The sequence below is a fragment of the Manihot esculenta genome, chromosome 1 (assembly GCF_001659605.2).
Source record: "Manihot esculenta cultivar AM560-2 chromosome 1, M.esculenta_v8, whole genome shotgun sequence".
In the NCBI taxonomy this organism is placed as follows: domain Eukaryota; kingdom Viridiplantae; phylum Streptophyta; class Magnoliopsida; order Malpighiales; family Euphorbiaceae; genus Manihot; species Manihot esculenta.
In genome coordinates, this window is record NC_035161.2 from 12,241,688 (window position 1) to 12,385,866 (window position 144,179).

Genomic DNA, 144,179 nt, shown 5'->3' on the forward strand with positions numbered 1-144,179 from the left:
AACAGCAAAGCATAACACATAAACAAGCTTTCCTCACAAAATCATCAAAAACTCTCTTTTTACCCTATTCATGCAACTCTCTCCCAAAACCTCATAAAAACCTTCAGAAATCATAAAAACAAGTTCAAGATCTTCACTTACCTCTTGAAACCAAGAAGATGAACGATCCTAACGTGGAGTTTTGGAGCAACTCTCCTTCAAACTCTCCAACCTTCAAAACTTTGTGTTTTTAACTCAAAACCTTCAAAATAACATACAAATCAATCAATCTTTGCAAGATTTAATGAACACATGAAGAAAACGTAAGGAAGACAGAGTCACCTCAGAAAGTGAAAAGATAAACTCATTCTTATCCGTTCAACCGACTGAGGGCCTTTTATAGGTGGCTGGCCATACCACCTTCGGCAGCCTAACGTGAAACCAAAAGCCATGCATGTTCGGCGGCCGAACTTTCCCTTCGGCGGCCGAACCTGGCTTTTCTTCCTTGGTGCTTTTCTAGTTCCATTTAACTGGAAAACATGAAAACAAACTACATTACTTTAGAAAAACATAAATCCTACCCGTTTAGAGAATTTCGACATCCTGGATTCCCCCGGACGACAGGAATTCCGATGCCGGACTCTAGCCGGGTATTACATTCTTCCCCCCTTAAGAACATTCGTCCTCGAATGTTCCTACACAAATAAACATACAAAAAGGAGGAAACGAACCTCAAAACAGATATGGATACTGCTGGAGCATAGACTCCCGCGTCTCCCAAGTGCATTCTTCTAGATTATAGTGGTTCCACAGAACTTTCACCATCGGAATCTTCTTGTTCCTTAGCTGTTTGATCTGTGTGTCCAGAATCTGCACTGGCTGCTCTATATAGGTGAGATCTCTAAGAATCTCCACATCAGGCTCACTCAGAACCTGACTCGGATCTGACACAAACTGTCGTAGCATAGAAACATGAAATACCTGGTGAATTCTCTCCATAGAAGTAGGTAAATCCAGCTTATACGACACATTTCCGATCCTCTACAAGATTTCAAAGGGTCCAATGTATCGTGGAGCTAACTTACCTTTTCTTCCAAAACGAACCACTCCTTTCATTGGAGACACCTTCAGCAATACCATCTTACCCTCCTGAAACTCTAGCTGTTTTCTGCGTACATCTGCATAGCTTTTCTGTCTGCTCTGAGCAGTTCTGATTTTCTCTCTGATCATGGGTACCACTCTACTGGTAATCTCAACTAACTCTGGTCCTGCAAGAGCCTTCTCTCCCACTTCTTCCCAACAAACTGGTGATCTACACTTCCTCCCATACAAAGCTTCATAAGGAGCCATCCCTATGCTAGCATGATGGCTGTTATTGTAAGCAAACTCCACCAGAGGTAGATGCTGCCTCCAAGAACCGCCAAAGTCTAACACACACATTCTGAGCATATCTTCTATGGTCTGGATGGTCCTCTCTGACTGTCCATCAGTCTGTGGATGGAAAGCAGTGATCTAACCTCGTGCCCATTGCACTCTGTAGACTCCGCCAAAATCTAGAGGTGAACTGAGGTCCTCTATCTGACACTATAGACACTGGAACTCCATGTAGTTTTATTATCTCATCCAGATATACCTATGCTAACTTATCCACAGAATAGTTACTCCTAACTGGATTGAAATGAGCAGATTTTGTGAGTCTGTCCACAATCACCCATATGGAGTCTATCCTGTTGGATGCTATCGGTAAGCCCACTACAAAATCCATAGCTATGTTCTCCCATTTCCATTCTGGAATCGGCAGTGGGTTAAGCATTCCAGCCGGCTTCTGATGTTCCAGTTTCACCCTCTGACAAACCTCACAGGCTGTCACGAATTGCGCCACTTCTTTCTTCATGGCTGGCCACCAATATACCCTCTTCAGATCCTGATACATCTTGGTGGCTCCTGGGTGAACACTATACCTCGCATTATGAGCTTCCCTCATAATGTCTTCCTTCAGACTGCTACTATCTGGTACACAAAGTTGACTCCCATAGCGAAGGATCCCTTTGCTGTCAAATCTGAACTCTGCACTGTTGCCTGACTGAACAGTCCTGGCAATTTTCATCAACTCTGGGTCCTCGTGCTGTTTCTGAGCTATCTGCTCCAGAAACACAGGTGTCACTCTCATCTGTGCGATCAATGCACCCGTACCAGACAACTCTAGCTGTAACCCTTCCTCAATGAGCTTATAAAGCTCCCTCACTACTGATCTCCGCTTTGCTGCTATATGGGATAAACTGCCTAGTGACTTTCGGCTTAGGGCGTCTGCCACAACATTCGCCTTACCCGGATGATACTGGATCTTACAATCATAATCACTGAGCAATTCTACCCATCTTCTCTGCCTCAAATTCAGCTCTCTCTGGCTCAAGATGTACTGTAGACTCTTATGATCAATGAAGATCTCGCATTTAACCCCATAAAGGTAATGCCGCCACATCTTGAGTGCAAAGATAACTGCTACCATCTCTAGGTCATGGGTGGGGTAATTCAACTCGTGCTTCTTCAACTGTCTAGAAGCATAAGCAATCACCCTGTCCTGCTGCATCAAAACACAACCCAATCCCACTCGAGACGCATCACAGAACACTGTGAAATCTACATTACTGACAGGCAGAGCTAACACTGGTGCTGATGTCAATCTCCTCTTGAGCTCCTCAAAGCTCTCTTCACACTGATTTAACCAGATAAACTTCTGGTTCTTCTGAGTCAGTTTGGTCATAGGAGCAGCTATCTTTGAGAAGTCTTGAACGAACCTCCTGTAGTAACCTGCCAGTCCCAAAAAGCTTTTAATCTCAGCCACTGTAGTGGGTCTGGGCCAGTTAGCTACAGCCTCTATCTTCTTGGGGTCTACCTCAATCCCTTCTGCTGATACCACGTGTCCCAAGAAGGAAATGCTCCTCAGCCAAAACTCACACTTAGAGAACTTGGCATATAAACCATGCTCTCTCAGTGTCTGCAGAACTGTCCTCAGATGCTGGGCATGCTCCTCTGCATCTCTGGAGTACACTAAGATATCATCGATAAAAACAATGACAAAGTGATCCAGAAACTCACTAAAAACTCTGTTCATGAGATCCATGAATGCTGCAGGGGCGTTAGTCAACCCGAACGGCATCACTAAAAACTCATAATGCCCATATCTGGTCTTAAAAGCTGTCTTTGGCACATCTGCCTCTCTGACTCTCAGCTGATGATATCCGGATCGCAGATCTATTTTAGAGAAATAACCTGCTCCAGCTAGCTGGTCGAATAGATCATCAATCCTAGGTAGAGGATATTTATTCTTGGTAGTGATCTTGTTCAACTGTCTGTAGTCGATACAAAGTCTGAGGGATCCATCCTTCTTTCTAACAAAAAGCACTGGAGCACCCCAAGGTGAGGTACTAGGGCGGATGAAACCCTTATCTACCAACTCCTGCAACTGCTTTTTCAACTCTTTTAATTCTGCTGGTGCCATCCTGTAGGGAGGAATAGAGATAGGTCTGGTACCAGGCAGCAATTCTATTTCAAACTCTATCTCCCTATCAGGTGGTAGTCCTGGTAAGTCGTCTGGGAACACATTTGGAAATTCTCGAACTACTGGTACTGCGGCTGGTTCCCTAACCTGACTATCTAGCTCCCTCACATGAGCTAGAAACCCCTGACAACCCTTCCTAAGCAAACAACGAGCCTGAAGGGCTGAAATCAAACCTCTGGGTGTACCCCTCCTGTCTCCTCTGAAGACACACTCTGACCCATCCTGGTCTCTGAGACTAACTACCTTCTCTCTACAGTCCAAGGTCGCACCATATGCAGATAACCAATCCATCCCTAGAATGACATCAAAATCTGTCAAGTCTAGAACCACAAGGTCAGCTGGAAGGCATCTACCCTCTATGAACACTGGTCTGAAACGACAGACTGACACTGCCACTGATGGGTCACATTTGGGTCCACTGACCCAGAGAGGATACTCTACCTCAGAAATCATCAAACCCAACCTCTCTATGGCTCTCGAAGCAACAAAGGAATGAGAAGCACTGGGGTCCATCAAAGCATACACATCAGAACACCCTATGATGAGATTACCTGACACCACTGTGTTCGACGTGTTTGCCTCTTTCTGAGTCACAGTGAAAATCCGTGCTGGGGCTACCGGATTTCCACCTCGGGAACCTGCTGCTGAAGTAGAGGCTGACCCTCTCCCTCTACCTCTACCACTACTCTGAGGTACAGCTGGAGCTGCTGGCTATACTACACTGCCTGAACTCATTTGCTGGGATAGTGCAAAAGTCACCTGAGGACATTCCCGAGCAAAATGCCCTTCCTGTCCACATTTATAACAAGCTGAAGATCCCAACTGACAAGCTCCCTTGTGTGGTCTCCCACATCTTCTACATACTGGACTGCTTGCGCCAGAGCTTGAGCCACTACCCATTCCCAGACCAGACTTGACTTTACTCCAGAACTTATCCTTTGTTCCTTTTGCCTTTTCCCATCTTTTGCTACCTGAAGTGGCTGCACTGGGGGCCTTAGAACCCGAAGCCTGTGCCTTCGATTGTCTCTGAATATTGGCACTTGCTTCCATTTTCCGGGCTGCGTCCACTATAGAGTGGAAACTCTCCTTCTCTGCTGGCAGAATCAAGGAAGAATACCGGGCATGCAATCTCAAAGTATACCTCCTTGCCTTCTTCTGATCAGTATCATAGGCCTGACCCACGTACTGAAGCAAATCCAGGAACCTATCTGTAAATTCATCAACACTCATCTCGTTCGTCTGTCACAACTGTTCAAATTCTATTAGTTTAATCTCCCTGGAACTGTCAGGAAAAGTCCACCCTGCAAACTCATTGGCGAACTCTCCCAATGACATACTGTGCATCCTGGGCTCCACATAATTCTTAAACCATTCTCTGGCTTTCTTACATTTCAGTGTGAACCCCGCCATCTCAATGGCTCTACTATCAACAGCTCCCAATTCACTGTTTATCATCCTAACGGATCTGAGGTATTCAAATGGATCGTCTCCCGTGTTGTATTTAGGAGCATCCAATTTCAGGTACTCCATCATTTTCACCTGACTTCCTCCAGATGAGCTAGGTTGGTGTCTGTCAACAACAGGAGCTACTGGTTCAGATGGTGGTGGTACTGATTCATTTGGTTTTGGGTGTGCTGCACTTGAATGGATAGGTGAGGGTGGATACATAGGATATGGTGGGTAATAATAAGGATAAGGCATATATGGCATATAAGTAGGATATGGGACAAAACTAGAGTACTCCGACATACCTCCCATCGGATACCCTGAGTCTTGAGGAAAGGCTGGATAACCGAACCCCGAGGCCTGAGCGCCTCCCTGAGACTCTCCCATACCTTCTTCAAATCTGCCTACACCCATGCTTTCATCTACTGACTGATCAACCTCCATAGCCTCCCTCACTTCCTCTGATCTCCCTCCTCTAGCTGTTCCTCTTCTGCTCTCGTCTAAAGACCTTCTAGAGTCTATTGACGTACCTTCCCTGCTAGATCTTTGTGACCTTGCCCTTGGCAATGCAGGAGGACTAGCAGCTGTTCTCTCACTCTCTGGTGGGACTCCAGTCAATCGAGCTGATTGACGAGTTCCTCGCATTTTAACTCTGGAAAACAACACATAACATAGCATATTAGCATATAAACAGCACATAACAGTAAGACACATGCATAAATCATGGCATATCACTGCATCAAATAGACAGGACGCAACATCCTATCCTAGTGGACATGATTTCCTATTGTGCTTGACCACTTCTAACCGCTATGAGCCCTACACTCTCTCTATAGGTCCGATCATTTGAACCTTGGGCTCTGATACCAATCTGTAACGACCCAAAAATCGGACCGCCACCGGCGCTAGGATTCAGGTCGGCTTAAGGCCGCCAGAACCCGTAGCAAGCCTGCTATACTCTCTGGGTACCTGTAAATCTCATACATGATCATACATATCCTGTGAAAATAAAAACTTTTCTCTGGACCAAGGCTTAACCTGTGCATGCACTATCTCTGTACTCTGTACCCCTGACTAGAGCTTGCTCTAGATGGGTTAACTCATACCTGTTAAGCCTGGTATTTCACATGTTCATAAATCAATTACACAAACAGATCATGTATATAAAGAGTTACAGAACAACTGCATCAAGCACAATTCTATTTCTATATATCTATTACATCTCTTTATATTATTACATGTCCACACTATACTGTTACAAAGCTCTTTACTCTTTCTGTACTCTGCAAACTCTGAAGCAGTACTCACTGCTGCTCTCTCTGGTTCTTCTGGTCTGTGCCTACATAGATGGACTCAAATGAGGGACCAAACTAGCTTATGACCAACTTTATTAAACTCCCCAAGAATCCCCGGAAACTCACTCAAACATCCATGCAAAGCATGCAAAGAAAGGCAGGACAGGACACTTTCGGCGGCAGGTTCGGCGGCCGAAAGTCCTCTCCAGAGCCAAAACTCAAGCACCTTCGGCAGCCTAAGCTCTACTTTCGGCCGTCGAACCCTTTCGGGGGCAAGTTTCGGGGGCTGAAAGGCACTCCAGAGATGAAAGTTTCTAACCTTCAGCGGCACCTTCAGCGGCCGAAACTCCCCTCCAGAGCCGAAAGTCCAAAGGCTCGAGGGCAAGCTTAGGCAACCGAAGCCACCTCCTCAGCACATTCGGCGGCTGAACCATTCTTCGGCGGCCGAACCATTCTTCGGCGGCCGAAGCTGGGTTCATCAGCAAGGCAGAAACTTGCTCTGCCTCTCGCCAAAATGCACCAATCTTCCTCAAACTCAACCATCTCAATTTCTCAACATGCATACACCCAAGTATATGCTCAAAGGGGTCAAAAACTACCTAAAAACCCCAACAAACAGCAAAGCATAACACATAAACAAGCTTTCCTCACAAAATCATCAAAAACTCTCTTTTTACCCTATTCATGCAACTCTCTCCCAAAACCTCATAAAAACCTTCAGAAATCATAAAAACAAGTTCAGGATCTTCACTTACCTCTTGAAACCAAGAAGATGAACGATCCTAACATGGAGTTTTGGAGCAACTCTCCTTCAAACTCTCCAACCTTCAAAACTTTGTGTTTTTAACTCAAAACCTTCAAAATAACATACAAATCAATCAATCTTTGCAAGATTTAATGAACACATGAAGAAAACATAAGGAAGACAGAGTCTCACCTCAAAAAGTGAAAAGATAAACTCATTCTTATCCGTTCAACCGACTGAGGGCCTTTTATAGGTGGCTGGCCAGACCACCTTCGGCAGCCTAACGTGAAACCAAAAGCCATGCATGTTCGGCGGCCGAACTTTCCCTTCGGCGGCCGAACCTGGCTTTTCTTCCTTGGTGCTTTTCTAGTTCCATTTAACTGGAAAACATGAAAACAAACTACATTACTTTAGAAAAACATAAATCCTACCCGTTTAGAGAATTCCAACATCCTGGATTCCCCCGAACGACAGGAATTCTAATGCCGGACTCTAGCCGGGTATTACACTATGGATCAGAAAGTTGATGTTTGAGCTTGGATTTCCATCAGGGGACGCAGCTGAACTTCGTTGTGACAACAAGGCAGTAATCAGCATTGTCGAAAATCCTGTTCAACATGATCGAACAAAACACATTGAAATAGACTGACATTTCATCAAGAAAAAGTTGGACAATGGTTTGATATCATTACCATTTGTTCGATCGGAAGATCAGTGGGTAGACATCCTAACTAAAGCAGTTGCTGGATGAATATTCCATGAAGTTTTGGACAAGTTGGGCATGTTGGATCCACATGAACCAACTTGAGAGGGAGTGTTGGAAAGAATATTATGCCATACTTGTAATTAATCAGTGATTAACATTACCATAGTTAGCATAATCCTAGCATGATTCTAGGCGATAATTGATAGCATAATCATAGGCATAATTGATCATATTTTGTACTATATAATCCTTGTATCCTATTACACAGAAAGCAACAAAATGAAAAATATTTTTCTTCTTATAATTCTAGTACATATTCTTACCTCAACTCCAAGAACATCCTTCACCAGCTCATACGTCATAAACGCGATTCCTATGGAAGGACCACCTAAAAATATCAAAAAAACAATTTAATAACTTATAACACAATCTTCCTTCACTAATATGAAGAAATACTCCCCTGCATGCAAACAAGTAAAGAAAATTCATGCAATAATATCATTTTTGGTTTATGAAGATGTATGTTCCCCTGCCGGCACACAATTGAAAATAAGGAAGAGATTTACACCAATCTAGACTAAGATAGCACACTGACCTTCACTGAATTGGGACCAAACCTTTATAAAGTGCTCCAAACCCCTCATGCCGAACTATTTTCCTGAATGCATTAACCATACCATTGTACTCAAGAATTGCTTTACTTTTCCCATCACCAATAACAACAGATGCACCATCCTTCCAGCTTACCATTTGCATTCTCCGCCGGATAACATCAAGAGGATAAGCAACTGTTTGGCCAACATTTTCAGCAGATACTCCACATGCAAGCATTGTTGTCACTCTCAACTCATTGTCTTCAACTAGTCCAAAAGGTTTGGATTGGATTAACCAGTCTTTCAAGGATTTATACACAATAAAGTTTAGCCCCACATATGGTATCCACAACACCTTTAGCCATTTTAGTAATGATCGAATATATCATGATTGTAAGTTTAATAGAAAGAAAATTAATAAGTATGACCTAAGAGTAGAACCATAAGCTTAAATTATGATCCCACCAGAACTGGAATCTAAAGCTAAGAGTCTTATGCTTGAATCAAATGTTTAATTTCACAGTTCACGTCATAGATGCAAGTGATAAAATGTAGAAATTTGATTGATTTATGTAATACTCGGCTAGATTCCGGTATCGGAATTTCTACCACCCGGTGGAATCTCGGATGTCGGAAACCTCTAGAAGGGTAAAATCATGTTTTTATAAAATGTTTTCATGTATTTTATGGTTTTAAGTAAGAAAGAAATTGAGTTTTGAATGAAAATGACCATTGAGGAAAATCCAAGTTCGGCCGCCGAACCTCATGTTCGGCCGCCAAACATGGTGGAGTTTTGGAGTCACCTTTGGCTTTCGAAGGTGGTCTGGCCAGCCACTTATAAAAGGGCCCATAGCCGAAAATGGGCGAGTCTTCTCCCCTATTTTCGGTCAACAGTGAGTCCATACCCTCCCGTGGTTGGTTTTGATGATTTTTCTCAAATCTTTCAAGTTTTAATAAGTTTTAACTTGGTTTTGAAGATTTTTGAAGCTAAGATCAAGTTTTGGAGCTTGGAGACCCAAGGAGCTAGATTTCTCCCATCTTCAAGTTAGGATCGTCTCTCCTCTCGATCTTCAAGAGGTAAGCTTAGATCCTACCTTTCTTGTATGTTTTTAACGAGCTTTGAGGGGTTATGGGGTAGAAATGCATGTTTAGGTTAGTTGATTTTTGTTAGGGTTAATGTTGAGTTTATGGATAATGTGTGTTGCATGAGTTGCTATATGTGTTTGTGTTGGGGTTTAGGTTAGTTTGAGACCCCTATATGCTTATGTATGTATGTATGCATGTAGTAGAATAGCTAAATGCATGTTTGAATGGTTTGGGAGGCAAAATGTGCATGAGGAGGCTGAGTTCTGCCACTTTGGAAGAACTCAGGTTCAGTAGCCGAAGGACTTTCGGCCGCCGAACCTGCCTGTGGAGGCAAGCCTTTGGCTGCCGAACCCTGCCCCTAAAAGTTGGACTTTCGGCTCTGGAGGGGAGTTTCGGCAGCCGAAGGTGCCGCCGAACATGCATGAGTTTCGTCTCTGGAAGGGACTTTCGGCCGCCAAAGGTGCCGTCGAAAGTGGCTGAGTTTCGGCTCTAGAGGGACTTTCAGCCGCCGAACCTGCCGCCGAAAGTGCCCTGTTTAGCCTTCCTTTGCATGTTTTCTATGATTGTTTTAAGGTGTTTTAGAGGGTTTTAGGGGAGTTGTTTAGAGTCATGTTCATGTATGTTTGGTCCCTCATTTGAGTCCACCTGTGTAGGTTCGGACCCGAGGAACCGAGAACCCCAGCAGTGAGTTAGCTGCTTCAGTGTCTTTTCAGAGCTAGCCTGAGGTGAGTAGAATGACTCTTTATATTTCAAAGCAAATAATGAAAGTTTTAGCATGATTCACGCATCATGAATGCCATGAGATATATTAGGTTGTTTGCATTAGAATTCACAAATATGTTGCATTGCATATTATGTTGTTGATGTGGATGAACATTGAGTGATCCATTAGCCCTCGTATGGTATGATATGATATGATGATGACACGGTACGGTAGTCCAGGAAGACCCATTCTACGTCCCTGGCACTATGTAAGAGAAAGTCCAGGAAGACCCATTCTACATCCCTAGCACATTGGAATGTTATGATATGTTATGTAAGAGAAAGACCAGGACCCATTCTACATTCTGGCACTATTGGATATGTAGAGGGCTATTGGTGACAAGTTCATCCTTAAAGTGATTTGTTTGTGATGTGATGCATTTCATGAAAGCATGAATTTTAAATATAATGTTTTACTATTCTGCTCACTGGGCTCTAGTAGCTCACCCCATTCCCTTAACCCCCAGGTTTGCAGGTACGGGATAGATCAGGAAGTCAGCAAGAGTAAAGAAGTCATGTTTTATGTAATAGCTAGATGTGGATATGAAAATAATGTAATGTAAAGTATAGTACAGTAATGTAATGTAATGATGTATATTGAGGATATAAATTTACTTGGCCCTAGTATATGTAAATCCCTTTTTGGTACATGATCTATGAAATGTTTTTATGATGTTTTATGTAAACTAAGCTTAAAGTATGATATGTTACCCCATTGGAGCATTTGATGAGGGCTCCAGTGTGGGATTTTATGTTTATGAGTTTATGCATGCACAGGTTAAGCTTGGTGAATGAAAGAAAAAGTTTAAAGTTTTTATATATATGTTCGATCATGTATGGGATTTAACAGGTATACAGGAGGTATGTTAGGCTTGCTACGGGTCCCGGCGGCCTTAAGCCGATCTGGATCCTAGCGCCGGTAGCGGTCCGATTTCCGGGTCGTTACAATTTACTTACCACTCCTATGACAGAATGTAATACCCGGCGAGAGTCCGGCATTGGAATTCCTGTCGTCCGGTGGAATCCAGGATGTCGGAATTCTCTAGACGGGTAGGATTTATGTGTTTTTAACATCATGAAGTATGTTTTCAGGTTTTCAAGTTAACTGGAACTAAGTTTGTGAAAGAAAAGAACCAAGGCAGAAAAGCCAGGTTCGGCCGCCGAAGGTGACATTCGGCCGCCGAACATGCATGGCTTTCGGTTTCAAGATAGGCCGCCGAAGGTGGTTTGGCCAACCACCTATAAAAGGTCCTCAGTTGGTTGAAAGGATAAGCTTTGCCGTTTCTTTCACTTTCTGAGGTGAAACCCTGTCCTTCTTCAGTTTTCTTCATGTTTTCATTACATCATGCAAAGATTTGATTGATTTTTATGTTTTTTTTTGAAGGTTTTGAGCTAAAAACACAAAATTGTGAAGTTTGGAGAGTTTGAAGGAGAGTTGCTCCAAAACTCCACGTTAGGATCGTTCATCTTCTTGGGTTCAAGAGGTAAGTGAAGATCCTGAGCTTGTTTTTATGTTTTATGAAGGTTTTAGAAGGTTTTTGGGTAGAGTTGCATGAATAGGGTAAAAAGTGAGGTTTTTGGTGTTTTGTTGATAAAGCATGTTTATGTGTTATATGTTTTGTGTTGTTGGGGTTTTTAGGTAGGTTTTGACCCCTTTGAGCATATACTTGGGTGTATGCAAGTTGAGGAATTGAGGTGATTGAGATTGGAAGTGTTTTGTGCATTTGGCGAGAGGCAGAACAAGTTTCTGCCCTGCTGATGAACTCAGGTTCGGCAGCCGAAGGTACATTCGGCCGCCGAACCCCTGAGGAGGTGGCTTCGGCTGCCCAAGCTTGCCCCCGAACTGTTGGACTTTTAGCTCTGGAGGGGAGGTTCGGCCGCCAAAGGTGCCGCCGAAGGTTGGAGACTTTCGTCTCTGGAGTGCCTTTCAGCCCCTGAAACTTGCCCCGGAAAGGGTTCGGCTGCCGAAAGTTGAGGTTCGGCTGTCGAAGGTGCATGAGTTTCGTCTTTGGAGAGGACTTTCGGCCGCCGAACCTGCTGCTGAAAGTGTTCTGTCTAGCCTTCCTTTGTATGCTTTGCATGGATGTTTGAGTGAGTTTAAGGGGATTCTTGGGGAGGTTCATAGAGTCGCTCTTGAGTTCTTTTGGTCCCTCATTTGAGTTTATCTGTGCTTCCACAGACCAGAGGAACCAGAGAGAGCAGCAGTGAGTACTGCTCTAGAGATTACAGAGCCTGCAAAGTCAGTTCAGATAGCCAGAGGTGAGTGGAACTAAACTTAATTCTTGTAATTGAGGACTGGAATGTTTTTAGCATATTTCATGCATCATGGTTATGCAGTAGGTTGCTTGCATTAGCATCCACGAATATGTTGCATTGCATAGTTATTTGTTGATGTGGGTGAATGCTGAATGATCCAATAGTCACTGAGATAAGTCCAGGAGCCTTTGACTACGCCCTGGCAGGTATAGAAGTCTAGGAGCCTTTGACTACGCCCTGGTAGGTATAGTAAAGTCCAGGAGCCTTTGACTACGCCCTGGCAATGGTAACTACAGGTGTTATATACACATATACATATATGAGACAGGAAATCCAGGTGCCTCTGACTACGCCCTGGTATGAGATACTGGGACTATTTGGTGACAGGTTTACCCTTGCTGTGGATTGTCTGTGTTATGATGCATTCCATAAGGTCATTCCATAAGGTCATGTTTTACTGATATGGTTTACTGTTCTACTCATTGGGCGATAGAGCTCATCCCACTCCCTTAACCCCAGTCTTGCAGGTTCATTGTACAGTGTACAGGGAGAACAGCAGAGGACAGGAAGAGAGAAGAGTTTGTAATAGCTTAGAATGGACATGTAAAATTAAAGAGATGTACTAGTTGTTGTGCTTGACTTAGTTATATTGTGTTGTAAATCTTGTGTTATGTACATGATTTGTATATGTATATGTTTGTCAAAGTATGTGAAAAACCAGGCTTAACAGGTATGAGTTAACCCATCTAGAGCAAGCTCTAGGCAGGGATACAGAGTACAGAGTACAGAGTACAGAGATAGTGCATGCCCATGTTAAGCCGTGGTACAGAAAAGAGTTTTAATTTTCACAGAAAATGTATGATCATGTATGAGATTTACAGGTACACAGAGAGTATAGCAGGCTTGCTACGGGTTCTGGCGGCCTTAAGCCGACCTGAATCCTAGCGCCGGTAACGGTCCATTTTGGGGTCGTTACAGATTTGGTATCAGAGCCCTAGGTTCACATGATCGGACCTATAGAGACTGTGTCGGGCTCATAGAGGTTAGAAGTGGTCAAGCACAATAGGAAATCATGTCCACTAGGATAGGATGTTGAGTCCTGTCTATTTGTTGCTATGATATGCATGTGCCTTATTGAGATCTCTGAGTTCAATATCTGCTGATATGCTATGTTATGTGTTGTTTTCCAGAGTTACAATGCGAGGAACTCGTCGATCAGCTCGATTGACTAGAGTCCCACCAGATAGTGAGGGAATAGCTGCTCGTCCTCCTGCATTGCCAATGTAACGACCCGAAAATCGGACCGCTACCAGCGCTAGGATCCAGGTCGGCGTAAGGCCGCCGGGACCCGTAGCAAGCCTGACATACAACCTGTAAACCTAACCATAAGCTAAACATGCATTCTACTCCATATATCTACTTAAAACTTACTTAAAACATGCCACAAGCTCAAGATCAGCCCTTACCTCTTGAAGATAGAGAGGAGAACGACCCTAGCTCGGAAAATGGGAGAGAGAGAGTTCCTTGAACCTCCAAGGTCTAAAACTTGCTCAAAAACTCAAAATCTTCAAAACAAAGGTAAAACTAATGAAAATCGAGAAGGATTGGAAGGAAAGAACTCAAGATCGGTGAGGGACGGCGGAGAGCTCACCTTGGCCGAAAATGGGGAGAAAAGCTTGCCCGTTTTCGGCTAAGGGACCCCTTTATAGGTGGCTGGCCAGGCCACGTTCGGGAGCCGAAAGTGCCTCCGCATGCATGGCATGTTCGGTGGCCGAACCTGGATTTTCCTAACTTATGCTTTCGGGGCCCTAAAAGCGCTCCCGAAGGCATGCATGTTCGGCGGCCGAACCTGAGTTTTCCTCCAAGGTTGTTTTCATGCAAAAACTCATTTCCTTTTTGCTTAAAACCATGAAATACATTAAAACATTTTATGAAAACATGTGTCTACCCTACTAGAGGCTTTCGACATCCGAGATTCCACCGGACGATAGGAATTTCGATACCGGAGTCTAGCCGGGTATTACATTCTCCCCCCTTAAGAACATTCGTCCCCGAATGTTTCTCAACTAACACATGCAAGGCATACAACAAAACATACACATAAAGCACATAAGAGCCTAACCTTAAAAGAGATGAGGGTACTACTGAAGCATAGACTCCCGTGTCTCCCAAGTGCATTCTTCCATATTGTGGTGGTTCCAAAGGACTTTAACCATCGGGATTTCCTTGTTCCTTAGCTTTCTGATCTGGGTGTCTATGATCCGTACTGGCTATTCAACATAGGTGAGATCCTCTTGGACCTCCACATCAGGCTCACTGAGAACCTTGCCCGGATCCGACACAAACTTCCTCAACATTGAAACATGGAAAACCGGATGGATTCTTTCCATTGAAGCAGGTAAATCCAGCTTGTACGACACATTCTCAATCTTTTGCAAGATTTCAAAGGGTCCGATGTATCATGGGGCTAGTTTACCTTTCTTCCCAAAGAGAACCACTCCCTTCATAGGAGACACCTTGAGCAATACCAGATCCCCCTCTTGAAAGTCTACTTGCCTTCTGCGGATGTCTGCATAACTCTTCTGTCTGCTTGCAGCAGTCTTTGTAACAGCCCGGAAATCCGGACCGCTACCGGCGCTAGGATCCAGATCGGCGTAAGGCCGCCGGGACCCGTAGCAAGCCTGACATATAACCTGTAAACCTGTAAATCCCATACATGATCAACAAAACTCATAAACCTGTAAACATTCTCATATAACAACCAAGCTCAACCTGTACATGAACATAAACATATCATAAACCTCCACTGGAGTCCTCATCAAATGCTCCAATGGGGTATCTCATCATACATAAGCTTGGCTGAAACATAACCTTATATCTCATATCATAAAGACCATGTACATACAAGTGGGATTAACAATCTGTATTGGTCAAGCACAACTCTATCCTCAATATTCAAATTACATAACATAACTTAAAACACTTTTACATTACATCATAATACAATTGTCATGTCCACAATCTAACTATTACATAAACATATCTTCCATACTCTGGCTAACCTCCTGATCTACCCTGCACCTGCACATCTGGGGTTAGGGGAGAGGGGTGAGCTATAAAGCCCAGTGAGCAGAATAGAGAAAACATATATTAAATATTTCATGCTTCCATGAAATGCAACACATCACAAACATATCACATAAGGATGGTATTGTCACCTATAGTCCTCAACATAGTCCAATCGTGCCAGGGGCGTAGAATGGGCCTCACTGGTCTTTCTCTTACATACATAACATAACATAACATTCCAATATGCCAGGGGCGTAGAATGGGCCTCACTGGTCTTTCTCTTAACATAGTCCAGGGGCGTAGAATGGGCCTCACTGGCAATCCATACCGCATCATCATCATATCATACCATAGGAGGACTAGAGGATCATCCAATAACCAATCCGCATCCACATCATATTATGCAATGCAACATATTCATGAATACTAATGCAAACAACCTAAGATATCACATGGCATATATGATGCATGAACATGCTCCAAAAAGTTATATTTCATTTATTTAAAAACTTAAGGTTCATTCCACTCACCTCTGGCTGAAGCTCTACAGACTCCGAAGCAGCTATCTCACTGCTGAGGTCTTCGGTTCCTCGGGTCCGAACCTACACAGGTGGACTCCAATGAGGGACCAAACATACATAAACATAACTCTAATAAACTCCCCAAAAACCCCCTAAAACATCAGGAAAATATCACATAGAAATATGCATGAAATGGCTGAACAGGGCACTTTCGGCGGCACCTTCGGCGGCCGAAAGTCCTGGACAGATCCGAAAGTCAGGCACTTTCGGCGGCACCTTTGGCGGCCGAAAGTCCCAGACAGAGACGAAAGTCTCTTTTCGGGGGCAACTTCGGTAGCCGAATGCTGCCTCCACAAAGGGGGTTCGGCGGCCGAAAGTCACTTCGGCGGCCGAACCTGAGCTTCTCCCGAAGGGCAGAAACTCAGCTCTTCTATGCCCATTTCGCCTCCCAAGCTCAAATCATGCAAAAACTTGCTCTACAACATGCATACTTCACATACATCACACCTAGGGGTCTCAAACTAGCATATACCCCAACTACAACACTTCCAACAACACATAAACAAGCTACATTGTTCAAAATCATAACATAAACCCAAATATTCAAATAACCCTAACATGCATTTCTACCCCATAAATCTACTTAAAACTTGTTAAAAACATACATTGAGCTTAAGATCGGCTCTTACCTCTTGAAGATCGAGAGAGAGACGACCTAAACTCGGAGATCCAAGCAAATGGGCTCCTGAGTCTCCCAAGCTCCAAAACTTGGTTTTAAATGCTCAAAACTTGTAATGTGAGTTTAAAACTCAAGGAAAATGGAAGAGATTTGGTGGAAGAACACAAGATTTGCAAAGGGAAGGTTGGAAGCTTGCTGTGGCCGAAAATGGGAGAAAGCTCGCCCATTTCGGCTAAGTGCCCCTTTTATAGGTGGCTGGCCAGGCCACGTTCGGGGGCCGAATGTGCCTCCGCATCCATGCAATGTTCGGCGGCCGAACTTGACTTTCGGCGGCCGAACCTGGACTTCCCTAACTCATGCTTTCGGGGGCCTAACGTGCCTCCAAAACGCATGCATGTTCGGCGGCCGAACTTGACTTTCGGCGGCCGAACCTGGGTTTCCCTCCAATGCTATTTTCATGCAAAAACTCATTTAGTTTCATACTTTAAAACCATTAAAAACATGAAAACATTTCATGAAAACATGCTTTTACCCTTCTAGAGGTTTCCGACATCCGAGATTCCACCGGACGGTTGGAATTCCGATACCGGAGTCTAGCCGGGTATTACATTCTCCCCCCCTTAAGAACATTCGTCCCCGAATGTTCCTCAACTAGTACATGCAAGGCATACAACATATCATACACATACAAAACACATAGGGACTAACCTTAAAAGAGATGAGGATATTGCCGGAGCATGGACTCCCGTGTCTCCCAAGTACAATCCTCAATATTGTGGTGGTTCCAAAGGACTTTAACCATCGGGATTTCCTTGTTCCTCAACTTTCTGATCTGAGTGTCTAGGATCCGCACTGGCTGGTCAACATAGGTGAGATCCTCTTGGATCTCTACATCAGGCTCACTGAGAACCTTACCCGGATCTGACACGAACTTTCTTAACATGGAAACATGGAAAACCGGATGGATTCTTTCCATAGAGGCAGGCAAGTCTAGCTTGTACGACACATTCCCAATCTTTTGCAAGACTTCAAAGGGTCCGATGTACCGCGGAGCCAGCTTACCTTTCTTCCCGAACCGAACCACTCCTTTCATTGGAGACACCTTAAGCAATACCAGATCTCCCTCCTGAAACTCTACCTGTTTCCTGTGGAGGTCTGCATAACTCTTCTGCCTACTCATAGCAGTCTTGATCCTTTCTCTGATAATGGGTACCACCCTACTGGTGATCTCAACAAGCTCAGGCCCTGCTAAGGACCTCTCTCCAACTTCTTCCCAACAGACAGGTGATCTGCACTTCCTCCCATACAAAGCTTCATATGGAGCCATCCCTATGCTAGCATGATGACTGTTATTGTAGGCAAACTCCACCAAGGGTAAATGTTGCCTCCAAGAACCGCCAAAATCTAGCACACACATTCTAAGCATATCTTCTATAGTCTGGATGGTCCTTTCTGACTGTCCATCGGTCTAGGGATGGAAGGCAGTACTGAAATCCAACCTGGTACCCATAGCACTCTGCAGACTCCGCCAAAACCTGGAGGTGAACTGGGGCCCTCTATCTGACACTATAGATACCGGGACCCCATGCAGTCTGACAATCTCATCAACATACACCTGCGCTAACTTATCCACAGAGTAGTTGCTCCTAACTGGAATGAAGTGAGTAGATTTAGTAAGTCTATCCACAATCACCCATATGGAGTCTAATCTGTTGGGCGCCGCCGGTAGCCCCACTACGAAATCCATAGCTATATTTTCCCATTTCCACTCTGGAATCGGCAGTGGGTTAAGCATTCCAGCCGGCTTCTGATGTTCCAGCTTCACCCTTTGACATACTTCGCAGGCTGACACAAACTATGCCACTTCCCTCTTCATAGCTGGCCACCAATATACTCTTTTCAGATCCTGATACATTTTGGTGGCTCCAGGGTGAACGCTGTACCTTGCATTATGAGCCTCTCTCATAATGTCTCCCTTAAGCCCTATGTCATCTGGTACACATAATCTGTTCCCATAGCGGAGGATCCCCTTACTGTCAAATCTGAACTCACTATCTTTGCCTGACTGAACAGTCCTGGCAATCTTCACTAACTCTGGGTCCTCATGCTGTTTCTGAGCCACCTGCTCCAGAAACACGGGTGTCATTTTCATCTGAGCAACCAAGGCACCTGTACCAGACAACTCCAACTGTAGACCTTCCTCAATGAGCTTGTAAAACTCCTTCACCACTAGTCTCCTCTCTGCCGTGATGTGGGATAGACTGCCTAGTGACTTCCGGCTTAGGGCGTCTGCCACGACATTCGCCTTACCCGGATGATACTGGATCTTGCAATCATAGTCACTCAGCAGCTCTACCCATCTCCTCTGTCTCAAATTCAAGTCTCTCTGACTCAAGATGTGCTGCAGGCTCTTATGATCTGTGAAGATCTCACATTTTACCCCATAGAGGTAATGCCTCCACATCTTGAGTGCAAAGATTACTGCTGCCATCTCAAGGTCATGTGTGGGGTAATTCAACTCATGCTTCTTTAGCTGCCTAGAAGCATAAGCAATCACCCTCTCATTCTGCATAAGCACACAACCCAGTCCCACACGGGACGCATCACAAAAGACTGTAAAGTCCTCTCCACTAGATGGCAGAGCTAAAACTGGTGCTGAAGTCAACCTCTTCTTGAGCTCTTCAAAGCTCTCCTCGCACTGGTCGGTCCACAGAAACTTCTGATTCTTCCTGGTTAGTCTGGTCAGAGGAGCTGCTATCTTTGAGAAGTCCTGTACGAACCTCCTGTAGTAACCTGCCAAACCCAAGAAACTCCTGATCTCTGTTACTGAAGTGGGTCTAGGCCAGTTAGCCACAGTTTCTGTCTTCTTGGGGTCCACCTCAATTCCATTCTCTGATACTACGTGCCCCAAGAACGAAATGCTCCTTAACCAGAACTCACACTTGGAGAACTTGGCATACAAGCCATGTTCCCTCAAGGTCTGTAGAACCAACCTCAGATGATGGGCATGCTCCTCTGCATTCCTGGAATACACCAAGATATCGTCTATGAAGACAATAACGAAGTGATCCAGGTACTGGCTAAACACTCTGTTCATGAGGTCCATGAATGCTGCAGGGGCGTTAGTTAACCCGAACGGCATCACAAGGAACTCAAAATGCCCATATCTGGTCCTGAAAGCTGTCTTCGGTACGTCCTCTTCCCTTATCCTCAGCTGATGGTACCCTGATCTCAGATCTATCTTGGAGAAACAACCCGCTCCTGCTAGCTGGTCGAATAGATCATCGATCCTTGGCAATGGGTACTTGTTCTTGGTAGTGACTTTGTTCAACTGCCTATAGTCGATACAAAGTCTAAGGGATCCATCCTTCTTTCTTACAAACAGCACTGGAGCACCCCAAGGTGAGGTACTCGGTCGGATGAAACCCTTGTCTACCAGCTCTTGCAACTGCTCTTTCAATTCTTTCAACTCAGCTGGTGCCATCCTGTAGGGAGGGATAGAGATCGGTCTAGTTCCAGGCATCAATTCAATCTCGAACTCTATCTCCCTATCAGGTGGTAAACCTGGCAACTCGTCTGGGAACACATCTAAAAACTCACTAACCACTGGCACCGAGGCGGGCTCTCTAATATGACTGTCTAGCTCTCTCACATGAGCCAAATACCCCTGACATCCCCTCCTAAGCAACCTACGAGCCTGAAGAGATGAGATCAAACCTCTAGGTGTACCCCTCCTGTCTCCTCTGAAGACGACCTCTGATCCATCCTGACCTCTGAACCTGACTACCTTGTCCCTGCAGTCCAAGGTAGCGCCATGGGTAGATAACCAGTCCATCCCTAGAATGACGTCAAAATCTGTCAACTCTAGAACCACAAGGTCGGCGGACATGCATCTCCCCTCAACAAAAATGGGACTACACTGACAGACTGACTCTGCCACTGATGGATCACACTTGGGTCCACTGACCCAGAGAGGACACTCTAACCCAGAGACCATTAATCCCAACCTCTCTACGGCCCTCGGAGCAATGAAAGAATGAGATGCACCAGGGTCCATTAATGTATACACATCAGAACACCCAATGACTAAATTACCTGCCACCACGGTGTTAGATGCATCTGCCTCCTGCTGTGTCATGGTGAAGATCCTTGCTGGAGCTGACGGACCCTCACCTCTGAACCCTGCTGAAGAAGAGGCTGACCCTCTCCCTCTGCCTCTACCACTGGCCTGTGTCATGGCTGGAGCTACTGGCTGTGCCACACTACCAGAAGCTGTCTGCTGAGACTGTGCCACAAAAGCTGCTCTAGGACACTCTCGTGCCATGTGTCCCTCCTGCCCACATCTGAAGCAGGCTGACGTCCCAACCAGACATACTCCTCTGTGCAGTCTCCCACATTTCTTACATACTGCATTATCTGCACCTGAGCTCGAGCCACTTCCTAATCCCAGACCTGACTTGATCTTGTTCCAGAACTTGTTCTTCTTAAACTTCTTGGTGGTACTGCCCCACCTCTTGCTACCTGAGCTTAGGGAAGAAGGATCCACTTTTCCCTTTCCTGGGGTTCTGGAACCAGAAGGCTGCGCTGCTGACTGTTTGACTTTTCCCTCGATGATAGCACTAGCCTCCATCCTCCTAGCCATGTCTACTATGGCGTGAAAACTCTCTCTATCTGCTGACTGTATCAAGGAGGAATACCTGGAATGGAGCTTCATGATATACCTCCTTGACTTCTTCTGGTCTGTATTAAGGTCCTGCCCAGCAAATGGCAGCAACTCCATAAACCTGTCAGTATATTCGTCTACACTCATGTCATCAGTTTGCCTCAACTGTTCGAATTCTATCATCTTCAATTCTCTTGAACTATCAGGGAAAGCCCACCCTGCAAATTCATTGGCAAACTCCTCCCATGATAGACTATCCACCCTCGATTTCACATAGTTCTTGAACCACTCAAGGTACACAAACGGGTCATCACCGGTTTCAAACTTGGGAGCACCCAACTTCATATAATCAGTCATCCTGACCTTGCTCCCTCCAGATGAGCTAGGTTGAGGTATTTGGGCTTCTGGGACAGTAGGTGCTGCTGGTGGTGGAGGAGGTGCAGCATCCCCTGAGATAGGGTTTGCTGGATTTGGGTGATAGGGTGGGGGTGGATACATAGGGTACTGTGGGTATGGTGGGTAATATGGTGGGTATGGCATCTGTGTGGGGTAAGGGCTAAAACTAGGGTAATCCGATGTACCTCCCATCGAATACCCGGGATTCTGTGAGAAAGGTGGGTAATGAGGTGGCTGAACAAAACCCGAGGCCTGAGTGCCTCCTTGGGACTCTCCCATGCCTTCCTCTGACCTACTCATCCCCAAATTGCCATCCCTCCTCTGGTCCACATCCATGTCATCTCCCACATCTTCTGACATACCACCTTGAACTGTTCCTCGTACTGATCTGCTTCTTCCCAGATCTAAAGACCTTCTAGGGTCTCTCACTGCTCGGTCCCTGTTGGACCTGCTAGACATTGCCCTAGGCAATGTTGGAGGACGGGCGCTCATGCCCTCATCCTCAGGTGGCACTCCAGTCAATCTTGCTGATCGACGAGTTCCTCTCATCCTGTCTTCTGAAAAACCACACATCAAGCAAGCATTAGCATCATATGGTTCATGTGGGCACACATGAACCCTCATCACATACATAACATATCATTTATGCACATGCATATAATCATGGCATATCACATCATCATGCAAGATAGGGCTCCATATCCTATCCTAGTGGACATGACTTTTCCTACTGTGCTTGACCTGCTAGAACCTCTATGAGCCCGACACTCTAGGTCCGACCATATGAACCTAGGGCTCTGATACCACTCTGTAACAGCTCGGAAATCCGGACCGCTACCGGCGCTAGGATCCAGATCGGCGTAAGGCCGCCGGGACCCGTAGCAAGCCTGACATATAACCTGTAAACCTGTAAATCCCATACATGATCAACAAAACTCATAAACCTGTAAACATTCTCATATAACAACCAAGCTAAACCTGTACATGAACATAAACATATCATAAACCTCCACTGGAGTCCTCATCAAATGCTCCAATGGGGTATCTCATCATACATAAGCTTGGCTGAAACATAACCTCATATCTCATATCATAAAGACCATGTACATACAAGTGGGATTAACAATCTGTATTGGTCAAGCACAACTCTATCCTCAATATTCAAATTACATAACATAACTTAAAACACTTTTACATTACATCATAATACAATTGTCATGTCCACAATCTAACTATTACATAAACATATCTTCCATACTCTGGCTAACCTCCTGATCTACCCTGCACCTGCACATCTGGGGTTAGGGGAGAGGGGTGAGCTATAAAGCCCAGTGAGCAGAATAGAGAAAACATATATTAAATATTTCATGCTTCCATGAAATGCAACACATCACAAACATATCACATAAGGATGGTATTGTCACCTATAGTCCTCAACATAGTCCAATCGTGCCAGGGGCATAGAATGGGCCTCACTGGTCTTTCTCTTACATACATAACATAACATAACATTCCAATATGCCAGGGGCATAGAATGGGCCTCACTGGTCTTTCTCTTAACATAGTCCAGGGGCGTAGAATGGGCCTCACTGGCAATCCATACCGCATCATCATCATATCATACCATAGGAGGACTAGAGGATCATCCAATAACCAATCCGCATCCACATCATATTATGCAATGCAACATATTCGTGAATACTAATGCAAACAACCTAAGATATCACATGGCATATATGATGCATGAACATGCTCCAAAAAGTTATATTTCATTTATTTAAAAACTTAAGGTTCATTCCACTCACCTCTGGCTGAAGCTCTACAGACTCCGAAGCAGCTATCTCACTGCTGAGGTCCTCGGTTCCTCGGGTCCGAACCTACACAGGTGGACTCCAATGAGGGACCAAACATACATAAACATAACTCTAATAAACTCCCCAAAAACCCCCTAAAACATCAGGAAAATATCACATAGAAATATGCATGAAATGGCTGAACAGGGCACTTTCGGCGGCACCTTCGGCAGCCGAAAGTCCTGGACAGATCCGAAAGTCAGGCACTTTCGGCGGCACCTTCGGCGGCCGAAAGTCCCAGACAGAGACGAAAGTCTCTTTTCGGGGGCAACTTCGGCAGCCGAATGCTGCCTCCACAAAGGGGGTTCGGCGGCCGAAAGTCACTTCGGCGGCCGAACCTGAGCTTCTCCCGAAGGGCAGAAACTCAGCTCTTCTATGCCCATTTCGCCTCCCAAGCTCAAATCATACAAAAACTTGCTCTACAACATGCATACTTAACATACATCACACCTAGGGGTCTCAAACTAGCATATACCCCAACTACAACACTTCCAACAACACATAAACAAGCTACATTGTTCAAAATCATAACATAAACCCAAATATTCAAATAACCCTAACATGCATTTCTACCCCATAAATCTACTTAAAACTTGTTAAAAACATACATTGAGCTCAAGATCGGCTCTTACCTCTTGAAGATCGAGAGAGAGACGACCTAAACTCGGAGATCCAAGCAAATGGGCTCCTGAGTCTCCCAAGCTCCAAAACTTGGTTTTAAATGCTCAAAACTTGTAATGTGAGTTTAAAACTCAAGGAAAATGGAAGAGATTTGGAGGAAGAACACAAGATTTGCAAAGGGAAGGTTGGAAGCTTGCTGTGGCCGAAAATGGGAGAAAGCTCGCCCATTTCGGCTAAGTGCCCCTTTTATAGGTGGCTGGCCAGGCCACGTTCGGGGGCCGAATGTGCCTCCGCATCCATGCAATGTTCGGCGGCCGAACTTGACTTTCGGCGGCCGAACCTGGACTTCCCTAACTCATGCTTTCGGGGGCCTAACGTGCCTCCAAAACGCATGCATGTTCGGCGGCCGAACTTGACTTTCGGCGGCCGAACCTGGGTTTCCCTCCAATGCTATTTTCATGCAAAAACTCATTTAGTTTCATACTTTAAAACCATTAAAAACATGAAAACATTTCATGAAAACATGCTTTTACCCTTCTAGAGGTTTCCGACATCCGAGATTCCACCGGACGGTTGGAATTCCGATACCGGAGTCTAGCCGGGTATTACAGTCTTGATCCTTTCTCTGATTATGGGTACCACCCTGCTGGTGATCTCTACTAGCTCAGGCCCTGCCAAGGCCTTTTCTCCAACTTCTTCCCAGCAAACAGGTGATCTGCACTTCCTCCCATACAAAGCTTCATATGGAGCCATCCCGATGCTAGCATGATGGCTGTTATTGTAGGCAAACTCCACCAAAGGTAGATGCTGCCTCCAAGAACCGCCAAAGTCCAGCACACACATTCTAAGCATATCCTCTATCGTCTGGATGGTCCTTTCCGATTGTCCGTCCGTCTGCGGATGGAAAGCAGTGCTAAAATCCAACCTGGTACCCATGGCATTCTACAGACTCCGCCAAAACCTGGAGGTGAACTGGGGCCCTCTGTCAGACACTATTGAAACAGGAACCCCATGCAGCCTGACGATCTCATCAACATACACCTGTGCCAACTTGTCCACAGAATAGCCACTCCTGACAGGGATGAAGTGAGCAGATTTGGTGAGTCTGTCCACAATCACCCATATGGAGTCCAATCTGTTGGGCGTCGCCGGTAACCCCACTACGAAGTCCATAGCTATATTCTCCCATTTCCACTCTGGAATAGGTAGCGGGTTAAGCAGTCCAGCTGGCTTCTGATGTTCCAGCTTCACCCTCTGACACACTTCGCAGGCTGACACAAACTGTGCCACTTCTTTCTTCATTGCTGGCCACCAATAAACTTTCTTCAAATCTTGGTACATTTTGGTGGCTCCGGGGTGAACGTTGTATCTTGCATTATGAGCCTCTCTCATAATGTCTCCCTTTAGCCCTATGTCATCTGGTACACACAATCGACTCCCATAGCGGAGGATCCCCTTGTTGTCGAATCTGAACTCACTATCTTTGTCTGACTGAACAGTCCTGGCAATCTTCACTAATTCTGGGTCCTCATGTTGTTTCTGAGCCACCTGCTCCAGAAACACGGGCGCCACTCTCATCTGGGCTACCAATGCACCTGTACCAGACAACTCCAACAGTAGACCTTCATTCATGAGCTCGAAGAACTCCCTCACTATTGGCCTCCTCTCAGCCGATATGTGGGATAAACTGCCGAGTGATTTCCGGCTTAAGGCGTCTGCCACAACATTCGCCTTACCCGGATGGTACTGAATCTTGCAATCATAGTCACTCAGCAGCTCCACCCATCTTCTCTGCCTCAAGTTCAAATCCCTCTGACTCAAGATGTACTGCAGGCTCTTATGATCTGTGAAGATCTCACATTTAACCCCATAGAGGTAGTGCCTCCACATCTTGTGTGCAAAGATTACCGCTGCCATCTCCAGGTCATGTGTGGGGTAATTCAACTCATGCTTCTTCAGCTGTCTAGAAGCATAAGCAATCACCCTTTCATTCTGCATTAGCACACAACCCAGTCCCACACGGGACGCATCACAATACACTGAGAAGTCTTCATTACTAGATGGTAGGGCTAACACTGGTGCTGAAGTCAACCTCTTCTTGAGCTCCTCAAAGCTCTCTTCACACTGGTCGGTCCACACAAACCTCTGGTTCTTCCTGGTCAATCTGGTCAGAGGAGCTGCAATCTTTGAGAAGTCCTGAACGAACCTCCTGTAGTAACCTGCTAAACCCAAGAAACTCCTGATCTCTATCACTGAGGTGGGTCTAGGCCAGTTAGCCACAGCTTCTACCTTCTTAGGGTCCACTTCTATTCCATTTTCTGACACTACATGCCCCAAGAATGAAATGCTCCTCAGCTAGAACTCACACTTAGAGAACTTGGCATACAAGCCATGTTCCCTCAAGGTCTGCAGGACCAACCTCAGATGATGGGCATGCTCCTCTGCGTTCCTGGAATACACCAAGATATCATCTATGAAGGCAATAACAAAGTGATCCAGGTATTGACTAAACACTCTGTTCATGAGATCCATGAATGCTGCAGGGGCGTTGGTTAACCCGAACGGCATCACAAGGAACTCATAATGCCCATATCTGGTCCTGAAAGCTGTCTTTGGCACATCTTACTCTCTTATCCTCAGCTGATGGTACCCAGATCTCAGATCTATTTTGGAGAAACAACCCGCTCCTACTAGCTGGTCGAATAGATCATCGATCCTTGGCAGAGGGTACCTGTTCTTGGTAGTGACTTTGTTCAACTGCCTGTAGTCGATACAAAGTCTAAGGGATCCATCCTTCTTTCGCACAAACAAGACTGGAGCACCCCAAGGTGAGGTACTCGGTCGGATGAAGCCCTTTTCTACCAACTCTTGTAACTGCTCTTTCAACTCCTTCAACTCGGCTGGAGCCATCCTGTAGGGAGGGATAGAGATCGGTCTAGTTCCAGGCATCAATTCTATCTCGAACTCTATCTCCCTAGCAGGTGGTAAACCTGGAAGCTCGTCTGGAAAAACATCCTGAAACTCTCTGACAACTGGCACTGAGGCTGGCTCCCTAACCTGACTGCTAAGTTCTCTCACATGAGCCAAATACCCCTAACATCCCTTCCTAAGCAACCTACGAGCCTGAAGAGCTGATATCAGACCTCTAGGTATACCCCTCTTGTCTCCTCTGAAGACGACCTCTGACCCGTTCTGATCTCTGAACCTGACTACCTTGTTTCTGCAGTCCAAGGTAGCACCATGGGTAGATAACCAATCCATCCCTAGAATGACGTCAAAGTCTGTCAAATCTAGAACCACAAGGTCGGCAGAGAGGCATCTTCCCTCAACAAAAACTGGACTGTACTGGCAGACTGACTCTGCCACTGACGGGTCACACTTGGGTCCACTGACCCATAGGGGACACTCTAACCCAGAGACTATCAGACCCAACCTCTCAACGGCTCTCGAAGCAATAAAAGAATGAGATGCACCCGGGTCCATTAATGCATACACATCAAAACACCCAATGTTGAGATTACCTGACACCACGGTGTTGGATGTGTTAGCCTCCTACTGAGTCATGGTGAAGATCCTGGATGTAGCTGATGGACCTTCACCTCGGGAACCAGAAGAAGAGGCTGCCCCTCTCCCTCTACCTCTGCCACTGCCTTGAGTTGTGGCTAGAGCTACTGGCTGTGCCACACTACCAGAAGCTGTCTGCTGGGGCTGGCCCATAAAAGGTGCTCTAAGACACTCCCGAGCCATGTGTCCCTCCTGTCCACATCTGAAACATGCATTAGTCCCAGCCCGACACACTCCCTTGTATGGCCTCCCACACCTTAGGCATTCTGTACCATCTGAACCTGAGCTCGAGCCACCGCCTAATCCCAGACCGGATTTCAACTTACTCCAAAACTTGTTCTTCTTCGGCTTCTTGGTGGTGTTATTCCACCTATTGCTACCTGAGCTCTGAGAAGAGGGACCTAGCCCTCCTCTGCCTGGGGCCTTAACCCCTGAAGACTGGGTCACTGACTGCTTCACTGACCCCTCAACTATAGCACTCGCCTCCATCCTTCGTGCCATGTCCACCATAGTGTGGAAACTTTCCCTCTCAACTGACTGAATCAAAAAGGAGTACCTAGAATGCAGCTTCATAACATATCTCTTGGCCTTCTTCGTATCTGTATCTAGAGCTTGCCCTGAAAAAGGCAATAGCTCCAAGAATTTATCTGTGTACTCCTCTATACTCATGTGTTCTGTCTGCCTCAGCTGCTCAAACTTAATCATCTTCAGTTCTCTGGAACTGTCTGGAAAAGCCCATCCAGCTAACTTATTTGCAAATTCCTCCCATGTCATGCTGTCTAGTCTTGGGTCCACATAACAATTGAACCATTCCCGTGCCTTTTTGCACTTTAAAGTGAACCCTGCCATCTGAATGGCCCTGCTGTCATTTGCCCCTAGCTCATCAGTTATCGTCTTCACCACTCTCAGGTACTCAAAGGGATCATCCCCTGATTTATATTTGGGAGCATCCAGCTTAAGGTAATCTGTCATCTTCACCTTGCTCCCAGCGGCTGAGCTAGGTCTAGGAGGTTGAGTAACTGGGGCTGTTGGTTCTGTAGGTGGTGGAGGTGGGGGTGCAGCATTCCCCGAGGTGGGGTTTACTGGGTTAGGATAGAAGGGTGAGGGTGGATAAGCTGGGTACTGTGTATAAGGTGGATAGAAAGGTGGATAAGGCATGTAGGTAGGGTAGGGGTTAAAACTGGAGTAATCCGATGTGCCTCCCATCGGATACCCTGAACCCTGTGGGAAGGGTGGATAATGGGCTGGAAAACCATAACCCGAGGCCTGAGCGCCTCCCTGTGACTCCCCTGTCCCTTCTTCCGCCATGCTGACATCCATATTCCCATCCCTCCTCTGTTCCTCTTCCATAACCTCCCTCACATCTGAAGAACTTCCTCCTCTATCTGTCCCCCTTCTGCTAGCATCAAAAGACCTTCTAGGGTCCCTTGACACTCTTTCTATGTTTGACCTACATGACATTGCCCTAGGCAATGCAGGAGGATGGGCGCTCGTGCCCTCATCCTCAGGTGGTACTCCAGTCAATCTTGCAGATCGACGGGTTCCTCTCATCCTGTTTTCTGAAAAACAGTACACATCACACAAACATTAGCATCATATGGTTCATGTGGGAACACATGAACCCGCATCACATATATATCATTCATATCATAGCATCAATGCACATGTATATAATCATGGCATTTCACATCATCATACAAGACAGGATTCAATATCCTATCCTAGTGGACATGATCTTCCTATTGTGCTTGACCTTCTAGAACATCTATGAGCCCGACACTCTAGGTCCGATCCTATGAACCTAGGACTCTGATACCATTCTGTAACGACCCGAAAATCGGACTGCTACCGGCGCTAGGATCCAGGTCGGCTTAAGGCCGCCGGGACCCGTAGCAAGCCTGACATACAACTTGTAAACCTGACCATAAGCTAAACATGCATTCTACTCTATAGATCTACTTAAAACTTACTTAAAACATGCCACAAGCTCAAGATCAGCCCTTACCTCTTGAAGATCGAGAGGAGAATGACCCTAGCTCGAAAAATGGGAGAGAGAGAGTTCCTTAAACCTCCAAGGTCCAAAACTTGCTCAAAAGCTCAAAATCTTCAAAACAAAGGTAAAACTAATGAAAATCGAGAAGGATTGGAAGGAAAGAACTCAAGATCGGTGAGGGACGGCGGAGAGCTCACCTTGGTCGAAAATGGGGAGAAAAGCTCGCCCGTTTTCGGCTAAGGGACCCCTTTATAGGTGGCTGGCCAGGCCACGTTCGGGAGCCGAAAGTGCCTCCGCATGCATGCCATGTTCGGCTGCCGAACATAAGGTTCGACGGCCGAACCTGGACTTTCCTCACTTATGCTTTCAGGGGCCTAAAAGCGCTCCCGAAGGCATGCATGTTCGGCGGCCGAACTTGAGGTTCGGCGGTCGAACCTGAGTTTTCCTCCAAGGTTGTTTTCATGCAAAAACTCATTTCCTTTTTGCTTAAAACCATGAAATACATTAAAACATTTTATGAAAACATGTGTCTACCCTACTAGAGGCTTCTGACATCCGAGATTCCACCGGACGATAGGAATTTCGATACCGGAGTCTAGCCGTGTATTATAGCCAAGGGCAAGGTCACAGAGATCTAGCAGGGAAGGTACATCAATAGACCCTAGAAGGTCTGTGGACGAGAGCAGAAGAGGTACAGTGAGAGGAGGCAGATCAGAAGAAGTGAGGGAGGCTATAGTGATGGACCAGTCTATCGATGGAAGCATGAGTGTAGGCAGATCTGAAGAAGGTATGGGAGAGTCGCAGGGAGGCGCTTATACCTCAGGTTTTGGTTATCCAGCCTTTTCTCAGGACCCAGGGTATCCGATGGAAGGTATGTCTGAGTACTCTAGTTTTGTTCCATATTTTACTTACATGCCATATATGCCTTATCCTCATTATTACCCACCATATCCTATGTATCCATCTTCCCCTACCCATCCAAGTGCAGCACACCCAGAGCTAAATGAACCAATACCTCCACCACCACAACCAGAACCAGTAGCCCCTGTTGGTGACAGACATCAACCTAGCTCATCTGGAGGTAAGGTGCAAATGACAGAGTACTTGAAATTGGATGCTCCTAAATATAACACGGGAGATGATCCATTTGAATACCTCAGATCAGTTAGAATGATAACCAGTGAATTGGGAGTTGATGATAGCAGAGCCATAGAAATGGCGGGGTTTACACTTATGTGTAAGAAAGCTCGAGAATGGTTCAAGAATTATATGGAGCCCAGGGTGGACAGTTTGTCATGGGGAGAGTTCGCCAATGAGTTTGCAGGGTGGGCTTTTCCTGATAGCTCCAAGGAGATGAAAGTAATTGAATTTGAGCAGTTGAGACAGATAGACGAGATGAGTGTTGACGAGTTTACAGATAAGTTCCTGGATTTGCTTCAGTATGTGGGTCAAGCCTATGATACTGATCAGAAGAAGGCAAGGAGATATACTATGAGATTGCATCCCAGGTATTCTTCATTGATTCTTCTAGCAGAAAAGGAGAGTTTCCACTCTATTGTGGATGCAGCCAGGAAAATGGAAGCAAGTGCCAATATGCAGAGACAGTCAAAAGCACAGGCTTCGGGTTCTAAGGCCCCCAGTTCAGGAACTTCAGGCAGCAAGAGATGGGATAGAGTAAAAGGAACAAAGAGTAAGTTCTGGAATAAAGTCAAGTCAGGTTTGGGAATAGGTAGTGGCTCAAGCTCTAGCGCAAGCAGTCCAGTATGTAGACGATGTGGGAGACCACACAAGGGAGCTTGTCAGTTGGGATCTTCAGCCTGTTTTAGATGTTGACAGGAAGGGCATTTTGCTCGGGATTGTCCTCAGGTGACTTTTGCACCATCCCAGCAGATAAGTTCAGGCAGTATAGTACAACCAGCAGCTCCAGCCGTGCCTCAGAGTAGTGGCAGAGGTAGAGGGAGAGGGGCAGCCTCTACTTCAGCAGCAGGTTCCCGAGGTGGAAATCTGGTAGCCCCAGCACGGATTTTCACTATGACACAGGAGGAGGCTAACACGTCGAACACAGTGGTGTCAGGTAATCTCATCATTGGGTGTTCAGATGTGTATGCTTTGATGGACCCCGGTGCTTCTCATTCCTTTATTGCTTCGAGAGTCATAAAGAGGTTGGGTTTGATGATTTATGAGTTAGAGTATCCTCTCTGGGTCAGTGGACCCAAATGTGACCCATCAGTGGCAGTGTCAGTCTGTCGTTTCAGTCCAGTATTCATAGAGGGTAGATGCCTTCCAGCTGACCTTGTGGTTCTAGATTTGACAGATTTTGATGTCATTCTAGGGATGGATTGGTTATTTGCTTATGGTGCGACCTTGGACTATAGAGAGAAGGTAGTTAGTCTCAGAGACCAGGATGGGTCAGAGTGTGTCTTTAGAGGAGACAGGAGGGGTACACCCAGAGGTTTGATTTCAGCCCTTCAGGCTCGTCGTTTGCTTAGGAGGGGTTGTCAGGGGTTTCTAGCTCATGTGAGGGAGCTAGATAGTCAGGTTAGGGAACCAGCCACAATACCAGTAGTCCGCGAGTTTCTCGATGTTTTCCTAGCCGAACTTCCAGGATTACCACCTGGTAGGGAGATAGAGTTTGAAATTGAGTTACTGCCTGATACCAGACCTATCTCTATTCCTCCCTACAGGATGGCACCAGCAGAGTTAAAGGAGTTGAAAGACCAGTTGCAGGATTTGGTAGATAAGGGTTTCATCCGCCCTAGTACCTCACCTTGGGGTGCTCCAGTGCTCTTTGTCAGAAAGAAGGCAGACTTTGTATTGACTACAGACAGTTGAACAAGGTCACTACCAAGAATAGGTATTCCCTACCTAGGATTGATGATCTATTCGACCAGCTAGCTGGAGCAGGTTGTTTCTCTAAAATAGATCTGTGATCCGGGTATCATCAGTTGAGAGTCAGAGAGGCAGATGTGCCAAAGACAGCTTTCAGGACCAGATATGGGCATTATGAGTTCTTAGTAATGACGTTCGGGTTGACTAACGCCCCTGCAGCATTCATGGATCTCATGAACAGAGTTTTCAGCGAGTATCTGGATCACTTTGTTATTGTTTTTATCGATGACATCTTAGTGTATTCCAGAGATGCAGAGGAGCATGCCCAGCATCTGAGGATAGTTCTGCAGACACTAAGAGAGCATGGTTTATATGCCAAGTTCTCTAAGTGTGAATTTTGATTGAGGAGCATTTCCTTCTTGGGACACGTGGTATCAGCAGAAGGGATTGAGGTAGACCCCAAGAAGATAGAAGCTGTAGCTAATTGGCCCAGACCCATGACAGTGACTGAGATTAAAAGCTTTCTGGGACTGGCAGGTTACTACAGGAGGTTCATTTAGGACTTCTCGAAGATAGCGGCTCCTATGACCAAACTGACTCAGAAGAACCAGAAGTTTATCTGGTCAGACCAGTGTGAAGAGAGCTTTGAGGAGCTTAAGAGGAGATTGACATCAGCACCAGTGCCAGCTCTGCATGTGAGTAACGAGGATTTCACAGTGTTCTGTGATGCTTCTCGAGTGGGATTGGGTTGTGTTTTGATGCAGAGTGATAGGGTGATTGCTTATGCTTCTAGACAGTTGAAGAAGCACGAGTTAAATTACGCCACCCATGACCTAGAGATGGCAGCAGTTATCTTTGCACTCAAGATGTGGAGGCATTACCTCTACGGGGTTAAATGCGAGATCTTCACTAATCACAAAAGTCTACAGTACATCTTAAGTCAGAGAGAGTTGAATTTGAGGCAGAGAAGATGGGTAGAATTGCTCAGTGATTACGATTGTAAGATCCAGTATCATCCGGGTAAGGCGAATGTGGTGGCAAATGCCCTAAGCCGGAAGTCACTAGGCAGTTTATCCCATATAGCAGTAGAGCGGAGACTAGTAGTGATGGAGCTTTATAAGCTCATTGACGACGGGTTACAGCTCGAGTTGTCTGGTACGGGTGCATTGATAGCACAGATGAGAGTGATACCTGTGTTTCTGGAGCAGATAGCTCAGAAACAGCATGAGGACCCTGAGTTGATGAAAATTTCCAGGACTGTTCAGTCAGGCAACAATACAGAGTTCAGATTTGACAGCAAAGGGATCCTTCGATATAAGAGTCGACTTTGTGTACCAGATAGTAGTAGTCTAAAAGAAGACATTATGAGGGAAGCTCATAATGCGAGGTATAGTGTTCACCCAGGAGCCACTAAGATGTATCAGGATTTGCAAAGGGTATATTTGTGGCCAGCCATGAAGAAAGAAGTGGCATAGTTCGTGACAGCTTGTGAGGTTTGTCAAAGAGTGAAATTAGAACATCAGAAGCCGGCTGGAATGCTTAACCCACTGCCGATTCCAGAGTGGAAATGGGAGAATATAGCTATGGATTTTGTAGTGGGCTTACCGGCAGCGTCCAACAGGATAGACTCCATATGGGTGATTGTGGACAGACTCACGAAATCTGCTCATTTCATTCCAGTTAGGAGTAACTACTCTGTGGATAAGTTAGCACAGGTATATCTGGATGAGATCGTGAGATTGCATGGAGTTCCAGTGTCTATAGTTTCAGACAGAGGACCTCAGTTCACTTCCAGATTTTGGCAAAGTCTGCAGAGTGCGATGGGCACGAGGTTGGATTTTAGCACTGCTTTCCATCCGCATACTGATGGACAGTCAGAGAGGACCATCCAAACCATAGAGGATATGCTCAGAATGTGTGTGTTAGACTTTGGCGGTTCTTGGAGGCAGCATCTACCTTTGGTGGAGTTTGCCTACAATAACAGTCATCATGCTAGCATCGGGATGGCTCCTTATGAAGCGTTGTATGGGAGAAAGTGCAGATCACCTGTTTGCTGGGAAGAGGTAGGCGAGAAAGCTATTGCAGGGCCATAGTTAGTCGAGATTACCAGTAGAACAGTGCCCATGATCAGAGAGAGGATCAGAACAACTCAGAGTAGACAGAAAAGCTATGCGGACATTCGCAGGAAATTGTTAGAATTCCAGGAGGGTAATTGGGTATTGCTGAAAGTGTCTCCAATGAAAGGAGTGGTTCATTTTGGAAAGAAGGGTAAGTTAGCTCCACGATACATTGGACCCTTTGAGATCTTGCAGCGGATCGGGAATGTGTCGTATAAGCTGGATTTACCTACTTCTATGGAGAGAATTCACCCGGTATTTCATGTTTCTATGCTACGGCAGTTTGTGTCAGATCCGAATCAGGTTCTGAGTGAGCCTGATGTAGAGATTCTTGGAGATCTCACCTATACAGAGCAGCCAGTACGGATTCTGGACACGCAAATCAGACAGCTAAGGAACAAGGAGATTCCGATGGTGAAAGTTCTGTGGAACCACCATAATCTCGAAGAGTGCACCTGGGAGACGCGGGAGTCTATGCTCCAGCAGTATCCATATCTGTTTTGAGGTTCGTTTCCTCCTTTTTATGTGTTTATTGTTTATTTTTGAAACATTCGAGGACGAATGTTCTTAAGGGGGGGAGAATGTAATACCCGGCGAGAGTCCGGCATCGGAATTCCTATTGTCCGGTGGAATCCAGGATGTCAGAATTCTCTAGACGGGTAGGATTTATGTGTTTTTAACATCATGAAGTATGTTTTCAGGTTTTCAAGTTAACTGGAACTAAGTTTGTGAAAGAAAAGAACCAAGGCAGAAAAGCCAGGTTCGGCCGCCGAAGGTGACATTCGGCCGCCGAACATGCATGGCTTTCGGTTTCACGATAGGCCACCGAAGGTGGTCTGGCCAGCCACCTATAAAAGGCCCTCTGTCGGTTGAAAGGATAAGCTCTGCCGTTTCTTTCACTTTCTGAGGTGAAACCCTGTCCTTCTTCAGTTTTCTTCATGTTTTCATTACATCATGCAAAGATTTGATTGATTTTTATGTTTTTTTTTTGAAGGTTTTGAGCTAAAAACACAAAGTTGTGAAGTTTGGAGAGTTTGAAGGAGAGTTGCTCCAAAACTCCACATTAGGATCGTTCATCTTCTTGGGTTCAAGAGGTAAGTGAAGATCCTGAGCTTGTTTTTATGTTTTCTGAAGGTTTTAGAAGGTTTTTGGGTAGAGTTGCATGAATAGGGTAAAAAGTGAGGTTTTTGGTGTTTTGTTCATAAAGCATGTTTATGTGTTATATGTTTTGTGTTGTTGGGGTTTTTAGGTAGGTTTTGACCCCTTTGAGCATATACTTGGGTGTATGCAAGTTGAGGAATTGAGGTGGTTGAGATTGGAAGTGTTTTGTGCATTTGGCGAGAGGCAGAACAAGTTTCTGCCCTGCTGATGAACTCAGGTTCGGCAGCCGAAGGTACATTCGGCCGCCGAACCCTTGAGGAGGTGGCTTCGGCTGCCCAAGCTTGCCCCCGAACTGTTGGACTTTCGGCTCTGGAGGGGAGGTTCGGCCGCCGAAGGTGCCGCCGAAGGTTGGAGACTTTCGTCTCTGGAGTGCCTTTCAGCCCCCGAAACTTGCCCCCGAAAGGTTTCGGCTACCGAAAGTTGAGGTTCGGCCGCCGAAGGTGCATGAGTTTCGTCTCTGGAGAGGACTTTCGGCCGCCGAACCTGCCGCCGAAAGTGTTCTGTCCAGCCTTCCTTTGCATGCTTTGCATGGATGTTTGAGTGAGTTTAAGGGGATTCTTGGGGAGGTTCATAGAGTCACTCTTGAGTTCTTTTGGTCCCTCATTTGAGTTTATCTGTGCTTCCACAGACCAGAGGAACCAGAGAGAGCAGCAGTGAGTACTGCTCCAGAGATTACAGAGCCTGCAAAGTCAGTTCAGATAGCCAGAGGTGAGTGGAACTAAACTTAATTCTTGTAATTGAGGACTGGAATGTTTTTAGCATATTTCATGCATCATGGTTATGCAGTAGGTTGCTTGCATTAGCATCCACGAATATGTTGCATTGCATAGTTATTTGTTGATGTGGGTGAATGCTGAATGATCCAATAGTCACTGAGATAAGTCCAGGAGCCTTTGACTACGCCCTGGCAGGTATAGAAGTCCAGGAGCCTTTGACTACGCCCTGGCAGGTATAGTAAAGTCCAGGAGCCTTTGACTACGCCCTGGCAATGGTAAGTACAGGTGTTATATACACATATACATATATGAGACAGGAAATCCAGGTGCCTCTAACTACGCCCTGGTATGAGATACTGGGACTATTTGGTGACAGGTTTACCCTTGCTGTGGATTGTCTGTGTTATGATGCATTCCATAAGGTCATGTTTTACTGATATGGTTTATTGTTCTACTCACTGGGCGATAGAGCTGATCCCACTCCCTTAACCCCAGTCTTGTAGGTTCATTGTGGGAGAACAGCAGAGGACAGGAAGAGAGAAGAGTTTGTAATAGCTTAGAATGGACATGTAAAATTAAAGAGATGTACTAGTTGTTGTGCTTGACTTAGTTATATTGTGTTGTAAATCTTGTGTTATGTACATGATTTGTATATGTATATGTTTGTCAAAGTATGTGAAAAACCAGGCTTAACAGGTATGAGTTAACCCATCTAGAGCAAGCTCTAGGCAGGGATACAGAGTACAGAGTACAGAGTACAGAGTACAGAGATAGTGCACGCCCAGGTTAAGCCGTGGTACAAAAAAGAGTTTTAATTTTCACAGAAAATGTATGATCATGTATGAGATTTACAGGTACACAGAGAGTATAGCAGGCTTGCTACGGGTTCTGGCAGCCTTAAGCCGACCTGAACCTAGCGCCGGTAACGGTCCATTTTGGAGTCGTTACACAGAAGGCAGCTGTCCTTTGTATAAAGCCCGCTTCCTTGAGGACTGTTGAAAGAGTATGAAAGATTCCTTTGCACTGGCGAGGAGATTTTTCTATCTACAAACAAAAGAAAATTGTATGGACAAACTTAAGGTATCATATAACATTATGCAAAGGAGTTTCCCCCGTCCACAAATAGTTTGTCCCATAGAGATGTCCACAAAAAATACCTAAAACAATTAGCCGACCCCAAATGATGCTGAATTCATGATCAATTCGTAATAAAAAAAATTCATTACACAACTTGAAAAAAAAAAGGTAAAGATATTTTCTATAAGTTGCTCTACCACACCCTTAATCAATCAATATGATTAAAAACGAAGATAATCAAGTGATTCCAGCTGGAGAACACCACAAGAAATTCTTGAGAAGTTAACTAAGCATGAATAACAAAATTCATATCAGAACACCACAAGATTGAACCTCGATAAGTTGCTAAATATGGAGACACAAAGAATTAACCAACTTTGCACTGGAGAATAAAAATTCTCATTGTGGAGAAAAATATCAAATATTTACTTATTAACTTCTTTTTTTCCCTATATATAAAATAAAGGCTATTAATAGCCAAATATCTCTTAATCCTAGTTGGAATAGGAAAACAAAATAAATTCTAACTGAAATAGAAAAATAAGACAAATCCTAATTGAAATAGTAAAACATAAGATAATCCTATTTAAATAAGAAAAACTATATACAATCCTACTAATTTGACTTCTAATCCATATAGATTATAAAAGATACTAAAACATACTAACTCATATATGAGCTTTCAAAAGTGAATTTATAATGGCTGAAATTGAAACCATGAATTTTAAATAAATAAACCCATTTCTTTTTCTTCTCTTCCAAATGTGGTATCCAGTATGAATAATTCTACTTCTTATTGATTTCTCATGACTTCTTGTTTGCCTAGTTGAACATGCAAAGAATATCACCACGTTCTTACACTTCAAGTTGTTGAAAAGTATTGCCCCCTTATACACGTATCAACTCCTCCCTTCTCAAAAATATTCATCCTCGAATCAACAAACATAATAGTGAGAAAATGATTGATGTATACATACTCATTTTTGAGCTTGTGTTCTTCAGTAACAATTTCACTAGCAACTTGATTGTCATGACTTTAATCTATTAGAGAAGCTTCTATATCAATTGCATGAATTTTTTCAACTAAATAATCATCTTCAATATGTTTGGTCTTAATTACGATTTTTCCTCAAAAGATTTCTCCTCAAATATGGTTGAAACCTCTTTATTATCAACATGTTGTAGTGATAATTGAGATTATTTTGCCCATTACAATAAAAAGATTATATAAGACTCTCGCTTATTCTTGAAATTCTTTGATCCGCACTTTTATGAGATCACAATTTTCATTTAACAATTTAAGGATATCTGATTGTTCACTTGGATGGAATTTCTTGAATCTCCTTTATGCCATGCTCTTTTTTTTTTACACTTTTTTTTCCTCTTTTCTTTTTTGTTTTAAATCTCACACTAGTGAAATATTTTTTTTTTCTTTTTTTGAAACAAACACAAAAAAACTAAAAAAAATAAAAAATTAATCAAATAGCTAAAATAAAAATATGAAATTAAAAATAAATAAATAAAACAAAGAAACGTAGATAAATAGAAATTTATCTACTACCAAACTCTTATACCAATTGATGCGCTTGTGATAAAAAAAACTCTGTCACACAACTTGAAAAAGGACGAGGTACAAATATCTTCCATAAGATTGCTCTGCTACATCCCCTAATCAACTAATGTGATTAGAAACGAAGATAATCAAGCGATTCCAGTTAGAGAACGCCACAAGAAATTCTTGATAAGTTAGCTAAGTATGGAGGAAATCTATATTAAAATGCCATAAGATTGAACCTTGATAAGTTACTAAACATGGAGATACAAATAATTTATCATCTTTGCAATAGAGAATATAAATTCTCATTATAGAGAGAAATATCAAATCTTTTCTTATTAACTTCTTTTTGCCCTACATATAAAATAATGGCTATTTATAACCAAATATTTTCTAATCCTAGTTGGAATAGGATAATAAAATAAATTCTAATTGAAATAGGAAAATAAGACAAATCCTAATTGAAATAGGGAAATATAAGGTAATCCTACTAATTTGACTCCTAATCTATATAGGTGACTGTCGGTTGTCGAAGCCGGTCAAAAATAACCTTTTCAATTATCAATAATATTACTACTGCAGATAGTGGTGAAAGGATCGAATCCACAGGAAATTGAAAACTTACCTATCTTCCTTATCACGACCAAAAAAATAAACTGAAAGCGAAATAAACTGACAATAAAAGTAAAATGGGGGTTTTGATATTGATTCAGTTAAACTAATAAAGAAAGCAATAAAGTAAGTGAATAATAAAAGTAAAGAGAAATCAATAATGAGAAATGTCTAGTTGAAGAATTGGATCCACTTCAGTTGTTGGGATTGGTCATTGATACTTAGGTTCTTATGTTTGATTCAATAAATTAGTTATGGAGATGGAAGACGCTTCTCACTACCATGTCTCTCCTTAAGTATAAATTAATTAGGGAACGTCCTCTAACCAATCACTAATCAATAAGTTGCCAAGGAACGTCCTTGGACCTTAGGCATCAAAACAACTGTCAACTGCATTAAGAAATAGAGAGATCTAATTCTAGCTATCCAAACGCATGGAGATATCGCTAGATCATGCAATTTTCTTAGTTTTTACACCAAGTGTTCTTGTGTTTGAACAATCCAAGCAATTACGGACTTAAAACTATTGAAACTAACAATATATCACCTTGCAATCAAGAATCAACTGGCCACATTGATCAAAATAACAAAGCAATAATGGAATCAAGCATGAAATTGCATAAATATTGAATAAACAAAAGTTAAACAATGTATGTTCAGATCTCCCAATCCATAAAACAACTAAAGTTTCAATTAATCTTCAACTAGAAAAAAGAGTTTCAGCCACTCATGGCTGAAACAAAACAAGAAAATAAAAGAAAAGTAGTAGAAGAAGAAAGGCCGAAGCCTTGGAGAAGAAGGGAGAGATTGGGCGGCCGAATGGTGTGTGGAGATGGTGTGGTCATGCGGCTGCTTGAAGAGATGCTTATATAGGCTTTATGTGCTGCCCTAGCTCCTTACTTGCTGCCCAAGTTGATCTCCTTGCTGCCCAAGTGTTGCCCTTGCCGCCCAATGAACATTAATGAGGTAGAGCCTCTCTTTTGAATTTTGAATTTTGAATGTGTAAGACTTGGGGGGCAAGTATGTCTTCTTTGGCTTCCTTAACAAGCTGAATTTGAATTTCAAATTTGAATGTGCATCTTCTTGAGATTTGGCTTCTTTAATAAGGAAACGGATTCTTGAAGATTTGAATTTAAATTGCTCTGCTGATTGCACTTTCCTTATTTGCCACTTTCCTTATTTAGCACTTTCCTTATTTAGCTGAATCTTGAATTTTGAATCTTGAATGCTCTTAAATATTTGAAATTTGAATTTCAAATTACTTTCCTTGTTTATCTCCTCTTCAGTTGCAACTTGGCATGTTTGCTCTCCTTTGTTCCATTTTAGGCAGTTTTAAGGGTATTTTCTCCAAATTACCTCTTTACACCATTTTCTGCAGAACAAGATCAAAATCACAAAATTAGGCATAAAAGTATAAATTAACATCAATAACATCATGATAAAATGGTCTAAATTTAGACTGATCAAATACCCCCACACCTAGCCTTTTGCTTGTCCTCAAGCAAATAAACTTAGTCAAACAAGCTCTCTTTGCTAATTGATCCTTTATTTCTGCTTAAGCTCTTACTCTAGATACCTATTTTGAAGCATTGCAGTGAAGAATGTATGAACCAAGGTTACTCACCTTCTTTCCTTATCTTCCTTCACCTACCATGGTTAGTATTTGTTTTACTCAAGAGAGAGATTATACATGCACATGTTCTTATTCAGTTAAGACTCTTTATAGCTTTCAGAGTGACTTGCCCTTAGCTTGAAGCACATTATTCAGCCTTTTGCATTTTAATCTTGCTTGAAAAAGTCACCAACCTTTTGACGTGAAAGTACATATTGGTGATATGCACCCCCAGTTAATCAGTTGATCACCTGTTCAAGTGGCTACTAGCTCTATTCATAGTCTTTCAACCATTGGAACAGTTTTCAATTTGTGCTCATGAAGTCTAGGCCTTTGCCGAATTTTCTTTCTAAAAAATTTGGGCAAATCAACACCACTTGCTCAAACAAGTCATGTTAATTTCATTCACACATCTTTCAATCCATTCTCTCTAATGAGTAATATAGATTTTTCACCATGGCAAGCTCAAAGATTCAATTCAAAAGGAAATTTCCAAACATGAATATAACTCACTGCAATTGATTCAACTTAAGTTTAAAGAGCCATCACATCAATGGGGTCATGGAAAGAAAGCTCATCCAACATAGTCTATGAGTTTGAGTAAAGCAAACCAAAACAAAAATTAAAAAATTGTGGCTACATGTGTGTGCAATGAAAGCAAAAATAACAAAAATGAAAAAAAAATTCAAACTGTGGCTATTCAAACTAAAACTGAAAGCAAAAATGGACTAAAAATAAAAGTTCAAAGATCTGCACCCCCACACCTAATTCATGCATTCTCCTCAATGTATTGGAAAAGTTAAAGTTCAAAGGAAACTGAGTACTCCCCTAGTGTGGTTGTGAGTGCCCTTGTTTAAGGTCACGGGCTGGACCTTCTCCACTTGATCAAGGTTCAAGTAATTGGGGGAGGGAAAAGGGTCCCAACTGAATTAAGTAAAAAGTGTAGCACGCCTTTTGATTTGGTTATAACCCATCTTATTTCTTTCATGTACTCATGAAGTAACATGATTAGCTTCTCCTCTTTCAGGTGAGGTGTGCCTCTAGCCCTTATGTTTGCATTTTTGAGCACTTCGAACTTCAATTCATATTTCTCCATAGGTGGCTGCAATTTGGTACTGAATTCGGGCAAAACAAATTCTACCTTATCCGGTGGTTTGAGCAAGCATTAATTTGCATGATCCTTTAGTTTGGGCAATTGAACTTCCACTATCTCCTTTTGCGCATGGCCTGTCTGCATTGGATAAATAGCAGAACTAACCTGCGATTTGAGCTGAAGAGGTGCGGGTGGATCTTTGTCTTTCTATGTTTGGTCGTAGTCCTCCTGCTGAATGCTGTAGATTTTTGCTTTCAGTTTTGGATCTTTTTGGCTTTCTTCATCTTTTTAGCTAGCCTCACTGCAAAAATCATTGTTTAGCATATCATATTGATTTATATAAATAAATTCTTGGCTCAAACAATCAATGATATCTAAACTATCAACAGGTTCTGTTTGACCAGTTTGTTTGGACAAATAGCTTTCTGGCTGTTTTTCTTCAGCAGCTTGTTCTTGTACTTGTGAACTTCCATCATCAGCCTTTACATCTTGAAGCTCTTTGACTCCTGGTTATCGAAGCTGGTCAAAAATAACCTTTTTGGTTATCAGCAATTTTACAACTATAGATAGTGGCAAAAGGATTGAATCCACAGGGAATTGATACTTACTTATTTTTCTTGTCAAGACCAAGTAAATAAAAAGACAATAATATAAAAAAAAGGGATTTTGAGATTGTTGAGTTAAACTAGAATTGAAAGCAAGCAAGTAAAGTAAAGAATAAAGTAAAGAGAAATCAATAAAGGGAAAAGCCTAATTGAAGATTTGGGTCCACTTTAGTTGTTGGGATTGATCATTGACATAAAAATTCTTTTATTTGATTCAATAAATTAGTTATGGAGGTGGAAGACGCTTCTCACCAACCAAATCCCTCCTTAAGCATAAATCAATTAGGAAACATCCTCTAATTAATCACTAATCAACAAGTTGTCAAGGAACATCCTTGGCCCTTAGGCAACAAACAACTGTCAATTGCATTAAGAGATAGAGAGACCTAATTCTAGCTACCCAAATGCATGGTGATATTGTTAGATTATGCAATTTCCTTAGTTTTTACACCAAGTGTTCTTGTGTTTGAATAATTCCAGAAATTACGGACTAAAAACTATCCAAACTAACAAATTATTACCTTGCAATCAAGATTCAATGGGCCCTATTGATCTAAAATAACAAAGCAACAATGACGTTAAGCATGACATTGCATAAATATTGATAAATAAAAGAAGGACATATAGGTTCAGGTCTCCCAATCCATAAACAATTGAAGTTTCACCTTATTCTTCAACTAGAAAAAGGGTTTCAGCCACTCATGGCTGAAACTAAGATAAAAGAAAAGAAAGAAAGCAAAAAGAAGGAGAAAAAGGGCCAATCGGCCTGCTGGTGTGGTGCGGCTGCTGGTGCAGCTTCTGCTGTGGATGAGTGATGATCTAAAGATTGTTCTTCTGCTGGTTTGCTGGTCCTTTTATAGGCTGGAGTGGCTGTCCTAGGATTTCCTTGTTGAGTTGGGACTCCTTTTCCTATTTGGACTTGGATTCTTGGAGGGCATTTTTGTCTTTTTGATTTTTGGCTTCCCAAATATGTAGGAGAGAGTGCTGAGGTGGAATTATGTGTTGTTAAGCTGTCCCACGTGATTGGAGTGTAAAAAGGCTCGTGTTGACTTGGTCCCCAAGTTTGGCAGATTTGCTGGTTTTCTAGTTGCTGGTGCTGTTTGCCCGTTGTTGTTTGGGCAAATAGGCTGTCTGTCGTGACTGCTGTCTGCGTGCCTGGTCCTTGTCTCTGTCTTGCTCCACTGTTTGCCCAAACAGTCTTGGGCAAACCGTCTGGTAAGTCAGTTATCACTTTTCCTCTTTATTTCAGCTTCACTTTGGTTTGGGCAAACAAGTTGCGCAAACCATGCTTGTGCAGTTTTGCTCTCTTTTGGGCAGATTTAAGGCAATTTTTGCCAAATTACAATTTTACTCCATTTTCTGCAAAATAAGATCAAAACTATAAAATTAGGCAGAAAATGTATAAATTAACATAAATATCAATATGAAAAATGGGTCTAAATTTGGCTCTATCAAATACCCCCACACCTAGCCCTTTGCTTGTCCTCAAGCAAATAGACTTAGTCCAACAAGCTTTCTTTACTACTTGATAGAGCATATTTTAGTCCATATTATCATTATCTTATTGATGTTTATTTACACATTTTCTACCTAATTTTGTGGTTTTAATCATATTTTGAAGATATTAGGTGTAAAGAGACAATTAAAAGGAAATGCTCTCAAAAATGCCAAAAAGTGCCAAATCTGGAAAAGCCACCTTCGGAAGCACCTTTGGCGGCCGAAAGTCTTGTCCAGAACCGAAAGTCACCCATCTTCAGCGGCACCTTCGGCGGCCGAAAGTCTGCTCCAGAGCCGAAAGTCCAGCTCCCGAAAATAAGCTTAGGCAGCCGAAAGTCCCCCCGAATGGCCTCTTCCTTATTCAAGAAGCCAAATCTTGGAGATCACATGTTTCCCACTTCATGCTATGCACATTCAAAATTCAAAAGGAGGCTCCACCTTCCTCTTTAGTGCATGAATGGCAAAAATAATATGAAGGAAACTTCTTGGACACACTTGGGCATCAATTAAAAGACCAAAAAGTCCTCACACATATACCTAGAAGGCACATACAAGACCAAGGGCACTTTGGGCAATCTCTAAAAGATGCATGGGCACCCAAGAAACCCTAGGCAACCTCCCAAGACTTATTTAAGGCCTTATGAAGACAAGAAGTGGCAGACTTGAAGAATTCAATCCCCCAACCTCTCCAAGGTTCGGCCGCCGCTCCTTCTCTACCTTGTGCCACCGCCGGTTCTACCTTCTCCTCTTCTCTTCTTCTATTTTCTGTTTTGGTTCAGCCATGAGTGGCTGAAACCCCTAATTCTAGTTGAAGTTTGGTTGAAACTAAGGTTGTTTAAAGGGTTGTGAGATCTGAACATAAAGTGTTTGCTTTTGATTTGTTCAATATTCATGCAATTGTGTGCTTAATTCTAAGATTGCTTTGTTATTTTGATCAAATTGGCCACTTGATTCTTGATTGCAAAGTTAATTGATTATTAGTTGGGATATTTTGAGTCTGTAATTGCTGGAAATATTATGACCTAAGAACACTTGGTGTAAAAACTAAGGAATTGTATGATCTAGCAACATCTCATGCGTTTGAGTAGCTAGGGTTGGATCTCTCTCTTTCTTCATGCAATTGACAATTGTTTTGATGCCTAAGGCCCAAGGACGTTCCTTGGCAATTTGTTAATTAGTAATTGATTAGAGAACGTTTCCTAATTGATTTAATCATAAGGAGAGACATGGTGATGAGAAGCGTTTTCCATTCCCATAACCAATCTATTGAACCAATTAAGAGAACATAAGTTTCAATGATCAATCCAAACAACCAAAGTGGATCCATATCTTCAACTAGACCTTTCTCATATTGATTTCCTCTTTTATTTTAATTACTTGCTGTTTTAATTGCTTTCAATAGTTGTTAGTCAAATCAATCTCAAAACTCCCTTTTACTTTATTGCACTTTACTTTTGATCTATTTGTTTTCAATTGTGCTTTCAGTTGATTCCAATTGATCTTGTTTGGGAAAAATAGATAAGTACTCAATTCTCTGTGGATTCGATCCTTTACCATTATCTGCAGTTGTAAGATTGTTGATAACCGTAGAGGTTATTTTTGACCGGCTTCGACAACCGCGAGTCAAAAATTGGCGCCGTTGCCGCAGAATTGATTTAAGTTGTTTGTTTTTCTTTCATGACCAGATCTGAACATAGGGACACTTTGCCCTTTGATCCAGAAATTGAACACACCCTCAGAAGATTAGGAAAGCAAGCTGCCGAGCATTCTGCCCAACCTTTGGCCGCCAAACCACATCTACCTTCGGCCGCCGAACCTTCCTTGCTCCAGCCCCCGAACTTTGCACCAATGGCAGAACCTAATGCACAAGCTGCTGCCCCCAATGGACATGCTTTCCAGAACCAAATAATCCAAGAAAATCCAGCCATAAGACCATAAGTACCAAGAGAAAGAACCATGAGAGAGTTGGCAACACCTGTAGGTGATCAAGCACCTCTTTGCATCACCTATCCACCTCTGACATTTCCCTTTGAACTAAAAACAGGTTTGATTCATCTTCTACCTAAATTTAGAGGTTTGCAAAATGAGATTCCACACAAGCACTTGAAAGAATTCAACATTGTTTGTTCATTTACGAGACCTCAAGGTATTTCTGAAGATCATGTTAAATTAAGAGCTTTTCCTTTTTCATTGGATGACTTTGCTAAAGATTGGTTATTTTATTTGCCACGTGGATCTATAACTTCTTGGGATGATATGGTCCAAACTTTTTTGAACAAATACTTCCCAACATCTAAGTCAATTGGCATAATAAGAGAAATCACTAGCATAAGACAGAAACCAACTGAAGATTTATATGATTATTGGAAAAGGTTTGAAAGACTATGTACAGGTTGTCCACAATATGATATGTCAGATATGTCTCTCATACGATTCTTCTATGGAGGATTACTCTCATCAGAAAGAAAATTCATAAATGTAGCTTGTAGAGGATCCATTGCAGACAAGATGCCTAGGGAGATGCGAGAGTTGATTTCTACACTTGCAGCCTCATCTAGGCAATATGGAGAAGAAAAGCAAATGCAAAGAGGAGTCCATGAGGTAAGCTCACCTACTATTTCTGAACTGACAGTTGTTATGAAATATTTCGCCATAGGACTGGTTCAACAGATGCAAGCAACCTAGCCGCCTAGGCCATATGGTATTTATTCATATGTAGGACACCCAACTGATCAATGTCCTACTCTGCAAGAAGACAACCAGCAAGTTAATGCCATTGGAGGGTGATAGAGCATATTTTAGTCCATATTATCATGTTCTTATTGATGTTTATTTACACCTTTTCTACCTAATTTTGTGGTTTTAATCATGTTTTGCAGATATTAGGTGTAAAGAGACAATCTGGAGAAAATGCTCTTAAAACTGCCAAAAAGTGCCAAATATGGAAAGTGCCAAAAAAGGAAAGTTTTAAAATATGGAAAGTGCTAAATAAGAAAAGTTTTCTGATAAGGAAAGTACCAGAAAAGGAAAGCGCAATCAACATATTCTTTGAAATTCAAATTGCAGATTCTTCTTTCCTTATTCAAAGGTGAAGCCAATTATGGAAAGTGTCAAATAAGGAAAGTTTTCAGAAAAGGAAAGTCCTCAAATAAGGGAAGTGCAGAAGCAAAAGCAAATAAGGAAAGCTCAGTCAGAAGATTATTTGAAATTCAAATCGCAGATCTTTCTTTCCTTATTCAAAGATGTGCACACACTGCAGCAGTCATATCTTCCTATTTAGGCAGCAAGATCTCATGAAGACGCACTTGCCTCTTCTTCATTCAGCATTCAAAATTCAAACGAAGGCTCCACCTAAAAAGGAAAGACTGGACAGATTTCTTTCCCTTCTGCATTCAATGACTGTGCTCCACTTCCTCTTCTGCAATCCGCGCGCATCCTTCCTCTTCTGAAGCCTGATCCGCGCGCCTCCTTCCTTCCGGAGAATTTGCAATGCGATTCCTTCATTTTCAGCACTTTGGGCAGCCTCTTCACTAATTAGGAAGCAAGTATGACCTAAGGCAGCACTTTCAACTATAAAAAGACACATAAGGAGCCTCCACACAACCTTTAAGCCCCCTTGGGAGGCACCTACGAAATTCACATCTCTTCTTCTACCTTTCTTCTTTTCTTTTATTTTTGGTTTTTGTTTCAGCCATGAGTGGCTGAAACCTTTATTCTAGTTGAAGATTAGGTGATGCTTTAGTTGTTTAATGGATTGTGAGACTTGATCAAACATTGTTTAACTTTTGGGTGTTCAATATTCATGCAATTTCATGCTTAATTTTCATATTACTTTGTTATTGAGATCTACGTTGATTTTTTATTGCAAAATAATTATTTGTTAGTTTGAATGATTTAAGTCCGTAATTGCTTAGATTATTCTTACATAAGAACACTTGGCATAAAAACCAAAGAAGTTGCATGATCTAGCGTTATCTCCATACGTTTGGGTAGCTAGGATTGGATCTCTCTATTTCTTAATGCAATTAACAGTTGTTTGTTGCCTGAGGCCTAAGGACATTCCTTGGCAACTTGTTGATTAGTTATTAATTAGAGGACGTTCCCTAATTAATTTATTCCTAAGAAGAGATAACAGTAGTGAGAGACTTCCTCCATCTCCATAACTAATCTATTAAATCAACCTAAAAGAACAAAGTGTCTATGATCAATCCCAACAACTGAAGTGGATCCAATTCTTCAACTAGAGCTTTCTTATTATTTATTTCTCTTTTATTTTATTATTCGCTTATTTTAATTGCTTTCAGTAGTTTGTTAATCAAATCAATCTCAAAACCCCCATTTTACTTTTACTGCAATTTATTTTTATTCCGCTTTTAGTTTATCTCATTTTTAGTTTAATCTGCTTTCAGTTTATCTCGCTTTTAGTTTATTTTGCTTTCCGTTTATTTCTCTTTTAGTTTTATCTCATTTCAGTTTATTTTGCTTTCCGTTTATTTCTCTTTCAGTTTTATCTCATTTCAGTCTATTTTGCTTTCCGTTTATTTTTCTTTCAGTTTTATCTCGTTTCAGTTTTATCTCGTTTCAGTTTATCTCGTTTTCAGTTTTCTTCTTTTTCAGTTTATTTTTGTTTCAGTTTATTTTATTGGTCTTGATAAGGAAAATAGGTAAGTTTTCAATTTCCTATGGATTCGATCCTTTCACCACTATCTGCAGTTGTAAATTGTTGATAACTAGAAAGGTTATTTTTTATCGACTTCGACAACCGCGAGTCAGAGGGTACAACAACCATCCAAGACGTGATCCATACTCAAGCACATACAATCCAAGTTGGAGAGATCACCCCAATCTCAGCTATGGAAGGGCCAACAACAACCAGAACAATCAGAACTACCAAAGAAATCAAGCCTAACCAGCACCTCAGAATTCCAACCAGCACCTTGAAAAGATGATGGAAAAAATGGTAAATGTCATGCAAGGTATGCGACAAGACATAGGACAACTGGCTGCATCCATGAGCAAATCTGAAACCTAAGGTAAGCTCCCTTCTCAAACTGAAACTAATCCTAGACAGAATGTTAGTGCCATCACTTTGAGAAGTGGAAAAGAGCTACAAGATACCAGTTATGAGCAAGAAAAGCAAGTTGCGCAAGAACCAATGCAACCTGAAGCCTCTCCAGCACAACCTGAAACACCACCTGCACAAAAGACTGAACGAAAGGTACGTTTTCAGATTCCACCTCCTTTTCCAAAAAGATTTGAAAGAACGCAAAAAGAAAAAGAAGAAAGGGAGATTCTTGAGACTTTTCAGAAAAGTGGAAATCAACATACCACTGCTAGACGCTGTTAAGCAGATTCCAAGGTACGCAAAATTTCTAAAAGAATTGTGCACCAATAGAAAAAAGCTGGCTGCAAGAGAAAAAGTAAGTGTAGGTGAAGTTGTTACTGCTGTGATTAAAAGAGAACTCCCTACTAAGTGCAAAGACAAAGGTATGTTTGCTATTTCTTGCAAGATAGGGAATGTTGGGATTAAGAAAGCCATGTGTGATCTTGGTGCATCCATCAATGTTATGCCTCTTTCCATCTATAAATCTCTAAATGCATGTGCACTGAAAGACACAAGAGTTGTAATCCAATTAGCTGATAGATCTGTGGTATATCCTATAGGTATTCTAGAAGATGTGTTAGTCCAAGTAGATGAACTTGTCTTTCCTGCTGATTTTTATATGATTGACACTAAGGAAGATAGTTGCAATACTAGTTCCGATATCCTTCTTGGACGTCCTTTCTTGAGTACTGCTAGAACTAAAATTGATGTGCATGATGGTACTTTAACCATGGAATTTGAAGGGGAAGTCATTAAGTTTAATGTCTATGATGCTATGAAATATCCACATGATATGTCCCCTATTTATGGTCTTGATATTGTTGACTGTTTGAGCCAGGAAATTTTTGATGAAAATCAAGATGATATTCTTAACAGTGATTTCTGTAGAGATACTGACCAGGTATAGATTTAGAACCAGAAAGAATCAAAACTCAAAGAAACAGTCTGTAGCATCCAACAGATTGATGTTGCGCAAACTGAAAACATTCGGCCGCCGAATCCAGACCTCCTTCGACCGTCGAACATGACTGCCTTCCAGACGCAGAATCCATCGCCACAGCCTGCCCAGCACACTGAAAACTTTTGGCAGCCGAACTCTACCATCCTTCAGCCGCCGAACCCAGCAACCATTCGGCAGCCGAAGCTGAACTCCCTTCAGCTGCCGAATCATTCACCTCAGATCCCATCGCCTGCTGAAACTCTTCGGCCGCCGAACACAGACATCTTTCGGCCGCCGAACCTTGCTCCACAGCCTCCAACACAAGAAAGCTCTTCCAGTTCTCCTTTGCAATCAAGCCAGGAGCAGCACCTTTCAGAATCTAAAGAATGTAAGGATGACCTACTTGCACAAATCTTCCTTGCCCAATCTGATGAAGCATGGTACGCAGACATGGTGAACTACTTGGCTACAGGTAACTTACCTTCTGACATGCCAAAGCACACTAAGGATAAGATAAAGAAAGATGCCAAATACTATGTTTGGGATGAGCCATATTTGTGGAAACATTGTGCTGACCAAATGATAAGGAGATGTATTCCTGACCAAGAGATAGCTTCTGTGCTTACTTTTTGTTATTCATATAGTTGTGGTGGACACTTTGGTCCAAGAAAGACTGCTCATAAGATACTTGAAAGTGGCCTATTTTGGCCCATCATTTTTCGAGATGCTTTTCTGTTTTGCAGATCATGTGCTAGGTGTCAACAGACTGGAAATCTGAGCAAAAGAAATCAAATGCCATAGAATCCCATCATGGTCTGTGAGGTATTTGATGTTTGGGGCATAGACTTCATGGGCCCATTCCCACCATCCTTTGGATACACTTACATCATCCTCGTAGTAGATTATGTGTCCAAGTGGGTGGAAGCTAGAGCAACTAAGACAGATGATGCTAAGGCAGTAGTAGACTTTGTGAAAACCAACATCTTTGCCAGACATGGAATACCAAAGACAATCATCAGTGACAGAGGGACCCATTTTTGCAATAGGGTAGTGGAAAGCCTTCTCAAAAAGCACAATGTGATCCATAGGACATCCACAGCATACCACCCTCAGACAAATGGTCAAGCTGAAGTGTCCAATAGAGAAATCAAGGCCATTCTTGAAAAGACAGTCTCTCCCAACTAAAAAGATTGGAGTACAAGATTAGAAGATGCTTTATGGGCCTACACAACAACCTACAAGACTCCTATAGGTATGTCTCCTTATAGATTGGTCTATGGAAAAACTTGTCACCTTCCAGTTGAACTTGAGCACAAGGCCTATTGGGCTGTAAAGAATTGCAACATGAACCTCAAAGAAGCTGGACGCCACCACAAGTTGCAACCGCAAGTTGCAACTGCAAGAGCTAGAAGAAATAAGACGAGATGCATATGAGACTTCTTGGAACTACAAAACAAAAACCAAACCCTCCCATGACAGTCATCTTTCCAGAAAACAATTCGAGGTTGGTGATAAAGTCTTACTCTTTGACTCTCGTTTGAAATTGTTCCCAGGAAAGCTATGGTCTAGGTGGATTGGACCATTCATAGTAGAACATGCTTACCCACATGGAGCTGTAGACATCCGAAGCATAGAAACTGGAAAAATCTTCAAGGTGAATGGACATCGTCTGAAGCCATACTTTGAAGGATTCGCAATACAAGTAGAGGAATAAATTCCACTACAACATCCCTCAGCCTAAAGAGGATCGCAACATGCACCACACCCCAGGAGAGTACTCAGTTTCCTTTGTTCTTTTATGTTTCTTATACATTGAGGACAATGCATGATTTAAGTGTGGGGGTGCATATCTCTTCTTCTCCCCTTCTTTTCTTCTTCCCCTTTTCTTTTCTTCTTCTTCTTCCTTTCTTCTTCTGCAAATTCACAATGCTTTGCGCCTCTTTCAGTTTGATTAGCCACAGTATTGAAATTTTTTTATTTTTAGTTTGTTTTTGCTTTCAATAAAACACACATAACCACAACCTTCTTCTTCTTTTTGTTTTGCTCTACTCAAACTGATGAACTATGTTAGATAAGTTTTTCTTTCCATGATCCCATTGATGTAATGACTCTTTAAACTTATGTTGAATCAATTGCAGTGAGTTGTATTCATGCTTGAGAATTGCCTTTTGAATTGAATCTTTGAGTTTGCCATGGTGAAAAATAAATTGATGACCCTCATTAGAGAATGAATTGAAAGTTGTGTGAATGAACTTAATATGACTTGTTTTAGCAATTGGTGTTGATTTGCCCAAATCATTGAGAGAAAGAAAATTCAGCAAAGGCAAAGACCTCAAAAGTACAAAATCAAAAAACTGTTTCAGTGGTCAAAAGACTAAGAACAAAGCTAGTAGCCACTTGGAAAGGTGACCAACTGAGTAACTGGGGGTGGATATCACAAATATGTACCTTCACGTCAAAAGGTTGGTGACTTTTTCAAGGAAAATCTAAGTGCAAAAGCCTAAATAAAGTACTTCAAGGTAAGGGCAAGTCAATCCAAAAGCTAGAAAAAGTCTAAACAAATTAATGTGCATGTATGGTCTCTCTTGAGGAAAACAAATCCTAGCCATGGTAAGCAAAGGGAAACAAGGAAAGAAGGTAAGTAATCTTCATGCATATAGTCTTCACTGCAATGATTCAAAATAGGTGTCTAGAGTAAGAGCTTAAGTGGAAATAAGGATCTAGTGCAAAGAAAGCTTATTTGACTATGTCTATTTGCTTGAGGACAAGCAAAAGGCTAAGTGTGGGGGTATTTGATAGAGCATATTTTAGTCCATATTATCATTGTCTTATTGATGTTTATTTACACCTTTTCTACCTAATTTTATGGTTTTAATCATATTTTGAAGATATTAGGTGTAAAGAGACAATCAAGAGGAAATGCTCTCAAAAATGCCAAAAAGTGCCAAATCTGGAAAAGCCACCTTCGGAAGCACCTTCGGCGGCCAAAAGCCTCATCTAGAGCCGAAAGTCACCCATCTTCGGCGGCACCTTTGGCAGCCGAAAGTCTCGTTCAGAGCCGAAAGTCACCCATCTTTGGCGGCACCTTCGGCGGCCGAAAGTCTGCTCCAGAGCCGAAAGTCCAGCTCCCGAAAATAAGCTTAGGCGGCCGAAAGTCCCCCCGAATGGCCTCTTCCTTATTCAAGAAGCCAAATCTTGGAGATCACATGTTTCCCACTTCATGCCATGCACATTCAAAATTCAAAAGGAGGCTCCACCTTCCTCTTTAGTGCATGAGTGGCAAAAATAATGTGAAGGAAACTTCTTGGACACACTTGGGCATCAATTAAAAGACCAAAAAGTCCTCACACATACGCCTAGAAGGCACATACAAGACCAAGGGCACTTTGGGCAATCTCTAAAAGATGCATGGGTACCCAAGAAACCCTAGGCAACCTCCCAAGACTTATTTAAAGGCCTTATGAAGACAAGAAGTGGCAGACTTGAAGAATTCAATCTCCCAACCTCTCCAAGGTTTGGCCGCCGCTCCTCCTCCACCTTGTGCCACCGCCCGTTCCACCTTGTCATCTTCTCTTCTTCTATTTTCTGTTTTGGTTCAGCCATGAGTGGCTGAAACCCCTAATTCTAGTTGAAGTTTGGTTGAAACTAAGGTTGTTTAAAGGGTTGTGAGATCTGAACATAAAGTGTTTGCTTTTGATTTGTTCAATATTCATGCAATTGTGTGCTTAATTCTAAGATTGCTTTGTTATTTTGATCAAATTGGCCATTTGATTCTTGATTGCAAAGCTAATTGATTTGTTATTTGTACTTGCTGTTTTAATTGCTTTTAATAGTTGTTAGTCAAATCAATCTCAAAACCCCCTTTTACTTTATTGCACTTTACTTTTGATCTACTTGTTTTCAATTATGCTTTCAGTTGATTCCAATTGATCTTGTTTGGGAAAAATAGATAAGTACTCAATTCTCTGTGGATTCGATCCTTTACCACTATCTGCAGTTGTAAGATTGTTGATAACCGTAGAGGTTATTTTTGACCGGCTTCGACAACCGCGAGTCACTACTTGATCCTTATTTCCATTTAAGCTCTTACTCTAGACCCCTTTTTTGAAGCATTGTAGTGAAGAGTGTATGCACTAAGGTTACTTTCCTCTTTTCTTTGTCTCTTTTTACCTACCATGGTTAGGATTTATTTTCGTCAAATAGAGAGATCATACATGCATATATTCTTGTTTGTTTAGACTCTTTCTAGCTTTCGGAGTGATTTGCCCTTTACTTGAAGCACTTTTATTTTTTTTATTCAGCTTTTTGCTCTTTAATTCTTGCTTGAAAAAGTCACCAACCTTTTAACGTGAAGGTACATATTTGTGATACCCACCCCCAGTTACTTAGTTGGTCACTTGTCCAAGTGGCTACTAGCTCTGTTCATAGTCTTTGATCATTGGAACAGTTTTTACTTTGTGCTTTTTGAGGTCTTTGCCTTTGCTGAATTTTCTTTTTCTTTTTCGCAACGATTGGGGCAAATCAACACCAATTGCTAAAATAAGTCATGTTTAATTCATTCACGCAACTTTTCAATTTATTTTCTCTAATGAGGGTCATCAATATATTTTTCACCATGGCAAGCTTAAAGATTCAATTGAAAAGGAAATTTCCAAAAATGAATACAACTCACTACAAGTGATTCAACTTAGGTTTAAAGGGTTATCACATTAATGGGGTCATGAAAAGAAAGCTCATTCAACATAGCCTATGTATTTGAGTAAAGCAAACCAAAATAGAAAAACTATGGCTACACGTGTGTGAAGATTGTGGCTATGTAAATGTGTGTGTGTGTTTAAAGCAAAAAAAAAAAATTCACCTAATGTGTGCTAATTAAAATTAAAGCATAAAAGAAATAAAAAAGAATGCATGAAGAATCAAAATTCAGAGATATGCACCTCTACACCTAACTCATACATTGTCCTCAATGTATGGAAAAATTAAAGTGCAAGTGAAAAACTGATACTTCCCTGGTGTGGTTGTTTGCCCAGTCTATTTGGGCAAACAGCTGGATGCTTCAGGTATTTCTGTGTGCAGGTGGCAGGATGTGCTGGTCTGGTGGTTGGTGGGTGGTTGGTAGGCCTGCTCGTCTATCTGCTGGTAGGCCTGCTGATATAGGCTGCTTGCTGATCTGTTGCAGTTGTGTGCCCAGTGTTGTTAGGCAAATAGCTTGGTATGCTGCTGATTGGGCTGCTGGTGCTGTTGTGTGATGTCCAGTCATGCTGTCATGCAGTGGGACAGCAGAAGGTGCTGCCCATTTTGTACAGCAACAAGAAGTTTTGAGAAGAAGAAGATTTGTCATTGAAAGGGCATAATAGAATATCGAATATAGATGAAGAAGGTACTGCCCTGTTTAGGTTTCTTCATTGTCGCTTCTGCTGCCTTGGTTGTTTGCCCAGCTTGCGTGGGCAAACAGCGTGGTCACACAGTGATCTGGGGTATGGTCTAGCGGCTTCTTGCATATGGGCTTGTTGTGTGGCAGACAGGCTGGTCGAACAGGTGGATTTGCTGTGTGGGCAGACAGTATGCCAACCTCTTTCTAAGTTATCTTTGCTGTTTGCCCAGTTTGTTTGGGCAAACAGATTGGTCAAGCAACTTTAACCTGCAAAAGAACTGAAGTTTGGAGTGGGTTAAGGCACTGGTTCCTGCACAACTGGTTTTGTTTGCCCTGACTATTTGGGCAAACGAACACATATCTCTGTTTGTTTTTTTTTTTTTTTTTACCAACAAGCTTTGTTCCTATGGAGGATGATTTAGTGGAACCTCTTCCACTACTTCTATCATAGGGGGTTTTAGCCTCCATTGGGTACGGAATGAATGTTCATGGAGGTGGCTTGCATATTCTGGAAGTTGCTGTATGGAGATTTACTGTTCGGGCAAACAAAATTTTGCCTTGTCTTGCTGTTCAGATGGACAGCTTACTGCCTGTGTGTTCTGCTGTTTGGAAAAGCTGGGTTCTCCTTTCTCCTGCTGTTTGAGCGAACAACAATTTTTCTGGGTCAACAGCTTGGGAGAACTGGATTTTGCTTTTTCTTGTTGTTTGGGCAAACAGCAACTTTCCCCATGGTCCTTTGCTGGCTGCTTGGGTGAATAGCATTTGGTCAAGGTTACTTGCCCGACTGATCTGGGCAAACTGTTTATAGCTTGCTGAAGTGGTTTGGATAGGCTGCAATATTTCTGTGTTTGGTGCTGGACCTGTTTGGGCAAACAAGCTGCTGTCTTCTTTTCATCTGCTGGTGGTTTGGTGAAACAGCAACTTACCTATTCTAGCAATCTGGTTGTGCTGGATTCTGCCCTTTCATGTTGTTTGGGCAAACAGGATTCTACCTTGACTTGCTGTTTGGGCAGACATCAATCTTCTTGTACAATCTGCATAGCTTGTTCGGGCAAACAAGCTTTTTCTTTCTTTTCCTCTGCTGGTGGTTTGGTCATACAACAACTTACCTATGCCAGTAATCTGATTGTGCTGGACTCTGCCCTCTCATGCTATTTGGGCAAACAACAATCTGCTTGATGCTTTTCTGCTGGTTTTCAGGTGAACAGTGTTCTGTCGAAGCTGTTTGCCTAATTGGTGTGGGCATCTGGTTTTCTGCTTGCTGGAGTGACTTGGGCAGTCTGCCATCATTCTCAACTGGCTGCTGGACATGTTTGGGCAAACAGGGGCTTGCTTGTTCTGCCTTTGCTGGCTGTTTGGGCAGACAACAGTCTGCCTGTTCTGCCTTCTGTCTGCTTGTTTGCCCAGTCTGTTTGGGCAAACAGCAGTCTGTTTGCTGTAGGCAGCAGTCCATTGCTGTCCATTTCAGCTCTCCTTGGCTTCTTTCATCTTCTTGGCTGTCCTCCCATTGGTTAGCATATCATTTTGATTTATATCAAAAATTTCTTGGCTCAAACAATCAATGATATCTAAACCATCAACAGGTTCTGTTTGACCAGTTTATTCGGACAAACAGTTTTCTGGCTGTTTTTCTTCAGTAGCTTATTCTTGTACTTATGAATTTTCATCATCTTGAAACTCTTCCTCTCTTCTTAACATGAGTGCATTCAATCTAGTGGCCATTTGATCCATTTGCTATTCGAGACTTTGCACAGAAATCGCCACTGTCTTCATTATCTCTTCATCAAGGTGCATGTTGGAACTTGGAGGTGCTGTTTGGGCTTGATTTCCTTGATAGTTCTGGTAGTGGTCAGTCCTAGCATAGTCATAATTTAGATGTCTCCCCAATATGGATTGTATGTATCAAGATAGGGATCATGTCTTGGCTGGCTATTGAATCCTTCAAATGCATGTCTAGGCTGACTATTGAATCCGCCAAATTCATGTACTTGATGAGTATTGAATCTTTCAAATGCATGCATTGGTTGGTCATACTCATAAAGTGTAGGACATTGATCAGTTGGGTGTCCCACATATGCACAGATCCTACATGGTCTTGGTGGCTGAAATTGTTGAGCCTGTTGAACTAGTCCTATGGAAAAATCTTTCATAAAAGATGTTAGTTCAGAAAACTGAAAAGGGAAAGCAGATGTACTTACCTTATTCATCTCCGCAGCTGTTTGGGCAAACGCAGCAATGTTTGCAAGGGCTGGTTCTGCAGTTACAGCAATGAATTCTGTTTCAGGTGTAGCTATTTCAGCGTGTGTTGTCTCTTGGACAGCAGCAAAGTCTTGTTCTGCAATTTCTACAGATGCTGTTTTTGGGACAGCAACAAATTCAGTAGGTTGACAGCAATTTGTGGTGTAGAAGGTGGACAGAAGTTGCTGTCTATGTTTTCAACAACTTGGACAGTAGGTGCAGAATGTGTTTCAGCAATAAATTCTGGGTTTATGACAGTAGTTGCTGTTTCTTGAACAGTAGAAGCTTCAACGGGTGCTGTTTGGACAGCAGCTGTTGATGTGGATGGCTTTGAGGCTTGGTTCCTCTTTCTTAGTTGCCTTGATGTGCGCTCAATTTCTGGATCGTAAGGTAGAGTTTCCTTGCGTCCAGACCTGATCATGAAAGAAAAACAAATTAGTTAAATCAACTCCCCGGCAACGACGCCAATTTTGACTCACGGTGGTCGAAACCGGTCAAAAATAACCTTTTTGGTTATCAGCAATTTTACAACTGTAGATAGTGACAAAAGGATCGAATCCACAGGGAATTGATACTTACTTATTTTTCTTGTCAAGACTAAGTAAATAAAAAGACAATAATATAAAAAAAAAAGGGATTTTGAGATTGTTGAGTTAAACTAGAATTGAAAGCAAGCAAATAAAGTAAAGAATAAAGTAAAGAGAAATCAATAAAGGGAAAAGCCTAGTTGAAGATTTGGGTCCACTTTAGTTGTTGGGATTGATCATTGACACAAAGATTCTTTTATTTGATTCAATAAATTAGTTATGGAGGTGGAAGACGCTTCTCACCAACCAAATCCCTCCTTAAGCATAAATCAATTAGGGAATGTCCTCTAATTAATCACTAATCAACAAGTTGTCAAGGAACGTCCTTGGGCCTTAGGCAATAAACAACGGTCAATTGCATTAAGAGATAGAGAGACCTAATTCTAGCTATCCAAACGCATGGTGATATTGCTAGATTATGCAATTTCCTTAGTTTTTACACCAAGAGTTCTTGTGTTTGAATAATTCCAGCAATTACGGACTAAAAACTATCCAAACTAACAAATTATTACCTTGCAATAAAGATTCAATGGGCCCTATTGATCAAAAATAACAAAGCAACAATGACGTTAAGCATGAAATTGCATAAATATTGATAAATAAAAGAAGGACATATAGGTTCAGGTCTCCCAATCCATAAACAACTAAAGTTTCACCTTATTCTTCAACTCGAAAAAGGGTTTCAGCCACTCATGGCTGAAACTAACATAAAAGAAAAGAAAGAAAGCAAAAAGAAGGAGAAAAAGGGCCAATTGGCCTGCTGGTGTGGTGCAGTGCTGGTGCAGCTTCTGCCATGGATGAGTGATGATCCAAAGATTGTTCTTCTGCTGGTTTGCTGGTCCTTTTATAGGCTGGAGTGGCTACCATAGGGTTTCCTTGTTGAGTGGGGATTCCTTTTCCTATTTGGACTTGGATTCTTGGAGGGCATTTTTGTCTCTTTGATTTTTGGCTTTCCAAATATGTAGGAAAGAGTGCTGAGGTGGAATTATGTGTTGCTGAGCTGTCCCACGTGATTAGAGTGTAAAAAGACTCGTGTTGACTTGGTCCCCAAGTTTGGCAGATTTGCTGGTTTTCTGGTTGCTGGTGCTGTTTGTCCGGTGTTGTTTGGGCAAACAGGCTGTCTGTCGTGACTGCTATCTGCATGCCTAGTCCTTGCCTCTGTCTTGCTCCGTTGTTTGTCCAAATAGTCTTGGGCAAACAGTCTAGTCAGTCAGTTATCACTTTTCCTCTTTATTTCAGCTTCACTTTGGTTTGGGCAAACAAGTTGGGCAAATCATGCTTGTGCAGTTTTGCTCTCTTTTAGGCAGATTTAAGGCCATTTTTGCCAAATTACAATTTTACTCCATTTTCTGCAAAATAAGATCAAAACCATAAAATTAGGTAGAAAATGTGTAAATTAACATAAATATCAATATAGAAAATGGGTCTAAATTTGGCTCTATCACTCTTCCTTTCTTCTTAACAGGATTGCACTTACTGAGGTTACCACTTGTCTTATCTACTGTTGGAGACTTTGCACAGAATTGCCCAATGTCTCTATCATCTTCTCAAGGTGCTGGTTGGAACTTGGAGGTGTTGCTTGGGCTTGATCTCTTTGATAGTTCTGGTAGTTGTTAGCCCTAGCACAACCATAGTTCGGATAGTTTCCCCAACCTGGATTGTATGTGTTAAGGTAGGGATCATGTCTTGGCTGTCCATAGAATCATCCAAATACATGTACTTGTTGGTCATCCTCATAAAGTGTAGGACATTGATCAGTTGGGTTTCCTACATATGCGCAAATCCCACATGGTCTGATTCGCTGAAGTTGTCGAGCTTGTTGAGCTCGACTTATGATAAAACTTTTCATAACAGAGATTAGTTCAGAAATTTGAGTAGTGAGAATAGATGTACTTACCTCAGTCATGAATCAGTTTCTTGAGTCCAGATCTGGTCATGAAAGAAAAACAGATTAGTTAAATCAACTCCCCGGAAATGGCGCCAATTTTTGACTGCCGGTTGTCGAAGCCAGTCAAAAATAACCTTTTCAGTTATCAACAATATTACTACTGCACATAGTGGTGAAAGGATCGAATCCATAGGGAATTGAAAACTTACCTATCTTCCTTATCACGATCAAGAAAATAAACTTAAAGCGAAATAAACTGAAAGCGAAATAAACTGACAATAAAAGTAAAAGGGGGGTTTTGAGATTGATTCAGTTAAACTAATAAAGAAAGCAATAAAGTAAGCGAATAATAAAAGCAAAGAGAAATCAATAATGAGAAAGGTCTAGTTGAAGAATTGGATCCACTTCAGTTGTTGGGATTTATCATTGATAATTGGGTTCTTATGTTTGATTCAATAAATTAGTTATGGAGATGGAAGACGCTTCTCACTACCATGTCTCTCCTTAAGCATAAATTAATTAGGGAACGTCCTCTAACCAATCACTAATAAACAAGTTGCCAAGGAACGTCCTTCGGCCTTAGGCATCAAAACTACTGTCAACTGTATTAAGAAATAGAGAGATCTAATTCTAACTACCCAAACGCATGGAGATATCGCTAAATCATGCAATTTCCTTAGTTTTTACACTAAGTGTTCTTGTGTTTGAACAATCTAAGCAATTACAGACTTAAAACTATTCAAACTAGTAATATATCACCTTGCAATCAAGAATCAACTGGCCACATTGATCAAAATAACAAAGCAATAATGGAATCAAGCATGAAATTGCATAAATATTGAATAAACAAAAGTTAAACAATGTATGTTCAGATCTTTCAATCCATAAAAAAACTAAAGTTTCAATCAATCTTCAACTAGAAAAAAGAGTTTCAGCCACTCATGGCTGAAACAAAATAAGAAAATAAAAGAAAAGTAGAAGATGAAGAAAGGCCGAAGCCTTGGAGAAGAAGGGAGAGATGGGGCGGCCGAATGGTGTGTGGAGATGGCGTGGTCGTGCGGTTGTTTGAAGAGATGCTTATATAGGCTTTATGTGCTATCCTAGCTCCTTACTTGCTGCCCAAGTTCATCTCCTTGCTGCCCAAGTGCTGCCCTTGCCGCCCAATGCACATTAATGAGGCAGAGCCTCTCTTTTGAATTTTGAATTTTGAATGTGCAAGACTTGGGGGGCAAGTATGTCTTCTTTGGCTTCCTTAACAAGCTGAATTTGAATTTCAAATTTGAATGTGCATCTTCTTGAGATTTGGCTTCTTTAATAAGGAAAGGAATTCTTGATGATTTGAATTTAAATTGCTCGGCTGACTGCACTTTCCTTATTTAGCACTTTCCTTATTTAGCACTTTCCTTATTTAGCTGAATCTTGAATTTTGAATCTTGAATGCTCTTGGAGATTTGAAATTTGAATTTAAAATTACTTTCCTTGTTTATCTCCTCTTCAATTGCAACTTGGCATGCTTGCTCTCCTTTGTTCCATTTTAGACAGTTTTAAGGGCATTTTCTCCAAATTACCTCTTTACACTATTTTCTGCAGAACAAGATCAAAATCACAAAATTAGGCAGAAAAAGTATAAATTAACATCAATAACATCATGATAAAATGGTATAAATTTGGACTGATCAAATACCCCCACACCTAGCCTTTTGTTTGTCCTCAAGCAAACAAACTTAATCAAACAAGCTCTCTTTGCTACTTGATCCTTTATTTCCACTTAAGCTCTTACTCTAGATACCTATTTTGAAGCATTGCAGTGAAGAATGTATGCACCAAGATTACTCACCTTCTTTCCTTGTCTTCCTTCACCTACCATGGCTAGTATTTGTTTTACTCAAGAGAAAGATTATACATGCACATGTTCTTGTTCAGTTAAGACTCTTTTTAGCTTTTAGAGTGACTTGCCCTTACCTTGAAGCACATTATTCAGCCTTTTGCATTTTAATCTTGCTTGAAAAAGTCACAAACCTTTTGACGTGAAAGTACATATTGGTGATTGATAGCGGTTGTCGAAGTCGTCAAAAATAAACCTATTATCAACCAACAAATTAATTTGCAGATAGTGGCAATAGGGTCGAACCACAGGGATTTGACACTACGAATTTTCCTATTACTTGGACAAATAACAAAGTAAATAAAAGAGGGGGGTTTGTTTTGAAGAGTTAAAACTAAATAAAAGAAAGCAGTAATTTAAATGAGTAAATCAATGGGAGAAGGATTCTAGTTGAAGCATGAATCTATTTCAGTTTGTTTAGAATTGATCATTGACTCTTTAGTACTCCTATTTATTTCAATAAATTAGTTTAGGATGTGGAAGACGCTTCTCACAATCCAAATTCCTCCTTAATTCTAGTTTGACTAGGAAACATTCACCAATCAAACACTAGTTAACAAAATGCCAAGGAACGTCCTTGGGGCTTTTAGCATCGAACAACTGTTAACTACGTTAGGACTTAGAGAAACCTAATTCTAACCTTGCCAACCACGTGGTCAAGTTTAGATTATGCAACTGATTATACTTGAGTTTAAACAACCTAAGCAATTACGGATCTAAATCATTCAAACAATATATTACTTAAGCAATTAAAAGTAACAGGCCTTAATTGATTCTAAAAGCAAAGCAATACTTATAGAAAGATCAAGTTGCATAAATATTGAAAGTAAACAAGAGTTTAAGAATGGAGATTTAAATCTCCCAATTCACCACAAACTGAATTTTTTCCAACTTCAACTAGAAAAGGAAAGTGTTTAGCCACTCATGGTGGAAAAAATCACAAAAAAGAAAGAAGAAAGAAAAGAATGGAGAAGCTGCTGTGTGATTGCCGAAATTCTGCAGAATTGCCGACGCTGAGAAGATGCTCCTTGCTGGTTTGATTGCTGTCCATTTTATAGGTGGAGAGTCCAAGTTCAATTAGGGTTTAGAGTCCCTATTTTGACTTGGTCTTTATAGTCTTTAATTCTTGAATTTTGTTGTAGATGAAATTCTTTTGGTTGAAGGATCTCCTCGTGGCTTTTGGGATTGAGTTGGTGGTGTTTGAGGTGGATTTGGACTTCTTTTCTTTTGAATTCTAAATTTCTGCTCTTTTTCCCCCGCTGCTGTGTTTTCTGGCGTTAGTGTGATTTGGACGGGTGATTTGGGCAAATCGCTTGCCCAAATCGTTTCTGTATGTTGCCTCCAGATTTCTGCCTTAGCTTTCTGCTTCTGATCTCTGCGAGTGATTTGGTCAAATTACTTTGACCCAATCACTTTTCCAGCTTTTGCTGCACTTTTTCTCCAACTTTCCATTTTCTTCCTTTTCTACAAAAACATAACAAAAACATAAATTAAGCTAGAAAAATGTATAATTAAACAGCAATAAATATAATAAAAATGTGGCTCAATTATGCTTGATCGAATACCCCCACACCTAGCCTTTTGCTTGTCCTCAAGCAACGAATAACTTAGTCAACGAAGCTTCTTTTTCTTTTGAGCCGAAGTACCACTTAATCAGCCCCCCCAAGACTCCTAAATTGAAACACCACAGTGTAGTATACATGTACTAAGGTTGTCCCCTCTTTCCTTTTTTCCCATAACCTACTATGGCCAAGGGAAAGTTTTTGACTTGATCATGCTTATTCTTTTATATTAGGCTTAATGCAACCCCTAAGAGTGACTTGCCCCCTTTTAAGCATTTTTATTCAGCAGCACTTTTTATCCTTGCTTGAAAAAGTCACCAACCTTTTTACGCGAAGGTACATATTGGTGGTACCCACCCCCGGTTACTCAGTTGGTCACTTGTCCAAGTGGCTACTAGCTCTATTCATAGTCTTAGACCATCGAAACATGTTGTGTTTTATGCTTTTTGATTTGCTGAGTTTTTCTTTTTCTTTTTCCTTTTCATAACAGTTTGGGCAAATCAACTCATAGAGAGTTACACTAACTTTTTATTGCATGTATTTTTATTTTTCTTTCCTATTGGCCACAGGAGATTTAAGGATTCAATTCAAGAGAAAGAACTCCCTAAGTAAAGGTAACACACTGTAAATGGCTCAATTTAGGTTTAAAGGGTTGGAAAATTTAATGGGGTCATGAGATAAGAGACTTTCTTAACTTTGTCATCTATGCTGAGTAGAGCAACAGGCTAAAACAAAATTATGTGTGTATGTGCAAAAGTGAAAAATGTGTGTAAAAGAAAAAAAATGTGTGAAAGAAGAGAGAAAAAATTAAAAATTTGGTGTGTGTAATAGGGTAAAAAGATGTAAAAAGAAACAAAAAGAAAGCAAAAGATGGTGCAAAAATAATGCCAAAGATAATGCCCAATACCCCCACACCTATTACAAACATTGTCTTCAATGTTAAGTATATAAATGAAAATCAAGAGGGAAAGGGACTTCCTGGCCTATGGGTGATTTGGTCAGTGATTTGGGCAAATCACTCGGCCAAATCACTGTCTGTCCTGGTCTGCAGGCAGAAAGTAGTCCACCAGCAGTTGCAACAGGTGCTCCATATGATGCACTCTGTCTTCAATTCTGGTGAGACGAGCCTCTACTGTCTGGTTTGGGGCTACGTCTTCAGGTGCCTGGTTTGCTTCCTGCTATGGTGCCTCTAGAGGTGGCTCATTTGCTGGTTCCTGTCTTGTTTCTCCTGCTATTCCATCTATTGGGGCAGGCTGCTGGACTATTGTGGGTTGGATGGCTGTCCTCTTCCTGAACACACGCTCATGGCGTGGTGTGAGAGGTCCTGCAGGTGCAATAGAAAAAATATCCCCCACTTTGCAAAGCAACCCCATATCATCCAAAGTTGAAAGGTCCAGGGGGGTTGGTTTGTTGGTGGGGGTGAGGTCAGTGTGTGCTGGATGCAGTAATTTTAGATTCACTGCAATGGCAGTGATTAAATGCCCAAGGATCAGGGGTCTGTGATATTGGATGGTACTGGAGATTTGTGTGGCGACCCAATATCCAAAGTGGATTTTCTAGTGTGTGGATGCACCACAGAATGTACAGCTCTATTCTGGTCAGGATGTTGGGTGCATCCTTCCTCCCAGAAAATGTGTAGGCTAAGAATCTGTGAAGGTATTTTAGGCTGGGATTTTTCAGGTACAGGTCTTTGGACCTGGTGGGTGAGTAAGTGTCAGGGGGGTTGTCACACAACTCCAAATAGGCAGAGCTGGGATTGAATTCAGTATGGAAGTCCTAAGTGGAATCAGGGCATTCACAACCCATGGCAATGCCAAACTCCTGCAGGGACAAGCGAAATCGCTGTCCCAATAGCCTGAACCCAATAACATCTGGTGTGTGCAGGTTGTGCATGGCTGGTTTATCAAAGTAGAATGTGGTGAAGAACTCATGTGTGAGTTCAGTGAAGGATGGCATGCGAAGGTAGAAAAATGTATCCCAACCAATGGCAGAAACAAGGGAACATACCTGATTCTGAAGTCTCAGTACTTCAAGAGTGCCATGGTGTATTTACTTACCTGGATGGTATGGCAGAGAAGAGACTCTGTCTAGCCTGGTTCGTTCAGATGCCTTGTTGAATGTCAGGGCCTGAGTGATGTGATCTGGGTGTGTTGGTTTGGGCAAATCACTGGGCAGATGGCCTTCTTCGTGGCTTGCGAGAGGTGTGTCAATGGGGGTCTCTGATTGTTGCTCTGGGCTCAGCAGTGGTGGTGGTGGCGGTGAAGGTGTTCTTGGCTGTTTCTTCCCATGGCCGGTGGTGAGGAAGGTGGTGGTTCAATCATCGTCGCCTTGTTTCGCCGGTGATCGGTCTGGACGTCTGGTGAGTCGGAGCGCCTGGTCTCTGTTCCAATGGCCAGTGCTGTGTCGGTGGTGGTGGGGACCGGTGGAGGGTTGTCCATTGCCTCCTCATCACTGTCAGTGGGAATGCGCATAGGTCTGGGCATCCCTCGTCTCCTCTACATGCTAGGGCCGCCAGTGGCCATCATCTTGATTCTGACCATGGTTCTTGATGTCGTCAGCGATGGAGTTTCTTGGAGAAGAAGAAGAAGAAGAAACAGAAAGAGATAGCGTGAGGGAAAAGGAAATAATAAAAAATTATTTAAAGTGATTTGGGGTGGTTGAACTGCCCTGATCATTAAATGCTGAGTTCTGGCTTCTTGGCAGGGTGATTTGGTCAGTGATTTGGGCAAATCACCTGGCCAAATCACTTCTTCGGTACAATTGCTTGATTGGTCATGTTCTCTCTGTGATGGACCCTGTCGATTTGGCCTGGCGATTTGGGCACATCACCTGCCCCAATCACTTGTGACTATGGTACACTCAGTCGATTTGCCCCAGTGATTTGGGCAAATCCTTTCATCTGGTCCGCCTCCCAGCAGCGCCCTGGTTTACTGTCTTGGGCTGGACTGCTCTACCTTGATCAGTAGGTTGGAGAAAGGGGATCCAAGGGAACCTCCTCCACAAGGTGTACAGTAAATCCCTCATAGAATTGCTTCAAGCGGTGCCCATTAACCTTGAATACTTTGTTGGTTTGTGGGTTGCGAATATCCACAGCCCCATGTGGGTAGATGTGTTCTACCAAGAATGGCCCATTCCACCTAGACCGAAACTTCCCAGGGAATAATTTAAACCTTGAATCAAAAAGCAAAACCTTATCACCAACCTGGAAGTGTTTTCTGGAGATATTTTTATCATGGAAGGCTTTGGTCTTTGCTTTGTAAGCCCATGAAGCCTCATATGCATCACACCGAATCTCTTCTAGCTCTTAAAGTTGTAATTTTCTGTTGGTTCTAGCTCCTTTCTCATCAAGATTATAGCTCTTTACAGTCCAATAGACTTTGTGTTCAAGTTCCACGGGCAGATGGCAAGCTTTCCCATAAATCAGCCTATATGGAGACATCCCAATTGGTGTTTTGTAGGTTGTTCTATATGCCCATAAGGCATCATTAAGGCGCACACTCCAATCCTTGCGATTTGGGCAGACTGTTTTCTCTAAGATGGACTTGATCTCCCTATTTGATACTTCGGCCAGCCCATTTGTTTGAGGGTGATAGGCAGTAGAGGTTCTATGGATGACATAATGCTTTTTGAGGAGAGTTTCTACTATCTTGTTGCAAAAATTGGTGCCTCGGTCACTGATTATGGCTTTGAGCAAATCAAATCTGGAGAAGATGTGGGATTTCACAAAGTCAACAACCCTTTTTGCATCATCAGCCCTTGTTGCTTTGGCCTCAATCCACTTGGACACATAGTCCACTGCCAGCAATATGTAGGTGCTGCCAAAGGAAGGTGGGAAGGATCCCACGAAGTCAATGCCCCAAATATCAAAAATTTCACACACCATGATGGGTGCTTGTGGCATTTCACTTCGGTTGCTGAGGTTTCCCGTTTGTTGTCATCTTGCACATGACCTACAAAATAGATAAGTATCTCGAAATATGTTAGGCCAATATAACCCACATTCAAGGATTTTTAGGGCTGTTTTGCGTGGACCAAAATGTCCTCCATAGCTGTATGAGTGGCAGAAGGCTAGGACATAAGAAATTTCTTGGTCCAGGATGCATCTTCTTATTACTTGGTCTGCATAATGCTTCCATAGGTATGGTTCATCCCACACATAATACCTTGCATCTTTCTTGATCTTGTCTCTCATGTGTTTGGGCAAATCAGTAGGTGTAGCGACCCAAAAATCGGGCCGCTACCGGCGCTAGGATCTAGGTCAGCTTAAGGCCGCCGGGACCCGTAGCAAGCCTAACATACATCCTGTGAACCTGTTTAATCCCATACATGATCAACAACATACATAAAAATTAAAACTTTTCCTTCATGCATTTCTCAAGTACCAACCTCAACCTGTGCATGCACTGAACATAAACATAACCATAACATTGACCCCTCTGTGGGATCTCATCAAAACCCCAATGGGCTACATAGCATGCGTTGAGTTGGTTCACATATACATCATAAAACACTTGAAATCATGTATAAAAAAGGGATTACAATATACTATGGTCAAGCACACTTCTAAACCTCAACATCATCATTACATAACATAACTATTCATCACTTTACAATTCGTCATGTCCACATTCTATCTATTACATACATAAGACTTCATTACTCTTGCTGACCTCCTGGTCTACCCTGTACCTGCAAGCCTGGGGGTTAAGGGAGAGGGGTGAGCTACAATAGCCTAGTGAGCAGAATAATAAAACATTTAAAACATATGATAATATGAAATGCATCACATCACAGCTAATCACATCAAGGATGAATTTGTCACCAATAGTCCCCTACATGGTCCAACTGTGCCAGGGGCGTAGAATGGGCCTCGCTGGTCTTTCTCTTACATAACATAACATAACATGGTCTAACTGTGCCAGGGGCGTAGAATGGGCCTCACTGGTCTTTCTCTTACATGGTGCCAGGGGCGTAGAATGGGCCTTACTGGTCTTCCGTACCGTATCATCATCATCATAACATATGGGGACTAAAGGATCATTCAACATTCATCCACATCATCAACATATTATGCAATGCAACACATTCGTGAGTCTAATGCAAACACCTTATTATATCTCATGGCATTCATGATGCGTGAATCATGCTAAAACTGATTTATTTATTTAAAAGCATAAGGTTTATTCCACTCACCTCTGGGTAGCTCCGACCAGACACTGGAGTAGCTGACTCACTGCTGAGGTCCTCGGTTCCTCGGGTCCGAACCTACACAGGTGGACACAAATGAGGGACCAACATACTATAACATGACTCTGAAAACATCCCCCAAAAACCCTCTAAAACACCTCAAAACATCCATGCAAGAACATGCAAAGGAAAGCTGGACAGGGCACTTTCGGCGGCAGGTTCGGCGGCCGAAAGTCCCTCCAGAGCCGAAAGTCAGGCAGGTTCGGCGGCACCTTCGGCGGCCGAAACTCCCAGACAGAGGCGAAACTCATGCATGTTCGGCGGCACTTTTGACGGCCGAAACTCCCAGACAGAGACGAAAGTCTCCTTTCGGGGGCAGGCTTCGACAGCCGAAAGGCTTGCCTCCCCAGCCATGTTCGGCGGCCGAAAGTCCTTCGGTTGCCGAACCTGGTTTCTGCCAAAGGGCAGAAACTTGGCTCCTCTATGCACATTTGCCTCCAAAACTTCCAACCATGCATAAACCTATTCTACAACACACATATACAAGCATACAAGCTCCTAGGGGCTTCAAACCATCTAAAACCCCATCTACAACACATCAAACAACACAAATCCAACATACATTGCCCATAAACCCGAAAACTCATAAAACCCTACACATGCATTTCTACTTCAAGAATCAACTTAAAACTTGTTAAAAATATGTAATGAGCTCAAGATCGGCCCTTACCTCTTGTAGATCGAGAGGAAGACGACCCTAGCTCGGAGATGGGAGAGATTTGAGTTCTTAAACCTCAAAGCTCCAAAACTTGCTTTAAACTCGAAAAATCTTCAAAACAAAGTAAAACTTGTGAAAATCTTGAAAGATCTGAAGGAAAGGACTCAAGATTGGTGAGGGGTGGCGGAGAGCTCACCTTGGCCGACAATGGGGAGAAAAGCTCGCCCATTTCGGCTAAGGAACCCTTTTATAGTGGCTGGCCAGGCCACGTTCGGGGGCCGAACGTGCCTCCGCATGCATGCCATGTTCGGCGGCCGAACCTGGACTTCCCTCACTCATGCCTTCGGGGGCCTAAGGCATACCCGAAATGACTGCATGTTCGGCGGCTGAACTTGAGGTTCGGCGGCCGAACCTGGGTTTTCCTCCAAGGTTGTTTTCATGCAAAAACTCATTTCCTTTTTACTTAAAACTATCAGACACTATTGAAACGGGAACCCCATGCAGCCTAACAATCTCGTCTATATACACCTGCGCCAACTTGTCCACAGAATAGCCACTCCTGACAGGGATGAAGTGAGCAGATTTGGTGAGTCTGTCCACAATCACCCATATGGAGTTCAATCTGTTGGACGTTGCCGGTAACCCCACTACGAAGTCCATAGCTATATTCTCCCATTTCCACTCTGGAATAGGTAGCGGGTTAAGCATCCCAGCCGGCTTCTGATGTTTCAGCTTCACCCTCTGACACACTTCGCAGGCTAACACAAACTGTGCCACTTCTTTCTTCATAGCTGGCCACCAATAAACCTTCTTCAGTTCTTGATACATCTTGGTGGCTCCGGGGTGAACGTTGTATCTTGCATTATGAGCCTCCCTCATAATGTCTCCTTTTAGCCCTATGTCATCTGGTACACACAATCGACTCCCATAGCGGAGGATCCCCTTACTGTCAAATCTGAACTCACTATCCTTGCCTGACTGAACAGTCCTGACAATCTTCACTAACTCTGGATCCTCATGCTGTTTCTGAGCCACCTGCTCCAGAAACACGGGTGTCACTCTCATCTGAGCAACCAAAGCACCTGTACCAGACAACTCCAACTGTAGACCTTCATCAATGAGCTTGTAAAACTCCTTCACCACTGGTCTCCTCTCTGCCGTGATGTGGGATAGACTGCCTAGTGACTTCCGGCTTAGGGCGTCTGCCACGACATTCGCCTTACCCGGATGATACTGAATCTTGCAATCGTAATCACTCAGCAGCTCTACCCATCTTCTTTGTCTCAAGTTCAAATCTCTTTGACTCAGGATGTACTGCAGGCTCTTATGATCTGTGAAGATCTCACATTTTACCCCATAGAGGTAGTGCCTCCACATCTTGAGTGCAAAGATTACTGCTGCCATCTCTAGGTCATGCGTGGGGTAATTTAACTCGTGCTTCTTCAGCTGTCTAGAAGCATAAGCAATCACCCTCTCATTCTGCATTAGTACACAACCCAGTCCCACACGGGACGCATCACAAAAGACTGTAAAGTCTTCATCACTAGATGGCAGAGCTAACACTGGTGCTGAAGTCAACCTCTTCTTAAGCTCTTTAAAACTCTCTTCGCACTGGTCGGTCCACACAAACCTTTGATTCTTCCTGGTTAACCTGGTCAGAGGAGCTGCAATTTTCGAGAAGTCCTGAACGAACCTCCTGTAGTAACTTGCCAAACCCAAGAAACTCCTGATCTCTGTCACTGAAGTGGGTCTAGGCTAGTTAGCTACAGCTTCTATTTTCTTGGGGTCCACCTCTATTCCATTTTCTGACACCACATGCCCCAAGAATGAAATGCTCCTCAGCCAGAACTCACATTTAGAGAACTTGGCATACAAGCCATGTTCCCTCAAGGTTTGCAGAACCAACCTCAGATGATGGGCATGCTCCTCTGCATTTCTGGAATACACTAAGATATCATCTATGAAGACAATAACAAAGTGATCCAGATATTGGTTAAACACTCTATTCATGAGATCCATGAATGCTGCAGGGGCGTTGGTTAACCTGAACGGCATTACAAGGAACTCAAAATGCCCATATCTGGTCCTGAAAGCTGTCTTTGGCACATCTTCTTCTCTGATCCTCAGCTGATGGTACCCCGATCTCAGATCTATTTTGGAGAAACAACCCGCTCCTGCTAGCTGGTCAAATAGATTGTCGATCCTTGGCAATGGGTACTTATTCTTGGTAGTGGCTTTGTTCAACTGCCTGTAGTCGATATAAAGTCTAAGGGATCCATCCTTCTTTCTCACAAACAAGACTGGTGCACCCCAAGGTGAGGTGCTCGGTCGGATGAAGCCCTTTTCTACCAGCTCTTACAGTTGTTCTTTCAATTCCTTCAACTCGGCTGGAGCCATCCTGTAGGGAGGGATAGAGATCGGTCTGGTTCCAGGCATCAATTCTATCTCGAACTCTATCTCCCTAGCAGGTGGTAAACCTGGCAGCTCGTCTGGGAAGACGTCTAGAAACTCTCTAACCACTGGCACTGAGGCGGGCTCTCTAACCTGACTGCTAAGCTCTCTCACATGAGCCAAATACCCCTGACATCCCTTCCTAAGCAACCTACGAGCCTGAAGAGCTGATATCAGACCTCTAGGTGTACCCCTCCTGTCTCCCCTGAAGACAACCTCTGACCCATCCTGACCTCTGAACCTGACTACCTTGTTCCTGCAGTCCAAGGTAGCACCATGGGTAGATAACCAGTCCATCCCTAGAATGACGTCAAAATCTGTCAAGTCTAGAACCACAAGGTCGGCGGAAAGGCATCTTCCCTCAACAAAGACTGGACTGCACTGGCAGACTGACTCTGCCACAGATGGATCACACTTGGGTCCACTGACCCAGAGAGGACACTCTAACCCAGAGATCATCAGACCCAACCTCTCGACGGCTCTCGGAGCAATAAAAGAATGAGATGCACCAGGGTCCATCAAGGCATACACATCTGAACAACCAATGACTAAGTTACCTGCCACCACGATGTTAGATGCATCTGCCTCCTGCTGAGTCATGGTGAAGATCCGTGCTGGAGCTGATGGACCTTCACCTCTGAAACCCGCTGAAGAAGAGGCTGCTCCTCTCCCTCTACCTCTGCCACTGGCCTGAGTCACGGCTGGAGCTGCTGGCTGCGCTACACTACCTGAAGCTGTCTGCTGGGACTGTGCTCCAAAAGCTGCCCTAGGACACTCCCGAGCCATGTGTCCCTCTTGCCCGCATCTGAAGCAGGCTGCTGTCCCAGCCCGGCAAACTCCCTTGTGTGGCCTACCACACTTTGCACAAACTACATTATCCGCACCAGAGCTTGAGCCACTTCCTAGTCCCAGACTAGACTTGACCTTGTTCCAAAACTTGTTCTTCTTTGGCTTCTTGGTGGTACTGCTCCACCTCTTGCTGCCTGAAGCTGCTGCACTTAAAGAAGAAGAGCCTGGGGTCTTAGAACCAGAAGGCTGTGCTACTGACTGTTTAACTGTCCCCTGAATGATGGCACTGGCCTCCATTTTCTGGGCCATATCCACTATGGCATGGAAACTCTCTCTATCTGCTGACTGGATCAAGGAGGAATACCTGGAGTGGAGTTTCATGATATACCTCCTTGACTTCTTCTGGTCTGAGTCAAGATTTTGCCCTGCAAATGGCAACAGCTCCAAGAATCTGTCCGTGAACTCATCTATACTCATATCATCCGTCTGTCTCAACTGTTCAAACTCTATCATCTTCAATTCCCTTGAGCTGTCAGGGAAAGCCCATCCTACAAACTCGTTTGCAAACTCTTCCTAAGACATGCTGTCCACCCTCGGGTTCACATAATTCTTAAACCACTCTCGTGCCTTCTTGCACTTAAGCATGAACCCAGCCATCTAAATGGCTCTACTATCATCGGCCCCAATCTCATCTGTGATCACTTTGACCCTCTCAAGATACACAAACGGGTCATCCCCTTTCTCATACTGAGGAGCACCCAACTTCATGTAGTCGGTCATCTTGACCTTGCTCCCACCAGATGAGCTAGGCTTAGGTACTGGGTTTTCTAGAACTGTGGGTTCTGCTGGTGGAGGAGGAGGTGTAGCATCCCCCGGGGTAGGGTTTGCCGGATTTGGATAGTAAGGTGGAGGTGGATACATTGGGTACTGTGAGTATGGTGGATAATAAGGTGGGTATGGCATCTGTGTGGGATAAGGGCTAAAGCTATGGTAATCTGATGTGCCTCCCATCGAATACCCAGGGTTTTGTGAGAAGGGTGGGTAGTAAGGTGGCTGAACAAATCCCGAGGCCTGAGTGCCTCCTTGGGACTCTCCCATTCCTTCTTCTGACATGCTAACTCCCAGACTGCCATCCCTCCTCTGCTCTACATCCATATCATCCCCCATGTCCTCTGACATTCCTCCCTGAACTGTTCCCCTCACTGATCTGCTTCTACCCAGATCCAAAGACCTTCTAGGGTCTCTTACTGTTCTTTCTCTACTAGACCTGCTTGAGATTGCCCTAGGCAATGCTGGAGGACGGGCGCTCGTGCCCTCATCCTCAGTGGCACTCCAGTCAATCGTGCAGATCGACGAGTTTCCCTCATCCTGATTTCTGAAAGGCAGCATATAACAAGCAAACATTAGCATCATATGGTTCATGTGGGCACATATGAACCCTCATCACATACATCACATATTATTAATGCACATGCATATAATCATGGCATTTCACATCATCATGCAAGACAGAACTCCACATCCTATCCTAGTGGACATGATTTTCCTATTGTGCTTGACCTTCTATAACCTCTATGAGCCCGACACTCTAGGTCCGACCATTTGAACCTAGGCCTCTGATACCACTCTGTAGCGACCCGAAAATCAGACCGCTACCGGCGCTAGGATCCAGGTCGGCTTAAGGCCGCCGGGAACCGTAGCAAGCCTAACATACATCCTGTGAACCTGTTTAATCCCATACATGATCAACAACATACATAAAAATTAAAACTTTTCCTTCATGCATTTCTCAAGTACCAACCTCAACCTGTGCATGCACTGAACATAAACATAACCATAACATTGACCCCTCTGTGGGATCTCATCAAAACCCCAATGGGCTACATAGCATGCGTTGAGTTGGTTCACATATACATCATAAAACACTTGAAATCATGTATAAAAAAGGGATTACAATATACTATGGTCAAACACACTTCTAAACCTCAACATCATCATTACATAACATAACTATTCATCACTTTACAATTCGTCATGTCCACATTCTATCTATTACATACATAAGACTTCATTACTCTTGCTGACCTTCTGGTCTACCCTGTACGTGCAAGCCTGGGGGTTAAGGGAGAGGGGTGAGCTACAATAGCCCAGTGAGTAGAATAATAAAACATTTAAAACATATGATAATACGAAATGCATCACATCACAGCTAATCACATCAAGGATGAATTTGTCACCAATAGTCCCCTACATGGTCCAACTGTGCCAGGGGCGTAGAATGGGCCTCGCTGGTCTTTCTCTTACATAACATAATATAACATAACATAACATGGTCCAACTGTGCCAGGGGCGTAGAATGGGCCTCACTGGTCTTTCTCTTACATGGTGCCAGGGGCGTAGAATGGGCCTCACTGGTCTTCCGTACCGTATCATCATCATCATAACATATGGGGACTAAAGGATCAACATATTATGCAATGCAACACATTCGTGAGTCTAATGCAAACACCCTATTATATCTCATGGCATTCATGATGCGTGAATCATGCTAAAACTGATTTATTTATTTAAAAGCATAAGGTTTATTCCACTCACCTCTGGGTAGCTCCGACCAGACACTGGAGCAACTGACTCACTGCTGAGGTCCTCGGTTCCTCGGGTCCAAACCTACACAGGTGGACACAAATGAGGGACCAACATACTATAACATGACTCTGAAAACATCTCCCAAAAACCCTCTAAAACACCTCAAAACATCCATGCAAGAACATGCAAAGGAAAGCTGGACAAGGCACTTTCGGCGGCAGGTTCGGCGACCGAAAGTCCCTCCAGAGCCGAAAGTCAGGCAGGTTCGGCGGCACCTTCGGCAGCCGAAACTCCCAGACAGAGGCGAAACTCATACATGTTCGGCGGCACTTTCAGCGGCCGAAACTCCCAGACAGAGACGAAAGTCTCCTTTCGGGGGCAGGCTTCGACAGCCGAAAGGCTTGCCTCCCCAGCCATGTTCGGCGGCCGAAAGTCCTTCGGCTGCCGAACCTGGTTTCTGCCAAAGGGCAGAAACTTGGCTCCTCTATGCACATTTGCCTCCAAAACTTCCAACCATGCATAAACCTATTCTACAACACACATACACAAGCATACAAGCTCCTAGGGGCTTCAAACCATCTAAAACGCCATCTACAACACATCAAACAACACAAATCCAACATACATTGCCCATAAACCCAAAAACTCATAAAACCCTACACATGCATTTCTACTTCAAGAATCAACTTAAAACTTGTTAAAAACATGTAGTGAGCTCAAGATCGGCCCTTACCTCTCATAGATCGAGAGGAAGACGACCCTAGCTCGAAGATGGGAGAGATTTGGGTTCTTGAACCTCAAAGGTCCAAAACTTGCTTTAAACTCAAAAAATCTTCAAAACAAAGTAAAACTTGTGAAAATCTTGAAAGATCTGAAGGAAAGGACTCAAGATTGGTGAGGGGTGGCGGAGAGCTCACCTTGGCCGACAATGGGGAGAAAAGCTCGCCCATTTCGGCTAAGGAACCCTTTTATAGTGGCTGCCCAGGCCACGTTCGGGGGCCGAACGTGCTTCCGCATGCATGCCATGTTCGGCGGCCGAACCTGGACTTCCCTCACTCATGCCTTCGGGGGCCTAAGGCACACCCGAAATGCCTGCATGTTCGGCGGCCGAACTTGAGGTTCGGCGGCCGAACCTGGGTTTTCCTCCAAGGTTGTTTTCATGCAAAAACTCATTTCCTTTTTACTTAAAACCATAAAACACATTAAAACATTTTATGAAAACATGGTCTTACCCTTCTAAAGGTCTCCGACATCCGAGATTCCACCGGACGGTAGGAATTCCGATACCGGAGTCTAGCCGGGTATTACAGTAGGTAAATCTCCTGTAGCTAGGAAATTTACTATATCAGCATACCATGGTTCCTCTTCTTGGATAGCAAACAGGTGCTCATCAGGGAAGGTTTCATTGATGGGGCATGGCTCCATTTCTGAAGGTATTCGACTGAGGTGATCAGCTACAAGGTTCTCCTTCCTCTTGTTGTCAGGGATTTCTAAGTCAAACTCTTGCAACAGCAATATCCATCATACCAGCCTTGGTTTGGATTCCTTTTTCTTGATTAAATATCTTAATGCAGCATGGTCTGAATAAATAATCACCTTTGTCCCAAGTAGATAGGATCGAAATTTCTCCAATGCAAACACCACGGCTAGTAACTCCTTTTCTGTTGTGGAGTAGTTGCATTGAGCTGCATCTATGGTACGTGAGGCATAATGAATGACATGAGGAGAGTTACCTACACGCTGTCCCAACACTGCACCTACAACAAAGTTGCTGGCGTCGCACATGATCTCAAAAGGAAGGGTCCAGTCAGGAGGCTGGATGATTGGGGCAGTGATCAACAGTGATTTGACCAAATCAAAGGCTGTTTTGCAGTTTTCATCAAACTCAAATGGGACATCTTGCTGAAGCAGCCTGTATAGGGGCTGAGTTATTTTGGAAAAATCCTTGATGAACCTCCTGTAAAAACCAGCATGGCTAAGGAAAGATCTAATCTCCCGAATGCTGGTTGGATGGGGCAAGCTTTTGATGGTGTCTATTTTAGCTTTGTCCACCTCTATCCCCTTTGCTGAAACAATGTGGCCTAAGATGAGGCCATGGTTGACCATGAAGTGACACTTCTCGTAATTCAGAACCAGATTTGTCTCTAAGCATCTCTGAAGTATCTTCTCCAAGTTGGCAAGGCATTCATTGAAAGAGTTGTCATACACCGTGAAATCGTCCATGAAGACTTCAATAATTTTCTCCATATAGTCAGAAAAAATACTCATCATGCACCTTTGGAAGGTGGCTAGTGTATTGCAAAGACCGAAGGGCATCCTCCTAAATGCGAAGGTGCCAAATGGACATGTGAAAGTGGTCTTTTCTTGATCTTCAGGTGCAATGGGGATTTGGTAGAATCCCGAATATCCATCAAGGCAGCAGTAATAGCTTTTTCCAGCAAGTCTCTCAAGCATTTGGTCCATGAAGGGCAAGGGGAAGTGGTCCTTCCCTGTGGCTGTGTTGAGCTTCCTGTAATCCATGCACACTCTCCACCTATTTTGCACACGAGTGGGTACTAGGTCTCCTTCAGAATTAGGGACAATAGTAATCCCAGTCTTCTTTGGTACTACGTGGATAGGACTCACCCACTTGCTGTCAGAGATGGGGTAGATTACTCCAGTATCTAAGAGCTTTACTATTTCTTTCTTCACAACCTCCATCATTGGTGGATTCAGCCTTCTTTGGGCCTCACGGATAGGTTTGCATTCATCCTCCATAAGTATCCGATGCATGCATGTTGAGGGTGAGATGCCTTTGATGTCTTCCAAGGTCCACCCAATTGCTTTCTTGTGTTTCCTCAATACTTCCAGGAGTTCGTCCTCTTCTTGCTGGCTGAGTTGATTGGATACTATGACTAGAAGTGTATTTCCAGCCCCCAAATAGGCATATTTAAGGTGCCCTGGTAAGGGTTTTAGATCTGATGCAGTTGCTGTTTGGTTTGATGCTTGCTGTCTGTCCACTGATTTGGGCAGATTACCTGATGCTGGTTCTGGTGATTTGGCCAAATTGCTCCTGATTATATCTAGTTGCTCCAGTGATTTGGGCAAGTCAGGATCTACTTGTTCTGGTGATTTGGATAGATCATCCGCAACCAGTAAGGTACAACAGACTGTCTTCACTGCTTCTGTCATGGTGCTGTTGCTGTCCATATCTCCTTGCCTGTATAAACCATCATAAAGTAAGTTATCTTGATCAAAATAAAAAATTTCTTGACTTAAATCATCAATAATATCAAGTCCATAAACAGGAGAAACATCATTGGGGAATTTCATAGCATTATAAACATTAAATCTGATAACTTCCCCTTCAAACTCCATAGTTAATGTACCATCATGCACATCAATTTTGGTTCTAGCTGTGCTCAAGAATGGTCTTCCAAGTAGGATGTCAAATGTTGTGTTGCTCTTGTCTTCCTCCATGTCAATTACATAAAAATCTACTGGGAAGACTAGTTGGTCTACTTGCACCAACACATCTTCTAGCACTCCCTTAGGATAGACAACTGATCGGTCAGCCAGTTGAATCACAATGCTGGTGCCCTTGAGTGTCCCGCATTCAACAAGTTAAAAATGGAAAGGGGCATAACATTAATTGAAGCTCCAAGGTCACACATGGCCTTCTTTATCCCCACATTGCCTATTTTGCATGAAATAGCGAACATTCCTCTATCCTTGCATTTGGTGGGAAGTTTCCTTTGAATAACAGCTGAGACACACTCCCCCACACTTACCTTTTCACGTTCAGCAAGTTTCCTTCGGTTGGTGCATAGCTCTTTAAGAAATTTGGCATACCTTGGAATTTGCTTGACAGCATCAAGTAGAGGAATGTTGATTTCTACCTTGCAAAGTGTCTCAAGTATTTCTTTCTCCTCTTTTTCTTTTTGGGACCTTGCAAATCTCTTTGGGAAGGGGGGAGGTACCTTGAATTTTTCTGCTGGTTGCTGGTCTGATTTTTGCCCGTGACTGGATTCTGCCTGGTCTGTTGATTTGGGCAGATCGACTTCTGCCTTCTCTGGTGATTTGGGCAGATTACTACTGCTGGGCAGCTCAGTCTGCCTAGCGATTGGGTATGTGATTTGGGCAGATCGACTGCCCTGATTACTTTCTGGCAAATTTTCCTGAGTGACCTGTTTCTGCTTTTGCTCAACCCAGCTGTCTTGCAGCTCTCTCCCACTCCTCAATGTGATAGCACTAGCATTTTGTGTAACGACCCGAAAATCGGACCGCTACCAGCGCTAGGATCCAGATCGGCTTAAGGCTGCCGGGACCCGTAGCAAGCCAAACATACATCCTGTGAACCTGTTTAATCCCATACATGATCAACAACATACATAAAAATTAAAACTTTTCTTTCATACATTCTCTCATACACCAAACTCAACCTGTGCATGCACTATACATAACATAATCATAAGCATTGACCCCTCTATGGGATCTCATCAGTACCCCAATGGGTGACATAACATGCATTGAGTTGGTTTACATAAACATCATAAAATATCTAAGATCATGTATTAAAAGGGATAACAACATTCTATGGTCAAGCACACCTCTAACATCCATGAACCTCATTACATTACATGTCTATACTGTACTTTTACATTACATCATATTCATCATATTCATGTCCACTACTAACTACTACATAAACGTGACTCTACTCCTGCTGACCTCCTGGTCTACCCTGTACCTGCAAACCTGGGGGTTAAGGGAGAGGGGTGAGCTACTAGAGCCCAGTGAGCAGAATAATAAAATATTTAAAACATATGGTAACATGGAATGCATCACATCACAATCATATCACATCAAGGATGAAGTTGTCACCAATAGTCCTCTACATGGTCTAACTATGCCAGGGGCGTAGAATGGGCCTCACTGGTCTTTCTCTTACATAACATAACATAACATAACATTCCGACTGTGCCAGGGGCGTAGAATGGGCCTCACTGGTCTTTCTCTTACATGGTGCCAGGGGCGTAGAATGGGCCTCACTGGTCTTCCGTACCGTATCATCATCATATCGTAACATATGAGGACTAAAGGATCATTCAACATTCATCCGCATCATCAACATATTATGCAATGCAACATATTCGTGAGTTCTAATGCAAACACCCTATTATATCTCATGGCATTCATGATGCGTGAAGCATGCTAAAACTGATTTATTTACTTTAAAGCATGAAGAGTTATTCCACTCACCTCTGGCTAGCTCTGATAGACACAAAAGTAGCTGAACTCACTGCTGGGGTCCTCGGTTCCTCGGGTCTGAACCTACACAGGTGGACTCAAATGAGGGACCAAACATACATGAACATAACTCTAAAGATACTCCCCAAAAACCCCCTAAAACACCTCAAAACATTCATGGAATACATGCAAAGGAAGGCTGAACAGGGCACTTTCGGCGGCAGGTTCGGCAGCCGAAAGTCCCTCCAGAGCCGAAAGTCAGGCAGGTTCGGCGGCAACTTCGGCGGCCAAAACTCCCAGACAAAGACGAAACTCATGCATGTTCGGCGGCACTTTCGGCGGCCGAAACTGCCCTCCAGAGACGAAAGTCCTCTTTCGGGGGCAGGGTTCGGCTTCGGCAGCCGAAAGGCTTGCCTCCCAGGCAGGTTCGGTGGCCGAAAGTACGGGTTTACCTCAGTTTGGGAGGGCAGTTTTCCTTGTGATTCAAGCTTGCTCAAGGATGAAGCCATTTGTCCCATTTGTTGCTCAAGATTTTGCACAGTGTTTGCTAGGGACTTCACTAAATCTTCAAGGGGTGCATTGGTCTTTTGAGGTGCTGCTGGGGCTGGATTTCTTTGCTGGTAATTTGGATATTGATTGGCCCTTGCATAACTGAAATTTGGGTGATCCCTCCAACCTGGGTTGTATGTATTAAAATAGGAATCATACCTTCTTTGCCCATTGAAACCTCCAACTGCATTGACTTGCTGGTCCTCTTCTTGAAGGGAAGGACATAGATCAGTTGGGTGGTTTATATTTGCACATATTCCATATGGCTTGGGCTGCTGAATCTGCTGGACTTGTTGGGCTTGACCCATAACAAGGCTACGGACAGCATTGGTCAGATCAGATATTTGGGATGCCAAAATGGATGTACTCACCTCATTCACCCTTCTTGGTGGCTGTTCTTGGTCTCGAAATTGTTGTGAAGCTACTGCCATAATGGAAATTAAATTCCTCTTCTCTCAAGGTGATTTGTCTTGAGTTGACCCTCCACAAGCTGTATCAATAAACTTCCTTTCTGCGGGTAGTAAACCTCCATAGAAGTATTCGATGAGGGATTTGTCAGAAATATCATGCTGTGGGCAGCTTGGGCATAACCTTTTGAACCTCTCCCAGTACTCATATAAGCCTTCAGAGTGTTTTTGCCTTATACCACTTATCTCTCGACGGATACTGATAGAGCATATTTTAGTTCACTTTATCATGATGATATTGATGTTTACTTACATCTATTCTGTCTAATTTTGTGGTTTTAATCATGTTTTGCAGGTATTAGGTATAAAGAGACAATCAGGAGAAAATGGTCTTAAAAATGCCAAAAAGTGCCAAAAACATAAAAGTCACCTTCGGAAGCACCTTCGGAAGCCGAAAGTGGCCTCCAAATCCGAAACTCCACCACCTTCGAAAGCACTTTCGGAAGCCGAAAATCACCCACCTTCGGAAGCACTTTCGAAAGCCGAAAGTCTCGTCTAGAGCCGAAAGTCACCCATCTTCGGCGGCACCTTCGGCCACCGAACCTTCACTCCAGAGCTGAAAGTCCCACTTCCGAAAGCAACTTTAGGCAGCCGAAAGTTCCTCTCAACACTCCCTTTCCTTATTCAATAAGTCATATCCCAAGTTGCCATATTTGAGGAGCCAAACAAGGGAAGTATTTTGAAATCCAAATCTTCAAGATTCACATTCAAATATTGGATTTCAAGATCCAGCTTATTAAGGAAGCCAAATCCAAAGATCACATGTTTCCCACTTCATGCCATGCACATTCAAATTTCAAAAGGAGGCTCCACCTTCCTTATTAGTGCATGGGCAACCTCTTGGACTCCTTGGGCAATACCTTGAAGACCTTGGGCAGCAATTAAAAGACCAAAAAGCCCCCACTTGCAATCCCATGCATGCTCTACGTTTTTGCCTTCACACATGCACAAAGAAGGCACATATGGGACTAAGGGCACTTTGGACAGCTTCTAAAAGACTCATGGACTGCCAAGGAACCCTAGGCAGCCTCTCAAGACATATTTAAAGGCTTCAAAAAGACAGGAAAGGAAGATTTTCATCCACACAACTCCTTCAAAGTTTGGCCAAGGCTCTTTAAGGCTTCTTCCCCTTGGTTCTTCATCTTCTTGCTTTCTTTTCTTTAATTTTCTATTTTGGTTTAGCCATGAGTGGCTGAAACCCCTAATTCTAGTTGAAGTTTGGTTGAAGCTAAGGTTGTTTAAAGGGTTGTGAGATCTGAACATAAAGTGCTTTCTTTTGGTTTATTTAATATTCATGCAATTGTGTGCTTAAATCTAAGATTGCTTTGTTGTTTTGATCAAATTGGCCACTTGATTCTTGATTGCAAAGTTAATTGATTGTTAGTTGGGATATTTTTTAGTCTGTAATTGCTGAAAATATTCTGACCTAAGAACACTTGGTGTAAAAACTAAGAAATTGTATGATCTAGCAACATCTCATGCGTTTGAGTAGCTAGGGTTGGATCTCTCTCTTTCTTCATGCAATTGACAATTGTTTTGATGCCTAAGGCCCAAGGACATTCCTTGGCAATTTGTTAATTAGTAATTGATTAGAGGACGTTCCCTAATTGATTTAATCATAAGGAGAGACATGGTGATGAGAAGCGTTTTCCATCCCCATAACCAATCTATTGAACCAATTAAGAGAACATAAGTTTTAATGATCAACCCAAACAACCAAAGTGGATCCATATCTTCAACTAGACTTTTCTCATATTGATTTCCTCTTTTATTTTAATTACTTGTTGTTTTAATTGCTTTCAATAGTCGTTAGTCAAATCAATCTCAAAACCCCCTTTTTACTTTATTGCACTTTCCTTTTGCTCTACTTGCTTTCAATTGTGCTTTCAGTTGATTCTGATTGATCTTGTTTGGGAAAAATAGATAAGTACTCAATTCACTGTGGATTTGATCCTTTACCACTATCTGCAGTTGTAAGATTATTGATAACCGTAGAGGTTATTTTTTACCGGCTTCGACAACCGCGAGTCAGATATCAATGGCTTTTGATGTTGGAAAGAATTTGCTCAAGAATGCTCTCACCATACCAGCCCATGATGTAATGGATCTGGGTGGCATGTAGAATAGCCAATCTTTGGCATAGTCATCAAGGGAAAAGGGGAAGGCTCGAAGTTTAACATGCTCCTCTGAAATACCTTGGGGTCTTATGGTTGAGCACACAATGTGGAATTCCTTCAAATGCTTGTGAGGGTCCTCATTTTCTAGGCCTCTAAATTTGGGAAGGAGATGGATCAGACCTGTCTTTACTTCAAAGGGTGCTGTCAATGAGGGATATGTAATGCATAAGGGTGCTTGGTCTCCTGCTGGTTTAGCTAGCTCTCGGAGTGTTCTCTCCCGTGGCTGTGGTGCTTGGACAGGCAGGTTTCCAGCTTCGGCTTCAGCTTCTTCACGTGCAACAGGTGGTTCTGCCATTGCTAGATTTTCTATAGCAACTTGGAATTCTGTTTCTAGTGCAATTTCAGCAGTGGCAGCAGTAGGCGAATCTGCTGGTGCAATAAATTCTGCAGCAGGGGCAGTAGCAGTTCTGTTTGATGGTGTAGTGACAGATCGGATGGTAGACTCCAAATTCGTTGTTGTTGCTGATGAAGATGATTTGGAGGCTTAGTTCCTCAAGTTTGCTTGCTTTCTTAGGCTCTTGGCAGTGCGTTCTATCTCCGGATCGTAAAGAAGAGTGTCTTTACGGCCAGACCTGGTCATAAAGGGAAAATACGTTAGTTTAAATCAAATCCCCAGCAACGGCAATAATTTTTTATAGCGGTTGTCGAAGCCGTCAAAAATAAACCTATTATCAACCAACATATTAATTTGTAAATAGTGGCAATAGGATCGAACCACAGAGATTTGACACTACGAATTTTCCTATTACTGACTTGGACAAATAACAAAGTAAATAAAAGAGGGGGGTTTGTTTTGAAGAGTTAAAACTAAATAAAAGAAAGCGGTAATTTAAATGAGTAAATCAATGGGAGAAGGATTCTAGTTGAAGCATGGATCTATTTCAGTTTGTTTAGAATTGATCATTGACTCTTTAGTACTCCTATTTATTTCAATAAATTAGTTTAGGATGTGGAAGACGCTTCTCACAATCCAAATTCCTCCTTAATTCTAGTTTGACTAGAAAACATTCACCAATCAAACACTAGTTAACAAGATGCCAAGGAACGTCCTTGGGGCTTTTAGCATCGAACAACTGTTAACTGCGTTAGGACTTAGAGAAACCTAATTCTAACCTTGCCAACCGCGTGGTCAAGTTTAGATTATGCAACCGATTATACTTGAGTTTAAACAACCTAAGCAATTACGGACCTAAGTCATTCAAACAATATATTACTTAAGCAATTAAAAGCAACATGCATTAATTGATTCTAAAAGCAAAGCAATACTTATAGAAAGATCAAGTTGCATAAATATTGAAAGTAAACAAGAGTTTAATAATGGAGATTTAAATCTCCCAATTCATCACAAACTAAATTTTTTCCAACTTCAATTAGAAAAGGAAAGTGTTTAGCCACTCATGGTGGACAAAATCACAAAAAAGAAAGAAGAAAGAAAAGAATGGAGAAGCTGCTGTGTGACTACCAAAATTCTGTAGAATTGCCGACGCTGAGAAGATGCTCCTTGCTAGTTTGATTGTTGTCCATTTTATAGGTGAAGAGTCCAAGTTCAATTAGGATTTGGAGTCCCTATTTTGACTTGGTCTTTATAGTCTTTAATTCTTGAATTTTGTTGTAGATGGAATTCTTTTGGTTGAAGGATCTCCTCGTGGCTTTTGGGATTGAGCTGGTGGTGTTTGAGGTGGATTTGGACTTCTTTTCTTTTGAATTCTGAATTTCTGCTCTTTTTCCCGCGCTGCTGTGGTTTTTGGCGTTAGTGTGATTTGGGCGGGTGATTTGGACAAATCACTTGCCCAAATCGTTTCTGTATGTTGCCTCCAGATTTCTGCCTTAGCTTTCTGCTTCTGATCTTTGCGGGTGATTTGGCCAAATCACTTTAACCCAATCACTTTTCCAGCTTTTTCTGCACTTTTTCTCCAACTTTCCATTTTCTTCCTTTTCTACAAAAACATAACAAAAACATAAATTAAGCTAGAAAAATGTGTAATTAAACAGTAATAAATATAATAAAAATGTGGCTAAATTATGCTTGATCAGTGATATGCACCCCCAGTTACTCAGTTGGTCACATGTTCAAGTGGCTACTAGCTCTGTTCATAGTCTTTCAACCATTGGAACAGTTTTAAATTTGTGCTCATGAAGTCTAGGCTTTTGTTGAATTTTCTTTCTCAAAGAATTGAGCAAATCAATTCTAATTGCTCAAACAAGTCATGTTAAGTTCATTCACACATCTTTCAATTCATTCTCTCTAATGAGTAATATAGATTTTTCACCACAGCAAACTCAAAGATTCAATTCAAAAGGAAATTTTCAAACATGAATACAACTCACTGCAATTGATTCAACTTAGGTTTAAAGAGTCATCACATCAATGGGTTCATGGAAAGAAAGCTCATCCAAAATAGTCTATGAGTTTGAGTAAAGCAAACCAAAACAAAAATAAAAAAAACTGTGGCTACATATGTGTGCAATAAAAGCAAAAATAACAAAAATGAAAAAAAAATTCAAACTGTGGCTATTCAAACTAAAATTGAAAGCAAAAATGGACTAAAAATAAAAGTTCAGAGATCTGTATCCCCACACCTAATTCATGCATTGTCCTCAATGTATTGGAAAAATTAAAGTTCAAAGGAAACTGAGTACTCCTCTGGTGTGGTTGTAAGCGCCCTTATTTAAGGTCACGGGCTGGACCTTCTCCACTTGATCAAGGTTCAAATAATTGGGGGAGGGAAAAGAGTCCCAACTGAATTAAGTAAAAAGTGTAGCACGCCTTTTGATTTGGTCATAACCCATCCTATTTCTTTCATGTACTCATGAAGTAACATGATTAGCTTCTCCTCTTTCAGGTGAGGTGTGTCTCTAGCCCTTATGTTTGCATTTTTGAGCACTTCGAACTTCAATTCATATTTCTCCATAGGTGGCTGCAATTTGATAGTGAATTCGGGCAAAATAAATTCTACCTTATCCGGTGGTTTGGGCAAGCATTGATCCGCATGCTCCTTTGGTTTAGGCGATTGGACTTCCACTTGCTCCTTTTGCACATGGCTTGTTTGCATTGGATGAATAGTAGAACTAACCTGCGATTTGAGCTGAAGAGGTGCGGGTGGATCTTTGTCTTTCTGCGTTTAGTCGCAGTCCTTCTGCTGAATGCTGCAGATGTTTGCTTTCAGTTTTGGCTCTGTTTGGCTTTCTTCATCTTTTTGGCTAGCCTCCCTGCAAAAATCATTGTTTAGCTTATCATCTTGATTTATATAAATAACTTCTTGGCTCAAACAATCAATGATATCTAAACCATCAATAGGTTCTGTTTGACCAATTTGTTTGGACAAACAGCTTTCTGGCTGCTTTTCTTCAGCAGCTTGTTCTTGTACTTGTGAACTTCCATCATCAGCCTTTACATCTTGAAGCTCTTCCTCTCTTCTTAACACGATTGCACTTACTGAGGTTGCCACTTGTCCTATCTGTTGTTAGAGACTTTGCACAGAATTGGCCAATGTCTCCATCATCTTCTCAAGGTGCTGGTTGAAACTTGGAGGTGCCGCTTGGGCTTGATCTCTTTGATAGTTCTGGTAGTTGTTGGCCCTAGCACAGCCGTTGTTCGGATGGTCTCCCCAACCTGGATTGTATGTGTTAAGGTAGGGATCATGTCTTGGCTGTCCATAGAATCCTCCAAATGCATGTACTTGTTGGTCATCCTCATAAAGTGTAGGACATTGATCAGTTGAGTGTCCTACATATGCACAAATCCCACATGGTCTGATTCGCTGAAGTTGTTGAGATTGTTGAGCTCGACTTATGACAAAACTTTTCATAACAGAGGTTAGTTCAGAAATTTGAGCAGTGAGAATAGATGTACTTACCTCAGCCATGAATCAGTTTCTTAAGTTCAGATCTGGTCATGAAAGAAAAACAGATTAGTTAAATCAACTTGTTGGGAAATTCCAAGTTTATTGCAACCCAAATTGCGCAGCGGAAAAATAAAAATCTCGGATTTTCTTTTCCCAGAATCCGAGTGCTTCGTTTCTTTCATAAGAAGGATGTGAGACTAACCTGTTAATCTCGTCGAGAAGATACAATGGCGGACTGATGGTGTTGCTTTTCCAAACGAACACCCTCTATAGTATCCACACGAACGTCTTCTATCCTTCTAGAGTGCTAGCTCTCTCAAAGATAGATAGATTGTGTGCTTCATAATCTGCAACTTTTTAGACTGAGTTTTCTAAAAAATGTACCTTCCACAATTCGTAGAAGGGGTATTTATATGTTTCAGTCTTTTGTTTTTCCCACAACTCCTTTTCCTAAAAGGAGTTGTGTTCATAACCCACTATCACAATCTCGCAGATACTCAAATATCTTATGTGATAGAGTCCTTTATTTGTAACGGTTACAGATAGACTGCAGATTTTTTAAATATTATTATCTCATAATAATAAATGATTAATAATAATACTTTATTATTATTAATTATATTAATAATTAATATTAATAATAATAACACTTTATTATTATTAATTATATTAATGATTAATAATAATAACACTTTATTATTGTTAATTATATTAATGGGCTTTGGGCTTTTAGCCCATTAATATGACATAGCACATCAACAACGTTTTTTTGTGTGTGACCCAATAGGCTTACATTAATTAGCAATAGGCCCAGTACCACAAAACCCATAAGTTATAAGTGGCCTCTAGCAATACATTATGACTACCCAACTAATATGAGGATCAATAGTTCGATAAAGCCTAATAAATAGAACATGAATTAATCTCTTTGTCACACGATATCTAGTTTGAACATAAGTCATGGTCAATGTCAAACTTATAATGTTCAAACTTATGATTTCTCAATCTCTAAGTAGACTGATAAATTCAAATGATATTGATCATAGTATCGATTCATTTGAGCATGGCCATGCATTTCTCAGTCTCACTTATCGAGGGGCCCAGAAGATATCTCTCTGAGAGAGAGGGACAAATCATATCTTGATTGTTCATTATTCTCTATATAATTTCTATTATGCTCAATCATAACCTTTATAATTGTCCAATTAAAGACAATGTTTGGTTATGTCAAAACATAATAGTCCTTATGCTGGAAACTATGACAATCTCAAGTCAAAAGATTAAGACATAACTACTTTGAGATTCACTTATGACAATGACCCATGTAGTGATCTCAATGCGGGTCCATCCAATACTTTGTTCTCTAACAAGTATCTATGATTATTGAATTATATCAACATACACATAATCATCTCATGATTATCAATCAATAATCATACTAGCTATATTTTATTATTATCAACATAATAATAAGTAACCAGGGATGATAATCATTATTATGTAACATGCAAACAAATAATAATGATAAAAATCTCTTTAAAAATAGATTAGTTAAATCAACTCACCGGCAACGGCGCCAATTTTTTACTGTCGGTTGTCGAAGCCGGTCAAAAATAACCTTTTCAGTTATCAACAATATTACTACTGCACATAGTGGTGAAAGGATCGAATTCACAGGGAATTGAAAACTTACCTATCTTCCTTATCACAACCAAGAAAATAAACTTAAAGCGAATAAACTGAAAGCAAAATAAACTGACAATAAAAGTAAAAGGGGGATTTTGAGATTGATTCAGTTAAACTAATAAAGAAAGCAATAAAGTAAGCGAATAATAAAAGTAAAGAGAAATCAATAATGAGAAAGGTCTAGTTGAAGAATTGGATCCACTTCAGTTGTTGGGATTGATCATTGATACTTAGGTTCTTATGTTTGATTCAATAAATTAGTTATGGAGATGGAAGACGCTTCTCACTACCATATCTCTCCTTGAGCATAAATTAATTAGGAAATATCCTCTAACCAATCACTAATCAACAAGTTGCCAAGGAACGTCCTTGGGCCTTAGGCATCAAAACAACTGTCAACTGCATTAAGAAATAGAGAGATCTAATTCTAGCCACTCAAAAGCATGGAGATATCGCTAGATCATGCAAATTCCTTAGTTTTTACACCAAGTGTTCTTGTGTTTGAATAATCCAAGCAATTACGGATTTAAAACTATTCAAACTAACAATATATCACCTTGCAATCAAGAATCAACTGGCCACATTGATCAAAATAACAAAGCAATAATGGAATCAAGCATGAAATTGCATAAATATTGAATAAATAAAAGTTAAACAATGTATGTTCAGACCTCCCAATCCATAAAACAACTAAAGTTTCAATCAATCTTCAACTAGAAAAAAGAGTTTCAGCCACTCATGGCTACAACAAAACAAGAAAATAAAAGAAAAGTAGTAGAAGAAGAAAGGCCGAAGCCTTGGAGAAGAAGGGAGAGATGGGGCAGCCGAATGGTGTGTGGAGATGGCGTGGTCGTACGGCTACTTGAAGAGATGCTTATATAGGCTTTATATGCTGCCCTAGCTCCTTATTTGCTGCCCAAGTTGATCTCCTTGCTGCCCAAGTACTGCCCTTGCCGCCCAATGCACATTAATGAGGTGGAGCCTCTCTTTTGAATTTTGAATTTTGAATGTGCAAGACTTGGGGGGCATGTAACGACCCGGAAATGGACCGTCACCGGCGCTAGGATTCAGGTCGGCATAAGGCCGCCAGAACCCGTAGCAAGCCTGCTATACTCTCTGTGTACCTGTAAAAACTCATACATGATCATATATTTTCTGTGAAAATAAAAACTTTTCTTTCTCTGAACTATGGCTTAACCTGTGCATGCACAATCTCTATACTTTGTACTCTGTACCCCTGACTAGAGCTTGCTCTAGATGGGTTAAATCATACCTGTTAAGCCTGGTTTTTCACCTGTTTGTAAAACAGTTATATAACTTGATCATGTATACAAAAGACTTATAAAACAGAATAACTAAGTCAAGCACACTTTAACTATTTACACAACTAATACATCTCTTTAATAATACATATCCACTCTAACTATTACAAGCTCTCTTTTTTTTATGCACCTCTGACTTGCCCTTGTACAACCTGTATACTGAAACCTGCAAAACTGGGAATAAGGGAGAAGGATGAGCTCTATAGCCCAGTGAGTAGAACAATAAAACCTGTCATTAAAACATGATCTTATGGAATGCATCATATCACAGACAATTCACATCTAGGGTAAACCTGTCACCACATAGTCCCAGTATCTAATCCGTGCCAGGCCGTCGACTGGGGTCCTGGTCTTCCTGTAATGCATACATACATCCATACATACATACACACACATTTTAAATTTCCAGGCCATTGATGAGGTCCTGGATTTTTCCTGTATAAATAATAAATCTGCCAGGCCATCGCATGGGGTCCTGGACTTCCTGTACAAAAACAAACCTGTCAGGCCGTAGAATGGGGTCCTGAACTCTCTATACCTGCCAGGCCGTAGAATGGGGTCCTGGACTTCCTGTCTGGGACTATTGGATCATTCAGCATTCACCCACATCAACAATTAACTATGCAATGCAACATATTCGTGATTTCTAATACAATCATCCTATGCATACTCATGATGAATGAAATATGCTAAAAACATTACATTTCGTAATTAAAAGAATTAAGTGTAGTTCCACTCACCTCTGACTGACTCTGACTGACTCTGCAGGCTCCTGAAGCGGTACTCACTGCTGAACTCTCTGGTTCCTCTGGTCTGTGCCTACACAGATAGACTTAAATGAGGGACCAAACATACTCTAACATATCTCTAAACATCTCCCCAAAAACCCCTTAAAACACCTTAGAACAACCATGGAAAACATGCAAAGGAAAGCTGGACAGGGCACTTTCGGGGGCACCTTCGGCGGCCGAATGTGCATGACAGATCCGAAAGTCCAAATGTTCGGGGGCAACCTTAGGCAGCCAAAACTGCCTTCAGAAGAGGTTCGGCGGCCGAACTCCCACATTCGGCGGCCGAACCTGAGTTCATCCAGAACTCAGCTTCGTGCACAACCATGCCATCCAAACACTAACCCTCCAAACATGCATCCCACCTCTCCAAACATGCTCTACCACTTAATCATGCATATAGGAGTCTTAAACCACATTAAAACTCCAACCAACAACACACATCAAGCATACATATAGCATAAACGATTTATGCACCCTACTATGCACAACTTATGCATACACATGCATAACTCCCCTTCTCCTTCATCAAGCTTATGTAAAACATGATAAAAACTAAGGATCACACTTACCTCTTGAGGAACAAAGGCTGGTGTGACTCCAAACTTGAAAAGATGGAGATTCAAACTTCACAAGTTCTTAAACTCCACAACTTCTCAAAACTATCTTAAACTCACTTTAAACTTGTTTTTCTTTGAAAGATTTGATGAGAAACTAGGTAAGTCACTAAGGGGAAGCATGAACATGTCTCTGACCCAAAGGAAAGCTTAAGCACCTCCTTTCTCGGCCAAAAGCACCTTTAACAAAGAACCACCGCTTCACATTTGGTGGCTAAAGCTACATGCAACACCTCACCACCTTCGGAGGCCGAACATTAGAGTTTAGGGGGCCGAACATGGGGTACTTTCAGCGGCCGAACTTCAACTTTCGGGGGCCGAAAGTGGCAAAGACTTCCTTAGCCTTTTCTCTTCAAAACTCATTTCTTTTCTAAAACAAAAGCTTAAAACATGTAAAAACATTTTAGAAAACCTTCACTCTACCCTTCAGGGATGCTTTGACATCCTAGATTCCATCGGACGGTAGGAATTTCGATGTCTGAACATGCCGGGTATTACATTCTCCCCTCCTTAAGAACATTCGTCCTCGGATGTTCCTAAAACATACAAAAACAAAACACAAGGAGGAAACTAACCTCAAAACAAATATGGATACTGCTGGAGCATAGACTCCCGCGTCTCCCATGTGCACTCTTCTAGGTTATGGTGGTTCCATAGAACTTTCACCATCGGAATCTCCTTGTTCCTTAGCTGTCTGATCTGCGTGTCCAGAATCCGCACTGGCTGCTCTATATAGGTGAGATCCGTATGAATCTCCACCTCAGGCTCACTCAGAACCTGATTCGGATCTGACACATACTGTCGTAGCATAGAAACATGAAATACCGGGTGAATCCTCTCCATAGAAGCAGGTAAATCCAGCTTATACGACACATTTCCGATCCTCTGTAACACCTCAAAGGGTCCAATGTACCGTGGAGCCAATTTACCTTTCTTCCCAAAACGAACCACTCCTTTCATTGGAGACACTTTCAGCAATACCCAATTACCTTCTTGAAACTCTAACTGCTTTCTGCGAACGTCTGCATAACTTTTCTGTCTACTCTGAGCTGTTCTGATTCTCTCTCTGATCATGGGCACCATTCTACTGGTAAGGTCTACTAACTCTGGCCCTGCAAGAGCCTTCTCTCCTACCTCTTCCCAGCAAACAGGGGATCTGCACTTCCTCCCATACAAAGCTTCATAAGGAGCCATCCCAATGCTAGCATGATGACTGTTATTGTAGGCAAACTCCACCAAAGGTAGATGCTGCCTCCAAGAACCGCCAAAGTCTAACACACATAGGCGAAGCATATCCTCTATGGTCTGGATGGTCCTTTCTGACTGTCCATCAGTCTGTGGGTGGAAAGCAGTACTAAAATCCAATCTCGTGCCCATTGCACTTTGCAGACTCCGCCAAAAGCGGGAGGTAAACTGAGGTCCTCTGTCTGAAACTATAGACACTGGAACTCCATGTAATCTCACTATCTCATCCAGATAGACCTGTGCCAACTTATCCACAGAATAGTTACTCCGTACTGGAAGAAAATGAGCAGATTTCGTGAGTCTGTCCACAATCACCCATATCGAGTCTATCTTGTTGGACGCTACTGGTAAACCCATTACAAAATCCATGGCTATGTTCTCCCATTTCCACTCTGGAATCGGTAAGGGGTTAAGCATTCCGGCTGGTTTCTGATGCTCTAATTTCACCCTCTGACAAACCTCACAGGCTGTCACGAATTGCGCCACTTCTTTCTTCATGGCTGGCCACCAATAGACCCTTTTCAGATCCTGATACACCTTGGTGGCTCCTGGGTGAACACTATACCTCGCATTATGAGCTTCCCTCATAATGTCTTCCTTTACACTGCCCCTATCTGGTACACAAAGTCGACTCCCATAGCGAAGGATCCCTTTGCTGTCAAATCTAAACTCTGCATTGTTGCCTGACTGAACAGTTCTGGCAATTTTCATCAATTCAGGGTCCTCGTGCTGTCTCTAAGCTATCTGCTCCAGAAACACAGGTGTCACTCTCATCTGTGCTATCAACGCACCTGTACCAGACAACTCTAACTGTAATCCCTCGTCAAAGAGCTTATAAAGCTCCATCACAACTGGTCTCCGCTCTGCTACTATATGGGACAAACTGCCTAGTGACTTCCGGCTTAGGGCGTCTGCGACAACATTCGCCTTACCCGGGTGATACTGGATCTTACAATCATAATCACTGAGCAATTCGACCCACCTTCTTTGCCGTAAATTCAGCTCTCTCTGACTTAAGATGTACTGTAAACTCTTGTGATCAGTGAAGATCTCGCATTTAACCCCGTAGAGGTAATGCCGCCACATCTTAAGTGCAAAGATAACTGCTGCCATCTCTAGGTCATGGGTGGGGTAATTCAACTCGTGCTTCTTCAACTGTCTAGAAGCATAAGCAATCACCCTGTCTCTCTGCATCAAAACACAACCCAATCCCACTCGAGACGCATCACAGAACACTGTGAAATCTGTATTACTAACAGGCAGAGCTAACACTGGTGCTGTGGTCAATCTCCTCTTGAGCTTCTCAAAGCTCTCTTCACACTGGTCTGACCAGACAAACTTCTGGTTCTTCTGAGTCAATTTGGTCATAGGAGCAGCTATTTTCGAGAAGTCCTGAACGAACCTCCTGTAATAACCTGCCAGTCCCAAAAAGCTTTTAATCTCTGTTACTGTAGTGGGTCTGGGCCAGTTAGTTACAGCCTCTATCTTCTTGGGGTCTACCTCAATACCCTCTGCTGATACCACATGTCCCAAGAAGGCAATGCTTCGTAACCAAAACTCACACTTCGAGAACTTGGCATACAAACCATGCTCTCTCAGTGTCTGCAAAACAATCCTCAGATGCTGGGCATGCTCCTCTGCATCTCTGGAATACACTAAGATATCATCGATAAACACAATGACAAAGTGATCCAGAAACTCACTGAATACCCTGTTCATGAGATCCATAAATGCTGCAGGGGCATTAGTCAACCCGAACGGCATCACTAAGAACTCATAATGCCCATATCTGGTCCGGAAAGCTGTCTTAGGCACATCTGCCTCTCTGACTCTCAACTGATGATACCCGGATCTCAGATCTATTTTCGAGAAACAACCTGCTCCAGTTAGCTGGTCAAATAGATCATCAATCCGAGGTAAAGGATACCTATTCTTGATAGTGACCTTGTTCAACTGTCTGTAGTCGATACAAAGTCTGAGGGATCCATCCTTCTTTCTGACAAAGAGCACTGGAGCACCCCAAGGTGAGGTACTAGGGCGGATGAAACCCTTATCTACCAAGTCCTGCAACTGCTCCTTCAATTCTTTTAATTCTGCTGGCGCCATCCTATAGGGAGGAATAGAGATAGGTCTGGTACCTGGCAATAATTCAATGTCAAACCCTATCTCCCTATCAGGTGGTAGTCCTGGCAAATCGTCTGGGAACACATCGAGAAACTCTCGGACTACTGGTACTGTGGCTGGTTCCCTAACCTGACTATCTAGCTCTCTCACATGAGCTAGAAACCCCTGACAACCCCTCCTAAGCAAACGACGAGCCTGAAGGGCTGAAATCATACCTCTGGGTGTACCTCTCCTGTCTCCTCTGAAGACACACTCTGACCCATCCTGGTCTCTGAGACTCACTAGCTTCTCTCGACAGTCCAACGTAGCACTATATGCAGATAGCCAATCCATCCCTAGAATGACATCAAAATCGGTCAAGTCTAGAACCACAAGGTCAGCTGGAAGGCATCTACCTTCTATGAACACTGGACTGAAACGACAGACTGACACTGCCACTGATGGGTCACATCTAGGTCCACTGACCCAGAGAGGATACTCTAACTCAGAAATGATCAAACCCAATCTCTCTACGGCTCTCGAAGCAATAAAGGAATGAGAAGCACCGGGGTCCATCAAAGCATACACATCAGAACACCCAATGATGAGATTACCTGACACCACTGTGTTTGACGTGTTAGCCTCCTCCTGAGTCACAGTGAAAATCCGTGCTGGGGCTACCGGATTTCCACCTCGGGAACCTGCTGCTGAAGTAGAGGCTGCCCCTCTCCCTCTACCTCTGCCACTACTCTGTGGCAAGACTGGAGCTGCTGGCTGTACTACACTGCCTGAACTCATCTGCTGAGATGGTGCCATAAAAGTCATCTGAGGACAATACCGAGCAATATGCCCTTCCTGTCCACATCTATAACAAGCTGTAGATCCCAACTGACAAGCTCCCCTATGTGGTCTTCCACATCTCTGACATACTGGATTAGCTGTGCCAGAGCTTGAGCCACTACCAAATCCCAGACCAGACTTAACTTTACCCCAGAACTTTTTCTTTGCTCCTTTTGCCTTGTCCCATCTCTTACTGCCTGACGTACCTGTACTAGGGGCCTTAGAACTCGAAGCCTGTGCTCTTGATTGTTTCTGAATATTGGAACTTGCCTCCATTTTCCTGGCTGCATCCACTATAGAGTGGAAACTCTCCTTTTCTGCTGGAAGAATCAAGGAAGAATACCTGGGATGAAGTCTCATAGTATATCTTCTTGCCTTCTTCTGATCAGTATCATAGGCTTGACCCACATACTGAAGCAAATCCAGGAACTTGTCTGTAAATTCATCAACACTCATTTCATCTGTCTGTCTCAACTGCTCAAATTCCACTACTTTCATCTCCCTAGAACTGTCAGGAAAAGCCCACCCTGCAAATTCATTGGCGAACTCTCCCCATGACATACTGTCCATCCTGGGTTCCACATAGTTTTTAAACCATTCCTGAGCTTTCTTGCATTTAAGTGTGAACCCTGCCATTTCAATGGCTCTACAATCATCTGCTCCTAACTCACTGGTTATCATCCTGACTGATCTGAGGTATTCAAATGGATCATCTCCTGGGTTAAACTTAGGAGCATCCAATTTCAGGTACTCTGTCATTTTCACCCTTCTTATCTCGGGTAAATGAGGTCGAGGTATCTGAATTACTAGTTCTGGTTGTGGTGGAGGTACTGGTTCATCTTGTTCTGGATACGCTGTACTTTGATGCACAGGTGAGGGTGGATACATGGGATATGGTGGATCATAATGAGGTATGTATGGCATGTAAGGAGAATATGGGATGTAACTGGAGTACTCCGACACATCTCCCATTGAATAATCTGGGTCCGGAAAAGAGAATGGATAACCAAACCCCGAGGCCTGAGTGCCTCCCTGAAACTCTCCCATACCCTCAACAGACCTACCAATACCCATGCTTTCATCCATGGCCTGTTCTACCTCCATAGCTTCTCTCACTTCCTCCGATCTTCCTCCCCTAACAACGCCTCTTCTGCTCTCGTCTAAAGACCTTCTAGGGTCCATTGACATACCCTCCCTGCTTGATCTCTGAGATCTTGCCCTTGGCAAAACAGGAGGTTGAGCATCTACTCTCTCACTTTCTGGTGGATCTCTAGTCAATCGAACTGATCGACGAGCTCCTCGCATCTTAACTTCCTGAGAACAAAACACACAATATAGCACATCAGCATATATACAGCACATGTCAATAATACACATGCATATTCATGGCATAACTTAACATCAAAAGACAGGACTAACATCCTATCCGAGTGGACATGTTTTCCTATTGTGCTTGACCAATTCTATCCTCTATGAGCCCGACACTCTCTCTATAGGTCCGATCATGTGAACCTAGGGCTCTGATACCAATCTGTAACGACCCGGAAATGGACCGTCACCGGCGCTAGGATTCAGGTCGGCATAAGGCCGCCAGAACCCGTAGCAAGCCTGCTATACTCTCTGTGTACCTGTAAAAACTCATACATGATCATATATTTTCTGTGAAAATAAAAACTTTTCTTTCTCTGAACTATGGCTTAACTTGTGCATGCACAATCTCTATACTTTGTACTCTGTACCCCTGACTAGAGCTTGCTCTAGATGGGTTAAATCATACCTGTTAAGCCTGGTTTTTCACCTGTTTGTAAAACAGTTATATAACTTGATCATGTATACAAAAGACTTATAAAACAGAATAACTAAGTCAAGCACACTTTAACTATTTACACAACTAATACATCTCTTTAATAATACATATCCACTCTAACTATTACAAGCTCTCTTTTTTTTATGCACCTCTGACTTGCCCTTGTACAACCTGTATACTGAAACCTGCAAAACTGGGAATAAGGGAGAAGGATGAGCTCTATAGCCCAGTGAGTAGAACAATAAAACCTGTCATTAAAACATGATCTTATGGAATGCATCATATCACAGACAATTCACATCTAGGGTAAACCTGTCACCACATAGTCCCAGTATCTAATCCGTGCCAGGCCGTCGACTGGGGTCCTGGTCTTCCTGTAATGCATACATACATCCATACATACATACACACACATTTTAAATTTCCAGGCCATTGATGAGGTCCTGGATTTTTCCTGTATAAATAATAAATCTGCCAGGCCATCGCATGGGGTCCTGGACTTCCTGTACAAAAACAAACCTGTCAGGCCGTAGAATGGGGTCCTGAACTCTCTATACCTGCCAGGCCGTAGAATGGGGTCCTGGACTTCCTGTCTGGGACTATTGGATCATTCAGCATTCACCCACATCAACAATTAACTATGCAATGCAACATATTCGTGATTTCTAATACAATCATCCTATGCATACTCATGATGAATGAAATATGCTAAAAACATTACATTTCGTAATTAAAAGAATTAAGTGTAGTTCCACTCACCTCTGACTGACTCTGACTGACTCTGCAGGCTCCTGAAGCGGTACTCACTGCTGAACTCTCTGGTTCCTCTGGTCTGTGCCTACACAGATAGACTTAAATGAGGGACCAAACATACTCTAACATATCTCTAAACATCTCCCCAAAAACCCCTTAAAACACCTTAGAACAACCATGGAAAACATGCAAAGGAAAGCTGGACAGGGCACTTTCGGGGGCACCTTCGGCGGCCGAATGTGCATGACAGATCCGAAAGTCCAAATGTTCGGGGGCAACCTTAGGCAGCCAAAACTGCCTTCAGAAGAGGTTCGGCGGCCGAACTCCCACATTCGGCGGCCGAACCTGAGTTCATCCAGAACTCAGCTTCGTGCACAACCATGCCATCCAAACACTAACCCTCCAAACATGCATCCCACCTCTCCAAACATGCTCTACCACTTAATCATGCATATAGGAGTCTTAAACCACATTAAAACTCCAACCAACAACACACATCAAGCATACATATAGCATAAACGATTTATGCACCCTACTATGCACAACTTATGCATACACATGCATAACTCCCCTTCTCCTTCATCAAGCTTATGTAAAACATGATAAAAACTAAGGATCACACTTACCTCTTGAGGAACAAAGGCTGGTGTGACTCCAAACTTGAAAAGATGGAGATTCAAACTTCACAAGTTCTTAAACTCCACAACTTCTCAAAACTATCTTAAACTCACTTTAAACTTGTTTTTCTTTGAAAGATTTGATGAGAAACTAGGTAAGTCACTAAGGGGAAGCATGAACATGTCTCTGACCCAAAGGAAAGCTTAAGCACCTCCTTTCTCGGCCAAAAGCACCTTTAACAAAGAACCACCGCTTCACATTTGGTGGCTAAAGCTACATGCAACACCTCACCACCTTCGGAGGCCGAACATTAGAGTTTAGGGGGCCGAACATGGGGTACTTTCGGCGGCCGAACTTCAACTTTCGGGGGCCGAAAGTGGCAAAGACTTCCTTAGCCTTTTCTCTTCAAAACTCATTTCTTTTCTAAAACAAAAGCTTAAAACATGTAAAAACATTTTAGAAAACCTTCACTCTACCCTTCAGGGATGCTTTGACATCCTAGATTCCATCGGACGGTAGGAATTTCGATGTCTGAACATGCCGGGTATTACAGGGCAAGTATGTCTTCTTTGGCTTCCTTAACAAGCTGAATTTGAATTTCAAATTTGAATGTGCAACTTCTTGAGATTTGGCTTCTTTAATAAGGAAAGGGATTCTTGAAGATTTGAATTTAAATTGCTCTGCTGACTGCACTTTCCTTATTTCCCACTTTCATTATTTAGCTGAATCTTGAATTTTGAATCTTGAATGCTCTGGGAGATTTGAAATTTGAATTTCAAATTACTTTCCTTGTTTATCTCCTCTTAAGTTGTAACTTGGCATGTTTGCTCTCCTTTGTTCCATTTTAGGCAGTTTTAAGGGCTTTTTCTCCAAATTACCTCTTTACACCATTTTCTGCAGAACAGATCAAAATTACAAAATTAGGCAAAAAAAAGTATAAATTAATATCAATAACATCATGATAAAATGGTCTAAATTTAGACTGATCAAATACCCCCACACCTAACTTTTTGCTTGTCCTCAAGCAAATAAACTTAGTCAAACAAGCTCCCTTTGCTACGTGATCCTTTATTTCCCCTTAAGCTCTTACTCTAGATACCTATTTTGAAGCATTGCAGTGAAGAATGTATACACCAAGGTTACTTACCTTCTTTCCTTGTCTTCCTTCACCTACCATGGCTAGTATTTGTTTTACTCAAGAGAGAGATTATACATGCACATGTTCTTGTTCAGTTAAGACTATTTCTAGCTTTCAGAGTGACTTGCCCTTACCTTGAAGCACATTATTCAGCCTTTTGTATTTTAATCTAGCTTGAAAAAGTCACAAACTGTAATACCCGGCGAGAGTCCGACATCGGAATTCCTGTCGTCCGGTGGAATCCAGGATATCGGAATCTTTAGAAGGGTGAGATTTATGGTTTTCTACAGTACTATAGTATGTTTTAATGTGTTAAAGTTGAAATGAAAAGAGTTTTTGAAAGAAAAGAACCAAGGCAGAAAAGCCAGGTTCGGCCGCCGAAGGAGACATTCGGCCGCCGAACATGCATGGCTTTCGGTTTCACGTGTGGCCGCCGAAGGTGGTCTGGCCAGCCACCTATAAAAGGCCCTCAGTCGGTTGAAAGGATAACTCTTGCCGTTTTCTTTCACTTTCTGAGGTGAGACCCTGTCCTTTTTCAGTTTTCTTCATGTTTTCATCAAATCATGCAAAGATTTGATTGATTTTTATGGTTTTTTGAAGGTTTTGAGCTAAAAACACAGAGTTGTGAAGTTTGGAGAGTTTGAAGGAGAGTTGCTCCAAAACTCCACGTTAGGATCGTTCATCTTCTTGGTTTCAAGAGGTAAGTGAAGATCCTGAACTTGTTTTTATGATTTCTGAAGGTTTTCTACGGTTTTGGGAGAGAGTTGCATGAATAGGGTAAAAAGAGAGGTTTTGATGATTTTGTGAGCAAAGCTTGTATATGTGTTATATGTTTTGTGTTGTTGGGGTTTTTAGGTAGTTTTTGACCCCTTTGAGCATATGCTTGGGTGTATGCACGTTGAGGAATTGAGATGGTTGAGTTTGAGGTGAATTGGTGCATTTTGGCAAGAGGCAGAGCAAGTTTCTGCCTTGCTGATGAACCCAGCTTCGGCCGCCGAAGCATGGTTCGGCCGCCGAATGTGCTGAGGAGGTGGCTTCGGCTGCCCAAGCTTGCCCCCGAGCTTTTGGACTTTCGGCTCTGGAGGGGAGTTTCGGCAGCCGAAGGTGCCGCTGAAGGTTAGAGACTTTCGTCTCTAGAGTGCCTTTCAGCCCCCGAAACTAGCCTCCGAAAGGGTTCGGCTGCCGAAAGTTGAGATTCGGCCGATGAAGGTGCATGAGTTTCGGCTCTGGAGAGGACTTTCGGCCGCCGAACCTGCCGCCGAAAGTGTTCTGTCTAGCCTTCCTTTGCATGCTTTGCATAGATGTTTGAGTGAGTTTAAGGGATTCTTGGGGAGGTTCATAGAGTCATCCTTGAGTTCTTTTGGTCCCTCATTTGCGTTTATCTGTGCTTACACAGACCAGAGGAACCAGAGAGAGCAGCAGTGAGTACTGCTCCAGAGTTTACAGAACCTGTAGAGTCAGTCCAGACAGCCAAAGGTGAGTGGAACTAAACTGAATTCTTTTACTTGAAAACTGGAATGTTTTTAGCATATTTCATGCATCATGGTTATGTAGTAGGTTGATTGCATTAGAACCCACGACTTTGTTGCATTGCATAGTTATTTGTTGATGTGGGTGAATGCTGAAAGATCCAATAGTCACTGAGATAAGTCCAGGAGCCTTTGCCTACGCCCTGGCAGGTATAGAAGTCCAGGAGCCTTTGACTACGCCCTGGCAGGTATAATAAAGTCCAGGAGCCTTTGACTATGCCCTGGCAATGGTAAGTACAGGTGTTATATACACATATACGTATATGAGACAGGAAATCCAGGTGCCTTTGACTACGCCCTGGTATGAGATACTGGGACTATGTGGTGACAGGTTTACCCTTGCTGTGGATTGTCTGTATTATGATGCATTCCATAAGGTCATGTTTTAATGATATGTTTTACTGTTCTACTCACTGGGCTATAAAGCTCATCCCACTCCCTTAACCCCAGTCTTGCAGGTTCAGTGGACAGTGTACAGTGGAGATCAGCAGGGTACAAGAAGAGAAAAGAGTTGTGTAATAGCTTAGAGTGGACATGTAATATTAAAGAGATGTACTAGTTGCGTTTAAAGTTGTGTTTGACTTAGTTATTTTGTGTTGTAAATCTTTGTTATGTACATGATCTGTGTATGTATATGTTTTACAGAGTATGTGAAAAACCAGGCTTAACAGGTATGAGTGAACCCATCTAGAGCAAGCTCTAGTCAGGGGGTACAGAGTACAGGGTACAGAGTACAGAGTACAGAGATAGTGCATGCACAGGTTAAGTCTTGGTTCAGAAATGAGTTTTTATTATCACAGAAAATGTATGATCATGTATGAGATTTACAGATACACAGAGAGTATAGCAGGCTTGCTACGGGTTTTGGTGGCCTTAAGCCGACCTGAATCCTAGCGCCGGTGACGGTCCATTTTGGGGTCGTTACAGATTGGTATCAGAGCCCTAGGGTCACATGATCGGACCTATAGAGACAGTGTCGGGCTCATAGAGGTTAGAAGTGGTCAAGCACAATAGGAAAGCATGTCCACAGGGATAGGATGTTGAGTCCTGTCTATTTGTTGCTATGCTATGCATGTGGCTTATTGAGATCTCTGAGTTTAATAGCTGCTGATATGCTATGTTATGTGTTGTTTTCCATAGTTATAATGCGAGGAACTCGTCGATCAGCTCGATTGACTGGAGTCCCACCAGATAGTGAGAGAATAGATGCTCGTCCTCCTGCATTGCCAAGGGCAAGGTCACAAAGATCTAGCAGGGAAGGTACGTCAATAGACCCGAGAAGGTCTGTAGACGAGAGCAGAAGAGGTACAGTTAGAGGAGGCAGATCAGAGGAAATGAGGGAGGCCATGGAGATTGACCAGTCTAGAGATGAAAGCATGAGTGTAGGCAGATCTGACGAAGGTATGGGAGAATCGCAGGGAGGCGTTCAGGCCTCAGGTTTTGACTATCCATCCTTTCCTCAGGACCCAGGGTATCCGATGGAAGGTATGTCGGAGTACTCTAGTTTTGTCCCATATCCTACTTATATGCCCTATATGCCTTATCCTCAGTATTATCTACCATATCCTATGTATCCACCTTCACCTACTTATTGAAGTGCAGCACACCCAGAGCTAAATGAACCAGTACCTCCACCACCACAACCAGAACCAGTAGCCCCTGTTGTTGAAAGACATCAACCTAGCTCATCTGGAGGTAAGGTGCAAATGACAGAGTACTTGAAATTGGATGCTCCTAAATACAACATGGGAGATGATCCATTTGAATACCTCAGATCAGTTAGGATGATAACCAGTGAATTGGGAGCTGATGATAGTAGAGCCATAGAAATGGTGGGGTTTACACTTAAGTGTAAGAAAGCTCGAGAATGGTTCAAGAATTATATAGAGCCCAGGACTGACAGCATGTCGTGGGGAGAGTTCACCAATGAGTTTGCAGGGTGGGCTTTTCCTGATAGCTCTAGGGAGATGAAGGTAATAGAATTTGAACAGTTGAGACAGACAGATGAGATGAGTGTTGACGAGTTTACAGATAAGTTCCTGGATTTGCTTCAGTATGTGGGTCAAGCCTATGATACTGATCAGAAGAAGGCAAGGCGATATACTATGCGATTGCATCCCAGGTATTCTTCCTTGATTCTTCCAGCAGAAAAGGAGAGTTTCCACTCTATTGTGGATGCAGCTAGGAAAATGGAAGCAAGTGCCAATATTAAGAGACAGTCGAAGGCACAGGCTTCGGGTTCTAAGGCCCCCAGTTCAGGAACTTCAGGCAGCAAGAGATGGGATAGAGCAAAAGGAACAAAGAGTAAGTTCTGGAGTAAAGTCAAGTCTGGTCTGGGAATGGGTAGTGGCTCAAGCTCTGGCGCAAGCAGTCCAGTATGTAGACGATGTGGGAGACCACACAAGGGAGCTTGTCAGTTGGGATCTTCAGCCTGTTTTAGGTGTGGACAGGAAGGGCATTTTGCTCGGGATTGTCCTCAGGTGACTTTTGCACCATCCCAGCAAATGAGTTCAGGCAGTGTAGTACAGCCAGCAGCTCCAGCCATGCCTCAGAGTAGTGGCAGAGGTAGAGGGAGAGGGGCAGCCTCTACTTCAGCAGCAGGTTCCCGAGGTGGAAATCCGGTAGCCCCAGCACGGATTTTCACTATGACACAGGAGGAGGCTAACACGTCGAACACAGTGGTGTCAGGTAATCTCATCATTGGGTGTTCAGATGTGTATGCTTTGATGGACCCCGGTGCTTCTCATTCCTTTATTGCTTCGAGAGCCATAGAGAGGTTGGGTTTGATGATTTCTGAGTTAGAGTATCCTCTCTGGGTCAGTGGACCCAAGTGTGACCCATCAGTGGCAGCGTCCGTTTGTCGTTTCAGTCCAGTGTTCATAGAGGGTAGATGCCTTCCAGCTGACCTTGTGGTTCTAGACTTGACAGATTTTGATGTCATTCTAGGGATGGATTGGTTATCTACATATGGTGCGACCTTGGACTGCAGAGAGAAGGTAGTGAGTCTCAGAGACCAGGATGGGTCAGAGTGTGTCTTCAGAGGAGACAGGAGGGGTACACCCAGAGGTTTGATTTCAGCCCTTCAGGCTCGTGGTTTGCTTAGGAGGGGTTGTCAGGGGTTTCTAGCTCATGTGAGGGAGCTAGATAGTCAGGTTAGGGAACCAGCCACAGTACCAGTAGTCCGAGATTTTCTCGATGTTTTCCCAGCTGAACTTCCAGGACTACCACCTGGTAGGGAGATAGAGTTTGAAATTGAATTGCTGCTTGAGACCAGACCTATCTCTATTCCTCCCTATAGGATGGCACCAGCAGAGTTAAAAGAGTTGAAAGAACAATTGCAGGATCTGGTAGATAAGGGTTTCATCCGCCCTAGTACCTCACCTTGGGGTGCTCCAGTGCTCTTTGTCAGAAAGAAGGATGGATCCCTCAGACTTTATATCGACTACAGACAGTTGAACAAGGTCACTACCAAGAATAGGTATCCCCTACCTAGGATTGATGATCTATTCGACCAGCTAGCTGGAGCAGGTTGTTTCTCTAAAATAGATCTGAGATCCGGGTATCATCAGTTGAGAGTCAAAGAGGCAGATGTGCCAAAGACAGCTTTCAGGACCAGATATGGGCATTATGAGTTCTTAGTGATGCTGTGTTTATTGTTTGTTTTCGGCACATTCGAGGACGAATGTTCTTAAGGGGGGGAGAATGTAATACCCGGCGAGAGTCCGGCATCGGAGTTCCTGTCGTCCGGTGGAATCCAGGATCTCGGAATCTTTAGAAGGGTGAGATTTATGGTTTTCTACAGTACTATAGTATGTTTTAATGTGTTAAAGTTGAAATGAAAAGAGTTTTTAAAAGAAAAGAACCAAGGCAGAAAAGCCAGGTTCGGCCGCCGAAGGAGACATTCGGCCGCCGAACATGCATGGCTTTCGGTTTCACGTGTAGTCGCCGAAGGTGGTCTGGCCAGCCACCTATAAAAGGCCCTCAGTCGGTTGAAAGGATAACTCTTGCCGTTTTCTTTCACTTTCTGAGGTGAGACCCTGTCCTTTTTCAGTTTTCTTCATGTTTTCATCAAATCATGCAAAAGATTTGATTGATTTTTATGGTTTTTTGAAGGTTTTGAGCTAAAAACACAGAGTTGTGAAGTTTGGAGAGTTTGAAGGAGAGTTGCTCCAAAACTCCACGTTAGGATCGTTCATCTTCTTGGTTTCAAGAGGTAAGTGAAGATCCTGAACTTGTTTTTATGATTTCTGAAGGTTTTCTACGGTTTTGGGAGAGAGTTGCATGAATAGGGTAAAAAGAGAGGTTTTGATGATTTTGTGAGCAAAGCTTGTATATGTGTTATATGTTTTGTGTTGTTGGGGTTTTTAGGTAGTTTTTGACCCCTTTGAGCATATGCTTGGGTGTATGCACGTTGAGGAATTGAGATGGTTGAGTTTGAGGCGAATTGGTGCATTTTGGCAAGAGGCAGAGCAAGTTTCTGCCTTGCTGATGAACCCAGCTTCGGCCGCCGAAGCATGGTTCGGCCGCCGAATGTGCTGAGGAGGTGGCTTCGGCTGCCCAAGCTTGCCCCCGAGCTTTTGGACTTTCAGCTCTAGAGGGGAGCTTCGGCCGCCGAAGGTGCCGCCGAAGGTTAGAGACTTTCGTCTCTGGAGTGCCTTTCAGCCCCCGAAACTAGCCCCCGAAAGGGTTCGGCTGTCGAAAGTTGAGATTCGGCCGATGAAGGTGCATGAGTTTCGGCTCTGGAGAGGACTTTCGGCCGCCGAACCTGTCGCCGAAAGTGTTCTGTCCAGCCTTCCTTTGCATGATTTGCATAGATGTTTGAGTGAGTTTAAGGGGATTCTTGGGGAGGTTCATAGAGTCATTCTTGAGTTCTTTTGGTCTCTCATTTGCGTTTATCTATACTTACACAGACCAGAGGAACCAGAGAGAGCAGCAGTGAGTACTGCTCCAGAGTTTACAGAACCTGCAGAGTCAGTCCAGACAGCCAAAGGTGAGTGGAACTAAACTGAATTCTTTTACTTGAAAACTGGAATGTTTTTAGCATATTTCATGCATCATGGTTATGCAGTAGGTTGATTGCATTAGAACCCACGACTTTGTTGCATTACATAGTTATTTGTTGATGTGGGTGAATGCTGAATGATCCAATAGTCACTAAGATAAGTCCAGGAGCCTTTGCCTACGCCCTGTCAGGTATAGAAGTCCAGGAGCCTTTGACTACACCCTGGCAGGTATAGTAAAGTCCAGGAGCCTTTGACTACGCCCTGGCAATGGTAAGTACAGGTGTTATATACACATATACGTATATGAGACAGGAAATCCAGGTGCCTTTGACTACGCCCTGGTATGAGATACTGGGACTATGTGGTGACAGGTTTACCCTTGCTGTGGATTGTCTGTATTATGATGCATTCCATAAGGTCATGTTTTAATGATATGTTTTACTGTTCTACTCACTGGGCTATAGAGCTCATCCCACTCCCTTAACCCCAGTCTTGCAGGTTCAGTGGACAGTGTACAGTGGAGATCAGCAGGGTACAGGAAGAGAAAAGAGTTGTGTAATAACTTAGAGTGGACATGTAATATTAAAGAGATGTACTAGTTGCGTTTAAAGTTGTGCTTGACTTAGTTATTTTGTGTTGTAAATCTTTGTTATGTACATGATCTGTGTATGTATATGTTTTACAGAGTATGTGAAAAACTAGGCTTAACAGGTATGAGTGAACCCATCTAGAGCAAGCTCTAGTCAGGGGGTACAGAGTACAGAGTACAGGGTACAGAGTACAGAGTACAGAGATAGTGCATGCACAGGTTAAGCCTTGGTTCAGAAACGAGTTTTTATTTTCACAGAAAATGTATGATCATGTATGAGATTTACAGATACACAGAGAGTATAGCAGGCTTGCTACGAGTTCTGGCGGCCTTAAGCCGACCTGAATCCTAGCGCCGGTGACGGTCCATTTTGGGGTCGTTACACCAACCTTTTGATGTGAAAGTACATATTGGTGATACGCACCCCCAATTAATCAGTTGATCACCTGTTCAAGTGGCTACTAGCTCTGTTCATAGTCTTTTAACCATTGGAACAGTTTTCAATTTGTGCTCACAAAGTCTAGGCCTTTGCCGAATTTTCTTTCTCAAAAAATTGGTCAAATCAACACCAATTGCTCAAATAAGTCATGTTAATTTCATTCACACATCTTTCAATCCATTCTCTCTAATGAGTAATATAGATTTTTTACCATGGCAAGCTCAAAGATTCAATTCAAAAGGAAATTCCAAAACATGAATACAACTCACTGCAATTTATTCAACTTAAGTTTAAAGAGTCATCACATCAATGGGGTCATGGAAAGAAAGCTCATCCAACATAGTCTATGAGTTTGAGTAAAGCAAACCAAAACAAAAATAAAAAAAAAAACTGTGACTACATGTGTGTGCAATGAAAGCAAAAATAACAAAATGAAAAAAAAAATTCAAACTGTGGCTGTTCAAACTAAAACTGAGAGCAAAAATGGACTAAAAATAAAAGTTCAGAGATCTGCACCCCCACACCTAATTCATGCATTGTCCTCGATTTATTGGAAAAATTAAAGTTCAAAGGAAACTGATTACTCCCCTAGTGTGGTTGTGAGCGCCATTGTTTAAGGTCACGGGCTGGACCTTCTCCACTTGATCAAGGTTCAAGTAATTGGGGGAGGGAAAAAGGTCCCAACTGAATTAAGTAAAAAGTGTAGTACGCCTTTTGATTTGGTCATAACCCATCCTATTTCTTTCATGTACTCATGAAGTAACATGATTAGCTTCTCCTCTTTCAGGTGAGGTGTGCCTCTAGCCCTTATGTTTGCATTTTTTAGCACTTCGAACTTCAATTCATATTTCTCCATAGGTGGTTGCAATTTGGTACTGAATTCGGGCAAAACAAATTCTACCTTATCCGGTGGTTTGGGCAAGCATTGATTCGCATGCTCCTTTAGTTTGGACGATTGGACTTCCACTTGCTCCTTTTGCGCATGGCTTGTCTGCGTTGGATGAATAGCAGAATTAACCTACGATTTGAGCTGAAGAGGTGCGGGTGGATCTTTGTCTTTCTGCGTTTGGTTGCAGTCTTCTTGCTGAATGCTGCAGATTTTTGCTTTCAGTTTTGGCTCTGTTTGGCTTTCTTCATCTTTTTGGCTAGCCTCCCTGCAAAAATCATTGTTTAGCATATCATCTTGATTTATATAAATAACTTCTTGGCTCAAACAATCAATGATATCTAAACCATCAACAGGTTCTGTTTGACCAGTTTGTTTGGACAAACAGCTTTCTAGCTGTTTTTCTTCAGCAGCTTGTTCTTGTACTTGTGAACTTCCATCATCAGCCTTTACATCTTGAAGCTCTTCCTCTCTTCTTAACATGATTGCACTTACTGAGGTTACCACTTGTCCTATCTGCTGTTGGAGACTTTGCACAGAATTGGCCAATGTCTCTATCATCTTCTCAAGGTGCTGGTTGGAACTTGGAGGTGCTGCTTGGGCTTGATCTCTTTGATAGTTCTGGTAGTTGTTGGCCCTAGCACAGCCGTAGTTCGGATGGTCTCCCCAACCAAGATTGTATGTATTAAGGTAGGGATCATGTCTTGGCTGTCCATAGAATGCTCCAAATGCATGTACTTTTTGGTCATCCTCATAAAGTGTAGGACATTAATCAGTTGGGTGTCCTACATATGTGCAAATCCCACATGGTTTGATTCGCTGAAGTTGTTGAGCTTGTTGAGCTTGTTGAGCTCGACTTATGAAAAAACTTTTCATAATAGAGGTTAGTTCAGAAATTTGAGCAGTGAGAATAGATGTACTTACCTCAGCCATGAATCAGTTTCTTGAGTTCATATCTGGTCATGAAAGAAAAACAGATTAGTTAAATCAACTCCCCGACAACGGCGCCAATTTTTGACTGTCGGTTGTCAAAGCCGGTCAAAAATAACCTTTTCAGTTATCAATAATATTACTACTGCACATAGTGGTGAAAGGATCGAATCCACAGGGAATTGAAAACTTACCTATCTTTCTTATCACGACTAAGAAAATAAACTGAAAGCGAATAAACTGAAAGCGAAATAAACTGACAATAAAAGTAAAAAGGGTGTTTTGAGATTGATTCAGTTAAACTAATAAAGAAAGCAATAAAGTAAGCGAATAATAAAAGTAAAGAGAAATCAATAATGAGAAAGGTCTAATTTAAGAATTAGATCCACTTCAGTTGGTGGGATTGATCATTGATACTTAGGTTCTTATGTTTGATTCAATAAATTAGTTATGGAGATGGAAGACACTTCTCACTACCATATGTTTCCTTAAGCATAAATTAATTAGGAAATGTCCTCTAACTAATCACTAATCAACAAGTTGCCAAGGAACGTCCTTGGGCCTTAGGCATCAAAACAACTGTCAACTGCCTTAAGAAATAGAGAGATCTAATTCTAGCTACCCAAACGCATGGAGATATCGCTAAATCATGCAATTTCCTTAGTTTTTACACCAAGTGTTCTTGTGTTTGAATAATCCAAGCAATTACGAACTTAAAACTATTCAAACTAACAATATATCACCTTGCAATCAAGAATCAACTGGCCACATTGATCAAAATAACAAAGCAATAATGGAATCAAGCATGAAATTGCATAAATATTGAATATATAAAAGTTAAACAATGTATGTTCAGACCTCCCAATCCATAAAACAACTAAAGTTTCAATCAATCTTCAACCAGAAAAAAGAGTTTCAGCCACTCATGGCTAAAACAAAATAGGAAAATAAAAGAAAAGTAGAAGAAGAAGAAAGACCGAAGCCTTGGAGAAGAAGGGAGAGATGGGGCGGCCGAATGGTGTGTGGAGATGGTGTGGTCGTGCGACTCCTTGAAGAGATGCTTATATAGGCTTTATGTGCTGCCTTAGCTCTTTACTTGCTGCCCAAGTTGATCTCATTGCTGTCCAAGTGCTGCCCTTGCCGCCCAATGCACATTAATGAGGTGGAGCCTCTCTTTTGAATTTTGAATTTTGAATGTGCAAGACTTGGGAGGCAAGTATGTCTTCTTTGGCTTCCTTAACAAGCTGAATTTGAATTTCAAATTTGAATGTGCATCTTCTTGAGATTTGGCTTCTTCAATAAGGAAAGGGATTCTTAAAGATTTGAATTTAAATTGCTCTGCTGACTGCACTTTTGTTATTTGCCACTTTCCTTATTTAGCACTTTCCTTATTTAGCACTTTCCTTATTTAGCTGAATCTTGAATTTTGAATCTTGAATGCTCTTGGAGATTTGAAATTTGAATTTCAAATTACTTTCCTTTTTTTATCTCCTCTTCAGTTGCAACTTGGCATGCTTGCTCTCCTTTGTTCCATTTTAGGCAATTTTAAGGGCATTTTCTCCAAATTACCTTTTACACCATTTTATGCAGAACAAGATCAAAATCGCAAAATTGGCCAGAAAAAGTATAAATTAACATCAATAACATCATGATAAAATTGTCTAAATTTAGACTGATCAATAGGATAATAAAAGACACCAACTAAGTATGGAGGAAATCTATATTAAAACGTCGTAAGATTGAACCTTGATAAGTTGCTAAATATGGAGATAAAAATAATTTATCATCTTTGCAATGGAGAATAGGAATTCTCATTATAGAGAGAAATATCAAATCTTTTATTATTAACTTCTTTTTGTCCTACATATAAAATAATGGCTTTTTATAACAAAATATTTTCTAATCCTAGTTGGAATAGGATATTAAAATAAATTCTAATTGAAATAGGAAAATAAGACAAATCCTAATTGAAATTGGAAAATATAAGGTAATCCCATTAATTTGACTCCTAATCTATATAGGATAATAAGATACACCAAAACACACTAAAATATCTCATATATGAGCTTTCAAAATTGAATAAATTATGACTGAAACTGGACCCACGAATTTTAATAAAAAAACTCATTTCTTTTTCTTGTCTTTCAAACAAGGTATTCAGAATGAATGACTCGAATTTACCTTAATTCCTTGTAATTCAAAACTTTTCATATTAAATTTTTGAAGAAAGTGAAGACTTCAATGTACAACTTATTATTAAAGAATCGTATCATTTCCATGCTCGCATCACCAAACCATGTCCATTGGGTAAGTTGTTGGCATGGCAATAATTGCAGCACATGCACCAGCTCCAAGACGTAAAAGAGGAGTAAGCTAAGTGTCATCTATAAGAGAGAATGACACATAATAAATAAATAACTTGAAGAATTCATCATCAAGCAAGCACATAACGATCAATGTAAAGAGATTTATATTAACCTAATGGATCCTCATTGCTAATCAATCATGTAGATAAACGATCCACATTAATAGAGTTGTACTTACATCAAATGATTTTACATAAAAAGAAATAAGAAAAAAAAAGGCAAGGATAAGGCATACATGATAAGATAATTTACCAAAGTTCAATATGATTCATCAGAAGATCGTGTAACCATTCATGTCCATACACGCAAAAAAGGCAAATGAGATGCATGTAAAACTCTAATGTTGAATTCTCATCAACATCACAGTACCATGTGATATTGCTTTTTTGTGACATTACATAATGCATGCATGCCAAAAAAAAATCAAGGCATCCATAATTCAAAAAATTGCACAACTTACAAAAAATAAGAGAAAAAAGGAAATTTGATGCATCTACAGAAGATAGAAAATCAGGGAAAAATGTTAACTGGCAGTTACATGTAAGTAATGAAAACTACCAAATGAACTCCATATCAAGAAATGTGCTCAAGTATAATTGAGTAATATTAGCAAAGGAACATAGGAACGGTCATACCATTTCCAATTTGCTGCCTGTATAAAAATAATATGCCTCTGTCCATAAAAAGTGAGCAAACGAGAAGAAATGGTTAGATTGGCAAAATAAGACCATAGATTGAAAAGCATAAGAAAACAGAAACCTACATAATATTTTTTATTTAAAAATATGGTTCTGAAATTGCAAAGTGATACAGATCCAATAGGGCAGATTTGCAACAATAGTGTAAAACAATCTTATATCATTCAAATGGGTCTAAAAAGAGTTCAAATTCATATTCATGTGATCCAACTTAGGGCATGCTTCAATTCATATAAAGTGGATTTGGTGCAACACTTGCAATTATGGGCTCAAGGAGCATAATCAAGCCTATGGCGAAAGCTATGCAAAGAGAAGTCTAAAGTGAAGATCAAGAAAGACTTTCATAAACATTCAAGTCCATTGTGTTAGTATAGAGATTTTTCTGTATAGAGATTTTTCTAGTAGGTTCTAGTAGGTTCTTGTATTTTCTAGTAAATACCTTGTAGACTTGGATCACCTATAAATAGGTGAGGTATGTGTACTAGAAAGATACTTCAGAATATACAATACCAATATGAAGTTAATTGATGTCCTCCTTGTTCCTGATTTTAATATGAATCTTCTGTCTGTATTCAAGCTACTTAAGCATGCCAACTTGACAATACAATTTTATTCATCGTGTTATTTTTTTCAGGACCAGAAGAATAGGTCTGTTATAGCTGTTGGAAAAATGATTAGTGGTTTATACATTTTAGACAATAATAGCTCCTATGTTTCCAGTATCCAGTCCTGCGTTGACTCTGTGTGTAATAAAATTGCCCCAAACCTCAATGTAAAAATGGCTGAGCTTCAAAAGTGCAATAAAGAAGCTACACATCTTGCAAATTCTATAATAAAAATTCCTTTCTCTGTGATTCATGCTAGATTAGGACACTCGTCTTGTCATAAAATATCTCATATACCTATGCTAAAGCAGATTGTTGACACTAATTACACGTGTACCTTATGTCCTCTAGCTAAAATGTCCAGATTTCCCTTTCACAATAGTAATACGGTTACTGCCAATCCTTTCGATCTTGTGCATATGGACTTATGGGGATCTTTTTCTATTCATTCTATCACTGGTGCTAGGTTCTTTTTAACTATTGTTGATGATAAGACTAGGGAAACTTGGACCTATATGCTTAGATTTAAAGATCAGACATATTCTATTTTGACATCTTTCATTCAATATGTCAATACACAATTTGGAACAAAAATTAAAAATATAAGGTCCGACAATGGAGGAGAATTTATTAATAAAAGGTGTACTTCTTTGCTTTCTTCATACGGTATTGTTCATTAAACTACTTGCCCTTATACACCTCAACAGAACGGGACAGTAGAAATTAAACATAAGCACCTTCTCAACATAGCTAGAGCCATCTAGTTTCACGCTCAATTTCCAAAAAATTATTGGTCTGAGTGTATATTGGCTGCTACCTACATCATTAACAGAATACCAGTCAAAGCTTTAGGATGGATAACTCCTTTTGAAGCCTTGTTTCATAAATCACCCAGTTATGATCACCTAAGAACTATTGGTTGCCTGTGCTTTGCCATTAATAACAGCCCTCAAAAGGATAAATTTGACCCTAGATCTACCAAATGTATTCTCCTTGGATACTCAACTACACAGAAGGGGTATAGATTACAAAATTTAGACACAAAATAAATTTTTATTAATAGAGATGTTCTTTTTCATGAATCCACTTTCCCTTTTCGACATAATCCCTCTCAGGAGTCTTCTTTTTCAGATATTGTTCTTCCTGTTAATTTAGTTGATGACGAATCAAGCTCTTCCTCTAATGTTCAGGTTCCACCATATCCGGATTCTATTTCCCAATCACATTCCCAGGAACATGTCTCTTTTTCCACTCTTCCTTTAAGAAAGAGTACCAGAATTCATAGTAAACCCACTTGGATGTAAGATTTTATTGTAAATCATCTATCCACTACTCCTAACGTCGGTTTGTCTGTTTGCTTTACACCTTCACATCACATTTATCTTAATACAATTTCTCACATTCATGAACCCTGCACTTACACTCAAGCCTCCAATGACCCTAATTGGATTGAAGCCATGGACCATGAATTTATAGCTCTTGAAAAAAATGGAACATGGATTCTCACTGATCTTCCAAAAGGAAAAAAGTCCATTGGTTCTAAATGGGTATATAAGGTTAAAACCAAGCCCAATGGGGAAGTTGATAGATATAAAGCTCGTTTAGTGGCTAAAGGATATAATCAAATAGAGGGATTAGATTTTAAAGATCGATTTTCTCCTGTAGCTAAAGTCATCACCATTCGGATCTTTATTGCCTTAGCTACTTCTAAAAACTGGCCTATCTTTCAAATTGACATTAATAATGCCTTTTTACATGGTTTCTTGGAAGAAGAAGTATACATGCATCCTCCTGCAGGTTACTCCAAAGCTAGTCCGGGACAAGTTTGCTTGTTAAAACGATCACTCTATGGTTTAAGGCAGGCTTCTCGACAATGGAACTTGGAGTTCACATCTTTTATCCAGTCCTTGGGCTTTGTTCGGTCAGTACATGATAATTGTCTTTTCACACGGGATGACAATGGTACATTCACTATCCTGCTAATCTATGTAGATGATGTCATTATAAGTGGTAATTCTGTACCTACCATTGATCAGATTAAAAGTGCCTTACATTGCAAATTTACTATTAAAGATCTTGGTCATTTGAAACATTTCCTTGGTTTAGAAATTGCTAGATTTGGTTCTGGTACTCTCATCAGTCAAAGGAAATTTATCTCTGATGTTTTAGGTGACACTGGCATGTTACATGCTAAGAATGCTTCTATTCCTCTACCCAAAGGTTTGAATCTTGATCCTTCTACTGGTGATTTACTTTCTGAGCCTGATAAATACAGGCGGCTAATTGGCAAGTTGTTATATATTAACATTACTAGACCTGACATTAGCTTTACAGTTCATTATCTCAGTCAGTTTATGTCAAGTCCTAGAAAGCCCCATTGGGACGCCGCCTGCCATGTCTTAAGATATCTTAAGACTTACCCAGCTAAGGGATTATATTTTTCTGCTACGTCCGACTTGTCTAATCTTTCCGCTTATTGTGATGCAGATTGGGCCACTTGTTCTTTCTCTAGGAAATCTGTTACTGGTTTTTGTATTTTTTTTAGGAGATTCTCTTATCAGCTGGAAAACCAAGAAACAGAAGACAGTTTTCAAATCCTCTGCCGAAGCTGAATATCAAAGCATAGGAGCTGTCGTGTGTGAGCTTTTATGGATTTCATATATATTAAAAGACTTACAAGTTAATGTGCAATTTCTTGTTTCTTTGCAGTGTGATAATCAAGCAACCATTCATATAGCTAACAATCCCGTTTTTCATGAAAGAACAAAGCATCTTGACATAGATTGTCATCTGGTCAGGGAACAACTCCAAAAAGGTTTTGTTGCTCCTGTTCACGTGTCATCCACTTCTCAGCTTGCGGATGTCTTTACTAAACTATTGGCCACTCCACAACACCATTTTTTTGTCTCCAAGTTGCATTTGGTTGCTTTGCCCCCTGATCCAACTTGAGGGGGGGATGTTAGTATAGAGATTTTTCTGTATAGAGATTTTTGTAGTAGGTTCTAGTAGGTTCTTGTATTTTCTAGTAAATACCTTGTAGACTTGGATCACCTATAAATAGGTGAGGTATGTGTACTGGAAAGATACTTCAGAATATACAATACCAATACATGTCAAGATACTATCATTTAATCAAGACATTGGTCCTAATTAGAAGGTATACAAATTCATCAAACCAAGTGGACAGATTTGAAAAAACATGTGCAATATAAGGAGTATGTACAAAGTATGTGCACAACTCATGGGCAATCTTGGAGTACATGTTATACATATTATTTGGACCTTAATGATGTATTTTGTAAATCCATTTGTTTGGTTTAAACTTATGCTATCTTGTTTGCTCCACTATTGCTAGTTTAGTTGTTTGGGTTTTAGTGTGCTATCCTTGCTATGGGCTATTAAATTCAACCAGCCTTATTTGAGCACTTTAGAGTTTAGTTTATCCTTATTCTCTTAGGGTTAGGTTTAGTTTTCTCTATATAAAACTCAAGCCGTCATTTGCATGCAAAAGAACTTTTTAATTAAAAATAAAAATTATTCATGCTATTTGCATGCCTTTGTTATTGTGAGAGTGTGAGATTATATTTTTCCAATTGCATCAAGAATTAAAGTAAACTTATCAATTTAATTGTGGTGTTTATCTTGTTTCTCTAATTTTCAGTTATTGGTATTCTTGTTATCCTTTACGTTGAGTGACATAGAGGAGAGTTTATTGTTGGTCTTTAAAGCTATTCAATTTTGTCATTGATAGAGCATATTTTAGTCCACTTTATCATGATATTCTTGATGATTATTTACATCTTTTCTGCTTAATTTTGTGGTTTTAGTCATGTTTTGCAGATATTAGGTGTAAAGAGACAATCTGGAGAAAATGCTCTTAAAACTGTCAAAAAGTGTCAAATATGGAAAGTGCCAAAAAAGGAAAGTTTTCAAATAAGGAAAGTTTCAGAAAAGGAAAGTTTTCAAACAAGGAAAGTGCAGAAGCAAAAATAAATAAGGAAAGCTCAGTCAGAAGATTATTTGAAATTCAAATTGCAAATCTTTCTTTCCTTGTTCAAAGATGTGCACACACTGCAGTAGTCATATCTTCCTATTTAGGCAGCAAGATTTCATGAAGACACACTTGCCTCTTCTGTATCTAGCATTTAAAATTCAAACGAAGGCTCCACCTAAAAAGGAAAGACTGGACAGATTCACTTTCCCTTCTCCAGTCCATGCCGCGCACACACCTGCCTTCTGCAGTCCATTCCGCGCGCCACTTTCCCTCTAAAGAGCATTTGCACGCCTCTTTCCTTCTTAATAATTTACAACGCGATACTTTCTTTTTCAGACACAACTTGGGCAGCAAGTACCTCTAGGGCAGCAAAGTCAGCCTCTAATCCTATTTAAGAAGCTCTTCACCAAGCCAAGAACACCTTTGGACCATCTTCACGCCTCTTCACCTTCGGATTGCAAGACAAGGCTTCGGCCACACCATCTTCTTCTTCTACCTTTCTTCTTTTCTTTTATTTTTGGTTTTGGTTCAGCTATGAGTGGCTGAAACCTTTTTATCTAGTTGAAGATTGGTTGAAACTAAGATTGTTTAATGGATTGTGAGATCTGAACATAAATTGTTTGTCTTTAGTTTGTTTAATATTCATACAATTTGGTCCTTGAATCTATTATTACTTTGTTGTTTTGATCAAATTGGCCACTTGATTCTTGATTGCAAGGTAGTAAATTGTTAGTTTGAATAATTTTAAGTCCGTAATTGCTTGAATTGTTCAAACATAAGAACACTTGGTGTAACAACTAAGAAATTGTATGATCTAGCAACATCTCATGCGTTTGAGTAGCTAGGATTGGATCTCTCTTTCTCTTCATGCAATTAACAATTGTTTTGATGCCTAAGGCCCAAGGACGTTCCTTGGCAATTTGTTAATTAGTAATTAATTAGAGGACGTTCCCTAATTGATTTAATCATGAGGAGAGATATGATAGTGAGAAGCGTTTTTCATCTCCATAACTAATCTATTGAATCAATTTAAGGAACATAAGTTTCAATGATCAATCCAAACAACCAAAGTGGATCCATCTCTTCAACTAGACTTTCTCATATTGATTTATCTTTTATTTTAATTATTTGCTCATTTAATTGCTTTCAGTAGTTTGCTAATCAAATCAATCTCAAATCCCCCATTTTACTTTTACTGTAATTTATTTTATTCTTCTTTCAGTTGCATGCTTTTAGTTTCTCATCCGGTTAAGTTTCTCGGTCTTGTTGAGAAAAATAGATAAGTTTTCAATTCTCTGTGGATACAATCCTTTAGCACTATCTACAGTATTATTATTGTTGATAAACGGAAAGGTTATTTTTGACCGGCTTCGACAACCGCGAGTCAGTCATAAAGTTCTTGGACTTGATCCATAGGATTCTGTATCAGTTGGCATTAGAGCTAAAGGTTAAAATAAATTTTGACTTATCTTAATTTAGGGTTTTAAATTTAAGTTTTCTTGTACTTTTTGATTTTTAAATTTCGTTTTTGTCCAATTTGATATAAAAAAAAGAAAAAAAAAAAGAAAATTAAAAGAAGAAGAAAGAAAATTAAAAAAAGAAGAAAATCGAAAAGAGAAAAAATGGAAGAAAAAGAAAGAGAATCATTAAAGTATCTTATTAGATTTGCTTTCCTTGTTCTTGCTGAAGTAGGATTTGAGGTTTCTTATGCCTAAAAAGGAAAAAATTGCTTTCTTTGTCCTAATTTTCAATTTCCTATTGTTTTAGGGGCTATTTAGATTGACTCTCTCTTGTTTTAATCAATTTGATGTCATATTTGATTATCCACAAACTTGTGCATGTTTAGAGTTTCAAATAAAATTTTTTGCCACAAAATAATTAATTTGGCTTCAAAATTAATTGTACATGAGAATTTTGATTTAGTGCAATTAATTTAGGTATTATTGCTTTCTTGCTTTGTTGGATAGAAATATTTTAAGTTTCATATTTAATTTGCTTTGTAATAATTCAAATTTTTATATTTTGGCCTAAATAGTCTATTTCTCAATTCTTGCTTGCTAAAATTTTTTTTGAGTCTTGCCATCTTTATCTCCTTTACGTTGTTAAAGTGTTATTTGATTGTGTTTACACTCTAAGTTGATATAATCAAGTAGTACTTAGTCTTGTCTTTGTGTTGCTGTCCATTTTGTATTGGGTCTTCTTTGTAGTTTGTTTGAGCTTACTTTTCTTTAATAGGGTTTTAATCTTTATTTCTAAGTATTTCTTTTGAGTTGTTGAGTTAACCTATGTTTTGAAGTTCAATTGGAAAAAATACAAGGAGTGGTAAAAGAGTGCAAACACGTGAGGAAGTGCTTTATTAGTAACTTAATTGTTTTTCTTGGGATTTCTATTTTTGTTCTTAACCACGAGTCTGGATAAGAATGTAGATGATAGAGAGGAACTTGAGATGGAGATTAAGGAGAATATTTCCTAACTTATGCTTGATTTTGTAATAAATAACTTTAGAAATTGTATTCAACATTGCAGAAAATGGATGGATAAGAAAGTTACATATAGCTTTAGAGAAGCTATGTTGTTGCTTAAGGAGCTTCATGGTTATGAAGAGAATTTGCGTGAAGCAAAATTGGAGATGAAGAGATTTGTTACTAAGAAAAGAGAAGAGATAAAAAAATAGGAGGATGAAGAAAGAAGAGACAAGCTCTAATTTCAACTTCTATAGAGATTAAAATTGAAGAGGAAGTTGTAATGCATGAAGTTAGTGAGGTTTTTGCTGAAATTCTGTCAACTAGCTTAAAGAAGAGGTTGTGAATGATGGTGGACATGAGGAGGACATGATTGATAAGGTGGAGGACGCAAATGGGGATGTTTTAAAAATTGTAGAAGAAAATGGGTCACATCTATATGACCTTTCTATGACTAACATTTTTATGCCTATATCTTTTATTCTTAATGTGTAGGTTGTTGATGAGAACATCTATTAAGATATTTCTATGCTATTTCCACCTATTTAAGAGGAGGTCTTAAAAAATACATTGATTCCTAAAATTTCCTTTCCTGATATGAACATGAGTAAGATTCGAGGACGAATCTTAAAAGAGGGAATGATATGGACCCAATAGTGCAGCTTTGCAAGAATGATATGGAGTAACCTTATATCATTCAAATGGGTCTAAAAAGAGTTTAAAATCATTTTCGTATGATTCAAATACACTTGGGGCATGCTTCAATTCATATGAGGCGGATTTGATGCAACACTTGTAATTATGGGTTTAAGGAACATAATTAAGTCTGTAGGCTAAAGTTATAAAGAAGGAAGCATGTGAAAATCAGCAAAGCCTTTTGTGAAAATTCATGTCCATTGGGCCTAATTAAAAGGTGCACAAGTCCATCAAACCAAGTGGACAAATTTGAAAAAACATATGCAATACATGTACAACTTAAGGAGTATGTGCAAGTGATGCGGAACCCAAGATCAACTTGTGATCAAAAATCCCGTCACATAACTTGACAAAAAATGAGTTAAAGATATCTTCCATAAGGTTGCTCTACTACACTCCTAATCAACCAATGTGATTAGAAACGAAGATAATCAAGCGACTTCAACTAAAGAACACCACAAAAAAATTCTTGATAAATTAACTAAGCATGGAGGAAATCCATATTAGAAGGCCACAAGGTTAAATCTTAATAAATGGTTAAATCTTAATAACTTGTTAAATATGGAGGCACAAAAATTAACCATCTTTGCAATGGAGAACATAAATTCTATTTTGGAGAGAAATATCAAATATTTTCTTATTGACTTCTTTTTGCCCTACATACAAAATAAAGGTTATTTATAGCAAAAAAATTTTTAATTCTAGTTGCAATAGGAAAACAAAATAATCCTAATTGAAAAAGAAAAATAAGATAAATACTAATTGAAATAAGAAAATATAAGGAAATCCTATTTGAACAATAAAAACTATATTTAATTATACTAATTTGACTCCTAATCTATATAGGATAATAAAAGATACCAAAACACACTAAAATACCTCATATATAAGCTTTCAAAATTGAATTAATTATGGCTGAAACTAAATCCATGAATTATAATAAAATAAGCTCATTTCTTTTTATTGTCTTTCAAACGTGGTATTCAGAACGAATGACTTGAATTCTCCTTATTTTCTTGTAATTCAAAACTTCTCATATTGAATTTTTAAAAAATATAAAAACTTCAATGTATAACTTATTATTGAAGAATCATGTCATTCTCATGCTTGCATGAAAAGATTTGATATTATTTTTCATTAATTGCAAAGATGGTTAATTCTTTGTGCCTCCATGTTTAGCAACTTATCAAGGTTCAACCTTGTGATGTTCTAGTATAGATTATAATAAAATAAGCTCATTTCTTTTTATTGTCTTTCAAACGTGGTATTCAGAATGAATGACTTGAATTCTTCTTATATTCGTGTAATTCAAAACTTCTCATATTGAATTTTTAAAAAATATAAAAACTTCAATGTATAACTTATTATTGAAGAATCATGTCATTCTCATGCTCGCATGAAAAGATTTTATATTATTTTTCATTGCAAAGATGGTTAATTCTTTGTGCATCCATGTTTAGCAACATATCAAGGTTCAACCTTGTGATGTTCTAGTATAGATTTCTTTTCTTTATGATTAGTTAACTTATCAACAATTTCTTGTGGCGTTCTCTAGTTGGAATCGCTTGATTATCTTTGTTTCTAATCACATTGGTTGATTAGAGGTATAGTAAAACAACCGTATGAAAAATATTTTTACCTTATTCTTTGTCAAGCATGTGTTTAGGATTTTTGATCATGAGTTGATTCTAAGTTCTGCATCAATTGATATCAGAGCTTAGTAGTAGATAATTTCTATTTATCTACGTTTCTTTGTTTTATTTTTTTATAGTCAGTTTCATTATTTTATCTTAGCTATTTGATTAATTGTTTATTTATCTCAGTTTTTTCATATTTATTTCAAAAAAAAAAAGTTTTATTTCAGTAGTGTGAGATTTAAAAAAAAAAGAAAAAATAAAAGAGAAAAAGAAAAGGAAGAGTGCAAAAACAAGCATAGCATATAACAGATCCAATAAATTCCATCCAAGGAACCAATAAGATATTCTTAAATTCTTAAGTGAAAATAGTGATCTCATAAAAGCGCAAATCAAAGAATTCCAAAGAGCAAAAGTCTTAGAGAATCTTCTACTGCAATGGGCAAAACAATCTCAATTTCCCTCACAACATGTTGATAATGAAGAGGTTTCAACCATAATTGAGGATAAATCTTTTGAGGAAGAAATCATAATTGAAACCAAATATGTTGAAGATGATTAGTTTGTTGAAAAAATCCATGCAATTGATATAAAAGCTTCTTCAATAGATCAAAGTCATTACAATCAAGTTGCTTGTGAGATTGTTGCTGAAGAACACAAGCCTGAAGATGATTTTCAAGACATTGAAATTGAGTAAAATTCTGATATTGATTCCAATTTTGATTTAGATGATTATTCCATTCAAGAAATCTAAGAAGTTGAGGTTCCAATTATCTTTATAATTTTTGCAAAAGATAATCTATGTGGCGTGCTAATGTAGATTTCCTCCTTACTTAGTTAACTTATAAAGAATTTCTTGATGTAGATCCCAGGATCAACTTGTGATAAAAAATTCTGTCACACAACTTGATAAAGAACAAAGCAAAGATATCTTTTAGAAGGTTGCTCTACTACACCTCTAACCAACCAATGTGATTAGAAACATAGATAATGGAGTGAAGGTTGCTCTATCACACCCCTAACCAACCAATGTAATTAGAAACATAGATAATCAAGCAAAGATTACTCTACTACATCCCTAACCAACCAATTTGATTAGAAATATAGATAATCAAGTGATTTCAGCTTTGAGAACGCCAAAAAAAATTCTTGATAAGTTAACTAAGTATGAAGGAGATCCATATTAGAACGCTACAAGGATAAACCTTAATAAGTTGCTAAATAATGGAGAAGAACCAAATATTGTTCATAATAAATTCGAATCTTCATAAAAGCTTTTCCTGACTTCACTTTAGGCTTTCCTTTGTGTAGCTTTGGTCCATAGGCTTGATTAGGCTCCCTAAGCCTATGATTGTAAGTGTTGCACCAAATCTGTCCTATATGAATTGAAGCATGCCCCAAATATATTTGAATCATATAAATATGATTTTGAAATCCCTTTAGACCCATTTGAATGATATGAAGTTGCTCCACACCATTGTTGAAAATTTTTCCTATTGAATCCGTATCACCCTAGCCTCATCAAAGCCCACTACGCGGGTTCATCCATTAGCACGCAGCCCTGAATTCGTACAAACAGGCCGGAGAGAGGACTCAGGCCCATCGGAGGAAGCTCCAACTCAACTGACTTGATGGGTCAGTGGGGCAACAGACCCCATATATCCGGGATTATGTCCACATGGCACTGGAAGAAATTAAATAGCCGCCTACAATGGAAAAGGACATAGTACATCCGTACATACGGCCCCGCATGATATGACAGGTTGTACTGTAGCAGAACAACGGTTACACATCACTAGAGGACAAAAGGAAAAAAAAAAAAAGGAATGCATAAGCCATCCAGACTAAGTTCACAAATGCATACCTTGAGTCTACCCTTTATTGGATCTCAGAACATCAAATATCATTAAAAAGTAAGTATTGTATAGCAATTACAAATTGTCAGAAAAAGAATTCACAAGCAATGTTTTCAGGTACGAGTAACATGCAATGTTAGCAGATACCTCTTGTTGAACCTAAATGTTCTAATCCTTATTTTGATGATTAATAAACAATTGGTATGCTACTAATTATCTTCAAAGGTGTTTGTGTTGAGCTTGTAGGTCCCTTGCTAACAAGAATGAAATTGCTTCAATCTCAAAAGGGAAAAGTGCCTATTTTGGAAGCATACCACAAGAAAGGGATCATAAAGTAATTTCTTGTTTATGTTTTGTCAATTTATTCATTGTGAATTTCAATTAATTAGTTGTAAAGGCTCAAGGTTTCTTTCATTTCTAAAAGTTTTTTAGATATGGCCAAATCTTTAAGTACTTGACTTTCGGGGACTAAAATGAAATTTTCCAAAAGAAGTGATTTTGAAATCATTCTTTATCAAAATCTAAGATCTAAAAATATGGGTTACAAAAATTCTAACGGATTGAAAAATGAATTTTTATAGCCTAAGTTATGATTTTTCAAAGAATTTAATGAAATATTTTTCTGCCCCCTAAAGCCAAGTTCGGCTTCCGAAAGTCAGGGTCAGAGACGAAAGTTCCACATGTTCGGCCGCCGAACATTGACTTTCGGCCGCCGAAAGTGTGTTTTCAACTTGCAACCTAAAGTGTAACCTTGGGCCTCCGAAAGTAAGGGACAGAGACGAAAGTCTTGTATGTTCGGCCGCCGAACATTGGCTTTCGGCCGCCGAAGGTGTGATGCTCCCTAAGCTAAATGTTTGGCTTTTGAAAGTGAAGGACAGAGGCAAAAGTCACCTATGTTCGGCCGCCGAACATTACCTTCGCCCGCCGAAAGTGTGCTTTTAAGTCTGCCTCCGAAGCCTAAAGTTCGGCTTCCAAAAGAGAGGGACAGAGACGAAAGTCCCACAAGTTCGGCCGCCGAACTATGACTTTAGGCCGCCGAAAGTCCTTTTTTAAAGAGTGATGTTCTTCACCTCAAATGGTTCGACCGCCGAACTCTAAGCTTAGGCCGCCGAACCTGAGTTTTTCTGAACACGGTGTAATGGTTATTTCTGCACATAAACGGCTCTATTTGCATTTAATGCACTCCCAACAACCATATTTATGACTGAACTATAAATACAATGAGTTTTTTATAAGAAAAGGTTACAACAACCATCTAAGCAAATATTTATTGAGATTACAGCATTTTTCACTCTCTCTCTCTAAAAACCTTGAGCCAAAGCATTTGTAACGACCCCAAAATGGACCGTCACCGGCGCTAGGATTCAGGTCGGCTTAAGGCCGCCAGAACCCGTAGCAAGCCTGCTATACTCTCTGTGTACCTATAAATCTCATACATGAACATACATTTCCTGTGAAAATAAAACTCTTTTCTGAACCAAGGCTTAACCTGTGTATGCACTATCTCTGTACTCTGTACTCTGTACTCTGTACCCCTGACTAGAGTTTGCTCTAGATGGGTTAACTCATACCTGTTAAGCCTGGTTTTTCACATACTCTGTAAAACATATACAAATACAGATCAAGTACATAAAAGATTTACAACACAAAATAACTAAGTCAAGCACAACTTTAAACATAACTAGTACATCTCTTTAAGATTACATGTCCACTCTAAGCTATTACAAATCTCTTCTCTCTTCCTGTACTCTGCTGGATTTCTCCTGTACACTGTACACTGAACCTGCAAGACTGGGGTTAAGGGAGTGGGATGAGCTCTATAGCCCAGTGAGTAGAATAGTAAACAAGTCATTAACACATGATCTTATGGAATGCATCTGTCACCACATAGTCCCAGTAACTGTTCCGTGCCAGGCCGTAGACTGGGGTCCTGATCTTCCGGTACTGTATATGTATATGTGTATATAACACCTGTACCTACCATTTGCCAGGGCATAGACTGGGCACCTGGTCTTAACTATACCTTCCAGGCCGTAGAATGGGGTCCTGGACTTTTCTATACCTGCCAGGCCGTAGAATGGGGCCCTAGACTTCCTGTCTGGAACTATTGGATCATTCAGCATTCACCCACATCAACAAATAACTATGCAATGCAACATATTCGTGAAGTCTAGTGCAAACAACCTACTGTATACTCATGATGCATGAATGATGCTAAAAACAGTTCATTTCTCAATTAAAAGAATTAAGTTTAGTTCCACTCACCTCTGGCTATCTGGACTGACTCTGCAGGCTCTGTAAACTCTGGAGCAGTACTCACTGCTGCTCTCTCTGGTTCCTCTGGTCTGTGTAGGCACAGATAAACTCTTATGAGGGACCAAACTAGCTAATAACCATCTCTATTAAACTCCCCAAGACTCTCCTGAAACTCACTTAAACATCCATGCAAAGTGTGCAAAGAAAGGCTGGACAGGACACTTTCGGCGGCAGGTTCGGCGGCCGAAAGTCCTCTCCAGAGACGAAACTCATGCACCTTCGGCGGCCGAATCTCCACTTTCAGCAGCCGAACCCTTTCAGGGGCAAGTTTCGGGGGCTGAAAGGCACTCTAGAGATGAAAGTCTCTAACCTTCGGCGGCCAAAACTCCCCTCCAGAGCCGAAAGTCCAAAAGCTCGGGGGCAAGCTTGGGCAGCCGAAGCCACCTCCTCATGGGTTCGGCGGCCAAATGTATCTTCGGTTGCCGAACCTGAGTTCATCAGCAAGGCAGAAACTTGCTCTGCCTCTCGCCAAAAGCTCCAAATTTCCTCAAACTCAACCACCTCAATTCCTCCACATGCATACACCCAAGTATATGCTCAAAGGGGTCAAAACTTACCTAAAAACCCCAACAACACAAACCATAAAACACATATATAAGCTTTCTCACAAAAATCAGTAAAAGCTCTCTTTTTACCCTATTCAGGCAACTCTCTCCCAAAACCTCATAAAACCTTCAGAAAACATAACAACAAGTTCAGGTTCTTCACTTACCTCTTGAAACCAAGAAGATGAACAATCCTAAGTGAAGTTTTGAAGCAACTCTCCTTCAAACTCTCCAAACTTCACAACTTTGTGGTTTTAGCTCAAAACCTTCAAAAACACATCAAAATCAATCAAATCTTTGCATGAGGGAATGAAAACATGAAGAAAACTGAAGAAGGACAGGGTCTCACCTCAGAAAGTGAAAGAAACGGCGAAGCTTATCCTTTCAGCCGACTGAGGGCCTTTTATAGGTGGCTGGCCAGACCACCTTCGGCGGCCACACGTGAAATCGAAAGCCATGCATGTTCGGCGGCCGAACCTCACCTTCAGCGGCCGAACCTGGCTTTTCTGCCTTGGTTCTTTTCTCTTAAAAACTCATTTCCTTATACTTTAAAACTATGAAACATACCAAAACATAAATTTTACCCTTCTATAGACTTTCGACATCCTGGATTCCATCGGAAAGTAGAATTCCGATATCGGACTCTAGCCGGGTATTACATTCTCCCCCCCTTAAGAACATGCGTCCTCGAATGTTCCTAACCAAACAAGGAAACACATAAAAAGGAGGAAAACGAACCTCAAAACAAATATGGATACTGCTGGAGCATAGACTCCCGCGTCTCCCAAGTACACTCTTCTAGATTATGGTGGTTCCACAGCACCTTCACCATCGAAATCTCCTTGTTCCTTAGCTGTCTGATCTGTGTGTCCAGAATCCGCACTGGCTGCTCTACATAGGTGAGATCTCTACGAATCTCCACATCAAGCTCACTCAGAACCTGACTCGGATCTGACACAAACTGCCGTAGCATAGAAACAAGAAATACCGGGTGAATTCTCTCCATCGAAACAGGTAAATCCAGCTTATACGACACATTCCCGATTAGCTGCAAGATCTCAAAGGGTCCAATATATCGTGGAGCTAACTTACCTTTTCTTCCAAAACGAACCACGCCTTTCATTGGAGACACCTTTAGCAATACCATACTACCCTCCTGAAACTCTATCTGCTTCCTGCGAACGTCCGCATAGCTTTTCTGCCTGCTCTGAGCAGTTCGAATCCTCTCTCTAATCACGGGCACCACTCTACTAGTAATCTCTACTAACTCTGGCCCTGCAAGAGCCTTTTCTCCTACCTCCTCCCAGCAAACAGGTGATTTGCACTTCCTTCCATACAAAGCTTCATAAGGAGCCATCCCTATGCTAGCATGATGACTGTTATTGTAGGCAAACTCCACCAGAGGTAGATGCTGCCTCCAAGAACCGCCAAAGGCTAACACACACATTCTGAGCATATCCTCAATGGTCTGGATGGTCCTCTCTGACTGTCCATCAGTCTGCGGATGGAAAGCAGTGCTAAAATCCAACCTCGTGCCTATCGCACTCTGCAGACTTCGCCAAAATCTGGAAGTGAACTGAGGTCCTCTGTCTGAAACTATAGACACTGGAACTCCATGTAATCTCACGATCTCATCCAGATATACCTGTGCCAACTGATCCACAGAATAGTTACTCCTAACTGGAATGAAATGAGCAGATTTCGTGAGTCTGTCCACAATCATCCATGTAGAGTCTATCCTGTTGGACGCTGCCGGTAAGCCCACTACAAAATCCATAGCTATGTTCTCCCATTTCCACTCTGGAATCGGCAGTGGGTTAAGCATTCCAGCCGGCTTCTGATGTTCTAGTTTCACCCTTTGGCAAACTTCACAGGCTGTCACAAACTGTGCCACTTCTTTCTTCATGGCTGGCCACCAATACACCTTCTTCAGATCCTGATACATCTTGGTGGCTCCTGGGTGAACACTATACCTCGCATTATGAGCTTCCCTCATAATGTCTTCCTTCAGACTGCTACTATCTGGTACACAAAGTCGACTCCCATAGCGAAGGATCCCTTTGCTGTCAAATCTGAACTCTGCACTGTTGCCTGACTGAACAGTCCTGGCAATTTTCATCAACTCAGGGTCCTCATGTTGCTTCTGAGCTATCTGCTCTAGAAACACAGGTGTCACTCTCATCTGTGCTATCAATGCACCCGTACCAGACAATTCTAGCTGTAATCCCTCCTCGATGAGCTTATAAAGCTCCATCACAACTGGTCTCCGCTCTGCTGCTATATGGAATAAACTGCCTAGTGACTTTCGGCTTAGGGCGTCTGCCACAACATTCGCCTTACCCGGATGATACTAGATCTTACAATCATAATCACTAAGCAATTCTACCCATCTTCTCTGCCTCAAGTTCAGTTCTCTCTAGCTCAAGATGTACTGTAAACTCTTGTGATCAGTGAAGATCTCGCATTTAACCCCGTAGAGGTAATGCCTCTACATCTTGAGTGCAAAGATAACTGCTGCCATCTCTAGGTCATGGGTGGGGTAATTCAACTCGTGCCTCTTCAACTGTCTAGAAGCATAAGCAATCACCTTATCACTCTGCATCAAAACACAACCCAATCCCACTCGAGACGCATCACAGAACACTGTGAAATCCGCGTTACTAACAGGCAGAGCTAACACTGGTGCTAATGTCAATCTCTTCTTGAGCTCCTCAAAGCTCTCTTCACACTGGTCTGACCAGACAAATTTCTGGTTTTTCTGAGTCAGTTTGGTCATAGGAGCCGCTATCTTTGAGAAGTCCTGAACAAACCTCCTGTAGTAACCTGCCAGTCCCAAAAAGCTTTTAATCTCAGTTACTGTAGTGGGTCTGGGCCAGTTAGCTACAGCCTCTATCTTCTTGGGGTCTACCTCAATCCCTTCTGCTGATACAACATGTTCCAAGAAGGAAATGCTCCTTAACCAAAACTCACACTTAGAGAATTTGGCATACAAACCATGCTCTCTCAGTGTCTGCAGAACTATCCTCAGATGCTGGGCATGCTCCTCTGCATCTCTGGAATACACTAAGATGTCATCGATAAAAATAATAACAAAGTGATCCAGATACTCGCTGAAAACTCTGTTCATGAGATCCATGAATGCTGCAGGGGCGTTAGTCAACCCGAACGGCATCACTAAGAACTCATAATGCCCATATCTGGTCCTGAAAGCTGTCTTTGGCACATCTGCCTCTCTGACTCTCAACTGATGATACCCGGATCTCAGATCTATTTTAGAGAAACAACCCGCTCCAGCTAGCTGGTCGAATAGATCATCAATCCTAGGTAGGGGATACCTATTCTTGGTAGTGACCTTGTTCAACTGTCTGTAGTCGATACAAAGTCTGAGGGATCCATCCTTCTTTCTGACAAAGAGCACTGGAGTACCCCAAGGTGAGGTACTAGGGTGGATGAAACCCTTATCTACTAATTCCTGCAACTGCTTTTTCAACTCTTGTAATTCTGCTGGCGCCATCCTGTAGGGAGGAATAGAGATAGGTCTGGTATCTGGCAGCAAGTCTATTTCAAACTCTATCTCCCTATCAGGTGGTAGTCCTGGTAAGTCGTCGGGGAACACATCTGGAAATTCTCGAACTACCGGTACTGTGACTGGTTCCCTAACCTGACTATCTAGCTCCCTCACATGAGCTAGAAACCCCTGACAACCCCTCCTAAGCAAACGACGAGCCTGAAGGGCTGAAATCAAACCTCTGGGTGTACCTCTCCTGTCTCCTCTGAAGACACACTATGACCCATCCTGGTCTCTGAGACTAACTACCTTCTCTCTACAGTCCAAAGTCGCACCATATGCAGATAACCAATCCATCCCTAGAATGACATCAAAATCTGTCAAGTCTAGAACCACAAGGTCAGCTGGAAGGCATCTACCCTCTATGAACACTGGACTGAAACGACAGACTGACACTGCCACTGATGGGTCGCATTTGGGTCCACTGACCCAGAGAGGATACTCTAACTCAGAAATGATCAAACCCAATCTCTCTATGGCTCTCGAAGCAATAAAGGAATGAGAAGCACCGGGGTCCATCAAAGCATACACATCAGAACACCCTATGATGAGATTACCTGACACCACTGTGTTCGACGTGTTAGCCTCCTCCTGTGTCACAGTGAAAATCCGTGCTGGGGCTACCGGATTTCCACCTCGGGAACCTGCTGCTGAAGTAGAGGCTGCCCCTCTCCCTCTACCTCTGCCACTACTCTGAGGTACGGCTGGAGCTGCTGGCTGTACTACACTGCCTGAACTCATCTGCTGGGATGGTGCAAAAGTCACCTGAGGACACTCCCGAGCAAAATGCCCTTCCTATCCACATTTAAAACAAGCTGAAGATCCCAACTGACAAGCTCCCTTGTGTGGTCTCCCACATCTCCTACATACTGGACTGCTTGCGCCAGAGCTTGAGCCACTACCTATTCCCAGACCAGACTTGACTTTGCTCCAGAAATTATTCTTTGTTCCTTTTGCCTTTTCCCACCTTTTACTCCCTGAAGCCGCTGCACTGGGGGCCTTAGAACCCAAAGCCTGTGCCTTTGACTGTCTCTGAATATTGGCACTTGCTTCCATTTTCCTGGCTGCGTCCACTATCGCGTGGAAACTCTCCTTTTCTACTGGAAGAATCAAGGAAGAATACCTGGGATGCAGTCTCATAGTATATCTCCTTGCCTTCTTCTGATCAGTATCATAGGCTTGACCCACATACTGAAGTAAATCTAGGAACTTATCTGTAAATTCATCAACACTCATCTCATTTGTCTGTCTCAACTGCTCAAATTCTATTACTTTCATCTCTCTGGAACTGTCAGGAAAAGCCCACCCTGCAAATTCATTGGCGAACTCTCCCCATGACATACTGTCCCTCCTGGGCTCCACATAGTTCTTGAACCATTCTCGCGCTTTCTTACACTTAAGTGTAAACCCCGCCATCTCAATAGCTCTACTATCATCAGCTCCCAATTCACTGGTTATCATCCTAACTGATATAAGGTATTCAAATGGATCATCTCCCGTGTTGTATTTAGGAGCATCCAATTTCAGGTACTCTGTCATTTGCACTTTACCTCCAGATGAGCTAGGTTGATGTCTGTCAACAACAGGGGCTACTGGTTCTGGTGGTGGTGGTACAGGATCATTTAGCTCTGGGTGTGCTGCACTTGGATGAGTAGGGGAAGGTGGATACATAGGATATGGTGGGTAATAATGAGGATAAGGCATATATGGCATGTAAGTAGGATATGGGACAAAACTAGAGTACTCCGACATACCTCCCATCGGATACCCTGGGTCCTGAGGAAAGGCTGGATAACCAAACTCCGAGGCCTGAGCGCCTCCCTGAGACTCTCCCATACCTTCTTCAGATCTGCCTACCCGCATACTTTCATCTACTGACTGTTCAACCTCCATAGCCTCCCTCACTTCCTCTGATCTCCCTCCTCTGGCTATTCCTCTTCTGCTCTCGTCCACAGACCTTCTAGGGTCTATTGACATACCTTCCCTGCTAGATCTCTGAGACCTTGCCCTTGGCAATGTAGGAGGACGAGCATCTATTCTCTCCTCACTATCTGGTGGGACTCCAGTCAATCGAGCTGATCGACGAGTTCCTCTCCTCTTAACTCTGGAAAACAACACATAACATAGCATATCAGCATATAATGAACTCATATATCTCAATAATGCACATGCATATCATGGCATTTCATATCAATCAAACAGATAGGACTCAACACCCTATCCTAGTGGACATGATTCCCTATTGTGCTTGACTTCCTCTAACCTCTATGAGCCCAACTCTCTCTCTATAGGTCCGATCATGTGAACCTAGGGCTCTGATACCAATCTGTAACGACCCCAAAATGGACCGTCACCGGCGCTAGGATTCAGGTCAGCTTAAGGCCGCCAGAACCCGTAGCAAGCCTGCTATACTCTCTGTGTACCTGTAAATCTCATACATGAACATACATTTCCTGTGAAAATAAAACTCTTTTCTGAACCAAGGCTTAACCTGTGTATGCACTATCTCTGTACTCTGTACTCTGTACTCTGTACCCCTTACTAGAGCTTGCTCTAGATGGGTTAACTCATACCTGTTAAGCCTGGTTTTTCACATACTCTGTAAAACATATACAAATACAGATCAAGTACATAAAAGATTTACAACACAAAATAACTAAGTCAAGCACAACTTCAAACACAACTAGTACATCTCTTTAAGATTACATGTCCACTCTAAGCTATTACAAATCTCTTCTCTCTTCCTGTACTCTGCTGGATTTCTCCTGTACACTGTACACTGAACCTGCAAGACTGGGGTTAAGGGAGTGGGATGAGCTCTATAGCCCAGTGAGTAGAACAGTAAACAAGTCATTAACACATGATCTTATGGAATGCATCATATCACAGACAATCCACATCAAGGGTAAACCTGTCACCACATAGTCCCAGTAACTGTTCCGTGCCAGGCCGAAGACTGGGGTCCTGGTCTTCCTGTACTGTATATGTATATGTGTATATAACACCTGTACCTACCATTTGCCAGGGCGTAGACTGGGCACCTGGTCTTAACTATACCTGCCAGGCCGTAGAATGGGGTCCTGGACTTCCTGTCTGGAACTATTGGATCATTCAGCATTCACCCACATCAACAAATAACTATGCAATGCAACATATTCGTGAAGTCTAGTGCAAACAACCTACTGTATACTCATGATGCACTACAAAAAAACTGTGAAATTGCGACCAAAATTAGCGACCAAATTTTTTAGTTGCTATATAGCAACCAATTAGCGACCATTCTGCTACTATTTAAATAAAATGATTTTTTTATTTAACAAAATATTCAGCGATCAAAAATTGGTCGTTATTTGGTCGCTATTTAGCGACCAAATATTAAATAGTCGCTAAGTTTAGCGGGAATAAATGGCGCAAGAAATTTGCGACCATTTTTGCGACGAAATAGCGACCATTTTTTAGCGGAAGTCGCTAAATTATTTATTATCAAAACTACGTCGTTTTGATACCCTATTCTAAGCCAACCTCCTTCCTCCTTTTTTTCATTTTACTCGAGTCATACACTGCTTCTCTCTCTCCGTCGGCGCCTCTCTCCCCCGCTTCCCTTCCCATAATTCCCAATTGACGCCTCTCTCCCACTTCCCAGTCAACGCCTCTCTCCCCCACTTCACTGACCAGTGCCGACAGCCCAGTCGGCACCTGCGACGTCTCCTCTCTCTCACCAGGCGACGTCTCCTTGTACTCGGCGGTCTCTTCAGCTCGGTTAACTTCGTGCCTCGGCATCGATTCGAGGAGCTCCCGCTCGTTGTCTCAGGGCATCGATTCGAGGAGCTCCCGCTCATTGTCTCAGGGCATCGATTCGAGGAGCTCCCGCTCGTTGCCTCTTCAGCTCGGTTTGCTTCTTTCAAATTTTGCTAGCTTTTTTTTATGGTTAAATGGTTATTTTTTTTATATTCATAGACTTAAACATTTTATTTAGAATTATAGGAGACGATCTTGATTCAAATTTTTTGCATGCGGTGAAGAAATCGGGTTCTGGGTACCCAGAAGAAGTTAAGATTCCAATCTTAATTGGAAGATCTTCGAAGAAGGTCCCTTTTCTTTTCCCTTTCTGTGTGATTAATTTTGTTTTATTTTTCTTTTTATTTTTTGGGTTGGGGAGGGGGGTGGGCGGCGGCGGCGGCGGCGGCGTTGCGATTGTGAATTATTCGGTGGGGATTTCATTTTGGAGTGTGCTGTTAAAGTGGGTAATTTATTTTTTGTTCTGTAGTGGGATTTCATCAGAATCATTTTGTTTTATGAGTAGCGAGAACTTGAATCAGTGGGTGGAGGGATGCTCCCTGCTTGGGCCTCACCGATCTCTCTCTCTCCTGGTATTTATCTCTCATCCTCTTTTAGCTGATTTACTTCTATAATTCATAGCTTATGTCATCTATGAATTCTTAATCGTGTTGGTGAATTAGGATTCTGAATTTATATACTTGTTTCAGGATTTCTAAAACATTCTTGTGTGCTCGTGTTCTTTATGGACTGCTTCTTAGATGCCCAGAATTTGTTCTTCATGGTATTTCCTAAGTTTTTATACTGGTTATTATTGGATCAAAATTTTATAAGCTTGAATTTCTTGAGGTTCTATTAGTTTTATGCCATATTCAATTCATACATCCTTTTTCTTCCAATATCCATGCCATTTTTCAAGCACAAAAGATCAGGCTAATCATGCCATTTTGTTGCGATTGCTTCAGTCATTCATTGTGATTTGTGTTATACGGTTATTCCTTTGAAGTCCTTATGACCAATACCAAAGCAAATCTCCTGGATTCTGAGGTAATATGTGTTACAACTTGAATCTGAAACTAATTTAGGGAAATTGATTGCAAATGGTAATAGATTAGATGCCCGTGGCGTGTGCAAATTCAGTTTCAGACTATATGATTGTTTGATTGTTTGTGTTCATTGAATGAGTCCATAGAAACAAGCAGGCAGTTATAGGTTTGCTTGAATGTCGTCATAACTCCTATAGAGGGGAAGGTAAGCTCTGTCAAGGCGTTAGAGATGTCTTCATGGGTTCTTAAGGTATTTCTGAAATATAATGTTGAGCCTTTTTGAAATCTTTGCTTTTTCCTTGGAAATTATTCATGTTTCTCTGGTTATAATTAGGGCAGTGGCCAAATAGCTATTGTGTGTTGCCAGTGAGAGGATCAAACAACTAGCTTTTTGGTTGAAGAGTTGACGAGGATAAGCACTGAGAACAAGAAGCTAACAGAAATGCTTACTGTTCTCTGCGAAAATTACAACGCTTTGCAAAATCATTTGGTTGATTGCTTAAATACTTAGTAGAGAGAAAGATTTTGAGTTTTTTATAAATGGGAATTTTCTTTTTTGGTATTCAGGTCCAAAGAAGTGCAGAAGATCCTTCAATTTTGGTGGCAACTTATGAAGGAGAGCACAACCACTTGCACCTTTCAAAGCCACAATTTTCTTTAGGCTCGAGCCAACACAGTTCAAGTATAGCAGGTCTAGTTCCCACTGCGAACCCTGCTACTACTGTAACTCTTGACCTGATGAAACCTGGAATGCTACAGGAGAATGCTAAAAAGGCAGTAAAAGAAACTGAAGCTCAAGATGTTGGGCAGATTTTGGTCCAACAAATGGCTTCTTCCTTGACAAGAGATCCAAATTTTACAGCAGCACTTGCAGCTGCTATCTCAGGAAGATCATTGATCAACCAGACCCGGATAGAGAAATGGTTAAATTAGAAGTAGTATCATGAAGATTTTATGTTCTAGTTGTGTTAAATTAATTAGAGATGATTGATGTATATAGAAGTAAGAAAAGCAATTAGGTCCTTAAAGATTTTAATTTGTTCTTTTTAAAAGCAATATTTTAAATATCGTTGAAAAATTAGTTTAATTATTTTAAAATTATTAGTAAGTAGCTATCAATGGCTGATTCTTATTAACATCTATTCAGGAGTATTAAAACAAATATTAAATTGAATTTTGGTTGATTGTACAATTTTTTTGAAAAAATGTCGGTTAATTAAAATATTAAATTCTTTGAGCTGTAAAATACAAAGAATATTGACCAAAACAGCGATCATTTAGCGATCAATTTTCATATTGTCGCCAAAAATGATTTGCCATGACACCAAATTAGCGACCAAAAAATGGTCGCTGATTGGTCGCTATTTTAGCGACCAATTTCCAGATTGTCGCCAAAAATGATTTGCCATGACACCAAATTAGCGACCAAAAAATGGTCGCTGATTGGTCGCTATTTTAGCGACCAATTTCCAAATTGTCGCCAAAAATTTAGCGACTGGCCAAACACCGACCATTTCATTTTGGTCGCTAAATGGTCGCTATTTCATAATAGCGACCAAATTTTGCCTTTTAGCGACCAAAATTTTGGTCGCTAAATCACTGTTTTTTTGTAGTGTAGTTATGCATGAATGATGCTAAAAACAGTTCATTTCTCAATTAAAAGAATTAAGTTTAGTTCCACTCACCTCTGGCTATCTGGACTGACTCTGCAGGCTCTGTAAACTCTGGAGCAGTACTCACTGCTGCTCTCTTTGGTTCCTCTAGTCTGTGTAGGCACAGATAAACTCTTATGAGGGACCAAACTAGCTGATAACCATCTCTATTAAACTCCCCAAGACTCCCCTGAAACTCACTCAAACATCCATGCAAAGTGTGCAAAGAAAGGCTGGACAGGACACTTTCGGCGGCAGGTTCGGCGGCCGAAAGTCCTCTCCAGAGACGAAACTCATGCACCTTCGGCGGCCGAATCTCCACTTTCGGTAGCCGAACCCTTTCGGGGGCAAGTTTCGGGGGCTGAAAGGGACTCCAGAGACGAAAGTCTCTAACCTTCGGCGGCACCTTCGGCGGCCGAAACTCCCTTCCAGAGCCGAAAGTCCAAAAGCTCGGGGGCAAGCTTGGGCAGCCGAAGCCACCTCCTCATGGGTTCGGTGGCCGAACCTGAGTTCATCAGCAAGGCAGAAACTTGCTCTGCCTCTCGCCAAAAGCTCCAAATTTCCTCAAACTCAACGACCTCAATTCCTCCACATGTATACACCCAAGTATATGCTCAAAGGGGTCAAAACTTACCTAAAAACCCCAACAACACAAACCATAAAACACATATATAAGCTTTCTCACAAAAATCAGCAAAAGCTCTCTTTTTACCCTATTCAGGCAACTCTCTCCCAAAACCTCATAAAACCTTCAGAAAACATAACAACAAGTTCAGGATCTTCACTTACGTCTTGAAACCAAGAAGATGAACAATCCTAACGTGAAGTTTTGAAGCAACTCTCCTTCAAACTCTCCAAACTTCACAACTTTGTGGTTTTAGCTCAAAACCTTCAAAAACACATCAAAATCAATCAAATCTTTGCATGAGGGAATGAAAACATGAAGAAAACTGAAGAAGGACAGGGTCTCACCTCAGAAAGTGAAAGAAACGGCGAAGCTTATCCTTTCAACCGACTGAGGGCCTTTTATAGGTGGCTGGCCAGACCACCTTCGGAGGCCACACGTGAAACCGAAAGCCATGCATGTTCGGCGGCCGATCCTCACCTTCGGCGGCCGAACCTGGCTTTTCTGCCTTGGTTCTTTTCTCTTAAAAACTCATTTCCTTATACTTTAAAACTATGAAACATACCAAAACATTATAGAAAAACATAAATCTTACCCTTCTAGAGACTTCCGACATCCTGGATTCCACCGGAAAGTAGAATTCTGATACTGGACTCTAGCCGGGTATTACAGCATTAATTTCTTGAAAGCTTGTTTTGAGTTGTAATTGGTTGGGTTTACAGAGTGAGTAAAGGTTGTTGAGTGATTCTATTGTAGTGGGTGTGGTATTGAGCAAAGGATTGCTCTTAAGTGAAAAAGAGATTTGTAAAGAGTAAAGGCTTGCTCTAAGATTGTAAGAGTTTTAATCTTCACCCAAAGAAGATTTGATAGTGGAGTTGAACTCTCAAGGTGGGCCTTGAGGAGAGGACGTAGGCTTGAGATAGCTGAACCTCTATAAATCCTTGTGTTGATTATCTTCTTTCCTATTGCCTTCTAATTTGTTCTTTTGCCTTAATTTTTTTTATAAACCCAATTCACCCCCCCTCTTGGGTTGCTTCAAGGGACAATAAGTGGTATCAGAGCTAAGTCTCCCCATCTTGAAGATATAACTATCTTGGAGTAAAGATTGAATGGCAACCCTCAATTCTCAAGAAGGTCATTCGGTTGTGAGACCACCTTTCTTTGATGGAAATGACTTTCTATATTGGAAAAATAGAATGTATTATTTCCTTAAATCGGAAGGAGTTGATTTGTGGGACATTGTAGAGAATGGCCCTTTCTTTCCCACAAGAGTGATAGATGGAAACCAAGAGCAAAAACCTAAGAGTGAATGGAGTGAGCTAGAGAAGAGAAGGGTAGCCCTCAATGACAAAGCCATTCACATCTTGTTTTGTGCTCTTAGTAGAAGTGAGTACAACAAAGTATGCATGAAGTCCACCGCCAAGGAAATTTGGAATGCTTTGGTTGTCACTCATGAAGGCACCAATCAAGTCAAGGAAAACAAGATGGAATCCCTCATCTATCAATATGAGTTGTTCAAGATGAAATCCGATGAAACTATTAGCCAAATGTATGATAGATTCATTGAGATCATTGGAGGGATGAAATCTCTTGGGAAGACATTCACAAATGAAGAATTGGTGAAGAAAATTCTTAGATGTCTACCTAAAGAATGGCTACCAAAGGTAACTTCTTTAAAGGATGCCAAAGATTTGAGCAAAGTGCAATTGGATGAACTCTTGGGGAATCTCATTGACTATGAGATGACTCTAAAGAGAGAGCAAGTGGAGGAACCTAGCAAAATGAAAAACAACATTGCTCTAAGGGTAGCCTCCGAAGATACTAGTGAGGAAGAAGAAGAAATAAGTGAGGAAGAATTAGCCTTGGTAACTAGGAGAATAAGGAAGTTGCTTCTCCAAAATAAAAAGTTCATCCCAAGGAAAAATTTTAGAAAGGAAAAGGGTGAATCAAGCAAAAAGGAAGTAGTCATTTGCTATGAGTGCAATAAGCCGAGTCACTACAAAGTGGATTGTCCCAAGTTGAAGAAGCCTATTAAAAAGTTCAAGAAGAAGGCCTTCAAAGCAACATGGGATGAGTCGAGTGATACCGAAGAGGAGGACGTTGGTGATGAAATTGCCAACATGTGCTTCATGGCTCTAAAGGAAAGCTCCAATGAGATAACTATACTTGATGACTCTACTTTATGTGATGATGTTATTGAGTTTTCATATGATGAACTTGTAAGTGCTTTAAAATTGATGAATGATGAGCTTGAAAAGAGTCATAAGAAAAATAAAATTTTGAAATGTGAGTCAGCTAGCTTAAAAAGGGAAAGTGAGAACTCACCTAAGGAACCTTTACCCTCAAATGATCCTTTACAAAAATCCTTAGATGAGCTCTCATTAGAAAATAAAAATTTGAAAAATAAAATCCTTGAGTTGTAACGACCCGGAAACCTGACCGCTACCGGCGCTAGGATCCAGATCGGCATAAGGCCGCCGAGACCCGTAGCAAGCCTAACATACATTTTGTATACCTGTTAAATCCCATACATGATCAAACATATACATAAAAATTTTAAACTTTCCCTTTCATTTACCAAGCTTAACCTGCGCATGCACAAACTCATAAACATAAAACCCCACATTGGAGCCCTTATCAAATGCTCCAATGGGGTAACATATCATACATTAAACTTGGTTTATATAAGTCATCAATAAAACATTTCACAGATCATGTGCAAAAGGGATTTACTTTACATACTAGGGTCAAGCACAACTCTAAACCTCAATATACATCATTACATTACATTACTATACTTTACATTGCATTGTCTTTCTCATGTCCACAACTAGCTATTACATAAAACATGACTTTACTCTTGCTGACATCCTGGTCTATCCCGTACCTACAAACCTGGGGAATTAAGGGAATGGGGGTGAGCTACTAGAGCCCAGTGAGCAGAATAATAAAAATATTATATTAAAAATTCATGCTTTCATGAAATGCATCACATCACAAACAATTCACATTAGAGATGAACTTGTCACCAATAGCCCTCTACATTTTCAATAGTGCCAGAACGTAGAATGGGTTCTGGTCTTTCCCTTATATAACATGTCATAACATTCCAATGTGCCAGGGACGTAGAATGGGTCTTCCTAGACTTTCTCTTACATAGTGCTAGGGACGTAGAATGGGTCTTCCTGGACTTCTGTACCGTATCATCATCATATCATATCATACCATACGAGGGCTAATGGATCATTCAACGTTCATCCACATCAACAACATAATATGCAATGCAACATATTCGTGAATTCTAATGCAAACAACCTAATATATCTCATGGCATTCATGATGCGTGAATCATGCTAAAACTTTCATTATTTGCTTTGAAACATAAAGAGTCATTCTACTCACCTCAGGCTAGCTCTGAAAAGACACTGAAGCAGCTGTTTCACTGCTGGGGTCCCTGGTTCCTCGGGTCCGAACCTACACAGGTGGACTCAAATGAGGGACCAAACATACATGAACATGACTCTAAAATACTCCCAAAAAAAACCCCCTAAAACACCTTAAAACAATCATAGAAATCATGCAAAGGAAGGCTGAACAGGGCACTTTCGGCGGCAGGTTCGGCGGCCGAAAGTCCCTCCAGAGCCAAAAGTCATACACCTTCGGCAGCATTTTCGGCGGCCGAAGGTTCCTTCCAGATCTAAAACTCGTGCATGTTCGGCGGCACCTTTGGCGGTCGAAACTCCCTTCCAGAGCCGAAAGTCCACTTTCGAGGGCAGGGTTCGGCAGCCAAAAGTTTGCCTCCACAGGCAGGTTCGGCGGCTGAAAGTCCTTCGGCGGCCGAACCTGAGTTCTTCCAAAGGGCAGAACTCAGCCTCCTCATGCATATTTTTGCCTCCCAAACCATTCAAACATGCATTTAGCTATTCTACAACATGCATACACATACCACCAAGCATATAGGGGTCTCAAACTATCCTAAACCCCAACACAAACACAAATATCAACTCAAACAACACACATTGTCCATAAACTCAACATTAACCTAAACATGCATTTCTACCCCTTAACCCCTCAAAACTTGCTTAAAACATACAAGAAGGGTAGGATCTAAGCTTACCTCTTGAAGATCGAGAGGAGAGATGATCCTAACTTGGAGATGGGAGGAATCTAGCTCCTTGGGTCTCCAAGCTCCAAAACTCCGTTTTTAACTCAAAAATCTTCAAAATAAGACGAAAGCTTGTCAAAACTTGAAAGATTTAAAGGAAATCATTGAAACTAACCATGGGAGGGCATGGACTCACCGTTGGCCGAAAATAGGGGAGAAAGCTCGCCCATTTTTGGCCATGGGGCCTTTTATAGGTGGTTGGCCAGGCCACCTTCGGAAGCCGAAAGTGACTCCAAAACTCATGTATGTTCGGCGGCCGAACATGAGGTTCTGCGGCCGAACCTGGATTTCCCTCTATGGTCTTTTTCATTCAAAACTCAATTTCTTTCTTACTTAAAACCATAAAATACATGAAAACATTTTATAAAAACATGTTTTTACCCTTCTAGAGGTTTCCGACATTCGAGATTCCACCGGACGGTAGGAATTCAAATACCGGAGTCTAGCCGGGTATTACATTCTCCCCCCTTTAAGAACATTCGTCCCCGAATGTTCACCAAACCAGCATACATAGCATAAAACATAAACACACATACAAAACACATAACACTCACCTTAGAAGAGATAAGGATATTGCTGGAGCATGGACTCCCGTGTCTCCCAGGTACACTCTTCCATGTTGTGGTGATTCCAAAGGACTTTCACCATCGGGATTTCCTTATTCCTTAGCTTTCTGATTTACGTGTCTAGGATCTGCACTGGCTGCTTAACATAGGTGAGATCTTCTTGGATCTCCACATCAGGCTCGCTAAGAACCTTGCCCGGATTTGACACGAACTTCCGTAACATGAAAACATGGAAAACCAGATGGATTCTCTCCATGGAAGTAGGCAAGTCCAGCTTGTACGATACATTCCCAATCTTTTGCAAGATTTCAAAGGGTCCGATGTACCGTGGAGCTAACTTACCCTTCTTCCCAAACCGAATCACCCCTTTCATAGGAGACACCTTGAGCAATACCAAATCCCCCTCCTGAAACTCTACTTGCCTTCTGCGGATATCTGCATAACTCTTTTGCCTGCTCACAGCAGTTCTGATTCTTTCTCTGATAATGGCTACTACTCTGCTGGTGATCTCTACTAGCTCAGGCCCTGCTAAGGCCCTTTCTCCAACTTCCTCCCAACAGACAGGTGACCTGGACTTCCTTCCATACAAAGCTTCATATGGAGCCATCCCTATGCTAGCATGATAGCTGTTATTATAGGCAAACTCCACCAAAGGTAGATGCTGCCTCCAAGAACCGCCAAAATCTAGCACACACATTCTGAGCATATCTTCTATTGTCTAGATGGTCCTCTCTGATTGTCCGTCCGTCTGAGGATGGAAAGCAGTGCTGAAGTCTAGTGTAACGATCCGAAACCCGGACCGCTATTGGCGCTAGGATCCAGATCGGCTTAAGGCCGCCGGGACCCATAGCAAGCCTAACATACATCCTATCACCTAGTCAAATCCCATACATGATCAAACATTAACATAAAAACTTAAACATCTGATGTATATACCGAGCTTGACCTGTATGCTACATAACTGAAAACATAAGGAACCCCCTATTAGAGCCCTCAACAAAAGCTCTAGCTGGGTCAACATAACATACATCAAGCTTGGATCACATCTGACAAACCAAAACCTAACCTGTGCATGC

General features: G+C 41.7%; 1 protein-coding gene and 1 pseudogene across 1 annotated transcript; one reads left to right on the forward strand and one right to left on the reverse strand.

Moving 5' to 3' along the window:
* Positions 1–7,574: 7,574 nt before the first annotated feature.
* Positions 7,575–113,579, reverse strand: LOC122723226 (annotated as a pseudogene).
* A 22,023-nt stretch (positions 113,580–135,602) lies between these two features.
* LOC110606379 (probable WRKY transcription factor 40) lies at positions 135,603–137,185 on the forward strand. Its single transcript, XM_021745200.2, has 3 exons — positions 135,603–135,642; positions 135,760–135,833; positions 136,663–137,185. The coding sequence occupies exons 1-3, from the start codon at positions 135,603–135,605 to the stop codon at positions 137,026–137,028; spliced, it is 480 nt and encodes a 159-aa protein (XP_021600892.1). The 3' UTR covers positions 137,029–137,185.
* Positions 137,186–144,179: the final 6,994 nt, after the last annotated feature.

Coding starts and splice junctions, on each gene's coding strand:
- LOC110606379 (XM_021745200.2), top strand. CDS start 135,603: ATGCTCCCTGCTTGGGCCTCACCGATCTCTCTCTCTCCTG. Junction 135,643..135,759: donor ACCGATCTCTCTCTCTCCTG/GTATTTATCTCT, acceptor TACTTGTTTCAG/GATTTCTAAAACATTCTTGT. Junction 135,834..136,662: donor CCCAGAATTTGTTCTTCATG/GTATTTCCTAAG, acceptor TTTGGTATTCAG/GTCCAAAGAAGTGCAGAAGA.